Source organism: Nerophis ophidion, linkage group LG06, assembly GCF_033978795.1.
Source record: "Nerophis ophidion isolate RoL-2023_Sa linkage group LG06, RoL_Noph_v1.0, whole genome shotgun sequence".
NCBI lineage: Eukaryota > Metazoa > Chordata > Actinopteri > Syngnathiformes > Syngnathidae > Nerophis > Nerophis ophidion.
Window position 1 is genome coordinate 55,655,957 of NC_084616.1, and position 123,119 is coordinate 55,779,075.

Sequence of the window (123,119 nt, forward strand, 5' to 3'; positions counted from 1 at the left end):
GATCCAACACAACCGTGAGAGTCCAGTCTAAAGTTGATCCAACACAGCAGAGAGAGTCGCGTCCACAGTGGAGCCAGCAGGAAACCGCCCCAAGCGGAGGCGGATCAGCAGCGCAGAGATGTCCCAGTTGATACACAGGTGAGCGGTCCATCCTGGGTCCCGGCTCTGGACAAGCGGTCCATCCTTGGTCCCGACTTAGGAGAGCCAGCACCTCATCCATGGCCACCAGACCGGACCCCCTCCAGTGGGACAGAGGAGAAAAAGAAAAGAAACGGCAGATCAACTGGTCTAAAAAGGGAGTCTGTTTAAAGGCTAGAGTATACAAATGAGTTTTAAGGTGAGACTTAAATGCTTCTACTGAGGTAGCATCTCGAACTGTTACCAGGAGGGCATTCCAGAGTACTGGAGCCCGAACGGAAAACGCTCTATAGCCTGCACACTTTTTTTGGGCCCTGAGAATCACTAATAAGCCGGAATCCTTTGCACGCAGATTTCTTGCCGGGACATATGGTACAATACAATCGGCAAGATGGGCTGGAGCTAGACCGTGTAGTATTTTATACGTAAGTAGTAAAACCTTAAAGTCACATCTTAAGTGCACAGGAAGCCAGTGCAGGTGAGCCAGTATAGGTGTAATATGATCAAACTTTCTTGTTCTTGTCAAAAGTCTAGCAGCCACATTTTGTACCAACAGTAATCTTTTAATGCTAGACATGGGGAGACCCGAAAATAATACGTTACAGTAATCGAGTTTTGAGTTGTTTTCTACATTTAAAACACTTCCTTCTGCTCTACTAAACATGTAATGTTGGTTCTTAGGTTAAAATTTGTCATAGATTCAAGACACTTTCTGACGGTGTCTTTAAGATGCGCCATTTGGTGGGGGTGGTGTTATTTACGTGCCTCCACTTTGACTGCAACTTCTCCCCGTCAGCCATGTGATAGATTTAGCGCATCCATATCGAGTCTACTGACAGATATAAGAAAGAGCTATACTCTACTTTATATAAGAAATTTAAAAAAGCGGAGGATGCATGTGCAAATACGAGCCAGTGTGCCCCACATCAAGAGGCCAAAGAAGGAACTTTTTGACTACAGCGTCGGACTACAATGGCAGACTCGCCCAATGCTCTTTGGGTGAAACTTTACAATCTATGGAGATATTTGCTGACCTCACACTTGTCACGATGGGGGGGGTCGCAGCTTGCTGCGGGGTCGTTCTCCCAGGAAAGCAGACGGACTACTCATGACATGGCGTTTAGGTAAAACATGATTTAATTTTAACTAAAAAAAAGGTACAAACAAAAAGCGCTCACAGCGGAGGCACAGCTTGGCTAAGGAACAAAACTAACACATAAACCAGGGGTGCCCACACTTTTTCTGCAGGCGAGCTACTTTTCAATTGACCAACTCGAGGGGATCTACCTCATTTATATATATCATTTATATTTATTTATTTATGAAAGAGACTTTTTTGTAAACAAGTTAAATGTGTTTAATGATAATACAAGCATGTGTAGCACATATAGATGTCTTTCTTTCACAAAGACAAGAATATAAGTTGGTGTATTACCTGATTCTGATGACTTGTATTGATTGGAATCAGACAGTAATGATGATAACGCCCACATTTTCAAATGGAGGAGAAAAAAAGTTGTCCTTTCTGTACAATACCACATGAAAGTGGTTGGTTTTTGGCATCTAATTCATTCAGCTTCCATACACTTTACAAGAAAAACATTGGCGGCAAATTCCGTAGCTTGCTTGATTGACATTCACGGCACCCGAGGGTCTTGTGAGATGACGCTGGCTGCTGCCAGTTCATTATTATGAAAAAATGACAGAGAGGAAGGTGAGAAACACTTTTTATTTCAACAGACTTTCGCGCCGTCCCTTCCGTCAAAACTCTAAAGGCCGACTGCACATTTCCTATCTTCACAATAAAAGCCCTGCTTCATGCTGCCTGCGCTAACAAAATAAGAGTCTCGGAAAGCTGGCGTGCACATCACTTGTGCACGCCAGCTTTCTGAGGGATCGCTTGTGCACGCCAGTTTTCCGAGACTCTGTATTTAGTTAGCGCAGGCAGCATGAAGCAGGGCTTTTATTGTGAAGATAGGAAATGTGCAGTCGGCCTTTAGAGTTTTGACGGAAGGTACGGCGCGAGAGTCTGTTGAAATAAAAAGTGTTTCTCGCCTTCCTCTCGGTCATATTTTCATAATAATGATCTTGCAGCAGCCAGCGTCATCTCACAAGACCCTCCGGTACCGTGAATGTCATTTAAGTGACGTCTTGGTGAAGATTGATGATCACTAATTTTTAGGTCTATTTTTTTTAAAAGACTGGCTGGAGATCGACTGACACACCCCCCGCGCTCGACTGGTAGCTTGCGGTCGACTGGTAGCTCGCGATCGATGTAATAGGCACCCCTGACATAAACAGACTATGAACATAAATCAAACAACACATACTGTGGCTTGACAAGAGCAGCATAGACTTTGGCATGAAAAAACTGGAATGGACAGAGCATGAAAAGAACACAATGACGCCAGACCGACTGACCGGCAATGGCAGGCTTAAATAATGCCTCTGATTAGTGCTCGGGTAGCAGGTGAGCGGCCAAACACTAATCAGAGACAGGTGAACGTAATTTTCAACCATGGCAACAAAACAAGGGAGTGAAAAAAAAAACAGGAACTTAAAGAGTCCAAAGGTCAACAGAACATAGCCAAACAAGACATGATTGAAAGACATGACAACACTATGGAAAAACATCTAAAGTTGTGCAAACACCAAACGGCTCATTTGAAGAAAGTATCAAGGAAAAGAAGATTGTTTCATAGATATTTTTGAAATGCCTCCATGGCTGGATTTCAAATTTTGGGAACTTATGCAGATCCCAAATACAAAAAAAAAAACAGGTACCAATAGGTAAGAAACCCGCCCCCGGTTAAATATGTATTTGTCCACACTACGTAATCAGAGATCAACACAATCTTGAGCTTTAACTATCAGAAATGAGAAAAATAGTGCAAAGGTGATGTATAAGACTGAATCAGAGCAACAAACCATTCAAAACAACCTATCGGTTAACCACAAATGTCCAAACGGCAAACATTTATCTATCCATGAAATGGAGAAATACAGATGACAGTTTATTCTGTCTTGTCCTGACTCAACAAACTGTGGACGATAGAGCATTACGTTTTGTACACAAACATTTATATTGTTTATTGTCAACTAAGACCTCGGTAGTCTGTCACTGAATGACGTTCGAGTGCAACAAAAACAATACTTTTTTTGGTTCCACTTGTTACACGACAAAGAAGCAGACCTTTGAAGACACTTACAAAAATGATGATCGTTATTACATTATTTCATGAAACTATTGTGTGTTTTACGAACAACATTTCCTATTCAAAAGTTTGTTGAGAGCTCATGTTAAAATATTGCTGTTTTGGGATGGACAAGCACAGGTTAAATGGATTCCAATTATTTCAATGGGTGGGGTTGATTTGAGATAAGAGTTCTCTGACGTGGAACAAATTGATCTTGTAAGTTGAAGTACCACTGCACATTTTGTATTACTTGAGGATTTGCCAAACTAATATACAAAGTATGTGTGTATACATGTATGTATATATATATATATATATATATATATATATATATATATATATATACATAAGGACAAGCGGTAGGAAATGGATGGATAGATATATAGAGTACAACTGTACTCTATATACAGTCCCTCTTTCTCTCTCTCTCTCTATATATATATATATATATAGACTGTGTGTATGTGTGTGCCTGTGCGTGTGTGTGTGTATGTGAATGTGTATATATTTCAGTTTGACTGCTTCACAGTACCACGTGGACCAAAATATAGAATTGTACTCTATATATCCATCCATCCATTTTTCTACCGCTTGTCCCTATGTGTGTATATATATATATATATATATATATATATATATATATATATATATAAAATATATACACATATATATATATATATATATGCATATGTGTGTATATATATATATATATATATATATATATATATATATATATGCATATGTGTGTATATATATATATATATATATATATACATACATATACATATATTATATATATAAATATTGTAGCTATAGTAGTGCATTCAACTGCATATGGGTTGAAAAAGATTTGCATATCATTGTATTCCGTTTATATTTACCTCTAACACAATTTCCCAACTCATATGGAAATGGGATTTGTACACACGCACGCATGCGCGCACGCACGCACACACACACACACACACACACACATACACACCTACTGTATGTCGTATTTTAGACTGTACCTTGAAACTACTATTAAGACATTAATATTAAATCATTTAAGTTTACCGGTAATAACAAGTACGCACTTTATTGAATTAATTGGGTGTCTTAATGGAAATTATAACTGCTACCTATGTTGTAAACTTGCACACTTGCAAACTGTAACCTTGTACAATGTAAACTGTTTAAAGCTGGTTATCCAATACCTCTAACTACATACAAAAATTATTAATATGAGTGTACTCATACATCACTATTACTATTGTTGCAGCAAAGAGTCAAATTTGACACTAATGTACTTAAGTTTTTGTCTGAGGCACCAATTTATTAGTAACATTAGTATATTTTGGTAAAAAGTCCAGAATAGGTCAGGTAAATACTACATATAAGTCAGAAGAAGGTGTACACAGAAAGTATATGATGGCAACACACCCTCATTTTGACAATCCCTTTCATCTTAGTGGGTCAGTGTCATGACTACTGTCACTGTCAGGCTTGCCACTGACAGTTTGTTTGTGTTTTAGTTTTTCCTCTGTGTGTTTAGTATTTCCTGTCCTTAGTTCCTGTCAGCAAATCAAATCAAATCAACTTTATTTATAAAGCACATTTAAAATTTACCACAGGGGTAGCCAAAGTGCTGTACAATGGGCAGGTTAAAAGATAATATGAGAACCGAGCAAACACAACACAACAAAAACAGAACATGATCAAAAATAAATAAATCCATCTATCTTCTTCCGCTTATCCGAGGTCGGGTCGCGGGGGCAACAGCCTAAGCAGGGAAACCCAGACTTCCCTCTCCCCAGCCACTTCGTCTAGCTCTTCCCGGGGGATCCCGAGGCGTTCCCAGGCCAGCTGGGAGACAGTCTTCCCAACGTGTCCTGGGTCTTCCCCGTGGCCTCCTACCGGTTGGACGTGCCCTAAACACCTCCCTAGGGAGGCGTTCGGGTGGCATCCTGACCATATGCCCGAACCACCTCATCTGGCTCCTCTCGATGTGAAGGAGCAGCGGCTTTTCTTTGAGTTCCTCCCAGATGGCAGAGCTTCTCACCCTATCTCTAAAGGAGAGCCCCGCCACACGGCGGAGGAAACTCATTTCGGCCGCTTGTACCCGTGATCTTATTCTTTCGGTCATGACCCAAAGCTCATGACCATAGGTGAGGATGGGAACGTAGATCGACCGGTAAATTGAGAGCTTTGCCTTCCGGCTCAGCTCCTTCTTCACCACAACGGATCGGTACAACGTGCGCATTACTGAAGACGCCACACCGATCCGCCTGTCGATCTCACGATCGACAGGCGGATCGAAATATATAAAAAATAAATAAATAAAACATAAAAACAGGTTCACAGCAGGTGTATAATGGGGCGCCATTGCAGGATGGATATCACTCAGTGTTAAAAGCCATGGAATAAAAGTATGTTTTTAAGAGAGATTTGAAAACAGGAAGAGAGGAAGTTTGTCTAACACTCAGAGGTAGGTCGTTCCAGAGCTTGGGAGCAGCAGCGGCGAAAGCTCTGTCACCTCTAAGCTTCAGCCTTGTGTCAGGGACCGTCATTAGCAGCTGATCGGCTGATCTTAGGGATCGGGTGGGGCAGTAAGGCTGAAAGAGGTCAGACAGATATGTTGGCGCGAGGTTGTTTAAATATTTAAAAACAAATAGAAGGAGTTTAAAATTGATTCGATAATGCACTGGGAGCCAGTGAAGGGACGCTAATATAGGGGTGATTTGCTCACGTCTGCGGGTCTGTGTTAGTAGACGAGCAGCAGAGTTTTGTACGGGCTGCAGGTGAGCGAGGGAAGCTTGGCTAATTCCTACATACAGTGCATTGCAGTAGTCTAAACGATTCGAGATAAAGGCGTGAATTAATTTCTTGAGATCATGTTTTGACAGCACTCTTATTTTGGTTCAGCTTCCTGTTTGTCTCCTTGTGTGCTGTTTTCCCTCAGCTGCGGCTGATTGACGCCTGGCCACACCTGGTGTCAATCAGCCCGTTCCTATTTTACCTGCTTTGTTCCTCCAGTCAGTGCTGGATTATTGTATTGCATGTCGCTCTTGTCGTTGCTACTTGTCATTGCTACCTGTCGTGTCCTATCTTGTCGTGTCAATGCAGCGTTGCGGTAAGCTATGTTTGATAGCGGTTTTTAGCTTACTATCTTTTGTTACCTGCTTCCAGTTTGTTTTCTTATTACAAGTACGACTTCGGTTTCCTGCTCGATTCTTGCTAGCTTCCATGCTAAGTTCATTTTTGTGTTCTAGTTCCCAGGCTGGCTCCCTTAGTTTGTTATCCGCCTTGTGCGCGCTTTGTGTTAGTTCCCTTTTGTTTGTTCTTGTTCTATTATTTAAATTAAATCATGTTTTCCTGCAAAAGGACTCCCTCCTCTGCATCTTGGGGTTCGTCACAAACCGACTCTGACAGAATAATCCAGCCAAATTCGAACCCCGCATAGTTGTCTATGGCAGAGAGGCTTAATGTAGCGCTAGAGCTAATGGCTAAATTAAAGAAGAGTTCGGCCGCGTTTCAAGCCCTCTCCCACCCCCCCACCCCTTTTGTCTGTGGGCCTATCGGGGGACATCTTGGATCCGTCCCTTGAGAGGGGGGCTATCAGTAGCTGTGCAGGTGGGGAGGCACAGCTACTTCTCGTCCCAGTTGGTCTGTAACAGACGGCGCCATCATCTCCGGTGGGCCGGCAGACGCCACCATCACCTCCGGTGGGTCTGCAACCTACGGCGCCATCATATGTGGTGGGTCTGCAACGGCACCACCACGCACTCCGGTGGGACAGCAGACTCCACCACGCACTCTTGTGAGGCAGCAGACTTCACCACGCACTCCGGTTAGCAAGCAGACTCCACCACGCACTCCGGTGAGCCAGCAGACTCCACCACGCACTCTGATGAGTCAGCAGACTTCACCACGCACTCCGGTTAGCAAGCAGACTCCACCACGCACTCCGATGGGCCAGCAGATGCCGCCACGCACTCCGGTGGGCCAGCAGCAGGGGACGCCACCATCCTCTCCGGTGGGCCAGCAGCAGGAGGCGCCACCACCATCCTCTCCGGTGGGCCAGCAGCAGGGGGCGCCACCACCATCCTGTCCGGTGGGCCAGCTGAGGGCGCCACCATACTCTTGTCGGCCACAGAGGTGGTCGTTTCATGGGCAACCGCCTTGCAAATTGCAGCGGCGTTCTATTCGCCGTCAACACTTGACTCTTCCCCGCTGGGTGCGGGGACACTTGGCCTGGCGGCCCACCGCCTTGTCCTCTCTCCACCCTCCCTTGACTTTGGACTGTGTGTTTTTTCTGGGGGAGGGGGTTCGTAAAACGTCTGGTAGCCGTTATGGGAGGGAGGGGGGGTTACTGTCAGGCTTGCCACTGACAGTTTGTTTATGTTTTAGTTTTTCCTCTGTGTGTTTAGTATTTCCTGTCCTTAGTTCCTGTCAGCACTCTTATTTTGGTTCAGCTTCCTGTTGTCTCCCTGTGTGCTGTTTTCCCTCAGCTGCGGCGGATTGGCACCTGGCCACACCTGGTGTCAATCAGCTTATTTTAACTGCTTTGTTCCTCCAGTCAGTGCTGGATTATTGTATTGCATGTCGCTTTTGTCATTGCTACCTGTCGTGTCGTGTCAATGCAGCGTTGTAGTAAGCTATGTTTGATAGCGGTTTTTAGCTTGCTGTCTTTTGTTCCCTGCTTCTAGTTTGTTTTCTTATTACAAGTACGACTTCTGTTTCCTGCTCGATTCTTGCTAGCTTCCATGCTAAATTCATTTTTGTTTTCTAGCTCCCATGCTAGCTCCCCTAGTTTGTTATCCGCCTCGTGCGTGCTTTGTGTTAGTACCTTTTTGTTTCTTCTTGTTCTATCATTTAAATTCAATCATGTTTTCCTGCAAAATACCTCCCTCGTTCTCTGCATCTTGGGGTTCGTCACAAACCGACTCTGACAGTCCCATCCCATACTACCCACCCACACGGATGTCTGCCTTTTGAAAGCAGTCATGACCTGAGTAGCAGGAAGAAGCTTGTTGTGTCTTAAGCCCTTTTCCACATATGCTCAGTGTCTGACCTCTGGGAGCGAGGCCTGAGGCCCTTTCCGTGACGTCAGGGATGAAGGCGTTGCTAATCCACCTGGGGGAACAACTATTCTCAGACAGTGCTGAAGATAGCTAGGACATAACAATAAGTCTCTGCATGTCAATGCTTGAGCCACTGAGATTAGGAGAACCCTTTGCTGTTGCTTAGTTTTTTTACACTTTAAATTTCCAGAGCGTTCAAATAAGATTAAACAGTTGCATTTAATTACTCCTCGCCAATCTTTCTATGTGCCATTACACTAAATCGGTGCTATTTGCTTGGCGTAACCATCAAAATAAACTTAAACTAAATAACATTTCTAATTAATTCTATGATACACTTGTACCTCAACTCAAGGGTGCCCCAATTTAAAAGTGTATCTGCTCTACCAAATGCAGCAGTGAACGCCTTAAGATGTGCCGGAGACATCTGGTCTTACTCAGATTGACATAACTTTGTAGTCCAAACATTTGGAATGAAGAAAGTGAGTGTGAAAGACAGTGCTACGATGTTGATTTGAGATACAGGTGTCTCGAGTTAAGAGCTCTGTCACACAACCAATTAGGCGTGTAAACTAAGGCAGGACTAGACACTAATTGAACAACTCATCCTGTGTATTGACCCCATGATCCCATTTAGGGTAACTTTTTTGATTTTTGTACAATTAAGCTTCCTAAGGCAAAGATGACTCATTTGAGTAACATAGCTGAATTTAACAAGTGAGATTTTAGCATTGAATTATGATATAAAACCCGTTGACACCGAGCACATTACAGGGATTCAGCAACAAAAAGAAATGAATCAACACATTTAATCCAAACATAGGTTAGTTAACAAGGCTGTGTTAAAAGTGTAATCCTTCAAGACTCATTATGTTAAATATAATCACCCCGCCTTCCGCCCGATTGTAGCTGAGATAGGCACCGGCACCCCCCGCATCCCCAAAGGGAATAAGCCGTAGAAAATGGATGGATGGACAATCAAAAATATAGAAAAAGGAATGATTGAACTTACTGTACTTTTGGCTTTTCATATGGCCTGCAGCAAGTTTGAATGATGCAACTTCATGGGAACCATGTGACTTGTTTTAAATAAGAACACAAACTTAATGCATAGTCAATAAAATGATTAACACGCATATATAAAACATATATAACATATTTGATGGATGTAATATCAGGATATGTTTAAATACAGAATAACAATGCATTATGGGATACACCTGCATAATCTAATTACAGCCAATAAAATACTTTTGAGGGCTTCACGGTGGCAGAGGGGTTAGTGCGTCTGCCTCACAATACGAAGTTCCTGCAGTCCTGGGTTCAAATCCAGGCTCGGGATCTTTCTGTGTGGAGTTTGCATGTTCTCCCCGTGAATGCGTGGGTTCCCTCCGGGTACTCCGGCTTCCTCCCACTTCCAAAGACATGCACCTGGGGATAGGTTGATTGGCAACACTAAAAAATTGGCCCTAGTGTGTGAATGTGAGTGTGAATGTTGTCTGTCTATCTGTGTTGGCCCTGCGATGAAGTGGCGACTTGTCCAGGGTGTACCCTGCCTTCCGCCCGATTGTAGCTGAGATAGGCGCCAGCGCCCCCCGCGACCCCGAAAGGGAATAAGCGGTAGAAAATGGATGGATGGATGGAAAATACTTTTGAAATATTAATGCTCAGTTTTGATTGACACTGCAATATTTCTTCTAGTTACATGTTTAGTCTGCACAAAGTCTCAGAGAAATCTGTTCTGTACTTTTCGCATATTACTACTACACAATACTGCTAACTAACTAACAGGCAACACTTCTTGCTTTAGCGATTTTGGCTCTGCTCCAGAAACACATAGTTTTTAATAGGAATGTTAAAGTAGTATCTATTTCACAGCATGTCTGCTATTCCGGTTGTGGTTTGCAGTCCGACTGGCGGTACCTAATATATTTTCCTATTTGTGCACACCAGACAGTAACAATATTACCAATAACACAATACCAATAACACACCCAAAAGCTTACCATATGTTGCAAGACATTTGTAGAGATGTTGATCAAGGCAGGACGCACATAGATCACGCACAGGTCATCGGCCTTTTTAGTTTTCAGGTCGCATTTATAGGGGCGGGTAATATGGCCAGCTTCAATCTTTCCTAATTTTTCTTGCAATGTTTTAATCTGTGGCGTGTTTATTTTGTCTTTACAATGTGTCACTGGCCAATAAAAAGTAAGCTGCACGCAAATGGCAGCTGGGACAGCACTACATTAAAATGGAAACTTTCTACTGTTAAATTTAATCTTTATTGGTAATGACCTAAAAAGTAAATCCAACTATAGAAAAACTACACTATCACATACAGTGTGAATGTGATGATAATAATAATAATACTTAGTAATATTAGGTAATATTTGGATTATAAATACAGTTTGGAATATTCTAAAGATACAAGAAATAGATAGACCTGTGCTCTGTTGCTCATTTGCATACACATCATTGCAGGTGACTTTGAGTGCCATGAGATAGGACATTAAATAAAATATAAAATAACAGCATTATCGTTTGGGTTTGTGTGTGTGTGTGATGGATGAACAGAGGGGCCTTCTCCGAGGTCTACATGGTGAGGGAGAAGAAGACGGGGAGGACTTTTGCCATGAAGTGCATCAAGAAGAAACAAATAAGGGACCCTAGTCTGGAGAATGAGATTGCAGTGTTGAGAAGGTAAAAGCCAGTTTGGTGTGGCATATAATGTTTGAATGGAATAACCTCTCTGGATATAATTGACAATAAAACACATTCTTCTGCAGAATCCAACATGACAATGTCGTCGGGATGGAAGATTTCTATGAAAGTCGGACACATTTCTACCTCGTCATGCAACTGTGAGTTTTGCCGTTTTTTGGTTTGAGTTTTGATGGAAGGTTTAATTTAGAAAAAGGGATTGACTATGACAGTGTGTATCATCTATGACAGTGTTTCTGGTGGTGAGCTCTTTGACCGGATCTTGGACCGAGGGGTGTACTCCGAGATGGATGCCAGTCATGTGATCCAGCAGGTGCTGCACGCGGTCAGCTACCTACATCAAAACGACATTGTGCATCGGGACCTCAAGGTGTGACTTCAAACAGCATTAACACACACATATTAAAATACTAATGGAGGAAAGCACAAAGTCAACAGTAAGCATATTACACCAGGGCTCTTAAACTGGCGGCCTGAGTTCAGTTCAAAACTTGGGGAACAAACATTTTTGCAGCAAAGTCCAAAAAATAATAGAGTACTCTTGTTGTATAAAGGAACTTGGACCACTTTAAACTCCATGGCATATCCTTGCATTGACATTTTAACCTTGCAAAGCTAACATTGAGGTCCTAACTTCTGATTTACATAACCTGGGCATTCTTCAAGGCACGCCTTTAAATCCTCTGTTGTTGCTGTAATTTGTTTACTTCAGATGCATTCAGGAGGCATTTATTCAACTTTTTTAGTTATACTAGTAGTGTTCCTCCAAAGGCTTAGTTGGCCACATACGTGGACAGCACCTTTTAGCTCTTATTTCCAAAATTGTGTACACTACTGAATGAGTCTTATGGCCCTTATGTGGACACTTATACTGCTATCTGATGGTGTCAGAAGAGTATAACATACAATGGAATTTGGAAAAAAAAAGTGTAAAAATAAAAATTAGCATGTCACTAAACATTAAGTTTGTTACTTATGGACTAAGTTCATCATATAAAAATAGGATTCTTAGTTTTTATTATAATTATGGTCCAATAAGCCCAAGTAGCAAAGAGAAATTAAAAAAAAACATGTAAACAAACAGCTTGGACCTTAAGAGGTTTCGTTTTAGGTCCTCTCTTTTTCATCATTTGGGTGATTCACTGGCTCAGTTCAAAAAACTTGTTAGATATTCACATTTATGCATTAAAAACGCTAAATGGCTGTTTGCTAGCTTTTTTGCAGAAGTTCCCAAAAAACAGTAGAGTGCTTCTGTAACAAAAATAAATAGACCAAAATCGAATGTCTATTGTAGAGGACGCTGGTGTTCTGGAATTGGCAATATTACTCTAAAAGTGAAGGTAGAAGTCTGCCCCCCGGTCCTTAGCTTTCTGAAAATGTGCCCTCCAAAACAATTTAGTTGGATTTTCCTGTATTACACTGTTTCCCCTTTTTTTTATTCATGAGTTTATTTTCCATGTGCAGCCGGAGAACATTCTGTACTACAGCTGTGATGAACACTCTAAGATCATGATCAGTGATTTTGGCCTGTCAAAGATTCTGGACAAGGGCATCATGTCCACAGCCTGTGGGACTCCAGGATACGTTGGTGAGAAACACGCTTGTCAACACAACAATTAATACGTTTTTTTTTCCTCTTCTTCTATTTTTGCCCTGATTTAAATGATTAATTCAAACATTTTTCACTACTTTCAGCTCCTGAGGTGCTGGCACAGAAACCTTACAGCAAGGCAGTGGACTGCTGGTCGATTGGAGTCATCACTTACATCTTGTGAGTGTCAAACATCGACTATTTAATTGGACATTGGATATTACACAGATTGGACAGTCACAGAGACTATTGTCACCAGTCATCAGATATAAACGAACAACAACATTGCAAAAACTGAGACTTTATATTAGAGTGTTTTACTTGTTTTAAGGGTTTTGGTCCTAAATTATCTCAGTAAGATATTTCAGCTTGTTGCTGAGATGTTATTACCCATATTGAGTAAAACATGCTTGAAACTAGAATATCAACTGATGCAAAGCTGTGTAATTAACACAAGTATAAAACTACTTTTTTAAAGTAATAATTTCTTACTTCAAGCATGGGGGCAAAAAAAACAGGATGCTGAGCATGTATCATTATGTCAAGATAATGGCAATAGCATTTACCTAATTTTAGAAAATGTTTCAACATATTGAGCAAAATTTATTTTTTTTCTACCAAGAAAAGTGCACTTGTTAATAGTGAGAATACACTTATTTTAAGGTATTTTGGAGTTAATTGAGGTTAGCTAATTTTACTTGTTTTGGAAAGTCTTGGCAAGCCGAATTTTCTGGTTCTGTTGGCAGATAATTTTGATAAATTCAAATAAAATACCCCCAATTTTTTTTTTTTTTTTTCTTATTTTTGAAAACTGACTTTTTGCAGTGTATTGACACTTACGGACAATCTAGAGTCTCCATTGAAGCGGACATGCATGTTTTTAGGATGTGGGAGGAAACCATAGTACTTTCAGAAAACCCACACATGCACAATGATATCATACAAACTACGCACAAAGTTGAATCCAGAACATCATTGCCACTTATTTACTATAACTTTCAAAATACACCAGTGACCATGTTGTAAGGATAGGGGTGAATTGAAGTTAAAGTTAAAATTAAAGTACCAATGATTGTCACACACACACTGGATGTGGCGAAATGATTGTGTAACACGCCGTTTAATGCATCCTAACAAATTTGCACAGCCTGTCTCTATGAACTCATGTTCTTTTTGCCATATGCTGACATGCTGCCATATTCTACCAGACTGTGTGGATATCCTCCTTTCTATGAAGAGAGTGAGACACGACTCTTCTCTAAGATCATGAAGGCGCAGTATGAGTTTGACTCGCCCTTCTGGGATGACATTTCTGACTCTGGTAAGAGCACTGATCATCAGACGTGTAAGGGGGAGTGTTTGCATGTACGACCTTCACCATCTTTTTCTTCTTACCTGCAGCTAAAGATTTCATACGTAACATGATGCAGAAGAACCCCCACATGCGCTACACGACTGAACAAGCACTCAGGCACCCTTGGTGAGATTCGCTCAGTTGGCCTTCAAGCACTAGTGCATGCTCACATGAAGATAGCTAGTTACAGCTAAAATGTGTTGTACACTTCATTGGGCACACTTGTGCAGTTGCTACTACACATGCTTTGAACCCTGTACTTTATACAATGCTGCAGCTAATTAATACAGTTTTCCGGTTTCACAAGGTTTACATGCCACCAATGAATTTAGCCACATCACATCAGACCATTGAAATTTCCAAATGGGTCACGGCCAACCAATTAAAATGTTCACGTGAAATTAAACCCATTTACTCAATCATTCTGTCAGCCATTTAGCTTGTTGCAGACTCACCTTCATCATGGAGAGAAATACGATGAAATGCACATGTGGAAGAACTCTTGATTAAAGTTCGAAACAGAGGCATCAGTTTTAAAAGACTGGGAAAGCTTAAACAAAGGTAGAGCTAATTATAATAATGTAATAATACAGTAATCATAATAATAATGATTATTATTATTATTGTTATAATCACCTATTGATGATCCTACATAATCTACTCATTTCTACCTTAAATTATGAAGTAAAGGAAAACCTATACACATGTATAATTATTTTTAAGTGTATAATGACAGGTTATATGCTTTGTATTCAATTTGTCCGCAATATTTTGAAGAGAAAAAACAAACAAACAAAAAAAATTTAACTTTTGAAAAAAACAAAAACAACACCAAATAGTTTAGAAGTGCAAGTAGTTGAGGAACTTCCAAGAGCCTTTAACTCCCCTAAAATGGCATACAGACCCCACTGGTTCGAAGGCTTGTTGAAAAACAAGCATTGTGGACTTTTTTGATCATGGAGTGCGCTGTCTACTGTGCTACCAAATTTGCACTAACATGCTGATCTTTAGCATCCGTGTTTTTTCCTGAAATAAAGTTAAAGTTAAAGTCCCAATGATAGTCACACACACACTAGGTGTGGTGAAATTATCCTTTGCATTTGACCCATCCCCCTGGGAGGTGAGGGGAGCAGTGGGCAGCAGCGGTGGCCACGCTCAGGAATCATTTTGGTGATTTAACCCCCAATTCCAACGCTTGATGCTCAGTGCCAAGCAGGGAGAGAATGGGTCCCATTTATATAGTCTTTCGTATGACTCTGCCGGGGTTTGAACTCACGACATTCCAGCCTCGGGGCGGAGACTCTAACCACAAGGCCACTGAGCAGGTTTAGTGGTAGCAGCGACTTCTTCATTTACAGAATCTTATGCTACCTTAGGTTTCAAAACACTAATTTAAGTATGAAATAAAATATATGATAAAATAATCATCCTGTTATAAGTCAGAGGTAGCTCATTTCAACTGATCAATTTCCTTTGATTACGCCCTGTGATGAGGTGGGGACTTGTCCAGGGTGTACGCCGCCTTCCGCTCGATTGTAGCAGAGATAGGCACCAGCGCCCCGCGCGACCACAAAGGGAATGCGGTAGAAAATGGATGGATGGATGGAATTTCCTTTGATTACACTTTATCGAACTATGCATGCTAGTGACATCGAGGCCACATTTGGGCCACATTGGGCCCTGTGTGCCTTTACACTGGAGTCTGATAAAGATCACATTTTACTTGCTGTGTAAACAGTCAGCATGTACAAAATGAAATGACAGAATATGCTTGTAGGGTGCCGTGGGGTAAAATTACACTGCATCAAAAAATTATTTGTTTCTGGTATTTTTCCCATAAGCTACCCAAATATTAGAAATATTTGTGTGGTTTTACACCCATAATAATTACATATTGTTAAGATAATACCGGAATATCTTTGCAAAGGCAGAATCTGATCCTAATGCTGTTGCTATTCAGTGAAAGTATGTTATATAAAGATAAGAAAATTAGCCAGGCTTCATACTGTGTGATGCCATTCAGAAGGCAGGATTAACTGCCTACCTGGAAATAACATTTGTGATGCGTGGTTTTCTAGGATAATTGGGAAGACCGCCAGTAGCCAGGACATCTATAACTCTGTCAGCGTTCAGATGCAGAAGAACTTCGCCAAGTCTAAGTGGAAGGTCAGTCATCACAGATTTCCTGGCTTTGGTCTGGTAAGCCCATTGAAGGCTTGCAGTTTACAGGTAGATCAACTAATGATTAGCCATTATAAAGGGCTGATGAGGAGCTGATGGAGTGCTTTGCATTGTCAAGGAAACAAAATCCACTCATGTTGAATGCTAAATGTTTTTTTGCCGGCTTCTTCTGTTGACAGCAAGCTTTCAATGCTACGGTAGCCATCAACCACATGAAGAAACTGCAGCTGGCCCACTCGGATCAGGTCCCCAAGGTTACCCGCCTCCCGGACATACAGGTGGTCCAAGTGTCCTCTCCCGTCACGGAGCGCAAGCATCTCGATCCGGAACCGGAGCCCAAAGTGTCTGAGACAAATGGCAAAATCCTGGCCACAAATCACATGACCCTGCCCTCGACCCACGTGGAACTGAAGAGTCACTACCACCCGCTGAAGACCAGCCAGAGCGCACCGCACACGCCCAGTATAGCTGAGCAGGGAAAGTACATCTACCACTCAGAGCCCGCCAACCTCAATGGGTTCGTATGAGCCTCACCACATTTTCTCGAAGTTTGGAAAGGTGCATCAGAGCTCACGGAATGTGTCTCGTTTGTTCTCAGGTATTCTAAAAACAGAAATGGAAAAACTCTTCAGACAGGCGTTTGCTCCGTCATGTGAAGCTCCGATGAAGTAGACTTGGGAAAAAGTACTCTTTTCTTGGTAGGTGAAGCAGCATTCAACATCAATGCACTTCAGTTTCACACTGATCTCTGCCATCTGCTCTCTACCATAGTACATATTCTACCAATCTGTATAATACAAGTAAAAAAAAAAAATTTAACTACTCATACAGAGATGATGCTTGAATAGAATGGAAATGGGAAGCGATTCTACTCATTTTTTTTTTATACAAATAGATTGCACTATAAAACCTATACACACAGAGGGAGATTACTGAGAAGTGAGTCTCTTCAGAGCTGACTGAACTACACACACTTCTGCTCTTCGGTGGCCTCCAATCGTTTTTTTTCTGAAATTTTTGATTATATAAAAATTTCCGAGAGCTTCTCACTTATGTAGCGCTTATTTTCATAGCAATTTTAACTCAAACAAAGGAAATATGCTTGTTTTGCCAGAGCATGGACAAAATGGTACTTGCATAGTGTATTAAAATACATCGTATGTTCAGTATGCATTTATTTCTAATGCAGGTTTTGAGAAAGGATTGTGGCCTATAATCATAATAGTACATTTTATTTGGAAGAGCTTTCTTAAAAACTCTGTCAATTTACAATAAGCAATACAAGTCAAAGTAGTAAAATATACAAAAATGCAATTGTATATTGCCTTTTTGTCTTTATCCTAAAAACAGAAAACAACTTGGCATTGAACTAAATCAAAGCATTAAAGAATAAAATCCAGTTTGAAAATTTAGATTTTGGCATTATCCATCCATTTTATACCATTATTCCCTTTGGTGTCGCGGGGGGCGCTGGTGCCTATCTCAGCTACAATCGGGTGGAAGGCGGGGTACACCCTGGACAAGTCGCCAGATTTTGGCATTATAAGAACATTATTAAAAATAATTAAATGTATCGGTACTTTATTTAGGAAGCAGCTCTCCAGTCAAACTGGTTTTCCTTATGCAATTTTCTGGTAATATATCATAAAATGGAGGCATTAGGCCTGAATTGAACAGTTACAATAATACTGACAGTTTAAGCAAATATTATTTGAATATAGGTATATAAGTAAAAATTATATGATGTATGATTATGAATAAGGATGGGCAACTACAGTTAGTAGTAACTGGCCAAATAATGCTTTGCAATGACAATCATACATATTATAAAGAAGACAATTGCACAGAAAAATAAAACACAACGCCATATACTAATTATTACACTTTGTGTGTGTTCGTTTTTTGCCTTCTCCAGCTCAGTGCTGCTGTGCATGGGTCAGCATGCAGCTGTATTGTGTCTACAGCGCCCCCCAGCCCTGAACATGGGAAGTGGTTGGTTCCTCTGATGGAGCTGAGCTGTCTGCAAGGTCCACAGTCAGTGGGGACAGTTTAGTCACATTGATTTAATGATTTAGTTCTAAAGTGCCTACGAGGCTTCCCTACAGACACGAAAAAGCACACTTACACTTTAGAGCAGATAAGAGAGCAGTGATGGGCTTACTTACTTGCTGGACACTGTTGTGGTCATCCTCCCAGAGTTCTCATGCTTCTTTTTAATGTATGCAAACATGATACTGTGGTTTCCTACCATGTGACAATGCTGCGTTTGTAAATAAATATCATACATAATGTGTCAGCATGCTTGTTAACTTATGCTTTTTTGTCCTGAAAGTCCTCTTTAGCTTTCTTAAAATAGTCTTTATGACATTTTTAAAACCTGTGTGTTTAAGTAAACATGATAAACAGTGAATGATTGTGTTGCTGTATGGGTATAGATGTAAACTATGTCTGTATAAGGAAAACCTACACAGAATGTGCATTCATGTTCATGACTGTCACGCTTCCTGCAGCAAATGAATAATAAACACTATAAACAACAACCACAGTCATTTCTGGAGTTAGTGTCAGTGGCACAGTTTCAACTTTTTACCGTCCTATTTAGTCTTTTCCCCTATACATCTTGATGAAAAAGTACATTTATTCTTATCCAAATTTGAGTTATTTTTATATGTGTGCCCTTAAAAAAACTCCTCAGTGCAGACACAAGCTGCCCTTTCATGCAGAAGAAGCCTGAAATATGGAGCAAAGGTCTCCAAACAAGCACAAGCGTTTTCCAACAGTAGTGATTTGTATAAATTCCCAGGTTGACTCAAAAAGGGAACATTTGGGATGGAACAATTAAAGCAATATTTCCAGAAATATATCTTGATATTTGCTGGAAAGGTCAAGTTTGGGCTTTGGACACATTTCACCTCTGTCTGGCAAAAAGTGTCTAACGAGGAACAAATGTTATATTGTGCTCAAGTAGAACTAGCAGTTACTTTTTAGAAATGTTACTCAGCTGCAAGTGAAAGTGCAGGTTTAAAAATATTCTCATGTTAAAGTAAGATTGAAATTGCATTACGAGCTACTTTTTAGAGGAGGGGAAGCCTGTGTACCGCAATAAGTAAAAGGTGGTACAAGTCTGATTCCAGGTGTTGTAAAATGAAGTAACACCTTCCTGGATTAAAAATTGAATACATTTTACATCTTTAATCTCACGTCACACATCTTTATTTATCCTTTGTGGATCGGCCCTAGTGTGTGAATGTGAGTGTGAATGTTGTCTGTCTATCTGTGTTGGCCCTGTGATGAAATGGCGACTTGTCCAGGGTGTATTCACCTTCCGACCGATTGTAGCTGAGATAGGCACCAGCGACCCAAAAGGGAATAAGCGGTAGAAAATGGATGGATGGATGGATCAATAAAGTTTGTCTATGTTGTCTAAGTCTTCCTGAAGGTGGTTGTCCATGCAGTTTCCCACGGGACCAGCGACTGGATTAGAACATTATTTAAAGAAACATAGCAGCATTTGGATTTCCTTTTTTTAATTGCAAAAATGTATGAATGTATATTTATTTCTATTCATTTATTGAATTTATATATTTATTAATTTAATTTGGATTTACTTTTCTAGTTCATGTTTCTAGTATGCAAAGTAACTCAAGTATACACATGTACAACTGTGTATTGACCTTTTTATAATGACCTAATTTTTATTGTACTTTTATTCATCTTTTTAATGTTATTCTTACTTATTATTTTATTTTTTTTCTGTATTGTTAAAAGGCTCTTTATGGGATTCAAAGATTTGTAGGCAAGGAAAAATTCAATATATATATATATATATATATATATATATATATGTATGTACAGTGGGGCAAAAAAGTATTTAGTCAGCCACCAATTGTGCAAGTTCTCCCACTTAAAATGGTTACAGAGGTCTGTAATTTTCATCATAGGTACACTTCAACTGTGAGAGACAGAATGTGAAAAAAAAAAATCCAGGAATTCACATTGTAGGAATTTTAAATAATTTATTTGTAAATTATGGTGGAAAATAAGTATTTGGTCAACCATTCAAAGCTCTCACTGATGGAAGGAGGTTTTGGCTCAAAATCTCACGATACATGGCCCCATTCAGTCTTTCCTTAACACGGATCAATCGTCCTGTCCCCTTAGCAGAGAAACAGCCCCAAAGCATGATGTTTCCACCCCCATGCTTCACAGTAGGTATGGTGTTCTTGGGATGCAACTCAGTATTCTTCTTCCTCCAAACACGACGAGATGAGTTTATACCAAAAAGTTATATTTTGGTTTCATCTGACCACATGACATTCTCCCAATCCTCTGCTATATCATCCATGTGCTCTCTGGCAAACTTCAGACGGGCCTGGACATGTACTACCTTAAGCAGGGGGACACGTCTGGCGCTGCAGGATTTGATTCCCTGTCGGCGTAGTGTGTTACTGATGGTAACCTCTGTTACTTTGGTCCCAGCTCTCTGCAGGTCATTCACAAGTTCCCCCCGTGTGGTTCTGGGATTTTTGCTCACCGTTCTCGTGATCATTTTAACCCCACGGGATGAGATCTTGCGTGGAGCCCCAGATTGAGGGAGATTATCAGTGGTCTTGTATGTCTTCCATTTTCTGATAATTGCTCCCACAGTTGATTTTTTCACACCAAGCTGCTTGCCTATTGTAGATTCACTCTTCCCAGTCAGGTGCAGGTCTACAATTCTTTTCCTGGTGTCCTTCGGCAGCTCTTTGGTCTTGGCCATAGTGGAGTTTGGAGTCTGACTGTTTGAGACTGTGGACAGGTGTCTTTTATACAGATAACGAGTTCAAAGAGGTTCCATTAATACAGGTAACGAGTGGAGGACAGAAGAGCTTCTTAAAGAAGAAGTTACAGGTCTGTGAGAGCCAGAGATCCTCTTTGTTTGAAGTGACCAAATACTTATTTTCCACCATAATTTACAAATAAATTCTTTAAAATTTCTACAATGTGAATTCCTGGATTTTTTTCACATTTTGTCTCTCACAGTTGAAGTGTACCTATGATGAAAATTACAGACCTCTGTCATCATTTTAAGTGGGCGTACTTGCACAATCGGTGGCTGACTAAATACTTTTTTGCCCCACTGTAATTCATCACATATTTCACACGTCCGAAAAGGAGTAGGAAGAAGCTGAGCTTATTGACTCCTACCCCTTTTCATACCATAGCAAATTTATCCCATTTCCTTGTTCTCTGTAACATAACATTGAACAAATAATTAATAAACAAATATTATACAAAGTAAATAAACAAATGCTATCTACATAAATAATATTTGTCTCAATAAAAAAAATAAAAAAAATAAAACAACAAAAAAAGGGTTCAATATATCCATCCATCCATTTCCTACCGCTTATTCCCTTTTGGGGTCGCGGGGGGCACTGGCACCTATCTCAGCTATATATTCATCATAATTATTGTTCTGTGTACTTTGTGAACACTTGTAGTTTGAGCAGTCTCTTAAATTGAATCATATCGGTGCTTTGTTTGATTTATTTACTTAATCCACTCCATAATTTAATTCCACTTGTGGATATGCCAAAGGTTTTAAGTGTTTACAAGCATACAAATGATATTTCTCCTCTTTATTTGAGAAGAATTGTTGAACATTCTTGGGTAGCAAGTTATAGTTTGCTTTGTACATAATGTGTTTGTTAACATAGTTTGTTAAGCATATTTGAAATCAACTGTACAACTGCCATTATAATTACCATTAGTGTGGACTCCAGACCCTTATTTCGATGACTCGACAATAGACATTTGGGAGACAAAGTGGCCTCATAATGGATGAACTTGGCGAAAGAGGACGAGACGAGGCAGAATTTGGCCCGGTGTTTGTAGCACAAGCGTCTCTGTGACAAAGATCAGACACATTTCACAAGTCAACAGCCTGATGTCACTCGCCGCTGCGGGACAAATGAGGTCAAAGGTTATGGCCAAAAAGCCATGCGGGAGACTAGACCTGAGCAGCTTCACACGGCCTGGTTACACTTCTGCTACACTGTGTTTGCTCAACATGATCAATCTTCTGGGTGAAATCAAAGAGTTTTCGGAATATCCCTCAGCCAATAAATGAGCTGACCTAGAGTTATAGCTGTGCAGTGATTGGACAGTGATCAAGCTCTCCTGATCCCTTATGCAGCGTGCAGCAGCCAATCGTGCATGTTGACACACACACACACACACACCCTTTATCTGATGCCACATGGAAGTTGTCACCTGCTGTGTTTATTTGCCTCACATCGTTGCCCTTTTACCTAAAACTCAACAGCAGGACGCTCATGAATATCAATTATCCAGCAGCGACGGTGGGAGTTGACCTTTCTCCACTTGCTTATAAACTGCACCATCTGCTCTGGTTTCTTTGCCTGTTGATGCCTAACAGGTCCAAACCTTGGCAACAAAAAAAGGAGCGCAGGACGGCTTAGCTTCACCGTAAGTAGACTTGCTCGCATTGATCGCCCAATAATCACACCGAATAAATATTCCCTTGACTCTCTGAAGGCACATCATGATGTTAATGGAGGAGCTCATCCCATTTGCCAAGGCGATGCTGAACCAGAGGAAAAACGGACGGCGACTCCTGAAGATCTACATCCAGGGTTCCACCCTGGTCGTCCTTGGAGCGGTGGGAATAGTCCTTGAGAAGGCCTTCCTGCCGCTCATGGAGCACATAGCCGGAGAAGACAGAGCGCTGGAAGCGCTGATGAAGGCAAAGAAACAGGCGTCCAAGTGCCACATCTCCGTCAATGCTAAGTCCAAACATCTGGCAGTGGTTCAGCCATCCATCCGCCTGCATGCCTTCTAATAGATGGTCTACTCCACGCTAATGCTAGTCAAATAAATCCATTTTGTGTGTATTTTTTTTATGTCTTTGATGACTTGTGACAACAATAAGTTCCGTTGGTAATGTTCAGTATTTCTGGATAAAAACCTTCCAAATCTGGTATTTATGGTCTCTGTTTGATGACTGTATTATGCTGATAGTATATATTTGTACCATGAATTGATTAACGTGGACCCCGACTTAAACAAGTTGAAAAATTTATTCGGGTGTTACCATTTAGTGGTCAATTGTACAGAATATGTACTGAACTGCGCAATCTACTAATAAAAGTATCAATCAATCAATCAAACTGTAAGTTATTTGTAGATGTAATTGCATTTGCAGCCACAGGGGGCAACACCGGGCACGGCGTACAGAAATCTTCCCAATTGGCAGAAGTGACGTTACAAACAAGGCAGGCTAAGTGTTTACTAACGATAGCTAAATGTCGCAGCCTGAGCTGGATTTGTATTTTTAACGAATACAAACAAAACCACCGCGGAGTGGTTGTTAAGGCGTTTGATGGCGGATCCTGCGGTGGCATCGGTAGGTTCACTGGCTGCCTGCGGGGTGAGAAATGCTTTTACTATCACAGAGAAAGCTAGCTGTAGTTAGCATTAGCCTGTGTCGGTTCTGCGTGATGAAACGTTGTTGTCAGTCGTCCTTTAGGCAGACTAATGTCTTCCATGGCCTGTATTATTGCATATTTAAAGTGATTTGTGAAATAAGTGTCCAGATATAAAATATTCGAACGGCACATTCATTTTGGGCCAGAGCGCACCATCACAGTGATCAAATATATGATAAGTTGGATCAGTGTTTTTCAACCTTTTTTGAACCAAGGCACATTTTTTGCGTTGAAAAAATCCGGAGGCACATCACCAGCAGAAATCATTAAAAAACAAAACTGAGTTGACAGTAATAAGTTGTTGTCGCAATTGTTGGATGACTATAACGCAGGGGTCACCAACCTTTTTGAAACCAAGAGCTACTTCTTGGGTACTGATTAATGTGAAGGGCTACCAGTTTGATACACACTTAAATAAATGGCCAGAAATAGCCAATTTGCTCAATTTACCTTTAATAAATAAATCTATACATATATAAAACATGGGTATTTCTGTCTGTCATTCCGTCGTACATTTGTTGTCCTTTTATGGAAGGTTTTTGTAGAGAATAAATGATGAAAAAACACTTAATTGAACGGTTTAAAAGAGGAGAAAAAATTTAAATTAAATTTTTAAACATAGTTTATCTTCAATTTCGACTCTTTAAAATTCAAAATTCAACATAAAAAATGAAGAGAAAAACTAGCTCATTCGAATCTTTTTGAAAAAATAAAAAAAATAATTTATGGAACATCATTAGTAATTTTTCCTGATTAAGATTAATTTTAGAATTTTGATGACATGTTTTAAATAGGTTGAAATACAATCTGCACTTTGTTATAATACATAACAAATTGGACCACGCTATATTTCTAACATAGACAAATCATTATTTATTCTAGATTTTCCAGAACAAAAATTAAAAAAAAATTCAAAAGACTTTGAAATAAGATTTAAATTTGAGTCTACAGATTTTCTAGATTTGCCAGAATATTTTTTTTGAGTTTAATCATAATAGGTTTGAAGAAATATTTCACAAATGTTCTTTGACAAAAATACAGAAGCTAAAATGAAGAATTAAATTCAAATGTATTTTATTATTCTTTACAAAAAAAAAATACTTGAACATTGATTTAAATTGTCGGGAAAAAAGAGGACGGAATTTAAAAGGTAAAAAGGTATATGTGTTTAAAAATCCTAAAATAATTTTTAAGGTTGTATTTTTTCTCTAAAATTGTCTTTCTGAAAGTTATAAGAAGCAAAGTAAAAAAATAAATTAATTTATTTAAACAAGTGAAGATCAAGTCTTTAAAATATTTTCTTGGATTTTCAAATTCTATTTGAATTTTGTCTCTCTTAGAATTGAAAATGTCGAGCAAAGCGAGACCAGCTTGCTAGTAAATAAATACAATTTAAAAAAATATAGGCAGCTCACTGGTAAGTGCTGCTATTTGAGCTATTTTTAGAACAGGCCAGTGGGCTACTCATCTGGTCCTTATGGGTTGTTGTTGGTGACCCCAGCTTTAACGCATAACAAAGCATGCATCAATATAGCTCTTGTCTCAAAGTAGGTGTACTGTCACCACCTGTCACATTACACCCTGACTTATTTTGACGTTTTTTCTGTTTTCATGTGTGTAGTGTTTTACTTCTTGTCTTGCGCTCCTATTTTGGTAGCTTTTTCTCTTTTTTGGTATTTTCCTGTAGCAGTTTCATGTCTTCCATTGAGCGATATTTCCCGCATCTACTTTGTTTTAGCAATCAACAATATTTTATTGTTTTTATCCTTCTTTGTGGGGACATTGTTGATTGTCATGTCATGTTCGGATGTACATTGTGGACACCGTCTTTGCTCCACAGTAAGTCTTTGCTGTTGTCCATCATTCTGTTTTCGGTTACTTTGTAGCCATTTCAGTCTTAGTTTTGTTCTTCATAGCCTTCCCTAAGCTTCAATGCCTTTTTTTAGGGGCACTCGCCTTTTGCTTATTTTTTGGTTTAAGCATAAGACACCTTTTTACCTGCACACTGCCTCCCGCTGTTTCCGACATCTACAAAGCAATTATCTATCTGCTGCCACCTACTGATATGGAAGAGTATTACATGGTTACTCTCCCGAGCTCTAGACAGCACCGACCACTCAACAACAACACATCATTTGCAGACTATGATTACTGGTTTGCAAAAAATATTTTTTAACCCAAATAGGTGAAATGAGATAATCTCCCACGGCACACCAGACTGCGTCTCATGGCACACTAGTGTGCCGCGGCACAGTGGTTGAAAAACACTAAGTTAGATGAGTAAAAGCCAAGATCTTTCACCACATTTTCTTCTCTTTTAATGCATTGTAAATGTATTCTTTTTTAAATTACAATTTATCAAATGTTTATATTCTTCCCCGTTGTTACTCACACTCTTTCACATGCATTTTCACCATGCATGCAATTTAGTCTTTAAACAAGTAATTGTCCTCTTTTTCTAACAAAGAAAAATGCTCATGCGTTTTAAACGGTAACCTTGTGTTTGTTTTAAAGCAGTGGTTCTCAAATGGGGGTTCGCATACCCCTGGGGGGACTTGAAGGTATGCCAAGGGGTACGTGAGATGTTTTAAAAATATTCTAAAAATAGCAACAATTCAAAAATCTTTTAAAAATATTATTTACTGAATAATACTTCAGCAAAATATGAATGTAAGTTCATAAACTGTGAAAAGAAATGCAACAATGCAATATTCAGTTTTTACAGCTAGATTTTTTGTGGACATGTTCCATAAATATTGATGTTAAAGATTTATTTTTTTGGTGAAGAAATGTTTAGAATTAAGTTCATGAATCCAGATGGATCTCTATTACAATCCCCAAAGAGGGCACTTTAAGTTGATGATTACTTATATGTGTAGACATCTTTATTTATAATTGAATCACTTGTTTATTTTTTCAACAAGTTTTTAGTTATTATATATCTTTTTTTCCAAATAGTTCAAGAAAGACTACTAAAAATGAGCAATATTTTGCACTATTATACACTTTAATAAATCAGAAACTGATGACATAGTGCTGTATTTTACTTCATCTCTTTTATTCAACTAAAAATTCTTTGCTCTGAATAAGGGGTACTTGAATTAAAAAAATGTTCACAGGGGGTACATCACTGAAAAAAGGTTGAGAACCACTGCTTTAAAGGATTACATGATTCTATGATTATATACTCTGATGATTAACTTGTGTGATGACTGTATTAAGCTGATAGTATATATTTATACCATAAATTGATTAACGTCGACCCGGACAGAAAGGACAGGACTTGAACAATTTGAAAAACTTATTCGGGTGTTACCATTTAGTGGTCAATTGTACGGAATATGTACTGTACTGTGCTATGTACTAATAAAAGTCTCCTTCAATCAATCAAAATGCATTTACCGAGTCAAAAATGTAATCAATGATTTACAAATAAAGCAAATTGCTTATATTAATGTGAGTCCACATGCTCTGTTGACTAGAACAGTCGTTCTCAAACTTTTTTCACCAAGCACCACCTCAGAAAACACTTGGCTCTCCAAGCACCACCATAATGACCTACATTAAAATACAGTAGCATAGTAGGCCTAAGTATTCATTAAAAACAAAGTAGAGGCTCTATTTCACAAGTATCTTTAGTATATTTGGTCATTGTAACATTACAAACAGTGCACAAAAACTCCCCATCCATTCATCTTCTTTCGCTTATCCAAGGTCGGGTCGCAGGTGCTGCAACCTAAGCGGGGAAGCCCAGAGCTCCCCCTCCCCAGCCACTTTGTCCAGCTCCTACTGGGGGATCCCGAGGTGTTCCCAGGCCAGCCGGGAGACTTAGTCTTCCCAATGTGTCCTGGGTCTTCCCCGTGGCCTCCTAGCAGTCGAATGTGTCCTTAACACCTCACTAGGGAGGCGTTCAGGAGGCATCCTGACCAGATGTCCGAACCACCTCATCTGGCTCCTCTCGATGTGGAAGAGCAGCGGCTTTACTTTGAGCTCCTCCCGGATGACAAAACTTATCACCCTATCTCTAAGGGAGAGCCCCGCCACCCTTTCGATCATAACCCAAAGCTCATGACCATAGGTGAGGATGGGAAAGTAGATCGACCGGTAAATTGAAAGCTTTGCCTTCCGGCTCAGCTCCTTCTTCACCACAACGGGTCGATACAGCCTCCCCATTACTGATTTACAGTGTCCTGTGGCATACCACAAGATGGAGCCCACGCACCGTACAACAGTTTGAGAGTCACTGGACTACAATAGAGGACGACCCGCTTTTGACAGATTTTTATAATGTGTGGACCTGTTATTTTGACATCCATCACATATTTTAATAAATATTTACTATACTGGAAAATACCATGCAATCAATATATTATATATTTCCTTACTAAATATGCGTTTTACGTTTTCCCAGCGCGCGAGTGGCAGTAAAGCAGCCACCAGCCCAGTGGAAAACTACCAGCTGGCCAGACGGCGCACCTTGCAAGTGGTCGTGAGCGCCCTCCTGACAGAGTCCGGCTTCGACTGTGCCGAGAAGGCAGCGGTGGAAACGCTCACAGAAATGATGCAGAGTTGTACGTATGAATCCTGCTGTGGTGTTTGTTGCATCTGTGACTGTTATGCGTTGTTGATATTCTGTGTTAAAGCAAAATAAGGATTAAAAAAAGGTATTTAATTTTAGGGCTGCACGATTAATTGACGTTGAGGTTTCAATTAGTGCGATTACGTCATCGTCAGCGTTTGAGTGACAGTCATCAATCAATCAATGTTTATTTATACAGCCCTAAATTACGACTGTCTCAAAGGGCTGTACAAGCAACAAAGATATCCTCGGTTCATATCCCACATCAGGGCAAGGAAAAACTCAACTAAATGGGACAATGAGAAAACTTGTAGAGGATCGCAGATGTGGGGACCGGTGCAATGGACGTCGAGTGGATCAAGCATAATACTGTGAGAGTCCAGTCCATAGTAGATCTAACATAACATCTAACATAGTAGGGTCAGCAGGAGACCATCCCGAGCGGAGACAGGTCAGCAGCGCAGAGACTTCCCCAACCGATGCCAGTGCTTCATCAGTGGCCACCGAACCTGTGCCCCTGCCCCTCCACGAGGGAAAGGGGGCAGAGCAGAGTAGAAAAGACAGATCAACTGGTGAAAAAGGGGGGTCTTTTTAAAGTCTAGCGTAGTGGTCCCCAACCACCGGGCCGCGGCCCCATTGGTACCGGGCCGCAGAAGAATTTTGTATTTTTTATTTAAAAAAAAAAAAAAAAACAGTTTTTTTTTGTTTTGTTTTTTTTAATTAAATCAACATAAAAAACACAATATACACTTACAATTAGTGCGCCAACCACAAAAACCTCCCTTTTTCATGACAAAAACCTCCCTTTTTCTTGACAAAGGAGAAAAAAAAAAAAAAAGACCCCGGGCCACCGGACTAATTATTAAGCGTTTACCGGTCCGCGGATACAAAAAGGTTGGGGACCACTGGGCTAGAGTATACAAATGAGTTTTAAGGTGGGACCTAAATGCGTCATGTTCGCGTTTCTTCGTCTCTCGCTTTAAACAGGGAGAAAGACGTCTCACTCTGTGCACCGTCTATTAATAATAATACATTTGATTTATAAGCGCCTTTCAAGAAACCCAGGGACACTTTATAACAGTAGAAGGAACTGAATGCAGTGAGCCCACTTTTCAGTCATCGACAATCTTTGTCTCGGTGGGAGGATAGCAGGGCGCCAGATTTAGACACACGCAGGAAGTACGGGCAGACAGCCTCCCTGCTCACGACTCTGATTAGGATTACAAAGCCAAATGTCAGCTTCAAATCGGATGGGCAATATGGACCCATCAACATTGCAAAATTATCTGCGTCCTAAAGTCACCAGCCTTGGCGTCACTACAGACAGCGATTTTAAACTTGACAAACAAGTCAATGGCGTTTTAAAATCGTGTTTTTATCATCTCCGTCTTTTAGTAAAGGTAAAACCGTTTTTATCTTTTAACCTTTTTGAACAAGTCGTGCATGCTTTTATTTCAAGTCGCCTGGACTACTGCAATGCACTTTATGCTGGCATTAGCCAAAAAGCTCTCTCCCGGTTGCAGTTAGTCCAGAACGCTGCAGCACGACTTTTAACAGGGACCAGGAAACGCCAGCATATAACCCCAATTCTTCAGAGTTTGCACTGGCTCCCTGTTCATTTTAGAATTGATTTTAAAACATTGCTGTTTGTTTTTAAATCTTTACATGGACTGGCACCTCAGTATATCTCGGACCTCAGCCAAATTTACACTCCTGCACGCGCTCTGAGGTCCGAGAGACAGTTCTAGCTTATGGTGCCCAAGACCAGACTTAAGACCAGGGGAGACAGGGCCTTCTCTGTGGTCGGCCCTAAGCTCTGGAACACTCTGCCCCTCCATGTTCAAACTGCTTCCACAGTGGAGTGTTTTAAGTCTCGTCTTAAGACCCACTTTTATTCTTTGGCTTTTAACACTGCGTGAGTTTGTGGTCCACTGTCCTCTGTTGTCCTCTGTTTTTTTTAATACATTTTGATTTCTATTTTACTGTTTTAATTGCTTTTACCCTTTAAACTTTTTTTAATCTTATTTATTTTTTTTATATTGGTTTTATATGTATTTATTTTTTGTTTTTATTCAGTCATTGGTGGAGTATAATATTGTTTTTAACATGGCTGTGCAGCACTTTGGAAACATTATTGTTGTTTAAATGTGCTATATAAATAAAGTGGATTGGATTGGATTGGATCAACACAGACGAATGAGCGAGAATGCCGTGATCATCTCGTGATGGCATTAAACAAAAAAAACAATGTCTGATTTGGTTTTTCCAACCGGGACATACAGTAAATGCACTTAGGATGTTCATTAAGTTACATTTTTGCTAACCGAAATGAATCCCATTTTCTTTTCTTTATTTATTTAGGATAACGTTGTTTACCTACCTATTTACAATTACAGTACAATGGTTAACAATTATACAGTAATGAGAAAAACGTCTATATCCTTTTAAATGGTTACTTGCATTATTAATAATTATGTATTATGAATACATTACGTTATAAATACTGCATAGTTTAGATTTTTTTTCTTTGCTTTAAAAGCACAACGTAGACAAAAAACTCTTGAGTCTTTCTGCATAAGCCAATTATTTTTGAAAGTAGATAATTGCATATTGTTCTGTGTTGACAGTCTAAAAGTAACAGGTCTTTCATCACTTTTTACTTTTGCAGGTTTATGCATTTTTATGTATAAAATATAAAAAACACAAATTGAACCACAATTTTGGAGAGCAAAATCACTGTTAGGGCAAACCTTTCATTTGCGGGATTTTGTATGTTTGCTTATCACTTCTACAGACCCCGTTTCCATATGAGTTAGGAAATTGTGTTAGATGTATATATAAACGGAATACAGTGATTTGCAAATCCTTTTCAACCCATACTCCATTGAATGCAATACAAAGACAAGATATTTGATGTTCAAACTCATAAACTTAATTTTTTTTTGCAAATAATAATCAACTTTGAATTTCATGGCTCCAACACGTGCCAAAGGAGTTGGGAAAGGGCATGTTCACCAATGTGTTACATCACATTTTCTTTTAACAACACTCAATAAACGTTTGGGAACTGAGGAAACTAATTGTTGAAGCTTTGAAAGTGGAATTCTTTACCATTCTTGTTTGATGTAAACCTTAAGTTGTTCAACAGTCCGGGGTCTTGTCGTATTTTACGCTTCATAATGCGCCACGCATTTTCGATGGGAGACATGTCTGGACTGCAGGCGGGCCAGGAAAGTACCCACACTCTTTTACTACGAAGCCACGCTGTTGTAACACGTGGCTTGGCATTGTTTTGCTGAAATAAGCAGGGGCGTCCATGATAACGTTGCTTGGATGACAACATATGTTGCTCAGAAACCTGTATGGACAATTCAGCATTAACGGTGCCTTCACAGATGTGTAAGTTACCCATGCTTTGGGCACTAATACACCCCCATACCATCACAGATGCTGCCTTTTGAACTTTGCGCCTATAATAATCCGGATGGTTATTTTCCTCTTTGTTCCGGAGGACACTACGTCCACAGTTTCCAAATATAATTTGAAATGTGGACTTGTCAGACCACAGAACACCTTTACACTTTGCATCAGTCCATCTTAGATGAGCTCAGGCCCAGCAAAGCCAGCGGCGTTCCTGGGTGTTGTTGATGGATGGCTTTCGCTTTGCATAGTAGATTTTTAACTTGCACTTACAGATTTAGCGACCAACTGTAGTTACTGACTGGTTTTATAAAGTGTTCCTGAGCCCATGTGTTGATATCCTTTACACACTGATGTCCGTTTTTTATGCAGTACGGCCTGAGGGATCAACAGTCCGTAATATCATCGCTTACGTGCAGTGATTTCTCCAGATTCTCTGAACCTTTTGATGATTTTACGGACCATAGATGGTAACATCCCTAAATTCCTTGCAATAGCTTGTTGAAAAATGTTGTTCTAAAACGGTTCGACAATTTGCTTACAAATTGGTGACCCTCGCCCATCCTTGTTTGGGAGTTACTTAGCATTTCATGGAAGCTGCTTTTATACCCAATCATGGCACCCACCTGTTCCCAATTAGCCTGCACACCTGTGGAATGTTCCAAATAAGTGTTTGATGAGCATTCCTCAACTTAATTAGTATTTATTGCCACCTTTCCCAACTTCTTTATCATGTGTTGCTGGCATCAAAATCTAAAGTTAATGATTATTTGCAAAAAAAAAAAAAAAGTTTATCAGTTTGAACATCAAATATGTTGTCTTTGGAGCATATTCAACTGAATATGGGTTGAAAATGATTTGCAAATCACTGTATTCCGTTGATATTTACATCTAACACAATTTCCCAACTCATATGGAAACGGGGTTTGTATTTGGTTTTCAGATATAACAGAAATTGGGCGCTGTGCTAAATCGTATTGTGAACACACGGCCAGAAGCGTCCCGACCCTTTCGGATACTGTGGTAACTCTTATCGAAATGGGTGAGTCAAGGAGGACATATTGATTATGTGCATCTGCCGGTTGAAGTTACATCTGTTTGATTTTCGGCAGGATTCAATATCGACACACTGCCTGTGTATGCTAAGCGCTCCCAGAGGATGGTCATAACTGCACGTGAGGAGCATGGGCATAATACTTTCTGTAATGACTTGGGCATGATCCATTGAAATGTGTTTTTACTTTGGATGAATTTCAGCTCCGATTACAAACCCACCTTTGACCCCCAAAGCACTGTCGGCTGGACAAAAGCACATACATCCACCTCACATCCCAAGCCACTTCCCAGAATTCCCAGATCCTCACACTTACATCAAAACACCTGTGAGTCGGAAGTGTGACTGCAAGCAAATATTTTCTTTCTTCCTACGCTACATTTAAATGGTATAATCGTGTCTTCCCTGCAGACGTTTCGGGAGCCAGTCTCAGACTACCAAGTGGTGCGAGAGAAAGCCGCCACTCAAAGGAGGGACGTGGAGCGAGCTCTCACACGCTTCATGGCCAAGACCAGCAAAACTCAGAGCCTCTTTAAGGATGACATTACCGCCTTCCCATGTGAGTGATGTGTACCCGATCTTACTCTTTATTTGTCACGCATGTGATGGAACATCTTCCCCTGTATCACCAGTGATTGCTGCGCAGCCGAGCATTATTCCATACCTCAACGCACTCCTGCCATCCGAACTGGAACTGCAGACTCTTGAAGAAACGGACTCGTCTGAGCAGGACGACCAGACAGACAGCGAGAATGCAACTGGAAACATCATCAATGTAAGTATAACTTATTTGATTGACTGTTGAACATGTCTTCAAGTGTCCTGAAGCTTTAACATTGTTTGAATTTTGTATGATCTCCCAGCATTCCTGGGATTAGTTTCAAATGGGGACCTTGGGTGATTTTAACTCACATTTCAAACATTTCCTTGTGGCGTAGATATGTATTGGATACGCTGTGGTATAAATTTTGCTCCACAGTCACGATTACAACCCTTTTTTTTTGAGTCTGTCTGCAAGAGGTCTGTGGTGGGGTTTCCAGATTGCATATGAAGCCACGCCCCATTCTCTCCAATATGATCATGATTTATCTTTGAAAATGTGCACAGTTTAAATATAAATCTTGAAGTCGACACCACGGGCTTCACTGTGGAAGAGGGGTTAGTGTGTCTGCCTCACAATACGAAGGTCCTGCAGTCCTGGGTTCAATCCAGGCTCGGTATCTTTCTGTGTGGAGTTTGCATGTTCTCCCCGTGAATGCGTGGGTTCCCTCCGGGTACTCCGGCTTCCTCCCACCTCCAAAGACATGCACCTGGGGATAGGTTGATTGGCAACACTAAATTGGCCCTAGTGTGTGAATGTTGTCTATCTGTGTTGGCCCTGCGATGAGGTAGCAACTTGTCCAGGATGTATCACGCCTTCCGCCCGATTGTAGCTGAGATAGGCGCCAGCGCCCCCCGCAACCCCAAAAGGGAATAAGCAGTAGAAAATGGATGGATGGATGGATGGAAGTCGTCACCACTATTTTCTTTTTCAAGACACTGTCGTAAATAAACTTCAAAAACCCATAGGTTCACCCGGTCACAACATTCGGTACACCTGTTCATTTGCCGATCCATACACAGGGTATCCGCAGGATATTAAAGTCTTAAATTCAACTATTTTAATGTAAGGCCTTAAAATATCTAAAATGTGCCTGAAATTTCATAACATTTCTCAAATGCGATTTTGAAAGGTCTTACAAATCTATTTATGCTACCTTAATTTAAAATAATGCACAAACTTGAATCTTGCTTTTAAATGTTTTGATTTTCAATGTTATTACAACACGGAACTAACCTGTGCTGCTCGGTCAGAATTAATTGAGCACCACCAGCTAGGGGGCTGTGCGCGCGCAGCAGTGTGTTGTCAAAGTTTAGCATAGCAGCGGTGAAAATTTAACAAAAGCCAAATTACCTGCATATGATGGGTCTGTGCAAATTCAGCGATTTGTAGCTCCAGAACGATCAATTTAATGCTTGATCGATGCCGGTGGATGGAAGCATAAAATGTTTAAGATCCGATATGGAGTCATCCAGGAAGAAAAGCGTTTGTCCACAAAAGTCATTGGAATGGTCATGGAAACATAGAAAATGTGGGATAAGTCCATGTCAAAACGTCAAACACTTGCACAACTATACAAGAATCAACTTAACTCCAACCAAACGAGTGTTATGTGGGTATCCAGCTTCTCTTGCCTAATCTTTTCTCCAGGTTTATACAGCAACTGACATTAAAAGCTATAAAGGTTGTCTGCTTGGTGTTTACATTCAGTTTATGGCTGAGTGAGGAAAGAAAGGAAGTTTGGCAGATGTCATCTTGTCATGCTTAAATAAAAACTAGTCTTTGTTTATTAGATAGATAAATAGATAGTACTTTATTGATTCCTTCAGGAGAGTTCCTTCAGGAAAATTAAAAGCAATTAGCAATATGTTTTCAAAAAACAGGTGTCAATTGATTTAAAAACAGGTAAACATGTATTCATACATACCAGATACAAAATGAGCTGAGCAAATTTCCACATTATTCACATCCAACTTATGTTGCGGCTTGCAAGCTATGACCTTTATTTTTAGACTATTTCTGTCTGCACTGTTTTACACAACTAAGTGCAGATACAGTAGTAGTAGTAGTAGTATTGTAGATGTTTTTATCTGCTTGCTCAATTATGACAGCCACAAAAACACGGCAAAAGTTAACCATTTAGCTTTAGCAGAGATGCTATCAGACCATTTAACAGATGGGACAAGTGGTAGAAAATGGATGGATATCGTTGTGCCTTCCTCTACCATTGCATGTAGAGGAAAGGGTTGTAAAATGGTTGTTACAAGAAAACATGATGTGAAGCACACTGCACTTTTTGCAAGAAAACAGTTGTATGGCAAATCTGAAAAATGGCTGTTCCATCCATCCATTTTCTACCGCTTATTCCCTTTCAGGTTCGCGGGGGGCGCTGGCGCCTATCTCAGCTACAATCGGGCGGAAGGCAGGGTACACCCTGGACAAGTCGCCACCTCATCGCAGGGCCAACACAGATAGACAGACAACATTCACACTCACATTCACACACTAGGGCCAATTTAGTGTTTCCAATTAACCTATCCCCAGGCTGTTATGTTTGCTAATATGTGTTTCAATTAGTTTACAACAGAGTCTTCTGGTGTATTTAGTTAGTTTAGCCATTTTGTTTTCCAAAATGAAAGAGCAGTGAATTAATTCATATACTTACAATTCATACTGGCCCTCTGATTTTCCTTGGTACGTTTTTGTCCGTATGCATATGAAATGGTCTTAAATTATTGTCATTGTGGTCTTTAAAAAGTCTTAGTCTTAAATTTCACTTTTTTAATAAAGTCCTGCAGAGACCCTGCAAAAAATGCTGCATTAAAAAAAAAAGTCACATTTATAAACAATAATGTCTCTGCATGTTGCACATCGGTGTTAAGGACATGCCATGATTAGATACATACTTAATCTTACCCTTTCTTTGTGTTGTATTTTTCATAAACAATAAACACGTTTACCTTGCTGGGATGTCTCAAAGTAGCCAGCCTGAAAAACCTTGCCAAGAAAAGCATCTAAAACTGTGTGCAAGTTCACGCCAAAATGCAATGAACCTTGTAATTTGACACCTTGGTATTGTTTAATGTGAGTATCAAACAGTGTAATGTACAACATTTATAAAAAATAAAAATAAAAACCAAAATCATAAGAGTTCCCCTTTAATCAATGGTCCATTTTTTAAAACAGAAAATACTCCCTCAACAATAATGGAAATATTTGGTTATTTCTCCCTTGAGCTGCGTGATTGTGGAGGCATGCACGGCCATCTTTGTGCTGTTTGGGTTTTCAATTGGTCATAGATGAACAAAAACCAGGAAAGCCTCAGATGTTTAAAAATGCAATTTCAAGGGTAGGGATTTATTTGAGTGCAGCAACAGCTGATAGATAATGCCAGTAATTTTTTTTTGTTCCTATGTGCTTGCAATTGGTTAAGGTTTCAGGACACGGCAACACCCTACTGTTCTTATGTCAGCTCCTAAATTACATTGCTGAATGCTCACAGGAAAAAAAAGATCAATCTACGGTTCAAAGAATGGAAAGTCATAATTTTGCTACAATTATCAAAAGGACACAGCTAAAGTAATTTTTACAGTTCTACAAAGTATTAACCGAAATGTCAAACGTTTTATGTAACTGACACATGACTGTGTTACCATTTAGCTTTTACTTCTTTCTTTCCCTAGGATGACCTGGGTGTGGACAAAGAGAACGCCATGCTTCCTCAAAGCGGCACCATTCCCTCCTCAAAAAGCAACGAGGACAACATGATTGACAACCCATACTTGCGGCCGGTTAAGAAGCCTAAAGTGAGGAGGAAGAAATGAACCAGGATTTGAACACACCTAAAGACTTTTTGTCCAAAATGGTTCTTCCTACCTGCCCCCTGGCCTTGTACAGCAGGCCACCACTTCATCGCACAGCTGGTCCGCTGAGGAACCTCCATTCTTCTACTGAAGAAAACTTTGGTTTGATTTCAAATGTTTTCCTTGTATAGGCACTCACTTGCTTAAAACCTTCATTTTGTAATAATTTACTGTGTTTGTACTAAGACTTACATTGGCTAACTAAACTTCTGTTTTGTTTTTTCCGGTTGTCTGTTTTGGACCTGACAGCAATACTTTTTTTTTTTTACCAAACATATAAATCTTGGAGGTGGATGATCACACACTATTTCTGGACAAAATTTATTTACATTCAAAAACTGTGAAATGTCATGGTTGTCCTAGTAATTGGGCCATTTGTTAAACAATTCTGACTTAAATACAGCAATAACATTTTTCTCCGCCTTTGACCCATATTAGACAACGTGTAACCATGGCTACCAGGCTTAATTGTGAAGGATTGAACTAGGGCTGTAACTATTTAGTAGACTATTCATCAACTATAACGAGTAGTCGACTCATAAGGTCTAAGTGTACAAATTCAGTGGCTCTAATTTAGCTTGAGATATTTTTAGGCATGTTCTTACGAACAACAAAGATGATTAATTAATTCCTAAATATTTATACTGTAACTATGCAGCTCATTCTGCTGTTACAAAAAGAAACATTTTTTTAACTTGTTTGTTTTAAAAGCAAAGAAAGGCAAAGTGCTCAATCCACTCCCCAAAGTATAAACATGTTTTCACCCGCTATGTCCTCCAGAAAAGCATGAGTGATGACGTTACGCCTATTTGACAAATGAATTTGTCGGTGACAAATTTTATTGTTATTTGTCAAGTCGTTGCACCCTTAAACAATTCTACAACTCAAACATGAACATAATTTTACACATTTTATTTGTAAATACAGCAGTTGGTAAAAGCACATCTTTAAGTTCAACGCACAATTATTGCATATTTTAAAAAGGTAAATGAACCAAACTTGAAAGGCCTGTCAGGCGGCATTGGCTTTTTTGTTAATAAATAAAAAGGTAAGAAATCAATGGTTTCAAGATAAAGTTGGCAATTCACACTTCATACGCAAGCACTTCACAACAAATATTTTAAAACAAGTAAAATTAAGTTGGAAAACAATAAAATCTCTATGGTCTGAAACGCATCTTCCACACACACAAAATCGGATAGACATTAAAGGGTGACTTAACCCTTTTTGGCACTTTGGGAATGAAAAAACGTGTCTTAAAGCACAGCGTTCACTTGTAGATTCAGACTGCACGGCACAAATATTTAAGGCACCAATACAACCCTGCCACCAAATTGGATTAGCATTAATGCATTTGTGCACACCTCTCACTCTGACTGAGGAACAGAAATCACTGGGCCTTTAGAGTCGTCAAACCTGTCCATGGTGTTGAGCTGCATGATCATGTGCAGACCGTACACAAAGATCAACAGCATGAGGAATGATGTCAGCAGCCCCATCCAAATTCCTGCTGTGAAGAAGCCTGCACAGTCGCTGGCGTAGGAGAAATCGGTTTCATTGGACAACCCAAAGCCTTGAATCTGTACAGTGGAGGGAAACCAGTGAAAACAAGCAAGTAATACAAAATGAAATGACAGGAGTGGTGTAGAGTGCCTGGAAGTCGATGAAATTGAGTCTCCAGTCCGATGTGTTTGGGTTGGTGATGTCGGGCACGAGCAGGGCGTCACGGAAGCTGCTGACAGACTGGCAGTGGAAGGAATACTCTGCGGGCGCGTAGATGCCACGTCTCCCGATGAAAGATGCTGTGGTGCCGTTGGACTCCAGCTGTACAGAGTCCAGGGTGAACCAATCCCTCGCAGACACTGGATAGAACCGCTTATTCATGGCAAAGCTGGAGATCAACATAAGGATAGTTTAGTATCTAGTATGACAACAAACAGCCTCTGTTATTCATAGGGAGTTTGTCGAATGGGTAAATAAATGACACTGTCAATATAGTCTGCACTTACTGATCAGACAAATAATTTTTCCTTACCTTAGTTTAACACCCGATGCGTAGCTGAGCACAAGTCTGAAAAGAACAAGCAGACATTTGAGTGACACCAACGTGCTGCAGTGTAGCCAGAATGACACAATGTCTCTCACAGCGAGTTGGTGCCGTTACAGAGAGATTCTTCCAATGAGGGCGTCTGAGCAGCAAGGTCGATCCATTGTGGGGTGGCTGAGAAGCTAATGTTCAGGTTCTGAGCCCAGAGCATGATGCAAGGGCCACCCGACACATTGAACATAATGGGGGGTTTGACTTCGGGGTCTACAGCTTGAAACAATGATCGACCGGCATGCTGGTTCATCACGGCGGGCTGCGAAATCACCTGCAAATATAAAATGATGGCTGTTGTGAAACACTTGTATAGCCTGGTATTTTTGTTGTTGTTCCTTTTAATCATAGCTCACTCGTGATGGCTGGGCTCCTGTGTACATCGCAGTGTAAGACATATTGTTGGCTTCCATCGCAGTCACAAATTTGCCAATAATGTGATCTGTTGACCAAAAAGATGAGACTCTACATAGGCAGGCCATTTTACAAAACATACAGAACGGAATACTGATCATCCATTATTTATAAAGTAATATGTAAGCAACGTGGAAGTATTAAACCTTTTCAGTTATTTTATACAACTGGAACGTTAATAGACTTCTTGCTCTGTAGAAGAGGAAAGCTCTGACATATTCTAAGTGGTAATCTACACACACAAATTTAAGTTTTGCCTTCATCAACCTTGAAAATGTTCTAGTGGCAAGCCTTTAAAATGTGCTTCTGAGACCATGGTACAAAAGTGGTGAAATAAATGACATACTTCACTGTATTAACGTACCATTGGAACGTAGCACTTCGAGGCAAGACTTCTGCGAGCTGTTGAACAAAAGAAAAAAGTTGAGATTCACGTTGTTTCAAATGTGCTTTTTTAAAGTGATGTCTCACACTGTGCAATAAGGCAGATTGATGATTAGCAAGTTGCTGACAGACGCGTCAATTTTCAGATGTGACAGAGTGTCAGCGTCTACGAGCACAGGTGAGGCGCCGAGCTTCTCCTCCAGCAGAGATGCAACGGAAGTGGAATGTGACCACTCTAAGGCTGGTAGGGTCACTGATGAAGAAGAGGACTGCAGTGCAGCCTGGACAAACGGCACCATTAAGAACCAGACTACAGGACCAACAAACTAATATGTGCTAAAATGTACCTCCAGGTTTTGAAAGACACTATCTTGCTTGTTTCCAAAGACTCCAGCAAACACCGTGAAGTCCTCTATGCTCAGCTGAACATACACACGAGATGAAGTAGTCACGTATCAACAGTTGAGTACTTTGAAACATCACATTATTATGATACAAGTATCACGCAAAGCCATTTATCTTCATCAATTGAGTTTTTTAAGGGTGGTAACATTTCATACAACCATATTTCCCTTACACTTCTTTGTCATAGTTTACTGGAACAGCGCAAAAAAAAAAAAATTCATACCAACGGTATTTTTCATATGTATCAGTTGTCCAAAACTAAATGGGAGCAGTTCTAAAAGAATACTACCTCAAAGAAGAATGATGGATGCAAATTGCAAGATAATAATAAAAACCAGGGCTATCAAACAAGTAAAACAGTTAATTGTGATTAATCACTTATTGCTCATAGGTAACTCATAATCAATCACGGATAATTTAACAAATATATATTTTGTTATCTTTATGAAATGTACCTTATCAAAATCTACTGCCAACATAGGACTGGGCAATACGTTAGATTTTTGTAAATGTTTATTACACATTTCTATTTTTTAACAGCTCAACACAAAACATTTTCCACCTGGGATCTATTTAAGTGCTCTCTTTCTCCCAATGTAAAATGTATATTTTTCATTAAGTTTTCCCAACTAATTCTGCCACTAACTTGTTTCTTCTCTCTTTCTCTGTATACGCATGTATATACACACACACACACACATACTGTAGATATATGCACGTATATACGTACATACTTAAATACATGCAAGTATTGCTTTGCTTATGGTTGTCCATCGAGTCCAATGACGACATCCACTTCTATCGGTGAGTTCGTTGGTGGCTGAATAACCCTATCCTGGATGCACAGATCCTACTGCAGGTAGGGCATGTAAATGTGGTGGTGGAAACGGCAACTGTAGGTGTATTCCTCCTGAGTCTTTTCTCCTGTCTCCTGGCTGTCCTATCCTCTTCCAACAGCCGGTTGCCATCCTGGCACAACTGACGCCAGGTGTTACGATCAGCAGCCACACCCTCCAGGGCCTCAGGTCTGATTTTACACTTCCTTAGTGCAGTCTTCAGCTGGTCTTTATATCGTTTTTTCTGCCCTCCAGCAGAGCGACGACCATGGTGTAGCTGGCCGTATAGCACTTTGCGAGGCAGGCGATCTGAGGGCATCCTTACTACGTGGCCCAGCCATCGTAGTTGGTGCAGGGTGATCATGGCCTCAATACTCCTGCAGTTGGTTTTTGAGAGTATTTCAGAATGAGGCACACGATCACACACACATACGTGTGTGTGTATATACAGTGGGGCAAAAAAGTATATAGTCGGCCACCGATTGTCCAAGTTCTCCCACTTAAAATGATGACAGAGGTCTGTAATTTTCATCATAGGTACACTTCAACTGTGAGAGAAAGAATGTGAAAAAAAAATCCAGGAATTCACATTGTAGGAATTTTAAAGAATTTATTTGTAAATTATGGTGGAAAATAAGTATTTGGTCAACCATTCAAAGCTCTCACTGATGGAAGGAGGTTTTGGCTCAAAATCTTACGATACATGGCCCCATCATTCTTTCCTTAACACGGATCTATCGTCCTGTCCCCTTAGCAGAAAAACAGCCCCAAAGCATGATGTTCCCACCCCCATGCTTCACAGTAGGTGTGGTGTTCTTGGGATGTAACTCAGTATTCTTCCTCCTCCAAACACGACGAGTTGAGTTTATACCAAAAGGTTCTATTTTGGTTTCTTCTGACCACATAACATTCTCCCAATCCTCTGCTGTATCATCCATGTATCCATTTTGGTACAAACTCAACTCGTCGTGTTTGGAGGAAGAAGAATACTGAGTTGCATCCCAAGAACACCATAACTACTGTGAAGCATGGGGGTGGAAACATCATACTTTGGGGCTGTTTTTCTGCTAAGGGGACAGGACGATTGATCTGTGTTAAGGAAAGAATGAAGGGGGCCATGTATTGTGAGATTTTGAGCCAAAACCTCCTTCCATCAGTGAGAGATTTGAATGGTTGACCAAATACTTATTTTCCACCATAATTTACAAATGAATTATTTAAAATTCCTACAATATGAATTCCTGGATTTTTTCACATTCTGTCTCTCACAGTTGAAGTGTACCTATGATGAAAATTACAGATCTCTGTCATCATTTTAAGTGGAAGAACTTGCACAATCGGTGGCTGACTAAAACTTTTTTGCCCCACTGTACGCATATATACACACACACACGTATATTTTATATATATATATATATATATATATATATATATATATATATATATATATATATATATATATATATATAATGATAAATGGGTTGTACTTGTATAGCGCTTTTCTACCTTCAAGGTACTCAAAGCGCTTTGACACTACTTCCACATTTACCCATTCACACACTGATGGAAGGAGCTGCCATGCAAGGTGCCAACCAGCACCCATCAGGAGCAAGGGTGAAGTGTCTTGCTCAGGACACAACGGACGTGACGAGGTTGGTTCTAGGTGGGATTTGAACCAGTGACCCTCGGGTTGCGCACGGCCACTCTCCCACTGCGCCACGCCGTCCCTATATACATATATACATACATACATACATACATATATATATATATATTAGGGGTGTAACGGCACACAAAAATTTCGGTTCGGTACGTACCTCGGTTTAGAGGTCACGATTCGGTTCATTTTCGGTAGAGTAAGAAAACAACAAAATATAAATTTTTGGGTTATTTGTTTACCAAATTTGTAAACAATGGCTTGTTCCTTTTAACGTTGGGAACACTATAATAATTCTGCCCACGTTAATCTACATTAAACCGCCTCAAGCTGTTGCTTGGATGAAAGAAAATTACACAACTTTTTTTTTTTACATATAAAAAGTGCAACATTAAACAGTTTCAAGTCAACTCATCATGCTTAATTTATTACAGCATTGGGGAAGCCTGTAGTGGATTTTTTTATTATGTAAATGTTATATTTGTATCAACATGTTATAACAGTGACCCTGCCATTCAAAACTAGGCTGCTACATTACTAATGATTAATGTAACGATAGCTGAAAAATTGTACGATAGCAATAGGAGAGACTATTCATCCCTGAACACAATGGAGTTCATGTAGGCTTTATGATGCACGTACATTATTATATACACTATCAGAGACAGAAACTCTTCATTTAACATAATGTCCTTTTTTGCTGCTTCAACACACCTCAGTCAACACTGTTCGTAACACACACACACACACACACGCACACACGCACACATGCACACACGCACACGCACTGCAAAATGAGCTAACGTTACGCTAAAAGCTAACTAGCCTTCACCTAAAGCCAGGACTGCGAGTGAGCTGAGCTGCAGTTTGTTTCTAGAAGGTCAACGGGCGCATAGTGATGTTTAGAAAGTAGTTGACTTGGAAGTGTTTAGTATAATTTGGGGAGAGTCCGTTGCTCCCCTGCTTAACGGCTATCTACTCAACGCTGAAAATGGAGGGTGCTGTGCAGGAGACAGAGGCAGAACTGAGCGGAGCAGCTTGTTAAGACTTTAGCATAGGCGGCTACTTCATATGTTCGTGTGGAACTCGTTCGGTACACCTCCGCACCGAACCCCCGTCCTGAAACGGTTCAATACAAATACACGTACCATTACAGCCCTAATATATATACATACACACACACGCACACACACACACACACACACACACATCTTTCACCCCTCCCTTTCTAACCACACATACAAATATACCATTTTTACGGCTGGTTTTGTGCGACAACAAACACCATTAGGCCACAAAACACGCAGGTTAATCATGCGCTTTAAAAAAAATAAAATTTTAAACGCTGAAAAGGAAACTTTTGCTTACTTGTTATCACGTTACCTTTGACAGCCCTTGTAAGAACACAATCCATTGACTATCCTCCCCCCCAAAAAACAAAGTTGGAAGTTTTACAGAGGAAGTGCCAAATAGGAAGTAAGGCCCTAGTTCAGCATCATGCCACTGTGAGAACAATGTAAGACTATGTCACGTGACACCGATGTGCCATGTCACATGATTCTCTGCTACTCACTCAGCTAGCATGTCTACGGACTAGCTTCCTTATGGGCAAGCTCTGATAATATTAATATGCATCTTGAATTCACCCTGTCCTGCAGGAACAGCAGCACAGTTTGGGGACCAGAGCCAAAGGCAGATGTGAGGTAGGCCGCCAGCTGCTCGTTGGACGTGATGTGGCCGGCTGGAGCCGAGGCTTGAGCTGGCAAGCTAAATGGGAAAAAGAAGAGTGAATGTCAAATATACATATGAAAAGGAAGCTATCAATGGTATATGGTTCAACAGACAACACATACTCAAATAACAATGCCATTGCCATATGATGTTAGTAGATATTAAAGGCCTAATGAAACTCACTACTACGGACCAAGCCGTCTGATAGTTCATACATCAATGATGAAATATTAACATTGCAACACATGCCAATACGGCTTTTTAAGTTTACTAAATTGCAATTTTAAATTTCCCGGGAGTTTCCTGTGGAAAACATCGCGGAATGATGACGTATACGCGTGACGTCACGGACTGTGAGGAAATATTAGCGCTGCGCAAACACACAGCTAAAAGTCGTCTGCTTTAACTGCATAATTATACAGTATTTTGGACATCTGTGTTGCTTAATCTTTTGCAATTTGTTCATTTAATAATGGAGACTATAAAGAACAATGCTGTTGGTGGAAAGCGGTGGATTCCAGCTGTCTTTAGCACTGAGACTCAGCCGGCGTTTCTTTATTTGTTGTGAAAGCAGAGCAGTCAAGCGAACATGTTTTCTCTACGTCAACCAGCATGTATTTGGATGGGGAAATAAGCAGATAAGGGATCTTCCAGAATTATCCTAGTACATGTGTCTAATTACATCTGAAATGCTCATACTGTTGTCGCCCGGAGCTGTCACTTTTTTTTTTTTTCTAGTCCGTCGCTATCAATATCCTCAAACACAAATCTTTTATCCTCGCTCAAATTAAGGGGGAAATTGTCGCTTTCTCGGTCAGAATCGCTTGTGCTGCTGGCGTCCATGATTGTAATCAATGTGTGGATGTGAGGAGTCCGACAATCTGTGACGTCACGCGCACTATTTCCGGGAAAGGCAGGGCTTTTTTAAAAGCGACCAAAAGTTGCGAACTTTTTCTTCGATTTTCTCTACTAAATCCTTTCAGCAAAAATATGGCAATATCGCGAAATTATCAAGTATGACCCATAGAATGGACCTGCTATCCCCGTTTGAATAAGAAAATCTCATTTCAGTAGGCCTTTAATCATAATCAATAACATTTTATATGGTCACTCGACTTCCTCCATTATCCCAGAGCAAAATACTGTACAATAATTAGTTTACAGGTATGTAAGACATTTACATATTGGAAAATGTTCTAAAAATGAGGCAACATGATCGGTGTGGTGTGGTGATGAATGACAACATTGGATGTAGGATTACTCATTACATCAGTGGATTATTTTAATTCCGTGTAAAAACGAAGTGAAGGTAAGAATTGTATCAGCCGAAATAGAAAAATAAAAATACAGTAAATTGATATCTACCGATTAAGAGTAGTTTGCCACCTAGATTAGATTCACTTTGTAATTAATACATTTACAATTAAAAAAAGATATTCCCTCAGTCTAAAAGTATAAAATATATACAAATAGAACGCGGGCATAAAATATAAAGCTTTACATGGCCGACTCGCTTCTGAAATAACTATAAATTTGAATAGTGACTTTGAAACTTAAAATATTAAAATACGTGTTAGCTACAGGTGTTAGCATTAGCATGACACATAGTGTTGAAATTAAGTCTTAAAAAAACATAAAGGACCAAGAATAAGACACACTACCCCTTGTTGGACCATATCAGAAGTGGCACTTGAGCGTCCGAGTTCCCTGTTCCGAAAAAGGCGAAGAAAAGAGGAGTAGAAAACAGTAGCAGCGAAGCAGTAGCGGCAGCCATCTTAGCAAACTTATTCCGCAGAGTTGTGAGCACGTGACCCACACCAGCTGACCGTCACGTGTCACGAAAAAGCACTTCCGCCTTCTTTCATTCAATACGCCCTTTTGCTTCTCTTTTACTCTTCGAGCTACTTTTCTCGCATGTATTTCATTTTCTGTTTGCTTCAGAGAGAAACTCTTACATTTAATGTATTTACCGCTAACAGGTATTTTGTATGGGAACACAAGCAGAGGTGATATTGACAAAGTACTACACTTGTATGTTGTCAATGAATGACAGCTACACTTGGCAACTGTCCATGGTACTGGCGACAATAATTGACTGCAACAAAGCGCTAAATACAGCCTGGGGGTGACATATAATCGTATAATGCGAAAATAAACATCAATATGAATTAACAAGAATGTTTGTTGATATTTGGTCTGCGTGTCTCAGTCTGAGGGGGCACAGCACACAGCTGTTGTGGCGGAGGGATACTGCGCCTCCATCCAAGTAACACTGCGCCTACTACTGGAAATGAAGAAAAGGATAAGAAATACGGGGCAAATAAAAATGCATTTTGCTGCTTTGAAACTTTCCGACAAGCTTGGAACGCTGACCGTGTGTGCTCGGCCGTTCGTAAAAGTATTGTTACAGTGCAATTTCCTGCTGCGTGTGCCTTCGAGTCCATTGTGTGACAACATTGGAAGAGAGGCGGAGGATACGCACTATTTACCGACGCGCAGCCACATTGTTCCAGACCCTTCCACCATCAGGGCCATCTTTGGTTGTCCTCGCCGGTGACACGCAGCGTGGACACTTTATACCACTGCTCCTATCCAACTAATGATTATTAAAACCCATTTGACCGTCTAACAAGCCGTCCAAAGGTACCAGACTGAGAGAGAAGGGACACTCACTGGCCATTCTTTCCTTGCTGGACACTTTTCGCCATTTCACACAGGAAAAAAAAAGAGGGCGAGACCTGAGAGTTGGCGATACAACATGGATGAAGAATATGATGTGATCGTTTTGGGCACCGGACTCACGGTAAGACATCAAGATTCATTTGTATCTTTGTTACCGCTGCTGGAGTCTTTTTAAGCATGTCGAAAATTTACATCCAATCAATATGTTCCTGCCAAATGGCAACATCAATTCTGCATAGGATGGCTTGAATGCACGAATTGAGGCGTGTGCATGCGTGTCATAATTAGGAGTCAATGCTGCCTTGGGGGATGTGGTTTACTACTGGATCCATGTAGCGGGGTGGGTGCCTGTAGCATCTTTTAGGCGTCACCCCGCTGAGTGCTGCTCCTCCGTGCTGACAGGCCTCCATCTGGAGGTCGGTGCAGGCCGTAGCGCGACACTACAGCATGCATGGCCAAGCCTTTCACTTGCTGCTCCACGTCACGTCACGACAGTAATGTGCCTCAGGCAGATTTCGCCGAATTCTGATTATTTAAAAGAGACATAATTTAAGATGCGGCATACTCTTTCTGCGAATGATCATCGGGATATACGCTCATTTTGGTTTCTATTTTTTTTAAATATATTTTTCTTGCAAAAAAATGCAGGTTAAGTGAACGGGTTTGTTCGCGCATGCGTACACAGACCAGTCGCTCTACTGCATCCCTCTGGTAAATCGGCATCATTTCCGCCCTTTTGTGGGTGTGTCCATCTGTCTAGTCGGTTGAAGAAACATATTTTGATATGTATTTAGGGCAGTGGTTCTTAACCATTTCGATCGAACCCGAGGGGTTTGGTGGGTCGGCCTCAGGGGTTCGGTGGAGGCTCCACTCAAGCCACACCCGACTCATCGTGTACATAAAAACTTCTCCCTGTCGGCATATTAGGGATACGGCAACAGCAGAACCCACTCTGATTTGCAGGTGTGTAATTTGTTACGAGTTCATGCACTGTGTTGGTTTTGTTTCTTGAACAAGGTGATGTTCATGCACGGTTGTGCACCAGTAAAAGATCATATAACTATGTCTTAAATTTGAAAAACATTTTATTTTTCACTAAAGGGTTCGGTGGATGCGCATATGAAACTGGTGGGGTTCAGTACCTCCAACAAGGTTAAGAACCACTGATTTAGGGGGTTGCAATGGTACAATATCTTACGTGCAATATAAAATGTCACAAATCAAATAATGATGGCGAACCTACGTTTTTTACAATGTCATGACTGATATTTTTTATGTTTTTTTCCTCTAGGAATGTATCCTATCCGGGATCATGTCTGTGAACGGCAAGAAGGTTCTGCACATGGACAGGAATCCCTACTATGGAGGCGAGAGCTCTTCCATCACCCCCCTGGAGGAGGTAACCGACTCCCGGGACCTATGAAAGCAATCAATACGCTTTGTGGGCCACAGCATCATTCAGTTTCATTTTGCTTGGTGTGCACCATCTGTTCATGGCCATAAATATATCTTTGTCTCTCAGCTTTATAAGCGCTTCAGTCTTTCAGATAGCCCACCTGAGTCAATGGGTCGAGGACGGGACTGGAACGTGGACCTCATCCCTAAGTTTCTCATGGCCAACGGTAAGTTCTGCTCTGTGCAGTATAACATACTTCCTCATTTTGACAGCGCCGTGTTTATTTACTTAACTGCAACTGAAAGTACCAGGTGTCTATAAGGGGCAGGACATTTATTATTTGGGGTCGCAAGAGATGCTGGAGCCTATCTCAGCTACAGTGGCGCGGAAGGTGGGTTACACCCTGGAAAAGTCGCCACCTTATCATAGGGCCAACACAGATAGACAGACAACATTCACACTCACATTCACACACTATATATATGCATATATATATATATATATATATATATATATATATATACACACACACATATATATATATGTATATATATATATATATATAGTGTGTGAATGTTGTCTGTCTATCTGTGTTGACCCTGCGATGAGGTGGCGACTTGTCCAGGGTGTACCCCCGCCTTCCGTACATATCTGGATATTAATTAAAGGTATCAGCCAGAGAGAGACCAGCTTTGTATGAGGCCATCTGAGTTTGAGGAAACACAAAAGAAGGTTGGATAAAGTATTAATTTCATCTAATCCTGATATGTGCATAATAACCCCGACCTGCGACATGCTGTGACATAAATGTTGCTAAAAGCGGATTTATTTATGCAGCTCTGGCTCAATCAGAGTGTGTGCACGTGTACCCAATGTTGTGACATGGTTAAAATATAGTATAAAATTGATTTTCCACCATGTTTAGAAAAAAACGCGATGATGTTCCTTTCTAGCAGTGTACATTTTAAAAGATAAATTGATACTTTTGGAGAGGGTGGGGCGGGGTTTAATTTGCAATCTGGGAACACCTCCAGAATAGAACGTCTCGCAGACAGAAAAAGCACATAATAGATGTGACTGTGGAGCAAATGTCCAATCCAGACCACAAATAAGTGTTATCATCCATCCATCCATTTTCTTCCGCTTATCCGAGGTCGTGTCGCGGGGGCAGCTGCCTAAGCAGAGAAGCCCAGACTTCCCTCTCCCCAGCCACTTCATCCAGCTCCTCCAGGGGGATCCCGAGGCATTCCCAGGCCAGCTGGGAGACATAGTCTTCCCAACGTGTCCTGGGTCTTCTCTGTGGCCTCCTGCTGGTCGGACGTGCCCTAAACACCTCCATAGGGAGGGGTTCGGGTGGCATCCTGACCAGATAACCGAACCACCTTATCTGACTCCTTTCACTGTGGAGGAGCAGCGGCTTTACTCAGAGCTCCTCCCGGATGACAGAGCTTCTCACCCTATCTCTAAGGGAGAGACCTCTTATATCCGTGTTCTTGTCCTTTCGGTCATAATCCAATGCTCATGACCATAGGTGAGGATGGGAATGTAGATTGACCGGTAAATTGAGAGCTCTGCCTTCCGGCTCAGCTCCTTCTTCACCACAACGGATCGATACAGCGTCCGAATTACTCAAGACGCTGCACCAATCCGCCTGTCGATCTCACGATCCACTCTTCCCTCACTCGTGAACAAGACTCTGAGGTACTTGAACTCCTCCACTTGGGGCAAGATATCCTCCCCAACCTGGAGATGGCACTCCACCCTTTCCCGGGCGAGAACCATGGACTCGGACTTTGAGGTGCTGATTCTCATCCCAGTCGCTTCACACTCTGCTGCGAACCGATCCAATGAGAGCTGAAGATCCTGGCCAGTTGAAACCATCAGGACCACATCATCTGCAAAAAGCAGAGACCTAATCCTGCAGCCACCAAACCGTATACCCTCAACGCCATTACTGCGCCTAGAAATTCTGTCCACAAAAGTTATGAACAGAATCGGTGACAAAGGGCAGCCTTGGCGGAGTCCAACCCTCACTGGAAACGGGTCCGATTTACTGCCGGTAATGCGGACCAAGCTCTGTTACTGATCATACAGGGAGCGGACCGCCACAATCAGACAGTCTGATACCGCATACCCTCTGAGAAGGCATTCAACCGTGTCCCCCGGTCGAATGCCTTCTCCAAGTCCACAAAGCACATGTAGACTGGTTGGGCAAACTCCCATGCACCCTCAAGGACCCTGTCGAGCGTATAGAGCTGGTCTACCGTTCCACGACCAGGACTAAAACCACACTGTTCCTCTTGGATCCGAGGTTCAACTATCCGGCGTAGCCTCCTCTCCAGTACACCATACCAGGATGGCTGAGGAGTGTGATCCCACGATAGTTGGAACACACCCTCCGGTTCCCCTTCTTAAAGAGAGGAACCACCACCCCGGTCTGCCAATCCAGAGGTACCGCCCCCGATGTCCACGAGATGTTGCAGAGTCTTGTCAACCAAGACATTCCCACATAATCCAGAGCCTTAAGGAACTCCTAGCGGATCTCATCCACCCCGGAGCTTTTAAACTACCTCAGCAACCTCAGCCCCAGAAATAGGAGAGCCCACCACAGATTCCCCAGACACTGCTTCCTCATAGGAAGACGTGTTGGGATTGAGTAGGTCTTCAAAGTATTCCCTCCACCGATCCACAACAGCCATAGTAGAGGTCAGTAGCACACCATCCTCACCATACACGGTGTTGACAGTGCACTGCTCCCCCCCCGATGTGGCGGATGGCATGTCCAGAATCGCTTCGAAGCCGTCCGTAAGTCATTTTCCATGGCCTTCCCAAACTCCTCCCATGTCCGAGTTTTTGCCTCCGCAACCGCTGAAGCCGCACTTCCCTTGGCCTGTCGGTACCTGTCCACTGCCTCTGGAGTCCAAAAAGACCCGATAGGACTCTTTCTTCAGCTAGATGGCATCCCTCACTGCTGGTGTCCACCAGGGGTTCTAGGATTACCGCCCGGACTGCCACCAACCACCTTGGGGCCACAGCTCCAATCAGCCGCCTCGACAATAGAGGCACGGAACATGGTTCACTCGGACTCAATGTCCAGCACCTCCCTCGTGACATGTTCAAAGTTCTTCCGGAGGTGGAAATTGAAACTCTCTCTGACATGAGACTCTGCTATGCGTTCCCAGCAGACCCTCATAATGTGTCTGGGCCTGCCAGGTCTGTCCGGCATTCTCTCCTACCCTCGGAGCCAGCTCGCCACCAGGTGGTGATCGGTAGAAAGCGCTCCCCTCTCTTCACCCAGTGTCCAAAACATGAGGCCGCAAGTTAGATGACACAACTACAAAGCTAATCATGGAACTGCGGCCTAGGGTGTCCTGGTGCCAAGTGCACATATGGACACCCTTATATATGAACATTGTGTTTGTTATGGACAATACGTGACGAGCACAAAAGTCCAATAACAAAGCACCTCTTGGGTTGTGATCCGGGCGGCCATTCATCCCAATCATGCCTCTCGAGGTTTCACTGTCGTTGCCAACATGAACGTTGAAGTCCCCCAGCAGAAAAAGGGAATCACCCGAGGGAGCACTCTCCAGTATTCCCTCAAGGGAATCCAAAAAGAGTGGGTACTCTGCGCTGCCATTTGGTGCGTAAGTGAAGTAAAGTGAAGGGGAATGAATTGTATTTATATAGTGCTTTTTCTCTAGTGACTCAAGGCGCTTCACATAGTGAAACCCAATATATATATTTTTTTTTTACATTTAAGCCAGTGTGGGTGGCACTGGGAGCAGGTGGGTAAAGTGTCTTGCCCAAGGACACAACGGCAGTAACTAGGATGGCGGAAGCGGGGATCGAACCTGCAACCCTCAAGCTGCTGGCATGGCCGCTCTAACAACCGAGCTATACCGACCCGTAAGCACAAACAACAGTCAGGACCTGTCCCCCAACCCGTAGGGGGAAGGGAAGCTACGCTCTCGTCTACTGGGTTAAAGTCCAGCGTGCAAGCTTTGAGCTGGGAGGCAACACAAATTGGTAGAGAGTCCAGCCCCTCTTGAGAGAACAGGTTCCAGAGCCCTTGCTGTGCGTCAAAGTGAGTCCAACTATATCTAGCCGGAACTTCTCCACCTCGCGCACCAGCTCAGGCTCCTTCCCTCCCAGCAAGGTGACGTTCCACGTCCCAAGAGCAAGCTTATGTAGCAGGGGATCGAACTGCCAAGTGCCCTGCCTTCTGTTGCCGCCCAGCTCACACTGCCCCTGACCTCTATGACCCCTCCCATGAGTGGTGAGCCCATTGGAGGCGGGACCCACATTGGCTCTTCCGGCTGTGCCCGGCCGGTCCCGATGGGGCTGGCCACCAGGCGCTCGCCATTGTGCCCCACCTCTGGGCCTGGCTCCAGAGGGGAACCCCGGTGACCCCCATCCGGGCGAGGGAAATCTAGGTGCTCGATTTGTGCTTTTCATAAAGGTCTTTGAGCTGCTCTTTGTCCGATCCGTCACCGAGGAACTGTTCATCTTGGGAGACCCTACCAGGGGGTATGGTAGCCCCAGGACAACCTAGCTCCTAGGATCATCGGGACACGCAAACTCCTCTACCACGATTAGGTGGCAGCTCATAAAGTAGTAAAGTGTTATCAATGTAGATTAAAATCATTATAGGTCCCTGTTAATGTTTTACCTTGTATTCCCTGGCTGAGGGCTGCACCCTCGATTTATGCAACAAAAGGCCCGAATGTGCACCATTGCGTCTCCAGTGACTGAAAGAACCATAGTCTGTTGTCTAATTCTCTCAGTGGTGATGTGACACGATTTGTTTCGTTTTATTTTAACAACATAGCCGCTTTCAAATTAAGCATTAGTCTCCTGTAGTTTTGATTGTTCTTTTCTTTTACTTGCTATGGAGTCATGTTGCAGTCTAGAGCATCTGACTGCTGATTGGTCAGTTGCTGCGTGCTGTTAATTACATGAGAGCGACATTGTGTCACGAAATAGCAAGAAACACAGAGCCAATCTATGAGCTTAATAATAATTATATTTTAGACATTTGTGATTTATGGCTATATAAAAAAAATTGATTGATTGAATGACATAAATATATACACACATATGTATACCTATACATAGTATACATAATACATTAGTCAATAAATAAGAACATAACATAGTAAGAGTGATAGTAGTAATAATAGCAATACATAAAATGGAAAATGAAAGAATACAAATTAAGAACCTTATAAGAGTTTAAAAAGAGAGAATACAAGGCCTGATTAAAAAGATGTGCCTTATTACCTTTTTTTTTTTTTTTTTTTTAAATATATCAACGTGAGTTAAACAAACAACAAGTGTTGTTCTCCCACATTTGAATGGAACACTCATGTTGCTGGACAGATTTCACTGAAATAAGTGTTTGTCTGTTTGAGAGCAGGCCAACTTGTGAAGATGCTGCTATACACAGAAGTGACTCGCTATCTGGACTTTAAAGTGGTGGAGGGAAGTTTTGTCTACAAGGGAGGAAAGATCTACAAGGTGCCATCAACTGAGACTGAGGCGTTGGCTTCAAGTAAGTAGAAGAAACACGTTGATGCTTAAACACCAGCATGATATTGCCGAGTTGCGTTGCACATTAAGTCTTTGCTTAAATTCCCAGATTTGATGGGAATGTTCGAGAAACGGAGGTTTCGCAAGTTCTTAGTCTTTGTGGCCAACTTTGACGAGAATGACCCCAAAACCTTCGAAGGGGTGGACCCCAAGACCACAACCATGAGGGATGTTTACAAGAAATTTGACCTCGGCCAGGATGTCATTGACTTCACAGGCCACGCCCTGGCCCTCTACAGGACAGACGAGTAGGAGCAATGTTTGATGGCCTTGAATGTCTATGATCCACGCTGCATTATGAACAGTAGTTATTAAAATAATCATCTCTTCCTCAGGTATCTTGATTCTCCCTGCTTGGACACCGTCAACCGAATCAAACTGTACAGTGAGTCTCTGGCACGTTATGGGAAGAGCCCTTACCTCTATCCCTTGTACGGCCTTGGAGAGCTGCCACAAGGATTTGCAAGGTGTTTTTTTATTATGCATCTTTAGTAGCGATAGAATGCATACAAACACTTGTCTAAGGGCTTCTTATCCTTCCCGCTTAGATTGAGTGCCATCTATGGCGGTACCTACATGCTTAACAAACCAGTGGATGAGATTGTCGTTGAAGGTGGCCATGTGATCGGCGTTAAGTCTGAAGGCGAGGTATTAGACTTAAAACATATGACAACTTACTATAATATATACACCAACAAAATCATTTCATGAAATAATAACCCTGCTGTTTTTTTTACGGCAGGTGGCTCGCTGCAAGCAGCTCATTTGTGATCCCAGCTATATTCCGGATCGCGTCCGCAAGGCTGGTCAGGTTATCCGTGTGATCTGCATCCTCAGTCATCCCATCAAAAACACTAATGATGCCAACTCCTGCCAGATCATCATCCCTCAGAATCAGGTTAACCGCAACTCAGGTGAGGTTTATAAGATGGCGCCCTATTCAAACTACAGTATTAGATTTGTCACTGACGACACTTTCTCCTCTTGTTGTCAACTTTGCAGACATCTACGTGTGCATGATCTCTTATGCCCACAACGTGGCGGCCCAAGGGAAGTACATCGCCATTGTCAGCACCACCGTGGAAACTAGCGAGCCTGAGACTGAGATCCAACCGGCCCTCGAGCTGCTGGAGCCTATTGACCAAAAGTGAGGCCATCTCTGCTTACTTTTTACTTCTTGTCTTAAGAATTTGTAGATTAAATGCATTTTGTATTGTGGTTTTTGCAGGTTTGTGGCTATTAGTGATCTTTACGAGCCAACGGATGACGGTACAGAGAGCCAGGTAAGATTATCATGATGAACATTCTCACCAAAAATGTATAGTAGGTACACCACGCTACGTATGCTATGGTATGCTGATGTTAAATTCTCGAGTATGCATTTTAAAGATAGGAAGGCTTAATATGACAATATGCAAGCAAAGTGGCGCATACAAGCAAAAACCATACTTTCAATATGTTTTTTATTAGTTACTCACTGGGGATGTTCCGATCGTGGATTTACACTACCGATTCCAATACCGATCATCCATGAGATACCAGTACTGATCACATGTGTTAACTGTACATATTTCAGTTTATTTAAAAGTGAGTGCTATCGACAGTTTGACAATATCAACACACTTTTTAAACTAGTTCCTTATTCTCTTTTATTACATACAATTGTTTGAGCAAAACAAAGTCAATTGTAGACAATAACTAAACAAAAGTAAAAACTGCTATCTATTACTCATAGACATCCTTTTACCCTCAAATTCTTCCTCTGTTCAGGAAATTAACATGAACAAAAACCATCCAAAAAATATTTTGAGAGAATAGAAATAGGCTAAGGACCTAATCCCTCTAGTATTGATTATATATACTACCTTTGGTGTCGACTCCACCAATTTATTCATCAATTCTTACATGACATATACTTCTGTCCGTGACAATGCAGACAGAACAACAGTTATTAACTTTTCTCTAGACTCTAATTAATCTACTAGTTAATTTCCTTTTAATTACTGCTTACATTGTGCTATAACATGGTTCCATCTCCACTTATTACATTTTACTAAGCACTTATTGCTTCTATTGTTTCAAACTAGTCCTAATACTTGTTAATGATATTTGCTAACGATATTTAAAATATTAAGAAATGCAGTTTATTTGCAGTAATTGAGTTGATTATTATTAACTTAGGGGAGCGGCTCCACAGCTAGCTTGTCAGCTGGGGACTAAAAAAATGTACACTGTCAGTCATAGAGTATCGGCCATTAAAGGCATTAATCAGCAATGGCAATCAAGTAATTAGTCATGAAAATTGTCCGATTCTGATTGGTACCCGATACATTTTTGGGGCCAATGATGCCTAGTCATTACTCTCTGAAACGCTCTCCACTTTTGCAATTTAGAGAGGTCCTTATTGCGTAATGCCTTTTATGACAATCAGCTTCCATCTTTTGTCAGATCTTTGCCTCGAGTTCCTACGATGCCACCACTCACTTTGAGACCACCTGCAACGACATCAAGGACATCTACAAGCGCATGACAGGGAGCGACTTTGACTTTGAGAACATGAAGCGCAAACAGAATGATGTGTTTGGAGAGGATGAACAGTGAGCGGCCGAGTGGTCTTCTGAGAGAGAAGAGGGGAGGGGGCGTGGCAGGCAAAAGGGGCAAGATTAAAAAAAGGGGCAGAGCTTGGAGTAGATTTCTACGGTCGGTAGAGCTTTAAGAGCAAGAAGTTAGAATTCAGCGGATTGTTCTGTCTGCCTTAAACCATTTGCCTCCTTTTCCTTACACCCCCGTCTCTCCTGCCACACACACACACACACACACTACTGTCAGTTGCTGAAAAGCAGGGTTGATATGGTCTTTCATTCCATTGTAGAATCTATAATCGTGTCTTAACGATCGTCATTAGAGATGATTTTATTACTTGTTTTCAAAGCATTTCATTCTTTCTGTATCATCTTTTCTCACGTCAGAGACCTCTATAACAGCTTAGTGTAGAATCTCCTGGAAGGCTCCGGCCTCCAGGTCACGTGCATGCATCTTATACACGCAGTAGTATTGTGCAGTACATAGACTCATACAACATGGCGGTGTAAAGATTGGACCATCGCTCCTGTCAGCCCTGCTTTCTCTTACCTTCACTCGACTCCTTTTGGCAAAACACATGATGGCAAGTTCAACTGACGTTCTAACTTTGCAATGCTGTTGTGTTCCTTGTGCTAGCAGGCAAGCTAACATGTCACCACACACTTTAACCACACAAAGAAGATCCTATTGTTAACATGTGACGTCACTTTTACCTTTCAGTAGTCTTAACATTTTAAAATGAATTCAGTTTTATGTCTTTGCATTTGGTGCATGATTCACTGGCTGAAGTAATGACGTTCAAGAACTGAGGTTAAAACTCTTTGTTTTGATAAGAGTGGAGCGTGGCTAATCAAGACTTTTATGATGTGAGAAAGCGTTAAAGAGAAAGGTTTGAGGGCTTTGACATTTGGAAAGTTTCACTTGTGACTGAAATTTTGGCTCATAGTGGAAGCGCTGCATTGTGTCCTGATTGCTCCAACCCTTTTATGCCATGAAGATAAGTCAGTACCCAGGTGGGAAAAACTATTAAAGTGCTGGTTTGAAAATCGGGCTTGATAAGGACAAAGTAGGAAAAGGCCCCATAATAACAAACCAACATGCTAGTATTTGGTTGAAGCCTTAATTTGGGATTTTATTCAGATCCTTCACTCACCATTGTGGCAAACTTGTGCCAAAAATGGTTCAAAACAAGCTAAAAAGATGATTGTTCATCTTAGCAGTGCCCTCTGCTCATCTGTAGCCCATCACATTAACAGTTTGTGATTATGTATCCACTCACCCAGCATCCCTAAACTGTTGTTAGGGTGTATGTGTCTTTTTGTTATGCTCTATTTATTTCCATTTCACTGACGTGGAAAGTTTACGTCGAATGCTGAAGATGCTATGCTATTCTTTTTTTGTAGTTCTGTTGATAACATCAATGCACAAACAAAGAGAAAATTATTTCTTTGTTATTTTCAGCGTCATGTGTTGTGTTTACCTTCTCCAGCGATGGTTCCAGTGTTGTCACGCTTGGGTTAAGAAACAGACCAAATTTGAATTGGAACAGCTGTGTTTTTGCTAGTTTCATACTGTACATTGTTTAACATTATATGTGTGGAAAGTGACCTAGTAATAACTGGAATACCCTTTCTGCAATTATTATATTTAATGCCCTCCCTCCTCAGTACCACATATCACATCAACTCTTGTTTGATTTATAGAAAACAAAAGCCCTGCGTGTGGTCGTACTGTTTTAATTCTTCATTGTTTGGCCTTTCAGACCCACAATTGGAATTGACTAAAGAAAATAGGCTGAATAGTAGAAAACTTACTGTCCTTGTTTGATCACTAGTATGTGAACGATGCCTAATGTCTTGTGTAACAAATACATTTAATTAAATTATAAATGAAATGACAGAAAAATAAAATAAAAAAAAAGCACATGGAGAATCTGGAAAAATTGTCTGTGATTTTTTACATACAATAATACTTTTACTAAACAGTACCGCTCATAGTAACACAGCTGTAGACGATTACACATCATTTTCAAAATAAAGGCAAACAAACCAATGATTGTCGCCTCAGCAGCTGCTGACTACACAAACAGACTCTGGTTGCCATGTGAACAAGAGAACAAGCGGCTTAAAGGCAGTTCAATGAAGGCGAAGGCCCTGACACCATATTATTTGTGCGTGTCTTTGTTTTTAATCTGTAGATGCAGTTTTTACTGGATTCTTTAATCTGCTCCACACAGAAAACCTAACAATGTCGCTAAGAAATATGACAACAGTCATCCAGTGGCGCTTGTGCTCATCCTCTGTTTAGCAACACTTTCCCGATACACACTTGGACCTGAGCTGTGCAACAAAGAGGCGACAGGGTGGAGCCGACTAAGCTAGAATGACACATGATCCACCACATAGCTCTCGTATGGATGACCCAGTAGTCTCTCGAGGTCCGACTTGGGCACCACCCAACACTGGGAAACATGTCGCGTCAGTACTGTGTCTTTTAGCATCTTATCCTGCAAGGTGACTGGCATCTGTTCTGACTCCCACTTCAGAATCCCCCTGGCTAAAGTTCCGTCATGGTTGTCCTGATGACGGCCTGCATCCCGGTGGTCTTTCACTGCTGCTACACTCATGTCAGCATGCTGAAACTGGCCTGAAGACAGAGGATACGTGTCAAATACCATAGGATCAAATAACACAACCCTGCACCACAGACTTGTTTCTAGACTCCTATTATATTTGTAGCTAAGGCATTCTTCTTTAGACAAATAGAGGCAAAGAGGGTGATGTTACCCAGAAGGCCTTGAGTGGAGGCAGACAGCCCTTGTCCGTACGTGATGTAGAAACCCAAGTGAGCCATCTGCAGGTAGCTGGGGTGTTTGTAGCGGTGGAAGAGAACCAAGAACTGAACACCCCTGGACAGTTCGATCCGGCAGCCCCGGTGGTTGTCCATGACAACCGTCACACCCTGCCTCGTTATCTTTCCTGTTTGATTGATGCTAAGAGTATCCCGCCCTTCTCCTTCCACCACCACCTTGTCTAGTGAGACACTGATCATGATGTCACCTGAGCGTCCTGTGGCGGCGGAGATGGTCAGCTGGTCAAAGTATGTTCTGGAGCGGGTTTCAACACCACGCTTGGAGGGAGCTCCTGTTAGGTGACCATCCACGATGAGACCTTGGAGTGAAGATGAGCACACAATTGAATTACTCACAACCTAAGCAGCCAGTTTTATTACAGTATAGAATAGGGTTGAACAATTAACGAAAATATGCTAACTGCGATTTTTTTTCCCCTTCAATATTGCGATTACTATTTAATATGCTAGGTCCTCTTAAGTATTTTTCAACAAACACCAGCAATACAGCGATCTCTATTACAATCAACAATGTCAGATTTATTATACAGATAAATTCTTTCTTTTAAGTAATACAGTTATACATTTGCGGCGCTGATACGTTTCCATTCCAGTCAACGTTCTGTTGAAATGACCTGCTTCGCAAAAAAAAAAAGCTACCAGTCGCTTGTACTGTCCAAACGAGCGATTCTCAAACCATGCTCTTATGTCAAACAATCAAATATTCAAACACTGTTACTGTTAAAACTGTGTGTAATGTTACAGTAGCCAAAACATTGATTTATTTGATAAAAAAAACCTCCGTCTTGTTTATAATAAATATTTAGGTCTACTATGCTACTGGACTTTAATGTTAGTACTTGGGGTGCCAAGTGTTTTCTGAGGTGATACTCGGAAAAAAAATTGAGAACCACTTTTTTAAATAACAGTGGTTAAAATTAAAACGGAAGCTACTGTTATTAAAGTCAATATGAACTTCCTCACGCTGTGTCTACATGGTTACTGGTCAGAAAAAACAATGAAATAAATATAATTTAAAAATAATTACTTGTAGCGCAAGTGACAAAGTCTATACGAGGTAACTGTACACAAACTACCGTATTTCCTTGAATTGCTGACGGGACACTAATTAATTGAAAACCTCTTCTCACTCCTGCGCTTACCAAAGGCATGCGGTAAAAGTAAGCTTGCGCTAATTATTTTAAAACTTCTTCTCACTCCATGTCGCCCCCGATCTAAAATTTGTTTGACATCCCTGCTCTAGACCAAACAGAATTGATTGGTTGATAGGGATCAGCGTGCCATTTGGCGCCCCATCAACATCTCTTTCTCCTCTAGAGTGTGGCGAAAGCTCTCCGCCTCCATCGTTTTCAGCACCCGCTTTACCTCCCTAACTTCTGGAGAAATGTTGTCCATTGCGGGGAAACTTTGTGCTGGCTGGTTAAGTTTAGATCGCATGTTTGCAGTAGTCGTTTCCCCAAGAAGCAGAAGGACATCATATTGTATTGTCTAAAAATGCATTATCCCAACGATAACGTGACATCATCGTGCTCGCGCTGCAGAAAGTGCGTGCTTTTTCAGTCAATTAGCGCGCCAGGAATATATATATATACATATATATATATATATATATATATATATATATATATATATATATATATATATATATACACACACATACATACATACACACATATACATACAGTATATACACATACATACATACACACATATATATATATATATATATATAGTTTATACCAAAAAGTTCTATTTTGGTTTCATCTGACCACATGACATTCTCCCAATCCTCTGCTGTATCATTCATGTATCCATTTTGGTATAAACTCAACTTGTCGTGTTTGGAGGAAGAAGAATACTGAGTTGCATCTCAAGAACACCACACCTACTGTGAAGCATGGGGGTGGAAACATAATACTTTGGGGCTGTTTTTCTGCTAAGGGGACAGGACGATAGATCCGTGTTAAGGAAAGAATGAATGGGGCCATGTATCGTGAGATTTTGAGCCAAAACCTCCTTCCATCAGTGAGAGCTTTGAATGGTTGACCAAATACTTATTTTACACCATAATTTACAAATAAGTTCTTTAAAATTCCTACAATGTGAATTCCTGGATTTTTTTTTCATTCTGTCTCTCACAGTTGAAGTGTACCTATGATGAAAATTACAGACCTATGTCATCATTTCAAGTGAGAGAACTTGCATAATCGGTGGCTGACTAAATACTTTTTTGCCCCACTGTACATCTCTCTTGTATAGAGGTACCCAAACTTTCTGACTTGGGGGCCGTGTTGGGTTAAAAAAATTTGGCCGTGGGCTGGGTTGTATATATATATATATATATATATATATATATATATATATATATATATGGTATATATGTATATATATATATATATATATATATATATATACATATATATATATATATGGTATATATGTATATATATATATATATATATACATATATATATATATATATGGTATATATATATATATATATATATATATATATATATATATATATATATATATTCCTGGCGCGCTAATTGACTGTAAAAACACGCACTTTCAAATACTTATTTTCCAACATAATTTACAAATAAATTCTTTAAAATTCTTACAAAGTGAATTCCTGGATTTTTTTTCACATTCTGTCTTTCACAGTTGAAGTGTACCTATGATGAAAATTACAGACCTCTGTCATCATTTTAAGTGGGAGAACTTGCACAATTGGTGGCTGACTAAATACTTTTTTGCCCCACTGTATATCTAGCTATCAATATACATACACACACCCCATAAAATCCAGAAAACCATTATATACACCTATTTACTATGTAATTACAATGAACATAATAATAATATACTCATACACAGAAACACATTATCTATCCATCTATCTATCTATCTATCTATCCATCCATCCATCTATCTATCTATCTGATATACATACACACACCCCATAAAATCCAGAAAACTCATATTTACACCTATGTACTATATAAATAAAATGGGAAAAAATTATAACAATATACCGGTACACATACCCCGCCTTCCGTCCGATTGTAGCTGAGATAGGCACCAGCACCCCCCGCGACCCCAAAGGGAATAAGCGGTAGAAAAAGGATGGATTTATCACATCAGGATTAAATTGAAATTGCAATTAATTATTCAGCCCAAATAACCTTACATGAAATATTCACAATTTAGACCTGTTCACTCTGAGGTGTGCTTACTTGTATTGCTAGATTTGGAAAATAATGGCTGCATGTTGTCACGCCCATGGGATCATGTTTTGTTTTGGTCATGTTTGGTTTTGTCTTTTGGGCATTCAGTTCTTGTTCCTGCACTTCCTTGTTTGTCTTATTACCATAGCAACTCATTAGTTTTCACCTTGTCCTCAGGTCTCACACCTGTTTGTAATGTAATCACCATAGTATTATTTAAGCCACAGTTACCAGGTAGTCAGCCTGGCAACATCACCTCCTTCTCACATCTACCACCTGCTACGCACCTTGCTATGATCCATGTCTCGTTCACGTTTCCATGTCAAGTAAGGTTTTGTTTATAGTTTATAGTCAATTGCCCTTGTGCTAGTCTTCTGTTTCCTTAGTCAGTTTTTGTACCGCCATTGTGCGCGCTTTTTGTTGGTTCCTGTTTTTAGCTATAGTGTCAAAATAAAAAGATGTCTCTACCTTCACGCCATCGCCGTTTCCACTCCATTTGCTTCGCACCTCGGGAGAACTATCCTCGTCCAAGTCCAAGTTTGACACATGTTGACTTATTTTCTAAGGACAGCATATCTACAATGGTACTCATGCTGACTACTCTAATTTGTATCCAAATGGCAATTGTTTAGTAATGTGTCTAGAGAAGATGAATCAAATTGTTGCTGAAATGTGAGTGGTAAGCTGACTTTTATGAGATACAGCAGTAAACAAATAAATACCTATCTGTGGGTCTTCCACCAGCCTGAGCACATCATCAGCTCTTCCATCTACAGTGAAACACAAGTTCTGCTGTTGCTTTGGCAACTGAACCACAAAATGAGGATCTCCATCAACTGCAACGGAAGATATTAAGAGCACATTAAAAGAGCAAAATACACTTAAGAATATGATAATTTCCTTACCTGATGAGGAAAAGTGCTCAGCGCTCAGTCTGGATGGAGGTTCTAAAAGCACAAGACATTCAACTAAAGGACAGTCTTCCTCACTCCCAAGCACTGAAATCAATCACAAAACTACACATGTATTGTATCAGACTTGCTACAATTAAGTGCGTATGAGTTGAGAATTACACAACAAATAAGGCCAAGACGATACCAACCAAAAGATTCTGTGTCTGCTGCATTGCCCCCTAAAATGACAATAACATGTTTTCAAAGAGAAACCTGCAGAGAATAGTCACACATTCCTTATAAAACTTACATGCATCATAGTTGAGATCATAGTCATAATCATAGCTTGTGTCATAATCTGAGAAACAGAAGGAAAGATTTGAATTAAAGTCTGTCATACTGTGCAATGTGACTTGTAAAATGTGCTAATCGCACTCACCTTTTACAAGATCAATATCTGTTTGATGCATGGAGAGATACAACACATGTAATATATGAGATGCATTTAAAGACATTCACGGTCATAAATGTAAGAAATGAGAGGACACTCACCCTTTCTCTGGATTTGAATAGAGGTAGAGACATCTTGAGGAGAGATGGATAACATTAGATGACATCTATTTGTTATGATTAGCTTTATTGTTTTTTTATGATTATACTAAGACAAGACTCAAAAGACGGCCTGGCTTTCTAAAAGTCCTGGATTGTCTAACAACCTTTAAAACAACAAACAACAACAACGCTTTGTAATCCAAAAACACTTTTTTGGACTTCTCTCCGCAATCGACTAAGACATGTAATAAATATGTGATAATACATGCAGCAAAAAAAAAGCACTAGGGATAACAAACAATGTTGGGTATCAGGAATACACACATGCATTGTTGATCAAATATATGGAGGTGGTGACATTTAAACAATCATGTATTCTGTAACAATATACTAAATAATGTGTGATTATTGAGAGTGATTGCGTGTGTGTGTTCTTGTATTTATATCCTTCTTGAAACATAAACAAGGAAAAGTACCTTCCATATGAGGAACGATGAACAAGTTACGACTGAAATCATGGTCCCAATACGGAAAACCATTGCTTCTAATAGAGAGCCAAATACTAGAGTCCGTGAACATTGCTCCAAAGTTAGGATTTTTTGTTGATGTGATGTGCATACAAAAGTAAAAATTGAAAGGTCCAAATGCAGCAATATATGATAAAACAAGACGGCAGCTAAAGAAGGACTTCCCTATTCATCCCTGAAAAAACTTGCCAGGTTAACAGCTGATTTTACGACTTCCGGTGCTGACGTAAGACAACCCGCGTCCCATATGTGACCATAGGATGAATTAATACACTACGGTACTAAGACTATAGTGGCCATTAACAGTTAGCTTCTACAACAGGGTTGCCCAAAGTGCGGCACAAGGGCCATCTGTGGTCTGTGACTCGTTTGTCATCGACCTTGAGCACATTACAAAAAACAAAAAATAGAGATCTCATTTGTTGGTGGTTAAACCAATCAACATCACGGTGGTCCAAAAAGGAGGAATTTTTCAAATTGACTGTTTGTCAGTTTTGAAAGTGCTCACCCTCTGGTCAACATATAAAAGTACAAGTGCTTGTAAAAATTTGAAGTGCTCCCCCTCTGGCCAACATATGTAATAAAAGGTGTGTGCAGGAAATTGAAATGCACCCCCTTTGGCCAAAATTACATAAAAAAATAAAAGAAATATGTATATAGAGACATACTGTAATAACTTGAAGTAATTAAAAAAAGTTATAAACAAAAGCTTAAAAAAACAAAAAACTAAAAGCTTACCTTTTTTATATTTGCGCAATATGTATGTATTATTAATGTTAGAAATCTTATATCTAGAAATCTTTATATCTAGAAAGAGGGGTCCTAAAGAGGTAGGTGTCAAAAAGGTAACAAATACAAGAATGTGTGTGTGTGTGTGTGTGTGTGTGTGTGTGTGTGTGTGTGTGTGTGTGTGTGATCACTGGTGATTGTGCTTTATGTAGTTCATTGTGTATCGGATTATTAAATTTAACAAACAATGTAAATATGATTGGGTTTGGTAATCTGAGTTATGGTGCAGAACATTGACATTTTCTGTCTCCTTCTACTCCTTTTCAGACAGGTTCTTTTGTCTTTTTTATCTAAAAAAAATAAAAACCTGAACTCATGATTTCCCATACATCCACTTATTTGCGGCAGCCCACCAGGAGCAAATTTGGACCACTAAAAATAGAATTGGGGGTTAAATCACCATAAATGATTCCCGGGCGCGGCACCGCTGCTGCCCACTGCTCCCCTGACTTCCCAGGGGGTGAACAAGGGGATGGGTCAAATGCGGAGGACAAAATTTCTCCACACCTAGTGTGTGTGTGACAATCATTGGTACTTTAACTTTAAAGCGGTATGCACGACTATAAGTGTTTCTTGCATCATGCACTTACGTGCTAATGAAATACAAAGGGTCACTAAAGGCGAAATACTGTCCGTGGCCACATCACGCCTCAAATCTCGCAGCTCCACCCCAATGTCGATAAAAAAACAAACTCACAAAGTAAAAAAACGTAAACTTTATTAGCCTAACTTAAGTTTTAAATTGTTACGTACAGTATATGTCTTATGTTTTATTAATTATGTTGTGGTAATGTTGTGAATATTTTCACCGAGCCAATTCAGTTTGTGGGTTAAGGGTAGCAATGCTAACAACAAAAGGCTGCTAATCTTGTTTTTCCTCTATTTTCATCGCGACGACCTCAAGTTAACTTTTGGCACAACAACTTTTTGATGGACTTCATCTTTAACTCCTGTCTCATCAATAACACTTTGACACATTGGGAAGCCTTCCATGCGAGCGATGTCGAACAACAACAGCTGGAAGTAATAATACACATTCGGCGCAGCACTTCAGGCAAACTGCTATAAACTAATGTTTCTTAACAAAAAGGCTGCGACCCAATGTTGCGAGCGCCCCCGTATAGGGCCGCCAAAAAATTATTTTTTTATTAGCTGTGGTCCAAATGGGATGCAGCAGTACTTAATTCTACTTCCACCACTTGTGGTAGTAATAACACTATCAAACAAACACAAGAAGTATAGCGCTAAAGTAATAGAGAAGATTGTAATAGAGAAGATTCTAAAGTCCGAAAATTATAACTAAAGTGTTTAACTATATTTACAGTTCATTTAAGAAACAGATATATTATTATTATTATTTATTAGTAATTTAGTTAGAATTTTTGTTATTTTTCATCAGTTTTTATAAGTCCCTTTTTTTCAGCATATTTGATTACTATTATTTTTTTGTAATCAGCCTGACCTGAGCTTTGATAATAACCTTTGTGATTAACACATGGCTTTATATAATTTGACTAGGTTGTTAACATATTAAACTTTTAATAGGTTAGATATAATTATTGACTATGACGATGGAAGAGGGGTCAGGGCACCTGCCTCACAATACGAAGGTCTGGAAGGCTCCGGATCTTTCTGTGTGGAGTTTGCATGTTCTCCCCGTGACTGCGCGGGTTCCCTCCGGGTACTGCGGCTTCCTCCCACCGCCAAAAACTTGCACCTGGGGATAGGTTGATTGGCAACACTAAATTGGCCTTAGTGTGTGAATGTCAGTGTGAATGTTGTCTGTCTATCTGTGTTGGCCCTGCGATGAGCTGGCGAACTGTCCAGGGTGTACCCCGCCCTCCGCCCGAATGCACCTGAGATAGGCTCCAGCGACCCCCCGTGACCCCAAAAGGGACGAGCGGTAGAAAATGGATGGATGATTAAAATCAAGAGTTAGATTACCAATTCAGTGTTGATATCTAAGTAGGCCCCAAATCCCTCAGTAGTGGAAAAGTTGGGCCTAGAAGTAAAAAAGGTTAAGAACCTTAGCTAGAGACTATCAGCAACTGTCCGGTCAAAGCAGAAACAAACTCTTTTGATGTACTTCATCTCCAACACAAATAACACAATTTAGACATAATCGATTTGGAACGACAAAACAGACACACAAAGCTAACACAGGATGCTAACTTCACAGCTGATGGTTGTAGCTATGACTGTCAAATTGCCCAACTTTGTGCAGAACAACTTATGCCTGTGGTTTCAGCACATGGAAGCCCAATTTTAACTTATCGGAATTACCTAGGATGTAGATATCACAGAAATCCCAATTAACCAGTGTAAACGAGGGAAGACCGTGGGAGCAGAGATCCAAAAATGCAGGGTACCTCCACAAGCCCCGGCATTACCACCGCCCGGGAAAGGCGAGTTGTGGAAGCATGCAGAGCATCTCCACAAGTGTGCAGCTTTTGACTAGCAAATGTCATGACGAGCGATGGTGCTAAGACAGATCTTGTTGACACTTATTTGTTGTTTGGTGTAACACTTCGCTTTCCTGGAGACATAAATAAATAAAGAAATAAGAACAATAATAAATAAATATAGTGAACCAGAGGTATCCAAAGTGTGGCCCGAGGGTTACATGGGGACTACACCATCCATCCATCCATCCATTTTCTACCGCTTGTCCTTTTTTGGGGTGGCGGGGGATGCTGGAGCCTATCTCAGCTGCATTTGGGCGGTAGGTATGGTACACCCTGGACAAGTCGCCACCTCATCGCAGGGCCAACACAGATAGACAGAAAACATTCACACTCACATTCACACACTAGGGCCAATTTAGTGTTGCGAATCAACCTATCCCCAAGTGCATGTCTTTGGAGGTGGGAGGAAGCTGGAGTACCCGGAGGGAACCCGCACAGTCATGGGGAGAACATGCAAACTCCACACAGAAAGACACAGAGCCCGGGGATTGAACCCAGGACCTTTTTACTGTGAGGCAAATGCACTAACCCGTCCCACCGTGCTGCCGGGGACTACACGATGTATTGAGAAAAAGCTGAAATGCTGATAGCTTAGCATAGTTTAGCCATTAGAAAATAAATGAATATGTATAGACTGCAGTCCTATGGGAAACTTATAAAAGTACTTAATAAAGACAAATCATCTTACCCAGGAGTCCTGCCGCCTCCCACAGCCTTGGCCCGTCCGTTGCACCTGGCATGGGGGAAAATGTGGCTTCTATGAGAGTGGCAACGTGCACGTCACTCTCAATTGCGGCGTTTCTGCTGTTTCCTTCTAAATCTTGAGCGGCGGATGAAGTTGTCTGAGTGGACGGAGTGAGCGTGGACGAGAGCTGTGGCTGCATAGTGGTGACGTTTGCATGATCAATGGGTGATGTGGTGGTGCTCTCTACCTCTGTAACAGTTGGAGCAGGCTGGGGGCTTAGGGGAGGAGGAGAGCTGGGCCGTGTGGTGCTGGTGGTTGGCGGCGTTGTATTCATGGTGCTGGGAAAAGGGGTGGAGACTTTTCCAGGTGCAGGAGGCGGGACTGTTTTAAGAAAATGGAGCACAGAGGTAGAAATTTTTCCATCATGAGTCGGTGGGGCAATTTGAGAATCATTTTGTGAAGGCTTTTTGCCAGAGAATAGTGCTGGCGGGGTTTTGTTGGACGCTGGGCTTGAGGTTGTCGTTGTTTTCAGAGTTTTTGCCATGGAAAGTGGTGCTGATGTTTTTTTAGTTTCTCTGGGAGGTGGCTGAGGTGGGTTTGGTTTTATTTTGATGGCGAAAGAATTGGGCTTCTTTGACGCACCAGCACCTGATTTGGTTGTAGGGGAGCTTGTCAGTGTTGTGGCTGAGACTGTAGGCTTTGCAGTGGTTGGAGTTATTTCATCTGCATCTGGTTTGACTACAACTAAAGATGTGACAGGTGTAACAAAGTTATATTTGAGGGACAGATTGGTGGCCTTGTCAGCCAGCAGCTTCTGGGTGACAGCATCAGTGGTGTTGAGTTTGGCTAAAAGCAACTCCTTGATGGTGAAATAGGCCCAGAGGCGATGCACAAAGCTGGAGATGCCTTCAGAACCCCCTAAGCACCCCAGTGAGCGTGAAGTATTGTTCTGGCCTGCAGGAGAGATCAAGACATCATTCTCCAGCTTGACACGCTGCTTGTTATCAGAGGCCAATAAGGACACCTTCAAATCCTTCAGGCCCGGTTTGAACCTTCCGGCCACCACCAACTCAGAGCCTTGGAAGTAGTTTGGGAACAGTGAGCGGGTGACATCAAACGCCTGATCATCCAGATAATTCAGCTGGATGTCTGAGAGCAACGGGCTGGCTACTTCATCGTAAAAGCCCTTCAGCTGCAAGGCGGCGTCGGCGTCCTCATAAACCATCCGAGCGATGCCTCTGTTATCCAGCGCCAGACGTTTCAGGAGTAGGAAATCTGCGTCATCTCCAAAAGCCAGGCCAAAGAGAGACGCTGAACCCAGCGCCCTTTTGGCGTTACTAAGGATGGTGTCACCTGTGGTTACTCCCATGGTAGCTTCACCGTCAGTGAGGAAAATCACAAGAGGGACACGACGGGAGCCAGAGGACGGAGTGTTGACGAGCTGGGCAGCTGAGAGAAGAGCTGCATTGATATTAGTCCCTGAGGCAGAAGCACAACATTGGTAAATGTCAGCATTTTATAAAGAAGGCTAGACAATAAAGCTTCTACAGTGTCGTTAGTGTGGACTCACATCCTTCAGCAATAATCCTCTTTACAAACTCTTTGGCGTCTCGTACATTCTGTCGAGTGGCCCGCACTGTACGCCCTTTCCTCCACGTGTGAACATTATCCGAGAAAGTGATGATATTGAATTGGTCTCCTTCTCTCAGGTCTGTGAGGATGGTGCTCATTGCCTGCTTTGTCTGCTGACAGAATTTTTTTATTTTTTTTATTGAGAGTCAACGCATCCCACCATTAACATCATCCTAGTATTTTGTTACTTGACCTGTTTGATTTTGGTGCCTATCATGGAGCCACTGACATCAATGACAAATATAACATCTTTGGGAACCACAGGAAGTCCTCTGGGTGCAAAGTAATGCACAAAGTAGCCATCAAACACCTGGGAGATGGTGAGAAGCATAAAACTCGCTTTGTGCTACCACTCGTATAATAAACTATACACTATATGCACAAGATAGGGAGAAACTACGCTGCTTACCTGGATATCACCCATGAGGTCTGTGAGGTTCACATCATACTGAATAACAAAGTCTGCATTGAGACCCTTGGGGGAAATGATGTTCTGCTGTTGAAGAGTGGGACTGTAACGAACATGAGCGCAGTTGACACTTTGTTCAACCTGAGTAGATGCAGGAGGGTTTGCAGCACCTACAGGAACACAGTCCCTCTAAAAATGTTAAACAGTTTCTATGAGACAAATACTTTACAACCCCAACTTCTCTCTATGCTATAGCTAGATGTGTCCCGGTACAACTTCTTTTTTTACTGCCGATACGATACCAATATTGGCGCTTTGAGTATTGGCGGGTACCCATGTTAATCCAAAACAATATCAGTACGAATACTTTTATACAGCACTTACAGAATACAGTACATACTGTGTTTTTATCATTTTGTAGAGTGGAATGTTAGAAAATGCTTGATCGAGTGAAATTATTCAGAGAACAATGGTAGGTGTGTTCCTGTGTGAAGTTGGCCCTCCCACCTCGTCTAAATCTATCTAAACTTTCCCCAATCTTTTGTGCTACGTTTATGCTGCAAACATTTTAGTTTTTGCCTTCACCGTTTTTCAATTATTCTAAAATCCGCTGCTTCTGGGGTCACATGAGTCAAAAGGACCTGATAGAACTCTCTTTTTTCAGCTTGAGGGCATTGGTTCTGGGATTACCGCCACGACTGGCACCAACCACCTTGCGGCCACAGCTTTGATTGGCCGCCTTGACAATAAAGGTACGGAACATGGTCCACTCGGATTCAATATGCAGCACCTCCCTGTTCAAAGTTCTTCCAGAGGTGGGAATTGAAACTCTCTCTGACAGAAGACTCAGATAGATGTTCCTAGTAGACCCTTACAATGTGTTTGGGCCTGCCATGTCTGTCCGGCATCCTCCCCCACCATCGCAGCCAATTTACCACTAGATGATGATTGGTAGAAAGCCCCGCCCTTCTCTTCATCCGAATGTCCAAAACATGAGACCGCAAAGCCGATCACACAAATACAAAATCGATCTTGGAACTACGGCCGAGGGTGTCGTAGTGCCAAGTGCACAAATGAGCACCGTTATGTCGGAACATTGTGTTTTGTTATGGACAATCTGTGACGAGCACAAAAGTCCAGTAACAAAACACGACTCGGGTTCAGATCTGGGTGGCCGTTCTTCCCAATCCAGGTTTCACTGTCGTTGCCAACATGACGGTAGAACAAGGTAATCACCTGACAGAGCATGTTATAGGTTCGCTCCAAAAAAAACTATATACTCATGCAACCAATGATGGCTCAGTTGCAGATTTTGATTTGGGGATGTTTATTGAACCAAGTAGGTCACCAGTGCACAGTGTGCAAAAATATATACAATGCAAAAATTGGTGAAAATGAAAAGTAAATACAAAAAAGATTAAGTATTTACAAAATGCAGCAATCAAAAAAATATCTGGCGCTCAACAATCACCAATCACTGTTTATACTATTTTCCAACCTTCCACAACCAACCTGCTTTTCTACTCCCACTTCGACTGACGGAACAGTCTCCCTTAAATAGTCCAAACCCCTCCCTCAGGCATACCACTGGCAACATTTCATACTAAACATGATCCAGTATATGTCTATACAGGTATATCCATTTCATATCAAATGAAACTTAATATTTAGCAACTCCTTGAATAAATAATAAGTCCACCTTAAGACAACTTGGTCTGGTCTACTGGTCATGTGACCTCTACAAAGCGCCAAGGCGCACTTATATGGCGCCATCTGAACGTGTCTCGTCGTTTTGACTGACTTTTTGGTGAGTCTGTCTTGTGTGGGTGCTTGGGTTTCGCGTAGAGGTGTACATCTGACTACACGCCACTCACAACGTTATCTTCTCCAAGTCACAACAATGACATTGACTTTGTGACAGCGCCCAGGTGCGTCCTCGCTCTCCTCAAGTGACGGTGTGATAAGAGCGCACTGTCACAGAGCACTCTCCAGTACTCCCTAGGGGGAATCCACAAAGGGTGGGTACCCCGAGCTGCTGTTAGGTGTGTAGGCACAAACAACTGTCAAGACCCGTCCCCCCACCCAAAGGCGGAGGGAAGCTACCCTCTCATTCAATGGGTAAACTCCAACTTGCAGGCTTTGAGTCGGGGCCCATCAAGAATTGCCACTCCAGTCCGTCGTCTCTCAGTGCGTGCAACGCCAGTGTGGAAGAGAGTCCGGCCCCTCTCGAGAGAACTGGTTTCAGAGCCCTTGCTGTGTATCGAAGTGAGTCCAGCTATATCTAGCCAGAACTTCTCCACCTCACGCACCAGCTCAGGGTCCTTCCCGCCCAGTGAGGTGACAATCCATGTCCCAAAAGCTAACTTATGTAGCCAAGGATCGGACCGCCATGTGCCTTGCCTTTGGCTTCCGCCAAACTCACACTGCACCTGCCCTCTATGCCCCCTCCTTTGAGTGGTGAGCCCATTAGAGGGGGCACCCAGGTTGCATCTTTGGGCTGTGCCCATTTGGGCCCCATGTACACCTGGCGCTCGCCATCAAGCCCCACCTCCGGGCCTGGCTTCAGAGGGGGGCCTCAGTGAATTGAGTCCAGGCGAGGGAAATCTGAGTCCTTCTTTTTTCTTCTTCATAAAGGTATTCGAGCTGCTCTCTGTCTGATTCCTCATCGAAGATCTGTTTGTCTTGGGAGACCCTACCAGGTGGCATACAAGCCCACGGACAACATGGCTCCTAGGATCATTGGGACACTCAAACTCCTCTACTTTGATGAAGTGGGAGCTCAGAAAGGAGAAAAACGTTAACATAAAAACTCTAATAGTTAGACCAAACATTTTTGCAGCACAAACCAGCACAGACGAATTGTAAAAGTTTGGGGAGATTTGGACAAGGTGGGTGGGCTAGCTTCACACAGAGGTGTTAAACACACTAACCTTATGATGGATGTATGCACTCTTGAAGTGGTGTGATAATACCTAGTAGTCACAATGGTGAATTAATATTGAGCGCGTGACGCAGTAAGTTGAATGATCCAGACCCGTTTGTTAGTGGATACTTTCTTATATGATTCTGTATTAGAGATTTTGAATTTGCTAATAATATGTAAGTATAATTATTTGATACTTGTTTGTATTGACAGGTGTTGTTTGGACTGCAGTATTGTTCAATGCAGATCACTTATTATGTCTGCCTAGCTTGTGTGCTATTTTTTGCTTAGCTGTTGTGTAGCTGCTAGCTTCTTTTTTTTTTTTTACACCATCAGCTAAAACCACCAATTGAACTACAACGTGTTTAATAAAGAGTATAAAGATTGATCAGTATATGTATAAAAAATATATATATTCTCTTTTAGTGCTTTGTAGGTGATGTCACCATTTGGCATTGTTTGGCCAGGTGCAAAGCTATTTACTTACCAGTACACACACACACACACACACACACACACACACACACACACACACACACACACACACACACACACACACACACACTAAAAGCAGCATGGTTTACGATAGTTTAAATGGTCGACCATACTTGAGAAACTGGGTCAGTCTGTCAAAAGATGCTGCTACTGTACTTCTTTATTGGCAACCTCACATTGACTTTGGCTTGTCAAATCCTACTGACGCCACCGTGTTTTTAATAAGTTATTATTTTTAACGAAAGTTAAAACAAACTTGAGTTACCTTGAGCGTCATTCGACAGTAGTCGGCTGGTTCTGAGAGGGAGGACCTTGATGAAACTGATGCCTGTTCTCTCTGCTATACTGACATCTAATGTAAGGTTCTGGACAGGCTGGCCGGGCCTCAGACCCACGCTTAGCTCGTAGCGGCCAAGTCGACGAGGTAGCAGATCCTCGTAAGTCAGGCTGAAGGACATCCGAGCTCCTGGCGGTACGCTCACTGCTACACGAAACTTCTCAATCTCCCTTTCTCTGGAGGAGAACAGTGGAAATAAATAATCATAAGTGTTGGAAAGTAACATGGGGAGTTTAACATGGAGGACTGTACAAAAGTATTGGGGCACAACAAACTTTGTTGTTTCAGTGACATTTTTCAAAAGGTACAGCAAGTATGTCTTCACGGGCCAAGGAAGATTTCTGGTTAGGATCTTTCAATGTTTGTACGGAATAAAAAACTATATTTCCTGAGTTCAGTGTACTCTATGCAACAGGAAGTAGCCTGCTAAGTAACAAACAAACACAAATATGAAACGATACCAATATTTTTTCACCTGCTAGACGCCATACGGGGATGCAACGATTAACCACCATGCACCTATGGAGAGACACGCTAGTAGGCAACATTAGCTTAAAAATGGCAGCAAACAAAAAAACCCAGCAACAGCCAGTGACCATTAAACATTAAATATTGCTTTTTTATGTCTGTGTTAAATAAACTACAGGCATTTTTTTTTTGGATTGATTGATTGGAAGTTAATATAGCAAGTGTGACACATAACAGAAGAATCTTTACAAAGCAGAGGTTACTTTTATGTGATTGCAAGAGAGAGACTTTTTGTTTATATTCAATAATTTGTTCTGTTACTATGCTGTTACCGTATTTCCTTGAATAGCTGCCGGCCATGTAATATGCGCCTGCCTTGAATTACTGCCGGGTCAAACTCGCTCCCCAAATTTATTAGCGCATGCTTACTTTTACCGCCGGGTCAAATTCGTGACGTCACGATTGACGCTTCCCCTGTCGTCCTTTTCAAAATGGCGGAGGAGTTTTTTTTTTTGCTTTTGCTATGTGTAAACCAGGGGTCTTGTTCCCCAGCCATACGGATCACACTGTTGGTTGTGATATAAAACAACTTTAACACTCTTACTAATATGTGCCACACTCTGTGAACCCACACCAAACACATTTTGGGAGAACATCGACTCTGTAACACATTATAAACGCAACCTAAGAATTGGCTATATCATACACCCCGCTAGCACCAAACACCGCCCCCTCCCCCTTCTCCGTGCATCGGTTGAGGTGGGCAGGGTTGGGGGCGCGTGTATAATATAGCCAAGAGTCATGGATGGATGGCATTGTGGGTAATTCTTATGTTGCATTTATAATGTGTTACAGAGCCGATGTTCTCCAGAAATGTGTTTAGTGTGGGTTCACAGAGTGTGGCGCATATTAGTAAGAGTGTTAAAGTTGTTTACGGCATATTACAACCATCAGTGTAAAAAGTATGGCTGTTGACCAACTATGCATTGCAATCTCGTATGAGAAGCAGCGAAATCCATGCGTCCGGCCGGCACGCAGATAGCATGTTGTAGAGCAGTGGTCCCCAACCACCGGGCCGCGGCTGCAGAAGAATTTTTTATTTTATCAGACTTAATTTTTTACTGCAGGTCATCGGTAAACGCAGGGGTGAGAAGAGGTTTTAAAATTATTAGCGCCTGCTTACTTTTACCGCATGCCTTGAAAAAGCGCAGGAGTGAGAAGAGGTTTTAAATTAATTAGCGCCCCGGCGGCTATTCAAGGAAATACGGTATTTGAAAACGGTTATTTCAAACAGTAGTAAATAACACATCAAAATTACTAAGGAGTGTTTATGATTTTTTTTTTTGTGAAATTAATGAAGGCATTATATTTGTGATAATCGTGTAACCGTGATTACTACTCAGTCTGTAATCTCACAGGCACAGTCTATAATAGTTGCATCCATATAGTATGTGCAAATCTGAGACCTAAGACTTTTGCACAGAACTCTATGAGCTTATGTTATTTCTCATCAATCCGGCACTGACTTGGTGGCGAGAAGTCCTGCTGTTTTTCCTTGCTTCTTAGCAGCGTCGTATATTTTCCTGGCTGTGGCTCGTTCCTTCACCTGGGCTGCGTATACCTTGCTGTTGGAGGTGCTGATGGAATGGCGGAAAGAGGGAGGAGAAATATCTTAATGTGTGAAACATGCGGCAACTTACCTAAATTGTTACAAATGATTGATTCATCATGAGCCTTTCAGAATTAGGGATCACCAGAGTGGCGCACAAACACACATGTTGGTTGTTAAGAGTTTGCGTGCATAACGTGGGAAAAGAAGTTGTGGTCATAAACAGACCATGCGGAAAAAGAGTAATTTCCCTCCAAAAACATGACTCCTGACAAGAGGTCATGCAGACCCATAATGTTTCCACGAAGGCAGCACCCAAGAAAATCCCAACCCAAACTCATAGTATGATCCACTTTACTCAGCGGACTTCCTCGTTGCAGCTGACTGCGAGATCACATGACGAGGTGCTAAATTAAGGTCAAATCCCTTGAATGAATACTTCAAACATTAACTAAAATAAACAATCAGGCATGAAATGCGTCTTGTATTAGTGTCGTAGCCTGAGAAGGTATGAGTAGAAAAATGGAACTTGTACTTTTATTCTGAAAAGGTGAAGGAGCGGCTGGGCATTGAAGAACAAAGTCTTCTAAGTTTCACAGACGGAAATGGCACACACGTTACACAACTTTTTTCCTCTGGGTATTTGGCAACGTGTACAGGGTCCGAGTGTGTGAAGAAATAAATAGGTGCTAGTGACCGAGCAAGAAAGATGTGAAAGTTGTAAATAGCGAGGCAAGTCTTAGATTCACACATAGTTACAAAGTCTAAAGGCAGCAGCATCTCTGCACGCGTGGATGTGTGCGAATGTGGCATCTCCCACTTGGCAGCGGGCCTCAATAAACTGTGCCGGGGAGGGAAGTGGGACTGGGCAAACTCCTGTCATTTTCTCTACTAACTCTCGGCCTTGCTTCCACAAAGGGGGCATTCATGTGCTCTTAGGTTCCCCTCCTTTTAACCTGCTTCCGCTCCCAAATCTAGAATCGTGATGACTGGTGGCGTGTGCTGTTGACTTATTTGTTTTGTTTATATTTAGTAGCTTTAAATAAGTGTGGTTCCCAACACCTTTAGTAATCAAATCATGAACGTCCCCTGGGCATCTTACATAATTCCAATGAACTTACAGTGGGGCAAAAAAGTCAGCCACCGATTGTGCAAGTTCTCCGACTTAAAATGATGACAGAGGTCTTTAATTTTCACCATAGGTACACTAAATTATGGTGGAAAATAAGTATTTGGTCAACTATTCAAAGCGCTCACTGATGGAAGGAGGTTTTGGCTCAAAATCTCACGATACATGGCCCCATTCATTCTTTCCTTAACACGGATCAATCATCCTGTCCCCTTAGCAGAAAAACAGCCCCAAAGCATGATGTTTCCACCCCCATGCTTCACAGTAGGTATGGTTTTCTTGGGATGCAACTCAGTATTCTTCTTCCTCCAAACACGATGAGTTGAGTTTATACAAAAAAGTTCTATTTTGGTTTCATCTGACCACATGACATTCTCCCATGTGCACTCTGGCAAACTTCAGACGGGCCTGGACATGCACTGGCTTAAGCAGGGGGACACGTCTGACACTGCAGGATTTGATTCCCTGTGGGCGTAGTGTGTTACTGATGGTAACCTTTGTTACTTTGGTCCCAGCTCTCTGCAAGTCATTCATCAGGTCCACCCATGTGGTTCTGGGATTTTTGCTCACCGTTCTCATGATAATTTTGACCCCACGGGATGAGATCTTGCGTGGAGCCTCAGATCGAGGGAGATTATCTGTGGTCTTGTATGTCTTCCATTTTCTGATAATTGCTCCCACAGTTGATTTTTTCACACCAAGCTGCTTGCCTATTGTAGATTTTCTCTTCCCAGTTTGGTGCAGGTCTACAATTATTTTCCTAGTGTCCTTCGACAGCTCTTTGGTCTTGGCCATAGGGGAGTTTGGAGTCTGACTGTTTGAGGCTGTGGACAGTTGTATTTTATACAGATAACAAGTTCAAACACGTACCATTAATACAGGTAATGAGTGGAGAACAGAAGAGCTTCTTAAATAAGAAGTTACAGGTCTGTGAGAGCCAGAGATCTTCCTTGTTTGAAGTGACCAAATACTTATTTTCCACCATAATTTACAAATAAATTCTTTAAAATTCCTACAATGTGGAATTCCTGGATTTTTTTTTCACATTCTGTCTCTCACATTTGAAGTGTACCTTTGATGAAAATTAGAGACCTCTGTCATAATTTTAAGTGGGAGAACTGGCACAATTGGTGGCTGACTAAATACTTTTTTGCCCCACTGTATATTTTGATCTTGTACAGTGCTGGCGCTGTTTTTGAGGAGTAAGCGTTCTGCAAATGAGGACATCCATTGGAGAAAACCATTTAATTTACTAAGCTGCAGTGAATGCTATTGGATCAGGACATTGTTATAAATTGCAGTATTGAAGCGCCACAAGAAAAAAACCTTCCCTGTAATTTGTGCATGTCTTACAAACTGACAATTGTAATTTCCGATTGTGCATGTTGGAAAACCAGAAATGGAGGATGTCAGAAAGGGATGTCCTTACATGGAGAAGTTGGAGATGAAAGCAGAGGAGGGTAGGTCGACCTCGAAGGCAGCCTCTTTGGTGATGGCCAGCTGGTTCCATATGGAACTGTGGACTGTGGTGACAGCATAGCGGGAAACCACGGAACATTTCACGTGGTAGTCAGTCACCTTCAGCTGGTAGACATGAAAAAGTTGGTGAAGGTCATTTTGAAAGAAACAAACAAGTACGTACAGTGATACCTCATCTATATATTTTGTGATACAAGCTGTCTCTTGGCCTTTTGTTATGTTTTAAAAGACCCTTCTATGTTGGCACTTATTTCAAAGTTCTGGACCTAAAAATAACATCTACATGTAAAATGTCCCCCAAAATAGACTGTAGTGATTTTAGACTTGTTTCAGCACACTTTCCGCTCCGAAATGCGGGTGGGCCTGCAACAGCCAGCTGACGTCACCTGCAGAAGGCAATTTTATATTGCATAGTATGTGTTTTGGTAGCATTTACATCTTGTATCATGCTATTTTTTTACGGAGAACTTGAAAGAATTCTCAAATGTGTCAGCCTAATGCGTTATTTGCAAGTTGAAGCAATAAAACTAAAAAAGGGTCAGCCTGCATACATTTCCAAATAATGGAAAAATGAGCAAAGTATGTAACAACCAATCAAATTAACACGTGCAAAATTGGACGGACCAAGTGAGAGGAGTGTGAATTGCAGCAATTATTTTAATGATTCCGACTTAGAATAAAACAAGCTTTGGTCAGAGTTCGAATGGAAAACATTTTAAAGACTGAAAGACAGAGTCCGAACATGCAGGAAAAGGAGAAAGAGTGATCAAAAACGAGAGGAAAAAGAGGTAAGTTGGGCAGTGGGTCAGATGGTAGAGCAGTCATCCACAAACTTGAGGGTTCCTGGTACAAATCCAGCTTCTACCATCCTCATCGCTGTTGTTGTGTCCTTGAGGCAAGACACTTCTCTCACTTACTCCAAATGCTGGTCATACTGGTGTATGAATGCAATTGTATGTTTAGTGGTGGTGGTGGTGGTGGTGGTGGGGGGGGGGGGGGGGGGGGCTAATATAAATCACTACAGCATCCCAATTCCAGCCTTCATGTTAATGAGCCACTCTTAGATATGGTTCCTTAGTAAATATAACAACCCACAATTAATAAAATTTGATGAATGCAGAACACAATTTATTATAAACAACTAATAAGAAAAATAAGAAAAGTATTATGCAGTTGTAATCATAAATATAATTTTTTAAAGTCACTTTTGTATCTGTCCTCCAGGGGCCATTCCCATAAATAATGCAAACGAGGCAATGACATCATCTAGGGACTTCCAGCGACTTTTAGGACAGCCAGTAGCTATATTTTCTTGGCTGAGGAGTTGGTTACACTAATAATGATGTTCAGGTAAACGTAATGAAGAATTCATGTTTTAATACATTTATGGAGGGAGGAGTACTAGACTGAGACTCTCAAACTATAATGTTAGATCCACTATGGACTGGACTCTCACAATATTGTGCTACATCCACTTGACGTACAGGTCCCCGGGTCCCCACATCTGCAGTCCCCTCAAAGGTTTCCCATTGTCATCCCATTTGTTTGAGTTTTTTTTGCCCTGATGTAGAATCTGAGATGTTGTTGTGGCTTGTGCAGCCCTTTGAGACACTCGTGACTTAGGGCTGTATAAGTAAACATTGATTGATTGATTGACTGTTCACAAAACACAGTTTGGTCATTAATAGATGAACAACACACTACGGTGACCATAGGAACAATGATATTATATTGAATAAGTAGATGTTTTTTTTATCCTTTGCCTTTTTTTTTCGCCATGTTTGTCAATCATCTTTGTTGCTCTTGCTTGAATATAAAAGATGTCGAACAGGGAGGTGGTCTGCAGTGGAGGAGCAATGTTCATATATTCTCAATATTCACTGTTTTATTTTTTATAGTTAATGTTGTAAATCCCACATTCTGTATGTAAATTTGAGTGTCTTTTTCAGTAAAAATCTTAACAGACCATCTCAAAAATTGAAGGAACTTTAGTTATTTTACTGAATTATATGACAGTCAGAATGTACAATAGGGCAGCACGGTGGCAGAAGAGTTAGTGCGTCTGCCTCTCAATACGAAGGTCCTGATTAGTCCTGGGTTCAATCCCCGGCTCGGGGTCTTTCTGTGTGGAGTTTTTCATGTCCTCCCCGTGACTGCGTGGGTTCCCTCCAGGTACTCCGGCTTCCTCCCACTTCCAAAGACATGTACCTGGGGATAGGTTGATTGGCAACACTAAATTGGCCCTAGTGTGTGAATGTGAGTATGAATGTTGTCTGTCTATCTGTGTTGGCCCTACGATGGGATGGCGACTTGTCCAGGGTGTACCCCGCCTTCCACCCGATTGTAGCTGAGATAGGCACCAGCGCCCCCCGTTACCCCAAAGGGAATAAGCGGTAGGAAATGGATGGATGGATTTACAATATCAATCATAATAAATAAAACACTGGATATTGAGAATATAAAAGACCCCCTCCTTGATCGACATTTTTTATAATCGAGCAAGGGCAACAAACATGGCAAAACATATACGCAAAGGGTAAAAGCCCACTGCCCCTCACCTCCCAGGGGATGATCCAGGGTGGTGGGTCAAATGCAGAGAATAATATCGCCACACCTAGTGTGTGTGTGACAATCATTGGTACTTTAACTTTTTAACTATAAAGGGGAACATTATCACCAAACCTGTGCAAGCGTCAATATATACCTTGATGTTGCAGAAAAAAGACCATGTATTTTTTTAACCGATTTCCGAACTCTAAATGGGTGAATTCTGGCGAATTAAACGCCTTTCTGTTTATCGGTCTTTTAGTGATGACGTCAGAACGTGACGTCACCGAGGTAATACACCCGCCTTTTTCACATTACAAACACCGGGTCTCAGCTCTGTTATTTTCCGTTTTTTTGACTATTTTTTGGAACCTTGGAGACATCATGCCTCGTCGGTGTGTTGTCGGAGGGTGTAACAACACTAAAAGGGAGGGATTCAAGTTGCACCACTGGCAAGAAAGCTGCTGCCAGACCCCCATTGAATTTGCCAGAGTGTCTGCACATTTTACCGGCGATGCTAAGACAGACATGGCACAGATATGTATGGTTAACCTGCAAATGCATTTGCAACGATTAATGAGGTGGCGACTTGTCCAGGGTGTACCCCGCCCTACGCTCGATTGTAGCTGAGATAGGCGCCAGCACCCCCCGCAACTCCAAAAGGGAATAAGCGGTAGAAAATGGATGGATGGATGGAAGTCAACGAAATCACAAAGGTGAGTTTTGTTGATGTTGACTTATGTGCTAATCAGACATATTTGGTCGCAGCATGACTGCAAGCTAATCGATGCTAACATGCTATGCTAATCGATGCTAACATGCTATTTACGCTAGCTGTATGTACATTTGAAACTAGATACCCACATTTAATGCGAAACAAACACTTACCAATCGACGGATTTAAATTGCTCCAGTGTAACAAGATGCGAAAGTCCTGATCGTTTGGTCTAGACATTTTACCGGCGATGCTAAAAAGCCAGCCATGCTATGGGCCACTTCATTAGGTACACCCATGCTATGGCCAAATAGCGTCAATAGCTTCAGTTTCTTCTTCAATTTCGTTTTCGCTATCTGCCTCCATACTCCGACCATCTGTTTCAATACATGGGTAATCTGTTGAATCGCTTAAGCCGCTGAAATCTGAGTCTGAATTCGAGCTAATGTCGCTATATCTTGCTCTGGTAACCGCCATGTGGTTTGTATTGGCAGCACTGTATGACGTCACAGGGAAATGGACAGTCGCATCGCAAATAGCGAAAATCAAGCACTTTAAAGCTTTTTTTAGGGATATTCCGGCAGGTGTAAAATTTTGAAAAAAACTTTGAAAAATAAAACAAGCCACTGGGAACTGATTTTTATTGTTTGTAACCCTTTTGAAATTGTGATAATGTTCTCCTTTAAAAAAACATCCACTTATTAGATATAATATCACTGTTATGCAGAACTTTGCTTTAGAATTCTGCCTCCGTATGACGCTCGCTATGGCTTTTTTGATCTGTAAACAAGCCACGCCCACTCTGCCCCACTGGGTTCGTGCCTTGTTTGCATGAATCTTTGTATGTCACTCAAAAGTCCAGATTTTAACCATTGGAATCATTTATATAGTTTGAAATTATCCAGCAGGCCACATTGAAATGTTAATTATGTTGTTAATTATGTTGTACTATGCCCAGGTTAACTGGCCTTGTTATGCTGTTTTGCAAGACCTGTGTCATGCGACTTCAATTGGCTGGTTGAAGTCAATTGGCTGGTTCTGAGACAGGATCAATAGCTTCTGTCTTAATTTACAGAGTGAGTCTTGCATTTTGAAGCAGAACATTTGTTTACAGAGATTTTTCATCCACTGATTTTTTTTTACATTGAATTGTTATACACTGAATTTTTTATACATAATTTTTTTTTTTACACTGAATTTTTGTACACTGAGTTTTAAAGCACTGAATTTATTGCCAATGAAATTGTCAGCATAATTTGATGTGAAAAAAATTCAGTCCGCAAAATTCAAACACAAAAAAATCAGGGTGAAAAAAAGCTTTCGTAATAAAGACACAAATTAACCTCCATAAATGCTGACAAAGAAAAAGTGGACAATATTCTTTAAATGGAAGAAATAATCAATATTATGACTGACCATGGCTGACTTCACGAGGCAGTTCAAGCATACAAATGTTAGTGAAAGCGCCAGCCAACTTTTGTGCCTCTAAAAGCAATGGACATTTATCCCTAAAAATATGGAGAAGATGTTGATGGTGTGTACCCTGTCAATGACAGCTGGGATGGGCTTCATATTACCCGTGACCCTAATGAGGACAAAATAAGATGGGTGGATGTTTATTATGACTCCACAGTGTTGGTAAGCTTCCAGCAGTGACATGAGGCCTGAGAACAACACTGTCCCAAACACAGAAACATGTTTGCCCTTCTTTTTCCATGCTCCGATTACCTCTTACAATTCAACAAAACACAAAGCGGCTCCCCACATGGACACTGTTCCTGTTCCCCTCTTGCTTGTTTACGTGGGCCATGCTGGCGCCTGCTGAGAGCAGTGTGGTCACTGGCCAGAGAACACTACAACCCTGCAGAGCATTGAGACGCGGCCACATCAGCCCAGCATGTTGGAATTTGGGAAGGTCCTACTTTACGAAGTGTTTTAGCTGCAGGGCGGGGCACTTTTTAAACTTTATGTTATTATTTTAATTTGGTTTTTGAATGAACAGAAGATACAAAAAAAAAAACACTGAGAAAGATAAAAATGTGTGCAACTGCATAAGTGTTCTTTGCAATAAACACAATTCAGTGCGTAGCAATTTACGGCATAAACCTAGAAACTTACCACTGGTTTGGCTGGTTTGCTTTGACGCTTTCCTCTCTGCAAGAGAAACAAGGAAAGCATAAGAATAGTTGGAAGAAAAACACAGTGAACTTGGAGCTATAAGAAGACAGCTAATGATGGGTATACGTTTGAAGTTGTGGCCACAGTCTGGCTCTGTGCGCCATGAATCACAACCATTCATGAATGGCGGGGAAATAAATACTCTCACTGTACACAGGGAGCGGGAGGGCGAACGCGTGGGTTTCAAATGTTCATTTGGCACACAAGTCATTGCTGTGTCAATACATTACCACACATCCGGGACATTGCTGGCTATTTAATGCAAACACAACTTTTATTAGTGGAAACTGTTTGGGGAAACATACAACTTCAATAACTCTATGTTTGATCACATATTTTGTTATCTGGAAAAGTTGATGAGTGATCATTTTACAAGAAATATACTGTTTGCGGTTATCCGGGATGGCATAAAGGAAAATAGTCCTCACCTTTAATAGGAGATTTTGTCCAAGATGAGGCGAGTAATCTCCTGATAATCCCTCTTGCACATAAAACAGGAAGAAAAACATCAAACACTGGATGCTGATGTGTGTCTTTTCCATGATAACGCAGGTTTTAGGCGCTGCAAAAAGAAATTGATGTCCTCAGGAGAGACGCAGCCCGTACCTCACATTTTAACTGCTACTACTCAAGCTTTGCACTTGGAGACTCTCCCCTCCCTCCTTCCTTCCCTCACCTCTAACAACACGCGTCCTCCTCATTAGACCTTAATATCCGCTAGCTGCACACTCAACTGATGGCGACCAGCGGTGAAGTTCAGTCAGAAAATTAGCCAGCGTCAAGTCGGTTTGAAGACTGGAAATTTCACGCACTGCTGCCACTGGGATCAGCGAGTGAAATGACGGATTACTGACATGCTCAGCTATTTCAGACAAATTCCACCCCACATTAGAGTCCTCTCCCACACCACAGTCCTTCCACTGTTTTTACTTGGAGACACACAAGTAGACCTCACAGGAGTACGTCTGCATTGGGGCACGTCTGCAGGTCTCAAGTCATTTGTCAAATTTATTACTGTAATACACTACAGCCTGTGAAGGTTCAACCTGAAATTACACACAAAAGCCAAATAACCATAACTTTTTGAGAGTACTTTATATACTTGAAATATGTCAAGTAAAACTGGAGTTTAAAACAAAGAAAAAGGACTTCATGCTTTACCTACATACATTAAGATTATTTCGAATACTGCACAGGGCACGATGTTTACAACATATGAGTTGTCACACTGGGCAGCACGGTGGAACAAGGGTTAGTGCGTGTGCCTCACAATGCGAAGGTACTGTGTTCGATCCTAGCCTCGGGGTCTTTCTGTGGGGAGTTTGCATGTTCTCCCTGTGACTGCGTGGGTTCCCTCCGGGTACTCCGGCTTTCTTCCACCTCCAAAGACATGCAACTGGGGATAGGTTGATTGGCAACACTAAAAATGGCTCTAGTGAGTGAATGTGAGTGTGAATGTTGTTTGTCAATCTGTGTTGGCCCTGTGATGAGGTGGCGACTTGTCCAGGGTGTACACTGCCTACCGCCCGAATGCAGCTAAGATGTGCTCAAGCACCCCCCGTGACCCTGAAAGGGACAAGTGGGAGAAAAAAATGGATGGATGGATGGAGTTGTCACACTTTACTCAGTATATATTTGTGTTAGCAACAGCGCTAGCACCAGAATTGTGTTAGAATTTTTTTATGTTCTGTCCATGTGGGAAGTTTTTGTGTTACTCTAGTCAAAAAAAGCAGTTTTCTTTAGGAGGTATGGTGTTTGTTTGTATTATATAAATGACACATCTATTAGAGTGGAAGTCTCTGTGGAAATAAGGCTATCCAAGTCATACGTCTATTCCAAAGTTTATTGGCCCAACCACAAATTATTTAAAGTCATTTAGTTGGAAATTTCAACCAGGTTCAAAGTCTCTGACAAATTAACTTGATATGCTATCTCTTTGACACCGTAGACCTGTATTCAAAACCACAGGGTAGTTATCTGCTAACTTAAACAGTCCCTGGAAGCTTGGTCCAATTCTTAATCAATACCTGAACCAGCTCCGTCATTTAAGAGTACAAATCTGAATCTAAATCATTGATACCAAGTGAAGTAAGAAGTCTTATCCAACCTCCTAATCGGATAATCCAATTTCAAGCTTCAGTCATGGTGCACATCCTAAAGAGGAATTGCTCTTTTTTTTTAAATTTTGTTTACCATTCACAATTGAGACAATGAGCCAAGAACATGTCTAGAATTAACTTTGACTGATTTAGAGGCGATGCAGCAGCAGTTCAGTATGTCAATAGTTGCATAAGCTAGTTCCCTCTCTGTGATCATGGTGCAGCTAAAACTGGTTCCTCAGCGTTGGCACTCATAACAATATCGCTAGCACTTGGTTGATACTATACAGGTCACGCATGGTAAAAGGAGCATCGTTGGTGTTAAACTGATGGTTTTTTAAAGGGTTTTATTGACGCAATAGATAATTCCCATTAGCTTCATTGTTAGCCATCTCAGACTTGACATTTATTACAAATTAGAATGCATTAAAGAGATATGAGTTCTTGTCTTACATAGGGATTGTGAATAATAGGCAAAATGAAGAATAAATGCAGTGCCCTCTTAAATTCAATGTTGTTTTGTCAAAATGCCATGCACATATCCATTTAGATATCTCGATCTGCCCTAGTCTCTAGTCACTTGGTTCAAATCTCAAACAGGTCCTAAGGTTTAAGTGTCAACAAGTCTCAGGTCAATTAGTCAAGCATTGTCCGGCAACATGGACGTGATTAGTTGCTGTTTTATAATTTGTTAAGATGTGTAACAGAGGTCAGCCCAAGTGGCTGGGCCATGTGTACATTGGTAGACCTAACTCTCTGACAGCCGTAAGAGAAGAGCTGCTTACCGGGCTGATAGCTCGGTAGCTAACATGCTCGCCTTTCATGCTGAATGACCCAGGTTTGAGTCACGGACGAACGGGACAAGTGGTAGAAAATGAATGGATGGCTGTAACTAGGGGGTGTCTTGATACAACTTTTTCACTTCCAACACAGTGCCAATATTGGCGCCTTGAGTATTGGCCGATACAGATATTAATCCAATACTGGAACCATAGTACATAGTTTTATTATTTTTGTATTGTGGAATGTCCAAAAAAATGTTTTATCAAGTGAAATTATTCAGAGAACAATGGTAGGTATGAAAAACACTAAACTTATGACATATTTATTATTTTAAAGTGGATTGTTAATTTGTTTTTGGCGATACCGAGTGGTCATTATAATTATGTAATTTAAGTTCATGATTCCGGAAGTTTGTTGGATAGTTTCAAATACGCTTCTGCTTTGGATACTTTGTATATGTAAGTAAAATGCAACTTTATTTATTTAGTACTTGTTTGTATTGACAAAAAATGTATTTCCGACTGCAATATTGTTAAATTAAGGACACCTATTTGTATCTAGCTTGTGTGCTATTGTGTGCTTATCTTTTGTGTAGCTGCTAACTTCTAGTAACCTATAGCTTACCATATTTATCTTTTGTGACTTAACTAAAATACAAGGAAAGATCTTTATTGGATCAGGAAACCACTGCACGTGACATAATGTTGTTTCCAAAATCTGAAAAGACATTTGGCGAAAAATGCACATGTTGATTATTTTATGTTGAATAACAACAACAATGTATTTTTCATCCAAACTCAAGTCAAAAGAAAATTCATTAAAATGTTTTTTACGTTGTTATTGATATAGTTTGTCAGTTTCCTGGAGATTGTTTGTGTTAGCTGTTTCATCAGCTAACACAAACAACCCATCCATCAGTGTAAAGGGGAAAAAAAATGTGTTCATCATTCTCAAGTCGTTAGTTATTTTTATTTCAAAGTCCTCTGCAAACCAGGTAGAAGTTTGCTTATGTGCTAAATTCCCCTTTATCAGAAACAGAATACGATTTTTTGGGCCAAGTATATTTAACACACAAGCAATTTGACTTTGTAGACTGTGTTCTCTTTGTTCAATGCATTGAAGAAAACAATGCAATAAAGAAAAAAATGCATTAAAAAAACAACACCTTAAGGGAGCACAGAGCTGATGCAACGAGCTGCAAACTCAAAAGTGCTATTTCTACATACAGCAACAAAAATAAAACAAAGGAAATAACAAAATACCAGCAATAGATAATACATATTGTGCACATTCAATTGCAACACAAGCAACAAAACAAAACAGAAACATTTCAACACCCATATACACCACGGTGGCCCCTATGGTGCTCCACGCCATCGTCTGTTGGTGGGGGCAGCACGACCAGAGACAGGAACAGACCCAACCAAGCAACCAAGAGAGCTGATTCCATCCTAGACTGCCCACTAGCTATTGGCCAATGTCCAGTCAATGCCTAGTCCGCGCAGATGATCAAGAATTCGTCCAGTGACTGTCTGATGTCTATTCTCATTCAGCCATGGCTATGTGAAACTGGTCCATCCTGATGCTCAACGCTAACGCTGCAGCCCCGTCTCTTCCTTTGCATCCTCTCAGGTCTCTTCACGAGAACTCCGATGTGGCAGGAAGACAGCAGCTGGTCTCAAAACATGACCATGCCTCGAAACAGGTCCAAAAGTTCACAAAAAAGCAGCGCAAAAGCCACAAAAGGGCTACCCTTTGTTGTGCAGTCCTGAAAAGGCCTGATTCAAAAGTCAAACAAAAAAACTTACCCTTAGTTGGCCACATGCGTGGACAGCACCTTTTAGCTATTATTTCCCAAATTGTGTCCACTACTGAATTGGGGTTTTATGTGCTCATGTGGATACTTATACTGCCATCTGGTGGTGTCAGAAGAGTATAATATAAAATGGAATTTGGGAAAAAAAAAAAAAGGGTAAAAATAAGAATTAGCATGTCACTAAACATGAAGTACACGTTTGTTACATATGGACTAAGTACATCATATCAAAAGATGATTCTTAGTTTTTGTTCTAATTAGGGTCCTATAAGTCCAAATAGCAAAGAGAAATACGAAAAGCATGTAAACAAACAGCTTGGGCCTTAAGAGGTTACGAGGGAAACATCAAAAACACAAGAGCACAGAGCTCCTGCAAGAAGTAGCCACTGCAGCTGCTCCATCTTGAGAATGTATGGTTATGTGCTGCACATCAGCAATAGTTATACGGCTTAGTGGTTGTTTCATGGGCCATTCCACTGAAGTGTTGCCATTTGCATCCCCTGGAAATTAACTGCATGAATGCACGATAAAATGAACTGTAAAATATTTTGTTTTATTTAGCAAATGTTCTGTATATTGATATGATTCCATTATAAATTAATACAATTTAAAATATTACCTTAAACAACATTGAACACTGTTAAAATTGTTTTGTTTTCCTGTCTCCCTTTCTTAAATTAGACATTTTCATTAAGTTTAACTACAAATGTATTATTCTTTAGAAATGTCATCTTATTTACAGTACATCCATGTATTTCTGTTACTCCTTATTCCAAGTATACATTAAAGAGGGCTTACAATGATTTTTTGCTTTTCTGACTTATAAAAGTCGATACAATGTTGGATATTAGAGTTAAACAATGCCAAAGCGTCAGTACGAAGTTGGATTAGAAACTAAACTGCTGCTGAAAGACGGCACTTTTGTGACGTTATTACTTGTTTTGAGAAAACAAGATGTTCATCTTTAAGATATATATTTAAACTGTACATTTTCTCAACTACATTTTCATTAGCGGTCCACTTTAATATGTATTTCTTAAAAATAAAAAAAGTATAAAAAATACGCTTTAGTTGTGTTGCTGGGTTTCACTCAGTTTTGTTACTTTAACACATTTCTAAAAAACATGGTATCACGTTTGGAACGCATCGTCTGCGCATGTTGTGTCACCCCCGGATGCACGAGGACCAAGGACAAGCAGGAATAGCAGGTAAGAGCTGGTTTAATGTAAAAAGGTAAGATAACACTGGTACAAAAGCAAAGTAAAGGCGTCCCGGAGCGCACAAGAAGCTAATGCTAAACTAGCATCAAGTTTAAAGTGTCCAAAGTAGCGCGTGCCGAGCGCACGGAAGCTAAGACCTACATTAGCAAACAACAAGTACTTAGAGAAAACAAACGTGACTGTTGCGTGTTGCAAATGACGAACCAAGACCGAACGAAGGGAGGAGGAAGGTTTAAATACAGAAACAAACACTTACCACAGGTGTGCGTAAAAGGCATGGCAGGTGGAACAAATGAGGAACCATGGTAACTGAACAAAGAAGGAAGTGCTCAAACAAAGGGATCGGAAGAGTCCAAAATTAATCAAAACACGCAAAAGGACTCAAGAACGAAAACTATTGTATTTCCTTGAATTGCCGCAGGGCATATAGTATGCGCCTGCCTTGAATTACTGCCGGGTCAAACTCGCTTCCCAAAATAATTAGCGCATGCTTAGTATTACCGCCTGGTCAAACTTGTGACGTCACGAGTGACACTTCCCCTGTCATCATTTTCAAAATGGAGGAGGCTGATTTCAATACCGGTAATTTGAAATCGCATAAAGGGAAGAAGATTAAGACCTATTTAGTAGGATTTAAGGTCCAAACATCAAACTCAATTTTTTACTGCATAGAGGTTTTAAAATATTTAGCGCATGCTTACTTTTACCGCATGCCTTTGGTAAGCGCAGGAGTGAGAAAAGGTTTTAAATTAATTAGCGCCCCGGCGGCAATTCAAGGAAATACGGTATGTCAGATCCGGGAGGCGGATCGTGACACATGGAGTCACATGGTCCACAGGGAGTTGCATCATTCAATTCCTCTGCAAGTCAATGAAAGGCCAAAAGTATGTTCAATCATTTCATTTTCTGTATATTCCATGATATTCCAACAATGCCTGGTGAAGAAGGTAAAATCTCAGCACAATAGCTGTTACCAAAATTATTATTATTATCATATTCTTGGTTTATTTTCAAAATTGTTTGTTGAATTACTGTAATGTGCTCACTGTCACCGTGTTATTGGCTGTTTAATGTATTTGTAAATTCGATACTAAAAACTCACTTCTGTTACTTTCAGTTCTATTAAGCACATGTCACTTTTACAAAAATGAACAATACACATTTGGAATAGTGTAATATGTAATTTTTTTAGAAAATAGATCTGTTTAAGTTTATTACTAGAGAGTTACAACAAGCAAATGACACTAATTTGGGGGAATGGTCCTAATCATAGAATTCTCCCAAAATCACCTTCCATCATATACCAGTATAACCTGCGTTCCAGGACATCTTCATTGGCGTCAGCAGCATCACGACTTGGTTCCTTTTCTGTTTGCCCTCAACATTGTTCAAACGTGGTCAGGAACAGTCTGCAGAGCTTCATCCGGGTTTCTGTGGACGTCTACATTCTGCAGGATAAACACTCTCTGTAAGTGTAGTTTTGAAATGGCTTAAGCAAAAAAAAGGAAACATTTCGTCACAATTGTTTGAAATATATTTTTGGTGTTGTTGGAATTTATTTTGCCTGTCATCCACAATCCAAAAAAAAATGTTTTTCTTTTTTTATGCATTCTAACTGGTAAATAAATGTGATCATAAGTCTGCTTACAATGGAGTTTATGGGAGTCGGTCTATTCAGCATATAAAAACCCTTAATAAAACATCCAAACACCTTTAAGGTTTTGTATACATGCTGCAAGCATACATGTACAGTTATGCTGTAAAAGGCACATTTATAATAACATTTAATCTTGACATAGTTTGCTCATTTTAAGCATACGCGGCACATTATCTTTTAAAAAACACATCAAGACTTTTGCTTTTTTTTAACAATATCACTGATTACTACTACTCACTGTGGACTTCATGATAACCACTAACATAATTACACATCACTTCCTGTAGAATGTCTGCTGTCATTTGAATGTCGACTGCTGGGATGTTCATATATTCCCATTTTAATTAAAAATGTCTCATAATCCTCGCGAAGTAAAGGGGAGTGGAACCAAGCATCTTTTTGAGTCGTTCCCTCCAATTCGGGTTTAAATCGGCTGTCATAGTGTACCAGCTTGTCAGAATACATCTGTGGAGAGACGGAGCCGACGGGCCGAGGGCGGGGTAGTGCAAGCCGTGGTCCTACTAAAGATGGCGGCCAGGAGGCGGAGTATGCAGCAGAACGGAGAGGTGGGGCGTGCCTGGAGCGACACTGCAGCAATCAGAACCAGGTGCGTGACACACACACCGGTTCTCAATCTGTGCATCTCCTCCTGCTGTATAAAAGGGGAGAAGGAGGAGCGATCGAGGGAGAAGGAGTAGGAGAACCAGACGAGCGCAAAGCACCGAGAGCAAGCCGAACTCAATGACGAAGGCGCGGCAGGCTGAAGGCGAGAGAGGAGCGAGCGGAAGCGGAGCGCTGAAAAGCGATCCGATCGAAAGACAAAAGCTTTATTGAAAAATAAGAGTCAAACCTGCTCAGCAAGATGTCTTTCCTCAATGGTCCATGCAATGGCGGCAGGAAGCCGTTCACAACATCCTTACCCTTTAACTATCAATGTGACGATTTATGATCTACAATAAACTTTTACCAGCACCGAGGCGAGGAAGCAGCTCACCAGTCAGTGATGTTAACATAGACGCACAAGCTCATTATTACAGCGCTGCTATAAATAGTTTAAGGGCGGCATAGCTCGGTGGGCATAGCGGCTGTGCCAGCAACTTGAGGGTTCTGGGTTCGATCCCCGCTTCTGCCATCCTAGTCACTGCTGTTGTGTCCTTGGGCAAGACACTTTACCCGCCGAATTACCACCAGTGCCACCCACACTGGTTGAAATGTAACTTGGATTATGGGTTTTGAGTCACTAGAGAAAAACGCTATATAAATATAATTAACTTCAATTCACATAGTTTGCCTGCGTTAGTCCCAACAGGCACATATCATTTATACAATGTTGATTATACATACGTGTCCTTTAAAACTGACTTTAAACATTGTTGCAAAATAGTTTTATTTTTAAATTGAGACAACGTTGGTTACAATGGTGGATCCACGTTGTTGGTCGATGACCAAATTTCAATGGCCACAATCAAACATTAATTAAACGTCGTCAAAAAGCATGTTATTCAAACATTATGTTTGAGTTGCTTAATGTCTGGACCTAATTCAACAAGTTCTCAACATTTTTTTATTGTCTTGTGCCTGCTGGGGTATCAATAATATTTGGTTATTATTTGTAACTTAGATATTGGGTGTCACTATGTAAAGCGCTTTGAGTCACTTGAGAAAAGCGCTGTATGAATATAATTCACTTCACTTCACTTCACTTATTCAACATACAAAATTTAAATGGCATATTCCTGGCGCTTTTTGGATGGTTATTTATTATTTAACTTACGTTTATTTACCAGTTAGAATACATTAAAAAAAAAAAAAATTCCATGCGTTGTCATGTCTCTCATAATAATTGTGAACTATATGCAGTTCTCCTTTAAGTTGTGATAATGTTTGTTTTTATGCATAATAAGGGGGAGGGGGAGTGCGGGAAGGTGGGGTGGGATGGAACCTGTCCCAGCTGCACTCGGGTAGAAGGCAGGGTACACCCTGGTCAAGTCTCCACCTCATGGCAGGGCCAAAATAGATAGACAGACAACATTCGCACTCACATTCACACACTATCAATTGTTGTAAATATTATTTTTTTCATTCAAAGTTTTAGATTAACATGTTAATATTAGCATTGCAGTTCTCAGTATGACACACTAGCCTGCTGTTTTTACCAAGCAAAATAAAACACAGTTGTATCATCAATTGGTAAAACACTTTGATGCAGGCTTTGGAGTGGAATCTGCATTGTCAATTCATAACATCCTGCGATGAGGTGGTGACTTGTCCAGGGTGTACACTGCCTTCCTACTGAACGCAGCTGAGCACCCCCCGCTACCCCAAAAAGGGACAAGCGGTAGAAAATGGATGGATGGAATTCACAGCATCACTGATTCTCAGTGGATATTTAACTTGTGTTTTCCTAGAAGGAAGGCATACATTATCTATTTTTACAAATGTACAAACCTACCACAGGTTTCTCTCTGTGTGTGTTGATTGCCTCAATATTGAGGTAGAAGGGCTCAACTTTGCACCCTACAAGGGAGAGGAACACCATCGGTGTCAGGATGCAGGGACGGTAATTTCCTAGACATGTCATCACGTACCATAAGCTATTGGTGTGAGTTTAAAGACCGTGTGAAGAGGACATCTGAGATAAGGGAGCTCATCTTCAGGGAAAGATTATGGATTACAAAGGAATGTTATTGCTTTAATTGTGGTCAACAAGATGTGTACCTGCAGGTTTGTCTAAAAAGTAGGCAAGGAGGCAGCGCATGGCAGCTTGGTGGCAGATGACCAGAACGTTCTCTTGCCTTTCCAACTCCATGATGACTGGTTCCAGGCGATGGACAAGGTCCTCATAGGACTGGTTAGTGTAGGAAGAAATGAAAAAGTCATCATGTCTTCAGTCAGAGTTTCTATTCTGACAGAAAATTTTGATCTTTCACACATGTCATTACTGTACTTACTTGCATTCATTCATCATTACACACACATGTATTGGCATGTGAGTTGGGATTAGTTATGAAGTGGGCCCAGGCATAGCAGGATTGGCACTGTGTGAGTACGCCCAAAAACAGCTTGTATATTGAGAAAAGGTACTTACCTCACCCTTTGGGTAACGATACCGAAACTTGTCCTGGTCCCTCAGTGCAAATTCTTCCGGGAAATTCTCCTGAATCTCCTCATATGTTAATTCCTCACACACACCCTGTATGAAAAACATAATCATATCATTCTGTCCTCCGTAGAAGACATCTGTTTTTGATATGTTGCTTTTATAAGAGTTGCATGTTGAAAAGAAAATAGCTCTGTTTTGCAAGGTACCCGAGCTCTCACACGTCTACATTTGAATTTGAAATAAAGGAAACTTTATGGAAAATATAAAACATCCATCCATCCATTTTCTACCGCTTATTCCCTTTTTTGGGGTCGCGGGGGGCACTGGCGCCTATCAGCTACAATCGGGCGGAAGGCGGGGTACACCCTGGACAAGTCGCCACGTCATCGCGGGGCCAACACATATAGACAGACAACATTCACACTCACATTCAAACACTAGGGCCAATTTTAGTGTTGCCAATCAACCTATCCTCAGGTGCATGTCTTTGGAAGTGGGAGGAAGCCGGAGTACCTGGAGGGAACCCACAACATATAATACTGTATTTGTATTTACAAAAACTGCCGAACGCCCATTTTCACGACAAAGATGAGACTTATCAAGACTGAGTCTGATGCCTCACATCAACTTCATGCTTCACTATGGATACTTTGGTGACACACAGAGGTGCTCCTTTGACTTTGCCAACTTTTGATTTAAAAAAATGCAAAAAAAAAAACTAGGCAAAGACACAAAATCCACTTTTTCGCCATGTTCATATTCACATTTGTGAGGACGTCTATTCATTTATCTTGGCGATCATAATGCCACCTATAGCTGTCACAATGTGTTCCTGTTATTCCAGCACCAACTTGGCTCGTCGGGCGGACTGGTTGCACAAATTGTACCGGAGGCTTGACCTTTGTGTCGCATCTGGCTGCTACCATAAAAAGCTCTCCTGTTTTTGATAATAAATTGAGTAATCAAACAAGAGTCAAAGTCGTTTGTAACCTTTTTGATATGCTGGCATGTTAAAATGTAAAAGATTGCAAACCAAATATCACATAATTTTCCAAAATTCTAATCTGGCTGTGAGCAGGCTACTATATGACACAGGTTGTTGCAAATATACACATCATATCTATGTTGGGGGTAATCAGAGTCACTCACCTCTATTAAAGTTTTACGTATCATTGCAGCGACTATCTTTTCAAACAGGTTGCAGCATTACTTTATCGCCGGTTCGCTCGTCTGTTTTGGCCATGCACATCATCTTCCTCTTCACTTTCTTCCTGACCCGACCTTTTTTTTTATTTCAGCCTGTGTTCAGTACTTGAATGAATGACAGCTAGGCTTACAATTTCTCTGTCATTCGCTGAAAACACGAGAGCCACCTCCTACCGAATTGGGATTGGGCAGAGCGTGATTTGAGGATTTATAGGGGGTGTAGTCATGGTCGGGTTGATTGTGATGTAACCAAAGAATGTGCTCGGATTTGTGCATGCACACACTTTAATACTGTACATCTGTTTTTTTTTCCTGCGTACATTTTGTTCTGGATTTGAATGTACGTCTATTTTTTGCAGGAAATCCATGCAACTCTTAATACATGAGGCCCCTGTCAGGGCGGTCGAAGTGGAGAGGAAAGTAGGGATGTTGTATAAAGGCCCTAACTACAGGGATGGGATCTGGGGTTTTTATAAACTTTGAAGATTGAAATATATAGGTTATAAAAAAGTGCGTAATTCATGTTAGGATGAAATAAATATAGCTGTGATAGTTCAATAATATGATTGCTGGAATAAAATTAAGAATGCCTAAGACTTCTTGCACACCCTCTATCAAAAATATGAAATTATTCATTCTCCCAGGCTAGCTACAAACCGAGTTTAACGGAGACCAGACGATGTGGCTGAGTCATGTGTACACTGGTAAAACTTGCCTCTTGACAACCTCAAGGGCAGTGCTGGCTATCAGGTTGATTGCACAAACTTTTAGCTCGGTAGCCAGCATGCTTGTCTTTCATGCCCGTGACACAAATTTGAGTAACAACACAAACGCTGCACTTACATGGAACGCTTCAAGTTACACATACGTCCTTACGTCATCAAAGCTCACCTTCAAGCATTCACACACAGCATCAGCATTTTGGAACAAAGATGATGTGATAGAAGAAAGGCTGTCAAAATGAATGAGTTAAAGGCCTACTGAAATGAGATTTTCTTATTTAAACGGGTTAGCAGGTCCATTCTATGTGTCATACTTGATAATTTCGCGATATTGCCATATTTTTGCTGAAAGGATTTAGTAGAGAACATCGACGATAAAGTTCGCAACTTTTGGTCGCTAATAAAAAAGCCTTGCCTGCACCGAAAGTAGAAGCCGATGTGCGCGTGACGTCACCGGTGTGACGGCTCCTCACATCCGCACATTGATTACAATTCACATCCGCACATTGATTACAATCATGGCCACCAGCAGCGTGAGCGATTCTGACCGAGAAAGCGACAATTTCACCATTAATTGGAGCGAGGATGAAAGATTTGTGGATGAGGATAGTGAGAGTGATGGACTAGAAGAAAAAAAAAGACGAGGGCAGTGGGAGCGATTAAGATGTTATTAGACACATTTACTTGGATAATTCTGGAAAATCCCTTATCTGATTATTATGTTACTAGTGTTTTAGTGAGATTATAAAGTCATACCTGAAAGTCGGAGGGGTGTGGTGACCGCCAGTGTCTCTGAGTGAAGCCATGGAGGAGCCAAGAAAGTCACAGCCGCCTCTTTGACAGCTGCAGGAAGAACGACACAAGCTCCGCTCATGTTTACGGTAAAAGCCTACTTATTGCCACAATTTACCACATGTTCGCTTGACCGCTCTGTTCCATATTAAAGCTTCACAACAAACAAAGAAACACCGGCTGTGTTTGTGTTGCTACAGCTAGCCGAAATACACCGCTTTCCACCAAATGCATTTTTCTTTATAGTATCCATTATTAATTGAACAAATTGCAAAAGATTCAGCAACACAGATGTCCAGAATACTGTGTATTTATGGGATTAAATCAGATGACTTTTAGCCGTGAGTGGTGCTGGGATAAAATGTCCGCGACAACCAATAACGTCACAAGCAAGGGTCAACATAAGCGTAATCATTTTGCGACGTTTTCAACAGGACATTTTGCGGGAAATTTAAAATTGCAATTTAGTAAACTAAACAGGCCTTATTGGCATTCGTTGCAATGTTAAGATTTCAACATTGATATACAGTATAAACTATCAGACTGCGTGGTCGGTAGTAGTGAGTTTCAGTAGGCCTTTAACTCATGTGATATGAATGATACAGGATGTGTCTGATGAGAGTTGCCAGTTGACCGGAAGCTGAGCTGCTAGGATTAGATTTTCCATGAAAGTTAAAATGCGGGAAAAATATGTCAAATTACGTAAGTTTCCCAGGTAAACAGGGAGAGTAGGCATGCTTGTATATGTACATACACATATAAAATTTCACCACCCACACACTGTTGTGCACAAAGCATTCAATCCCAACTGTTGAGATGCAACCATTGATAATTCATAAACTTCAAATTTACTGTTTCTTTGACGAGGCTCCTTGCATTGAATGGAACTTACAGCGTCTATCTCATTGAGAGCCTTCCACTGCTCATACTGAACCCCCAGTGCTTGTGCAGTCTGGATGGTTCTCTTCATGTGACTAGTCCACACCTTCAAATCCTTGATTGTCTGACTCTGGATGAAGTTGGTCAAAGCAACAGCATACTGCGGACAAGAAGTCGAGAGCTCAGTAAGTCACGTTCTACATCTCAATCTTTTCTGTGTGGTCCACCTACTTCCTGTCCCCTGGAGGACAAACCAGAGTCTCCGCCGATCCGACCTAAAAGATTAAATTCGCTCTCCCCATGGCGGCTCAAATAGATGCACCTTGGAGTTACATGGATGTTCATGAGGTAGTAGACGATCCTACTCTGGATGTGGTCCTGGACTCGATTCACCAGGTACCTTTTGCCCACTTCATAGATCTTAATGTAGGAGAGCTTTCTATTAGGTGGAAAACAAACCTTAGGAGTCACATTTGTTTCAAAATATTGATCAGTACATCCATTTTATCAGCACCTGTCTTTCTCGTCATCTATGGGCATGTAGCTGGACTTGTAACACTCAATGCGCTGAAGAAAGTCTTCTATGGCTTCCTCCATGCTGCGATTCACATAATCCGGACTGCCAAATTTTACTTGCTGAGATAGTCAGACCAGTCCAGTTATTTATTGTTGATTAAATGCCCCCTATGTTTTTCTCACCTTGACATTCTCTACTATTATATCTGGGTCCTCACAGATGGACTCCACAAAGAAAACCTGCAAGCAGTGTCAAACAATAATTGTTCAAAAATTGGTATTGACAAAAACACACATCTTCTTCCAGAGCATCTGGCCTAGATTCATACTGAAACATTTGACCTTGGTAAAAGTCTTAACTGAGCAGAACAATCTTGTGGTTATTAATGTGGATATTTTTTCCTGCGGTCTTCGCTTGCACTTGCCTTGTAGCCTCGTTCCTTGGCAAATCTATAGATGACTGCTCTTCTCTCCCTGGTAGTGTTGGTGGCATCAAAAACCTGAGTCAGACACATGTGTTGTCGGTGCTTTCAATTCAGTGTATTTTAAATAGCATCGCTGTTAGGCTCTGTGTTTTTGCATCAATCCGACAAATATAAGCAAAAAAGTGCAAATACACAATACGGTATCTCACAAAAGTAAGTACACTCCTCACATTTCAGCATGCATTTTTAAACTGCAACCCTTCTCAAGGGACAATAATATAACAATTCAACTTAGGTATAATTTAGGTAACTTTGGAATACCAAGATTGGGTCTTGCTTATACTGTCGAGCATGGTGGTATTAGCATCAAGAACTGGGGCTGAATGAATGCCGAGTGCACTGGGGTGATGCGGTTCATTGACAGAGACATACATCGCAACATCCACTGTGACATTCTAAAACAGCCCATGAGGAAAGTGGACCAAACAACTGTCCCACGTTATCAGCTCCTCTCTAAACATAAGTACAGTCCCCTATAACAGATAAAAGATATGAAGATGCTGGATTTCACAAAGAAAATGTCACTTGCAAGGTTGTAAAGCTCTCCATATCCACACAGAACAACGGAATGAAACTAAAAAAATGCATTGGCAGTGGTTTAAATTTCAATACCGCAGATTTGCTCAGTTTGCTTTCAATCAAAAAGAGATTCAGCCTCAGACAGATCATCCAATCATCATGCAGAAGTCCAGTGTGTAAGCTATTTGAAGCCAAGCCCACTTTTCATACACTTCCAGAAACGCATAGTGTTGGATCGGCAGGACAAATCCAAGCATTTATCCAATGGTCGTCTTGTTTGGCTGCAGTGGAGCAAACTACACTATGCTCCCCTATTTAAGTCAATGGACGCTAAACTTCAACACTGTTTAATGCACTGTGACGCTACCACAATAAGTGAGAAGAAAGTCATGTAGGCGGTCACAAAAGTAGCTGATTCTGAACAGAAGTTGAACACATTCTAGCGCATATTTAATCAATGAAATGTTAACATAAAAGCACACATTTGATCACTAATCTGTCTGAACACTTGTCTCATATTTTAGGGGAAGCTGAGCTTCTTTTGCAGTCATAGAGCAATCACCACTGGTCTCCATGACTCGTAAACCCAATTGAGCTTCCGTAGGTCAATCTCAAGCAGAAGGAGGGTTGATCAACCAGATCCGTACAAGCTGTACTCTGTCTACTATAATGTCTACCCAAGTATCATTTCTATGTCCCTTTAAGAATATATAATAAAATCATACAATCTATTTATCATGCTACAGCAGAACTATTTTAGGACCAATTTAACCGGTGTTGCTTCGCCACTAGAGGGCAGAACAGACAAGGCTCGAACCCCAACACAAGATTTGTTTTCCTTTTATTTTTAAGGGATTATTTCTGCCTCCCTCCAAGTTTAATGTAGAAGAAGTTAAACATAATTTTATCGCTTTGTAAATGCAAGAAGGAGGTTATCGAGCCTCCATAGCATATCTACTCGGAACACTTTGGATAATCTAATTCTGCATGGCCTTTTTTAATCTCAGTGAGTGGTGATGTTGGAAAGGTTCTGAGACTGACCGCCACTTGTCCTTGTTCCTGTGTGAAGTAGGCAGCAACATCTTTGAGGGCAGCAGCTGCACAGGCCCTGCAGAGTAATGACAAGTCATTACACAAGATTTAATATGTATCTTTTTACAACACATCTTGTGTCCTTACTTGCGGATGCTCATGGCCTCCTCATTATCAGGTTTAAAGAACTCAAAGTTCTCATAGGTTTTGACGGCCTGCCGGCGATACTGGCCGACATTAAACGCTGGTGGGAATATGACGCAATAAGCAAGGACAGACCTCAAAGCGCTCGCGTATCTTGTTTCTGTCAGGAGTCGTTGTGCAACTTACTTTTTGTGGGAACCCCGATCCAGTTCAAATAACGGGTGAGCTTCTTGGAGATGTAGGTTTTCCCTCTGGCTGGCAGACCCACCATGACGATCACGGTGGGAGAGTTGCAGAACTGTGGCACTGATGCTGTAAACACACAAACACACTGATTTAAACGTGAGATGGATCTTAAGTTGAGTTGAGTTGAGTTTGAGTCTCCACACAATTTTCCAGTTTCTCTGTCCAACATGTCCAAAAAGGAGTAGGAAGAAGCATAACCTATTTAATCTTACTCCTTTTCCTTTACAATCTTTCAGAATAGTTAGTGGTTATTCGGTTGAGAGCATTTGTTGTCTGTGCGTGTGTGTGTGTGTGTGTGTGTCCTGCATGGATGCTTGCTTAGCACAGGAAGCAGTTAACACCAAAGTATTCTATGCAAATAGGACATATAATGATACTCATAAAAAGTGTTCTTTTGCTACATTCCTGATCACAGCATTCTGGCAACTGCTTGCATGCAGATGGTTACGATTGTGGGAAACAAAAAAACAAGCAGTACAAATCCAAGAGCTTTGCGAAGACAGTTTCATTGTGACCAATAAGGGGTATAAATACTGTTTTATTTCAAGTGTCAAAAGTTTTATTTGCATTTAATAATGTGGAGCTGCAGCTGTGTGACCTGTCATAAAACATCAACTCAATTAATCTTGTAAATGATCCATATGTCTGCACTAATTAATGAAGGTGTATATTTCCTGTCCTACCCCTAACTCTAGATCATGCAGAATTGTTTGATTACAACTGATAACTCCAAACAAACTGTAGCAATGCACACATTACAAACTAGTGCTGTCAAATTATAAATGTTTTAACTGGATTAATCACACTTTTAAATTTGGCACAGGTTTTTGCTTGCTTGCATAATTTAGATTAACTTAAAGAGCCTAATATTTGGACACAATACAATTCAGAAAGTCCTACAGGAACATTTTATTTATGTGTTACAGAATGTGTGTAATTTAATTGCTCCAAATTTGCTGACAGTTCTGTCAGGGTGAAACATAAAAAAATATGTATTTACTTTTATTGAGCATTGGTTGTACAAACATGTCGACATATATTCACATACACTTTCAGGGTATGCAACAGACTACATACCACCAAGCAAAAAAAGCAAAGCAATACTCCCTCTTCTTTTGAAGCAATATAATCAAAATCAACTCCTACTCTCCCAACACTCTTATATCAAAAAGGGCACCAGGACAGAAAAACAAGGAGAATAAATAAGCAAGTAAAGAAAGAAAAACTAAAAAGGTGCTATTGAGGTGCGAGCATACTCAATCAGACTATTAATAGAAAAGGGAGTAGTATGGGGTTGTGTATGTCTACTGCATTGGCTGGGTCAACATGGTGCAATAAAACTGAATGCTGTGGTATTAATCAGGCAGAGGTTTCAGTCAATTCAAATAGTATTAGCAGAGGGTTCCAAATGAAAACTATTTTACTTTAGACCCTTTCAGTGAGTTTATTTCTAACTGGATTAAGTGCATCATGTCATTCAGCCACAAAGACAACTTTAGTGGTATCTTGGATTTCCACTGGAGTAGTAGTCTTCTACGTGCAAGTGGTGTCGCAAAAGCGAGGATGTTTTTGTGATTTTTCCTAATTCTGCGGTGGTTTCCGAGGAGTCAGTGTCTATTTTGAAGTGACAATTTCCAGCGAGCACACAAGTCGGAGTCGCCTCACTCATCTTTGCACTGAAATACAGTACAGGCCAAAAGTTTGTACACACCTTCTTATTCAATGCGTTTTCTTTATTTTCAGGACTATTTACATTGTAGATTGTCACTGAAGGCATCAAAACTATGAATGAACACATGTGGAGTTATGTACTTACCAAAAAAACGGGAAATAACTCAACACATGTTTTGTATTCTAGTTTCTTCAAAATAGCCACCCATTGCTCTGATTACGGCTTTGCACACTCTTGGCATTCTCTCGATGAGCTTCAAGAGGTAGTCACCTGAAATGGTTTTCACTTCACAGGTGTCACAGTTTTGATGCCTTCAGTGACAATCTACAATGTAAATAGTCATGAAAATAAATGAAACGCGTAGAAATGAGACTGTGTGTCCAAACTTGTGGCCTGTACTATATACATTGACCTGATCATTGACCGTACAACAAACAGCGCTGCCTTTCAGGTAACCATTTGCAGTTGAGGTAAAAAAGCATGTAAGGTCAAAATAAATTGTGTGACGGACGTGATTGAAGCAATATTTTTTTGTGAGCAATTGCATGAGTTAACTTGTTTTTTGTGACGGCCCCAATTAAAACACATTCAAAAACTGTCTTATAATAAATACGTAGTCCCAACTATTCTCCAGAACAGTATTTGACTTTGATTCCAGAACCTTACAGATTATAGAAGGTAAGATACATGTTTTTATCTCTTACCAAGTTTTGACTCTGCTGTTGCATGCCACAATCTGAAAAAAGATGCTGATTTATAGGGCAAATGCAGACGTTTTTTCCGCCAACGTTCCCGGTGTGTCTATACAACACCAGGGACTGGGGGGTGGGGAGGGGGGGGGGGGGGGGGCGGGACGTGTCGGTCTCCAGGCTGTTCGATTATCAATGGATTATGCTTCATCAGCAAAATGATGAAAGGGCGGCGTCAATGACTGAGCCTAATGAGACCAAGCTCGGTCTAGTCTGGCTGGCATGGCATCAACACTCTCTGTATCGCCAAAACACAGGACTAAAAGTAAGCAGCATGTGAGGAGTCCATGGTGAAGATACTTGCATTCAGCTTGAATGACAACAACACAGTTAGGCTACACTAACAATCAGGGTATTTGGTGCCTTTGATTAATCACTGAGAGTCTGTGTGAGCTTGTTTTAATTGTACCAATGCGTTATTTGCTAAGCCACAAGATCTGGGGTTCACTCAGAGGAGCATCCACTTACTGCACGGGCAGGTCACTTCAAGAGACCCACTTGGTGGGACACAAGAAGGGTGAAAACTGCTGGTGAGCGTCTTCCTTGGCCTCGTGGTTTTAAATCTAGATGGTGATGTCAGACTGCAAGGAGCATGCAAATCCATCATCCTACACTGTACACCTGCTGCGGGTAAGCAGCTGTTTGCTTAACCTCAACGTGAGACAATTATGTGACATGAACTCAGCTCGATTATGGTTGCGGGATGTAGTAAACAATATATCATGTCTTTGACTTGTTTCTCATTTTATTACTTCATGAACATAAATATCTGCGCCAAGGTTGTCTTGAGATAGAGTATCTCTCTCAAAGTTTTGCCATACGATACAGTGTTTACCCAGACAAATATGATTTAGCCATTGATTCTAACCTGACCCTTGATACTCAAAAATCAGTTATTGTATGTAAGGGCCATCATTTTGGCCTTCCACGCAAACAACAATGCTTCACTAACAGAATATAAAGTCAATGCTGCACTTCGGACCACGAGTTGCGCACAATTTTGCTCCACCTTGACCCATGCATCGCTGTGTTTATGGTTACATGCAATATTCACTTATTAGAATGTATTATTTTCACTGTCTGGGAATTACGTGTCATTCAGCTATGTGTTGAATGAACCAATTATGCATGTGGCATACATTAGCACAACTCTTACAGTATGGATCAATACTCTGCAATGACACTTCACGTCTGATCTCACCTGTGCTGTCACACCTCGTCCGGGTCACCCTACATTCCTGCGGGGGAAGATCCATTGTTTGCACCTGTCAGCGGAAGTCCAGTGCCCACGCACGACCACGCAGCCTGTGACAAAATAAGGGATGCTCTTTTTAAAGACACCAAACGCCCCCTGCCCATGTATTTGCAACCCATTCCACATCCCACCCCCCTGCAGCCCTCTTTTCATGACCCATGGACATCTGATAGCAGCACACAGGGGATGTCCTTTAATCTTTGCCAGGGCTGGAGTTCATAACACACACACACACACACACACACACACACACACACACACACACACACACACACACACACACACACACACACACGCACACACACAGGCACGCACACGCACGCACGCACAAACACACACACGCACACACACATACACACACACAGGATTGTTAATATGCAGAGGGTGGGTCCCAACAAGTGCAAAGGTCAGATGTAAGATGTTGTTGTATCATTTACGTGCAATGAGGTTGGAGGCAGGTAAATGAATTGGGTGGAGTTTTTAAGAAACTTTAAATTCATATGCTCTATTCCAGTGGTTCTCAAACTTTTTTCACCAAGTACCACCCAAGAAAAGAGTTGACTCTCCAAATACGATCATTAAGACCAACATATGATACGGTTGCATAGTGGCCCTATGTGTGGTTGTATTCAACAAGTATATTATTTAAAGTAGCAATGATTGTCACACACACACGATGTGTGGCGAAATTATTCTCTGCTTTTGACCCATCACCCTTGATTACCCCCTGAGAGGTGAGGGGAGCAGTGAGCAGCCTTATAATTTGACCCATGTAGCATTACATATAGTTTGAATGGTAACACTGTGTTTGAATATTTAATCAAGTGAGTGATTGGCGTAACCTCTAGATCATGGGTGTCAAACGTACGGCCCGCGGGCGGGATTAGGCCCGCGTGGAGAGTTTGCCAAGTATGAAAATGAGCCAACATTTTTGAATGAAAAAAACTGTTGTTTTTTAAATGTATCCACTAGATTTCGCAATAGCATTTCTTTTTGTATATTTGTAGATTATGCTACATATGTAAAAAATAAAATAAAATAAACCACATTAGTGTACCACTCGAGGAAAATGAGCAAACCACATAAATAACATCCAGTAATTTGATTTTTTAAATTTTTCATTTATCTCGATAGATTGAAAATTAACACCAATGTGCTGACTGATGAACATTATCACATAATTTATTCAGAAGGTATAAATAACGACAAATATACGTGGAATACTATTAACCGCAACATGTAAGTGTAAAAAACAACAACATTATGATTTGTAGATTTTCAGAATGTGCTTGTTCTATTTTTAAACAAAAAAATAAATAAAATCTGAAGTTGTCTTTATTTTTGAGTTATCGTGCCGTGATTTTACCAGTCCGGTCCACTTGGGGGTAGAGTTTTCTCCATGTGGCCCCCAATCTAAAATGAGTTTGACACCCCTGCTCTGGATGAAGCGGCCATTAAAATGTATTTCTTGCATTTTGTTTGCGTAAAGTTATTTTTTGTTTTTAAAGCTGCGAGATTCTTCCGTGGAAAAAGTTAATAATCACTTGCAAACACCCCACTCAATTCAAACTGACTCATGAAATACAGCACCTCTTAGTATGATTATTTTCTGTATTTTATAGTCCTATAAGCAACAATAACTTTATGTCACGTGCTGGCGTAGTTGCTGGCAGTATGATCCCAAGTTACAGAGACGGCAGGCGACCTGCAAGTACAAAGTCCTTTTATCAGAGACGGTGCAGGAACAAAAGTAGAAAGAGCAAACAAGGCCACAATTGATTATGACTGTGGCCAAATCTGAGGTCTACAGCCTAAACAGTATGCGTTTGTGGGTGGCTGACATCATTGGATAGCAAGGCTATCCAAATCTAATAGCGGATAAAGAGTCCCTAAAATATGGCTGACAAATGTGTCCAATTTAGAAGTACTTAGGCAGAGCAACTTTTGTGGCCCCACATATCCCATCATGCTTTGCATGTTTCTGTCCATTCCTGAAAAAAATGTCAACAACGGTGAAAAGGGGAAGTATTGATTTATTTTTAAGTATTGATGTATTCATAAGTATTGATTTGATGCTCAGAGACTTTGGAAGCAAGACTTTAATTACATTTTATTAATTTGGACATGGAAAGGTTGACTTTTATTTTACCAACATGATTATGTAAATGCATTTTGTAGTGTGTGAATGTGAGTGTGAATGTTGTCTGTCTATCTGTGTTGGCCCTGTAATGAGGTGGCGACTTGTCCGCCCGAATGCAGCTGAGATAGGCTCCAGTACCCCCCGCAACCCAAAAAGGGACAAGCAGTAGAAAATGGATAGATGGGTATCCCTTTAGATTATGTATACATTTATGTAACAAGATAAAGTCATTGTTTGTTTTTGTTTAAATCTTGTATTTTGTCTTGTTTCTTTTTTTAGAATGGGCTCACAAACACACATGTATTGAATAAAAACTAAATTGTCATGAGGGCAGTTCTCCTGCTTTTTTTTCCTCTTGTTTTCCTACTTCCCTCCCCTCTTGTGTCTGTACGTCTCCTACCCTGTCATTAGTTCCAGGTGTGCTGGCGAGCCCACTTGTGCTAATAAACCCTGGATCTCCACTCAGCCGGTGCCAGTTTGTCCATTGCCTGCAGTAGAATCTAGCCCTGAGCTCACTAACTCTGACTTTTGCACTGAACTTTTTGTAATTCCTGTTTTTTTATATTTTCTCAGGTGGAGGAAAGACTTTTGACCCGGTTTTCCTGGAGCTGATCTTTTGTTACATTTAATTTATTTTCCCCAGTGATTTTTTTTTGTGTTACTAATTAGAGATTTGTTACGGATCTGCATTTGGATTCTTATTTTTTTAGAGGCCACAACATAGAGTACTCAGGTTAGAGTGATCATTTGTGAAGCTAAAATATGTATTTGAAATAAACGTTGTAACAAGTGTTGTTCGTGCGTTTCTTTTTACATCTTCAAGTTCAAGTTCAAGTTTATTCACAATACCATAAAACAATTTCAATAGTAGTGAATATCATCAATTAAAGATGTTGGTACGTGAAAGGATCCCCCAAATAAGCTAGAAGAAGCTTTTGCCAGGGGGTCCAGAGGACAGTATATATACATGGAATGATGGAACATGAAACATGGTAGCAAGCACAACAACAACAAAAACAAAAACAAAAACAATAACAATGCTGTATGATAAACACAAGATAATAGTACTAAAGCAAGCATACACATACATACATACATTCATTCAACCATGCAAAACTCAACAGTAGTCTACCCCACATGAGGCATTAAAGATAGGTGGTTAATAGATACGTTGTCAGTTTCTTTTTGAAGTTGGAGAATGAATACAGCATCTTGAGGCTCTCATTAAGCTGGTTCTAAATCTTTGGTCCCCTGCATACAACACTTTGAGCGGTACAAGCCAGTAAATTATGTTCGCCTGATATCAGATATAAGTTACGAGTGTTGTGGGCATGCTGGGGATGGTAGATAGGAACCAAGTTACAGAGCTTAAGATTCAGCCTGTAAATGACTAGATAGGTTAAGCAAGCATTTTGATAAATATTGAACTCTGTCAGTCTTAAGAGATGATATTTATGGAATAGATATTTATTTAATTATTTATTTATTTAAATAAATAAATAAATACTTCTGCCTTTATTGCTAAGATTTAGGAATATTGAGACTAGTGTGCATTACAATTAATTTATTCTACTTAATGTTTAAGTTAAAAAAATAATGCACAAATAGTGTACTCCTTAATATCACTATTGTTTAATACATCAGGTTTACAGTTCTGCGATGAGGCGGTGATTTGTCCAGGGCGTACGCCGCCTTCCGCCTGATTGTAGCTGAGATAGGCACCAGCGCCCTCCACGACCCCAAAGAGAATAAGATGAAAATGGATGGATGGTTTACCGTTAATCCATCCATCCATTTTATACCGCTGGTCAGAAAAGGATTGAATATTTCATTGCGATTAATCGCAGTTTGTTCATGGTTAACTCAAAATGAATTGCGATAATACAATAATATAATGGATGAATATCATTTCTTTGTAGGCAGCACGGTGCAACGGGGGTTAGTGTGTGTGCCTCACAATACGAAGGTCCTGGGTTCTATCCTGGGCTCGGGATCTTTCTGTGTGGAGTTTGCATGTTCTCCCTGTGACTGCACGAAGTCCCTCCGGGTACTCCGACTTCCTCCCACTTCTAAAGACATGCACCTGGGGATAGGTTGATTGGCAACACTAAATGGTCCCTAGTGTGTGAATGTGAGTGGGAATGTTGTCTGTCTGTGTTGGCCCTGTGATGAGGTGGCAACTTGTCCAGGGTGTCTATGCCCGAATGCAGCTGATATAGGCTCCAGCACCCCCCGCGACCCCGAAAGGGACAAGCAGGCGAAAATGGATGGTTGGATGCATACTTTTTTGTCATTTTTAAATGTACCCTCAACAGATGATTTTCAAGTTTACATTACCATCACTGGACAATTACCTTGCTTTCATTTATTGTTTTTAAAAACTTAATACAAGAAGGACATAAAAATCCTTTCAATGACAATTTTTAGAAAAATACCTGCCATGCGTTGGTGTCTTGCCAGATTTAGTCTTTTGTAGGAATAACAAAAATGTAATTCCTGCTGTGGAAGCATTTGCATTCAGAGGAGGAGCTACACTTCCACGTTTAGATATCAGTTTCACGCATTAATAACACAAAATGTGAATTGCTACGATCATCGTTTAATTGACAATGATGTTTGGCAATGTAAAATGTGACATTTTTAGTTGAATAAATGCTACTGATCTTCTGTACATTACATGTACAAGTTAATGGTCATTATATCGCTGCATGTCAATGTTTTAACCCTCTCTATTTATTAATAAAGTGTAATATTTGGCCTGCTAAACATTCTGTACTTGCGGACAATCATTAAGAACATGTTATAAAAGAGTAGACAGTTTATTTAAATCTGCAAAATAAACATTTATTTAAGTAGACATATCACAGATTGCATCACAAAATTTTTTTGACAACACATGATATTAATGTAAAATTATTTTTCATTTTAGCGCCTGCCAACGCATGGGGAGCTAGGCTAACACTTAGCACTGAGACAAAGTTCAAAAAGTGATGTGCCGAGCGCACGAGAAGCTAAGGCGAGACTTAGCACAAGTAACAGACATAAGAGAACATACCAACGTGAATGTCGCTTAGAGCAAACAAAGGATCCAGAATGAACTGAGGTCGAAGGCAGGCTTAAATACTATAGCAAACAATTACCACAGGTGTGCGTCAAAAAGCATAGCAGGTGGAACAAACGCGAAACCATGGTAACAAGGTAAACCAGGAAGTGCAAAAACTAAGAACAGGAAGAGTCCAAAATTATCAACAAAACACAAAAGGACTCAAAAACCAAAACAATATATATGGTCCGGGCGGCGGATCACAACAGTAACACTTGTCTTGCTGAAATAAGCAGGGGCCTCCATGATAACTTTGCTTGGATGACAACATATGTTGCTCCAAAACCTGTATGGACCATTCAGCATTAATGGTGCCTTCACAAATGTGTAAGTTACCCATGCCTTGGGCACTGATACACCCCCATACCATCACAGATGCTGGCTATTGAACTTTGTGCCTATAACAATCCGGATGGTTATTTTTCCTCTTTGTTCTGGAGGACACCACGTCCTCTGTTTCCGAATATCATTTTAAATGTGGACTCGTCAGACCACAGAACACCTTTCCACTTTGCATCAGTCCATCTAGCGGCGGTGATTCAGGATGTTGTTGATAAATGGGTTTGGCTTTGCATAGTAGAGTTTTAACCTGCACTTACAGATGTAGCGACCAACAGTAGTTACTGACAGTGGTTTTATGAAGTGTTCCTGAGCCCATGTGGTGATATCCTTTACACACTGATGTCGGTTTTTGATGCGGTACCGCCTGAGGGATCAAAAGTCCGTAATATCATCGCTTACGTGCAGTGATTTTTCCAGATTCTCTGAACTTTTTGATGATGTTACAGACCATGGATGGTAAAATCCCTAAATTCCTTGCAATAGCTCGTTGAGAAATGTTGTTCTAAAACTGTTTGACAATTTGCTTACAAAGTGATGACCCTCGCCCCATCCTTGTTTGTGAATTACTTAGCATTTCATGGAAGCTGCTTTTATACCCAATCATGGCACCCACCTGTTCCCAATTAGCCTGCACACCTGTGGGATGTTCCATATAAGTGTTTGATGAGCAGTCCTCAACTTTATCAGTATTTACTGCCACCTTTTCAAACTTCTTTGTCATGTGTTGCTGGCATCAAATTCTAAAGTTAATGATTATTTGCAAAAAAAAAATGTTTATCAGTTTGAACATCAAATATGTTGTCTTTGTAGCATATTCAACTGAATATGGGTTGAAAATGATTTGCAAATCATCGTATTCCGTTTATATTTACATCTAACACAATTTCCCAACTCATATGGAAACGGGGTTATTGTGAAACCAAAAGTGTATGATTGGTTTGAGAAGAGGTGTTATGACATTTTTGAGGTCTTCATAAGAATAAGTAATATTAAAGACTTATTGCTTCTGCCTTTTCGTTTCTGCTGAGCTTTCATTCCCTCTTACTAAAGCAATTAGTGTAACAATCTACACTTTATGTTTTCAATGCAATTAACTGTAATCCAAACACGGAAGTGAAGCTTGTCCTCTCTGCCAGCGGTAAAGCGCGCCAACAACTTGCCATGACTTTGGATCTGAGATTGCCGTAATGTCCCCCTTTCCCTTGTGCATTTCTGCTCGCTATTTCCTAGCTTGTGGCTCAACAGTAACTGAAAGCCGTTACTTTTTCTCATGCTACGGATGGGACTGGGGGTCAAATATGAAGAATGTACATTAATTGCGTGTACAAAAAAAAAAATGGCTGTTTATAATTAACACGTTACTATTGTTGCGTTAACTTTGACAGCCCTCATATAAATATACCAATATCATATTATATACATATATAATATTATATTGACATGATAAGCATACACATGTACAGTATATGTATAAATTAAAAATGTACGTGTATTAATATATATATATATACATATATTGTTACTTTACATGCAGTCGGCTGTCACACAAGTCAGAAATGTTGGACACCCCTGCTTTAGATAAAACTGTTACTAAGTTTTAAACAAATACATGACATACATACAAGTAAAACATGTTTTTTAATTCTCCTTGATGACATTCAGTCAACAAAATTGTATTCGTATCACAATATTGGGAACTGTTTTAAAGTTCCCAGTTTAAATTATGCAACTGAGGTTGCCGAGATGGTTAAAAAGCTCCTCAGTGCCAAGGCCCCAGGGGTGGATGAGATGACAACATATATGTATATATATACATATATATGTATATATACACATATGTATGTATATATACATATATATATATATATATATATATATATATATATATATATATATATATATATATATATATATATATATATATATATGCATACATATATACATATTAGGGGTACACCCTGGACAAGTTGCCACCTCATCGCAGGGCCAACACAGATAGACAGAGAACATTCACACTCACATTCCGCCCGATTGTAGCTGAGATAGGCGCCAGCGCCCCCCGTAACCCCAAAAGGGAATAAGCGGTAGAAAATGGATGGATATATTAGGGGTGTGGGAAAAAATCGATTCGAATACGTTGTGCGGTCCAGAATCGATTCTCATTTTTTAAAAATGGATTTATTTATTTATTTTTTTCTGCGGTGTTCCACGCCATCGTCTGCTGGGGTGGAGGGAGCATGGCCAGAGACAGGAGCAGACCCAACAGAGCAACCAAGAGAGCAGACTCCACTCTCGGCCGCCAACCAACTCTCGACAGTGTCCAGTCCGCATGGATGAGCGACGATACGTCCAAGGAGACTGAGGTGTCTGATACCTGCTCATTCAGCCAAGACACTGTGAAGCTTGTCCGTCCCTATGAGGAGCCGTTAGGGACATTATTCAGAATTACCTCTTACATACACTACTGAAATGCTCTCACATAAACAACTTAAATGTTTTTCTCTCACACACACTACTGAAAGAGTCTCATACACACTACTGAAATGCTCTCACATAAAGAACTGAAATGTTTTTCTCTCACACACACAACTGAAACACTCTTATACACACTACTGAAATGCTCTCACATACGCTATTGAAATGCTCTTACATACACTACTGAAATGCTCTTACATAGACTACTGAAATGCTCTTACATACACTACTGAAATGCTCTCACATACACTACTGAAATGCTGTTACATACACTACTGAAATGCTCTTACATACACTACTGAAATGCTCTCACATACACTACTGAAATGCTCTTACAGACACTACTGGAATGCTCTCACATACACTACTGAAATGCTCTCACATAAACAACTAAAATGTTCTCACATAAAAAACTAAAATGTTTTACTCTCTGTCTCACACACACACACACACACACACACACACACACACACACACACACACCACTTGCGTGTGAGAGGCGACAATTTTAGTAGTATGTGTGCAAGGATTTCAGTCATACGTATGAGAGCATCTTACCAGTGTGTATGAGAGCATCTTACCAGTGTATATGAGAACATCTAACTAGTGAATATGAGAGCATCTTACGAGTGTGTATGGGCGACATTGCATTCCGGTTCCGGTCACCAATAATGCCTGCCCTTTTTCCTTTTTTTTTGTTTTTTTTTTAAAGCCAAGTTTTTTGTGAACAAAATGTCTGCCTAACTGCCGACAAGTAGCTTAACCGAGGCAGGAGCTCTACTTCATAATTTTAGGGCTTCAGCGGAGAATATAAGAACACTTTGAATGCAACAAGGGTCGGGCTGCCGCCGTGGGTTGCACCTGCGTGCCGCGACACCTAAACTGCCACACAGTGGTGCTTTGTCCTCCCGACAGCCAAGCAGGCTGGAGCACTCGTTCCATTGCGATAGTGCAACGCAGCATTATACATTCTCCCTCAAGGGCAAGGGGAGGAAAAGGTATTTAGACATTATTTATTTGTAGATGGTTGTTGAATCCCACAGAATGTAAGGCAACATGGCATTGTAGCCATTAAGCAGTTAGCCTTGTGTGCCTCCTCTACAAACAAGTTAGCAACCAGTGTTTCTGCGGCGCCTAAGAGTTTGACATCTGTTGCAAACTTGCCGTTTGTCTCGGAGGAAACGGAAAAAGTACACTGTCAAATCAGCTAATAAAAATAAACGCTGAGATCATTATCCATGCGTTTGTTATGTCTCGTTTCGATTACTGTAACGTATTATTTTCGGGTCTCCCCATGTCTAGCATTAAAAGATTACAGTTAGTACAAAATGCGGCTGCTAGACATTTGACAAGAACAAGAAAGTTTGATCATATTACGCCTATACTGGCTCACCAGCACTGGCTTCCTGTGCACTTAAGATGTGACTTTAAATACTACACGGTCTAGCTTCAGCCTATCTTGCCGATTGTATTGTACCATATGTCCCGGCAAGAAATCTGCATTCAAAGGACTCCGGCTTATTAGTGATTCCCAAAGCCCAAAAAAAGTCTGCGGGCTATAGAGCGTTTTCAATTCGGGCTCCAGTACTCTGGAATGCCCTCCCGGTAACAGTTCGAGATGCCACCTCAGTAGAAACATTTAAGTCTCACCTTAAAACTCATTTGTATACTTTAGCCTTTAAATAGACTCCTTTTTTAGACCAGTTGATCTGCCGTTTCTTTCCTTTTTCTCCTATGTCCCACCCTCCCTTGTGGAGGGGGTCCGGTCCGATGGCCATGGATGACGTACTGGCTGTCCAGAGTTGGGACCCAGGTTGGACCGCTCGTCCAGTGTCGGGACCCAGGATGGACCGCTTGCTTGTGTATCGGCTTGGGAAATCTCTGCGCCGCTGATCCGCCTCCGCTTGGGATGGTTTCTGCTGGCTCCGCTGTGGACGGGACTCTCGCTGCTGTGTTGGATCCGCTTTGGACTGGACTCTCGCGGCTGTGTTGGATCCACTATGGATTGAACTTTCACAGTATCATGTTAGACCCGCTCGACATCCATTGCTTTCGTCCTCTCCAAGGTTCTCATAGTCATCATTGTCACCGAAGTCCCACTGGGTGTGAGTTTTCCTTGCCCTTATGTGGGCATACCGAGGATGTCTTAGTGGTTTGTGTTGTGGTTTGTGCAGCTCTTTGAGACACTAGTGATTTAGGGCTATATAAGTAAACATTGATTGATTGATAATGTTTGCAGAGTTGTTGCTATGGTAACATGTCGAAATGTGAGTCACTACGTGGTTCGTCAGCAGCTGATCAAATAGTAATGACAATAGATTACATTTATTAGCGCTTTTCTATGGACTAGATAAGTGGTCCCCAAACTAAGGCCCGTGGGCCGTAACCGGCCACTATACCGCCCACGTCCAACATCCGTCCCGCTGCTGGAATTATTATTTTTTTGTATCATAATTTTAAATGTCTTTTGTAATCCATTGTTTGATGTCCCCTAGCCGCTCAAGCAAATCACATTGTCTAAAAATGCATTTTTCCGTATGACTTATATTGTCTTAGCTGTTTTCATGCGATCGGATTGTTACATTCTTATTTCAGAGTCACCACACAGCTGCATTACCGTTTCAACAAGGACGCAATTCACAACTTCTGGATTCATGGAATTAAACTTCTCTGCACACAAAGATATTGTTTGGAATATTCAATTATTTTACATAAATATATTTGGGGACCCCTTATCTAGTCCAAAGAAAAGCGCTAAATAAATGTAATCTATTATTATTACTATACGATCAACTACCGACGTACCACGACATGACTCACATTTTGACATGTTACCATAGCAACAACTCTGCAAACATTATTAACTGATTTCACAGTGTAGTTTTTCCGTTTCGTCCGAGACAAACGGCAAGTTTGCAATAGATGTCAGACTCTTAGGAGCCGCAGAAACACTAGTTGCTAACTTGTTTGTAGTGGAGGCACACAAGGCTAACTGCTTAATGGCTACAATGCTATGTTGCCTTACATTCCATGGAATTCAACAACCATTTAGAAATAAATAATGTCTAATTACCTTTTCCTCCTCTTGCCCCGATGTCCATGAGCTAGAATGTATAATGATATGTTGCGTTGCACCACTGTGTGGCAGCTTAGGTGTCGCCGCACACAGGTGCAACCCACGGCGGCAGCCCGACCCTTGTTGCATTCAAAGTGTACTTATATTCTCCGCTGAAGCCCTAAAATTATGAAGTAGAGCTCCTGCCTCGGTTAAGATACTTGTCAGCAGTTAGGCAGACATTTTGTTCACAAACAACTTGGCTTTAAAAAAAAACAAAAAAAAAACTGAAAAGGGGCGGGCATTATTGGTGACCTAGAACCGGAATGCAATGTCGCTCATACACACTCGTAAGATGCTTTCATACACACTGGTAAGATGCTCTCATACATATAACTGAAATCTTTGCACACATACTAGTAAAATTGTCGCCTCTCACACGCAAGTGGTGTGTGTGTGCGTGAGAGTAAAACATTTTAGTTGTTTATGTGAGAGCATTTTAGTTGTTTATGTGAGAGCATTTCAGTAGTGTATGTGGGAGCATTTCAGTAGTGTATGTAAGTGTATTTCAGTAGTGTACATGAGAGCATTTCAGTAGTGTGTATAAGAGTGCTTCTGTAGTGTGTATAAGAGTGTTTCAGTAGTGTGTGTGAGAGAAAAACATTTCAGTTGTTAATGTGAGAGTATTTCAGTAGTGTTTGTAAGAGGTAATTCTGAATAATGTCCCTAACGGCCCCTCATACGTCCCGGCGCTCAGTGCTAGCTCCACAGCCCTGTCTCTTCATTTGCATCTCCTCCAGTCTCTCCAAATGGACTCTGGTGTGGCAGAGACCCAGCAGCTGGTCTCCATGGCCAAAAGGCTCCCAGGAGGCAGATCCAGAAGTCCAAAAAAAAAGCACTGCAGAAGTCACGAAAGTGCCACCCGTTGTCACACAGTTCCAAAGGGTCCCGGACCAAAAGGCAAAAAAAAAATATATATACATATATATATATATATATATATATATATATATATATATATATATATATATATATATATAAAATAACACATGAAAACAAGAGGGAAAAACAAAAGGATGACACAAGAGCACAGAGCTCCTGCCAACAGCAGCCACTACAGCGGCGTCATCTTGGAAAAAAAGTTAGATGTAAATATAAACAGAATACAATGATTTGCAAATCATTTTCAATCCATATTCAGTTGAATATGCTACAAAGACAACATATTTGATGTTCAAAGTGATAAACATTTATTTTTTTTGCAAATAATCAGTAACTTTAGAATTTGATGCCAGCAACACGTGACAAAGAAGTTGGGAAATGTGGCAATAAATACTGATAAAGTTGAGGAATGCTCATCAAACACTTATTTGGAACATCCCACAGGTGTGCAGGCTAATTGGGAACAGTTGGGTGTCATGATTGGGTATAAAAACAGCTTCCCAAAAAATGGTCAGTCTTTCACAAGAAAGGATGGGGCGAGGTACACCCCTTTGTCTACAACTGCGTGAGAAAATAGTCAAACAGTTTAAGAACAACGTTTCTCAAAGTGCAATTTAAAGAAATTTAGAGATTTCAACATCTACGGTCCATAATCTCAGCTAAAGGTTCACAGAATCTGGAGAAACCAACATTGAATGACCGTGACCTTCGATCCTCAGACGGCACTGAATCAAAAACTGACATAAATATCTAAAGGATATCACCACATGAGCTCGGGAACACTTCAGAAAATTCACTGTCACTAAATACATTTCGTCGCTACATCTGTAAGTGCAAGTTAAAGTTCTACTATGCAAAGCGAAAGCCATTTATCAACAACATCCAGGAACGCTGCTGGCTTCTCTGGGCCCGAGATCATCTAAGATGGACTGATGCAAAGTGGAAAAGTGTTCTGTGGTCTGACGAGTCCACATTTCAAATTGTTTTTGGAAATATTCGACATCGTGTCATCCGGACCAAATGGGAAGCCAACCATCCAGACTGTTATCGACCCAAAGTTCAAAAGCCAGCATCTGTGATGGTATGGGGGTGCATTAGTGCCCAAGGCATGGGTAACTTACTCATCTGTGAAGGCACCATTAATGCTGAAAGGTACATACAGGTTTTGGATTGATTGATTGATTGATTGATTGATTGATTGATTGATTTATTGTTTGATTGATTGATTGATTGATTGATTGATTTATTGTTTGATTGATTGATTGATTGATTGATTGATTGAAACTTTTATTAGTAGATTGCACAGTTCAGTACATATTCCATACAATTGACCACTAAATGGTTACACCCGAATAAGTTTTTCAACTTGTTTAAGTCGGGGTCCACGTTAATCAACTCATGGTACAAATATATACTATCAGCATAAAACAGTCATCACACAAGCTAATCATCATAGTATATACATTGAATTATTTACATTATTTATAATCCGGGGTTTGGGATGATGAGCTTTGGTTGATATCAGTTTTTTAGTCGTCAACAATTGCATCAACAGAGAAATGGACATTGAAACAGTGTTGGTCTTACTTAGTAGGATATGTACAGCGAGCAGAGAACATAGTGAGTTCAGATATCATAAGAACAAGTATATACATTAGAAATACATTCGATTATTTACAATCCGCGGAGATGGGATGTGAATGGAGGAGGGTATTAGTAAAGGGTTGAAGTTACCTGGAGGTTTTGTTTTAGAACGGTTGTGAAGGAGGATAGAGATGCACTTACTTTTACACCTGTTGGGAATGCATTCCACATTGATGTGGCATAGAAAGACAATGAGTTAAAGGCCTACTGAAATGGGACTTTCTTATTTAAACGGGGATAGCAGGTCCATTCTATGTGTCATACTTGATCATTTTGCGATTTTGCCATATTTTTGATGAAAGGATTTAGTGGAGAACATCGACAATAAAGTTTGCAACTTTTGGTCGCTAATAAAAAAGCCTTACCTGTACCCGGAAGTAGCAGCCGATATGCGCATGACGTCACGGGTTTTGGAGCTCCTCACATCTGAACATTGTTTACAATCATGGCCACCAGCAGCTAGAGTGATTCGGACCGAGAAAGCGACGGTTTCCCCATTAATTTGAGCGAGGGTGAAATATTTGTGGATGGGGAAAGTGAGAGTGAAGGACTAGAAAAAAAATAAAATAAAAAAAAAGACTATACAGTGGGAGCGATTCAGATGTTATTAGACAAATTTACTTGGATAATTCTGGAAAATCCCTTATCTGCTTATTCTGTTGCTGGTGTTTTAGTGAGATTACATGGTCGTACCTGTATAACCTGAAGGTCGGTCCCGCACCTTTCTTCATCACCAGTCGAGGGGTGGTGGCGATGCCCATCTCTGCCCTTCGTAAGGGACTCTCCTTGAAACACGATCTTTCAAAATGATTGCTGCATAATACACTGTACTTTGTGTGTGTGGTCCAATCCAACCGTGTTCGCTTGACCGATCTGTTCCATAGTAAAGCTTTACCGTCATCTTTCGGGAATGTAAACAATGAAACACCGGCTGTGTTTGTGCTGCAAAAGGCGGCCGTAATACACCGCTTCCCACCTACAGCTTTCTTCTTTGACATCCCCATTATTCATTGAACAAATTGCAAAAGATTCAGCAACACAAATGTCCATAAAATGGTTGAATGAGAGTTCCCACTAGAATCTTCAAGGTGCTTTTGTTGACGAGAGAGGAGATTCTGTAGAGAAATCTCGTTCTTTGGTTGACCTCTTTGATTACCTTGGTTGCCATTTTATCACAGGAAAGATTGGCTTTTAGAATGGAACCTAGGTAGGTGATCTCATCTTTCCTGGTGATAACAATGTCACCCACTTTTATAGTGAAGTCACTGACTTTTTTAAGGTTGACGTGGGACCCAAATAGGATGGATTCCGTTTTACCTAAGTGTATGGATAGCTTGTTGTCAATGACCCAGGGGCAAATATTAAGGAGTTCAGCACTGAGGATTTGTTCCACCTGTGACTTGTCCTTGCCGGATACCAGCAGGGCCGAGTCATCCGCAAACAGGAACAATTCACAGTCGCATGCTGATGACATGTCATTTACATATACTAGGAACAGTAAAAGTCCTAGTATACTGCCTTAGGGGACTCCACAGCTTACTGAGAGGGGAGGGAACACGGTGCCGTTCACCTCTACCACCTGTTTCCTCCCCTCCAAGTAAGATCGCATCCAGCTCGATGAGGTTTTATCTAATCCTATTACTCTGAGCTTATCCAACAGTATAGCGTGGTTAACAGTGTCAAGGGCCTTCTGAATGTCCAGCACGACCATGCTGCAGTATTTGCCCACGTCCACCTCATGTTTGATGTGGTCGGTCAGATAGAGAAGGCATGTGTCAGTGGAGTGGTTAGTTCTGAAGCCAGATTGGAATTTGTACATTAGTTTATTAGTAGCAAGGTATCTATCCACCTGTTCATAAACTATTTTTTCCATTACTTTTGAAATGGAACTGATAATAGAAACAGGACGGTAGTTACCAGGTTCTAATTTGCTTCCTTTTTTATAAAGGGGGTTACTCTTGCTATCTTGAAATCCTTGGATACTTGGCCTTGTTTGATTGAGAGGTTTATTATATGTGTGATTATTGGGGCAATTGTGGTGGCAGAGTCCATGAGGAATCTGGAGGGGCTTTGTCAAGGGCGGTGGCCTTGTTTGGGTGGAGCGCGCTCAATTTATTAAGCACCTCGTTAGCTGACACCATTTCTAATTTGAAATTGTTGTTGATTACTCCTAGCTTTCTGTAAAATGTTTTAATGTGTTCGACACCAAAGCGACCAGAGTGATGGGACAGCTTGTTAACGAGAGTTGTGGCTGTGCCGGTGAAAAAGTCTGCTTGCTACCTCCATTTTGTGTGTAATGAGGGAGTCACCCTCCTTGATGTTGATGTTAGTGAGTCTGGTTTTAAGTTTCTTGCTGCATCCAGGAAGCTGGTTGTTTAGAAAAGGTGATGTAACATAGTGGGAAACATGCCCTTTCCCAACTACTTTGGCACGCGTTGCAGCCATGAAATTCTAAGTTAATCATTATTTAAAAAAAATAATAATAAAGTTTATGAGTTTGAAAATCAAATATCTTGTATTTGAGTGCATTCAATTGAAAATGGGTTGAAAAGGATTTGCAAATCATTGTATTCCGTTTATATTTACATCCAACACAATTTCCCAACTCATATGGAAACGGGGTTTGAACATGGAAGCTGCTTTTATACCCAACACAATTTCCCAACTCATATGGAAACGGGGTTTGTACAAATTGTGTTAGATGTAAATATAAACGGAATACAATGATTTGCAAATCCTTTTCAACCCATTTTCAGTTGAATGCACTACAAAGACAAGATATTTGATGTTCAAAATTATAAACTTGATCTTTTTTTTTGCAAATAATAATTAACTTAGAATTTCATGGCTGCAACACGGGCCAAAGTAGTTGGCAAAGGGCATGTTCACCACTGTGTTACATCACATTTCTTTTAACACCACTCAATAAACGTCTGGGAACTGAGGAAACTAATTGTTGAAGCTTTGAAAGTCGAATTCTTTCCCATTCTTGTTTTATGTAGAGCTTTAGTCGTTCAACAGTCCGGGGTCTCCGCTGTCGTATTTTACGCTTCATAATGTGCCACACATTTTTGTTGGGAGACAGGTCTGGACTGCAGGCAAGCCAGAAAAGTACCTGCACTCTTTTACTACGAAGCCACGCTGTTGTAACACGTGGCTTGGCATTGTCTTGCTGAAATAAGCAGGGACGTCCATGATAACGTTGCCTGGATGACAACATATGTTGCTCCAAAACAATGGTGCCTTCACAGATGTGTAGGTTACCAATGCATTGGGCACAAATACACCCCCATACCATCACAGATGCTGGCTTTTGAACTTTGCGCCTATAACAATCCGGATGGTTATTTTCCTCTTTGTTCTGGAGGACACCACGTCCACAGTTTCCAAATATAATTTGAAATGTGGACTCGTCAGACCACAGAACACCTTACCACTTTGCATCAGTCCATCTTAGATGAGCTCGGGCCCAGTGAAGCCGGCGGCGTTCCTTGGTGTTGTTGATAAATGGCTTTCGCTTTGCATAGTAGAGTTTTAACTTGCACTTACAGGTGTAG

At 40.9% G+C, this 123,119-nt stretch overlaps 6 protein-coding genes across 11 annotated transcripts in view; 3 read left to right on the forward strand and 3 right to left on the reverse strand.

The window, feature by feature from the left end:
* Positions 1-18,788, forward strand: part of LOC133554981 (calcium/calmodulin-dependent protein kinase type 1D-like) — a 25,125-nt gene extending 6,337 nt beyond the window's left edge. Inside the window, exons 5-15 of the mRNA XM_061904345.1 lie at positions 10,976-11,101; positions 11,188-11,262; positions 11,354-11,492; positions 12,587-12,710; positions 12,818-12,893; positions 13,922-14,034; positions 14,115-14,193; positions 16,146-16,233; positions 16,428-16,765; positions 16,847-16,946; positions 18,164-18,788. Of these exons, the coding sequence (XP_061760329.1) occupies positions 10,976-11,101; positions 11,188-11,262; positions 11,354-11,492; positions 12,587-12,710; positions 12,818-12,893; positions 13,922-14,034; positions 14,115-14,193; positions 16,146-16,233; positions 16,428-16,765; positions 16,847-16,904 (1,216 nt within the window). The 3' untranslated portion in view covers positions 16,905-16,946; positions 18,164-18,788. The remainder of the gene's footprint in view (positions 1-10,975; positions 11,102-11,187; positions 11,263-11,353; positions 11,493-12,586; positions 12,711-12,817; positions 12,894-13,921; positions 14,035-14,114; positions 14,194-16,145; positions 16,234-16,427; positions 16,766-16,846; positions 16,947-18,163) is intronic.
* Positions 18,789-23,463: 4,675 nt separating this feature from the next.
* taf8 (TAF8 RNA polymerase II, TATA box binding protein (TBP)-associated factor) lies at positions 23,464-37,562 on the forward strand. Of its 2 annotated transcripts, none has more exons than XM_061904354.1 (8): positions 23,464-23,680; positions 28,150-28,309; positions 32,681-32,779; positions 32,850-32,912; positions 32,995-33,119; positions 33,203-33,350; positions 33,424-33,566; positions 37,076-37,562. In XM_061904354.1, the coding sequence occupies exons 1-8, from the start codon at positions 23,633-23,635 to the stop codon at positions 37,214-37,216; spliced, it is 927 nt and encodes a 308-aa protein (XP_061760338.1). In that variant the 5' UTR covers positions 23,464-23,632; the 3' UTR covers positions 37,217-37,562. The 2 variants fall into 2 exon arrangements, with proteins under 2 accessions (XP_061760338.1, XP_061760340.1); XM_061904356.1 differs by having other exon boundaries at positions 23,464-23,656.
* Positions 37,563-38,152: 590 nt separating this feature from the next.
* Positions 38,153-46,601, reverse strand: LOC133554986 (V-type proton ATPase subunit S1-like). Its single transcript, XM_061904357.1, has 10 exons — positions 46,442-46,601; positions 44,696-44,816; positions 40,499-40,573; positions 40,239-40,432; positions 40,132-40,169; positions 39,710-39,795; positions 39,401-39,627; positions 39,291-39,326; positions 38,909-39,146; positions 38,153-38,835 (listed from the first exon to the last, which is right to left on the reverse strand). Exons 1-10 carry the CDS (start codon positions 46,552-46,554, stop codon positions 38,623-38,625), a joined length of 1,341 nt encoding a protein of 446 aa, XP_061760341.1. The 5' UTR covers positions 46,555-46,601; the 3' UTR covers positions 38,153-38,622.
* Positions 46,602-47,197: 596 nt separating this feature from the next.
* On the forward strand, positions 47,198-58,975 carry gdi1 (GDP dissociation inhibitor 1). Of its 3 annotated transcripts, XM_061904352.1 has the most exons (12): positions 47,198-47,423; positions 47,498-47,583; positions 48,754-48,861; positions 48,985-49,084; positions 54,278-54,412; positions 54,500-54,698; positions 54,786-54,917; positions 54,999-55,098; positions 55,193-55,364; positions 55,453-55,597; positions 55,679-55,733; positions 56,899-58,975. In XM_061904352.1, exons 2-12 carry the CDS (start codon positions 47,539-47,541, stop codon positions 57,049-57,051), a joined length of 1,344 nt encoding a protein of 447 aa, XP_061760336.1. In that variant the 5' UTR covers positions 47,198-47,423; positions 47,498-47,538; the 3' UTR covers positions 57,052-58,975. The 3 variants fall into 3 exon arrangements, with proteins under 3 accessions (XP_061760336.1, XP_061760335.1, XP_061760337.1); XM_061904351.1 differs by having other exon boundaries at positions 47,217-47,583; XM_061904353.1 differs by lacking the exons at positions 47,198-47,423; positions 47,498-47,583 and adding an exon at positions 48,283-48,425.
* On the reverse strand, positions 58,754-90,972 carry itih6 (inter-alpha-trypsin inhibitor heavy chain family member 6). Of its 2 annotated transcripts, XM_061904348.1 has the most exons (18): positions 85,395-90,972; positions 85,033-85,218; positions 84,907-84,942; positions 79,477-79,631; positions 76,836-76,946; positions 74,770-75,017; positions 71,087-71,256; positions 70,871-70,987; positions 70,616-70,787; positions 69,049-70,524; positions 64,580-64,612; positions 64,467-64,484; positions 64,338-64,385; positions 64,237-64,266; positions 64,040-64,081; positions 63,857-63,970; positions 59,820-60,203; positions 58,754-59,679 (listed from the first exon to the last, which is right to left on the reverse strand). In XM_061904348.1, exons 2-18 carry the CDS (start codon positions 85,081-85,083, stop codon positions 59,411-59,413), a joined length of 3,474 nt encoding a protein of 1,157 aa, XP_061760332.1. In that variant the 5' UTR covers positions 85,084-85,218; positions 85,395-90,972; the 3' UTR covers positions 58,754-59,410. The 2 variants fall into 2 exon arrangements, with proteins under 2 accessions (XP_061760332.1, XP_061760331.1); XM_061904347.1 differs by lacking the exon at positions 85,033-85,218.
* Positions 90,973-92,052: 1,080 nt separating this feature from the next.
* On the reverse strand, positions 92,053-105,968 carry pfkfb1 (6-phosphofructo-2-kinase/fructose-2,6-biphosphatase 1). Of its 2 annotated transcripts, XM_061904349.1 has the most exons (14): positions 105,808-105,967; positions 102,126-102,251; positions 101,943-102,039; positions 101,805-101,871; positions 100,185-100,259; positions 99,943-99,999; positions 99,758-99,879; positions 99,475-99,682; positions 99,257-99,403; positions 95,630-95,734; positions 95,260-95,389; positions 95,130-95,192; positions 94,994-95,058; positions 92,053-92,332 (listed from the first exon to the last, which is right to left on the reverse strand). In XM_061904349.1, exons 1-14 carry the CDS (start codon positions 105,860-105,862, stop codon positions 92,273-92,275), a joined length of 1,377 nt encoding a protein of 458 aa, XP_061760333.1. In that variant the 5' UTR covers positions 105,863-105,967; the 3' UTR covers positions 92,053-92,272. The 2 variants fall into 2 exon arrangements, with proteins under 2 accessions (XP_061760333.1, XP_061760334.1); XM_061904350.1 differs by lacking the exons at positions 94,994-95,058; positions 95,130-95,192 and having other exon boundaries at positions 105,808-105,968.
* Positions 105,969-123,119: the final 17,151 nt, after the last annotated feature.

What these genes read in the sequence shown, in the direction of transcription:
- taf8 (XM_061904354.1), top strand. Translation starts at nt 23,633, where the DNA reads ATGGCGGATCCTGCGGTGGCATCGGTAGGTTCACTGGCTGCCTGCGGG. An exon ending in GTTCACTGGCTGCCTGCGGG is followed by an intron (nt 23,681 to 28,149) that starts GTGAGAAATGCT and finishes ACGTTTTCCCAG; the next exon opens with CGCGCGAGTGGCAGTAAAGC. An exon ending in TGACATTACCGCCTTCCCAT is followed by an intron (nt 33,351 to 33,423) that starts GTGAGTGATGTG and finishes CTGTATCACCAG; the next exon opens with TGATTGCTGCGCAGCCGAGC.
- LOC133554986 (XM_061904357.1), bottom strand. Translation starts at nt 46,554, where the DNA reads ATGGCTGCCGCTACTGCTTCGCTGCTACTGTTTTCTACTCCTCTTTTC. An exon ending in GTGTCTTTCAAAACCTGGAG is followed by an intron (nt 40,433 to 40,498) that starts GTACATTTTAGC and finishes CCGTTTGTCCAG; the next exon opens with GCTGCACTGCAGTCCTCTTC. An exon ending in GCATCGGGTGTTAAACTAAG is followed by an intron (nt 39,147 to 39,290) that starts GTAAGGAAAAAT and finishes GTTGATCTCCAG; the next exon opens with CTTTGCCATGAATAAGCGGT.
- gdi1 (XM_061904352.1), top strand. Translation starts at nt 47,539, where the DNA reads ATGGATGAAGAATATGATGTGATCGTTTTGGGCACCGGACTCACG. An exon ending in GCCCTCTACAGGACAGACGA is followed by an intron (nt 54,699 to 54,785) that starts GTAGGAGCAATG and finishes TCTCTTCCTCAG; the next exon opens with GTATCTTGATTCTCCCTGCT. An exon ending in ATGACGGTACAGAGAGCCAG is followed by an intron (nt 55,734 to 56,898) that starts GTAAGATTATCA and finishes ATCTTTTGTCAG; the next exon opens with ATCTTTGCCTCGAGTTCCTA.
- itih6 (XM_061904347.1), bottom strand. Translation starts at nt 85,508, where the DNA reads ATGGAAAAGACACACATCAGCATCCAGTGTTTGATGTTTTTCTTCCTG. An exon ending in GCAAACCAGCCAAACCAGTG is followed by an intron (nt 79,632 to 84,906) that starts GTAAGTTTCTAG and finishes CATGTCTACCAG; the next exon opens with CTGAAGGTGACTGACTACCA. An exon ending in AGCAGACACAGAATCTTTTG is followed by an intron (nt 64,082 to 64,236) that starts GTTGGTATCGTC and finishes TTGTGCTTTTAG; the next exon opens with AACCTCCATCCAGACTGAGC.
- pfkfb1 (XM_061904349.1), bottom strand. Translation starts at nt 105,862, where the DNA reads ATGGATCTTCCCCCGCAGGAATGTAGGGTGACCCGGACGAGGTGTGAC. An exon ending in GATCGGGGTTCCCACAAAAA is followed by an intron (nt 102,040 to 102,125) that starts GTAAGTTGCACA and finishes TATTCCCACCAG; the next exon opens with CGTTTAATGTCGGCCAGTAT. An exon ending in CCAAGGAACGAGGCTACAAG is followed by an intron (nt 100,000 to 100,184) that starts GCAAGTGCAAGC and finishes CACTGCTTGCAG; the next exon opens with GTTTTCTTTGTGGAGTCCAT.